Source organism: Miscanthus floridulus, chromosome 2 (assembly GCF_019320115.1).
Source record: "Miscanthus floridulus cultivar M001 chromosome 2, ASM1932011v1, whole genome shotgun sequence".
Lineage (NCBI taxonomy): Eukaryota > Viridiplantae > Streptophyta > Magnoliopsida > Poales > Poaceae > Miscanthus > Miscanthus floridulus.
The window spans coordinates 98,119,591-98,263,769 of NC_089581.1; the positions used below are offsets into that span (position 1 = coordinate 98,119,591).

At 47.8% G+C, this 144,179-nt stretch overlaps 1 protein-coding gene, 1 long non-coding RNA gene, 1 other non-coding gene and 1 pseudogene across 3 annotated transcripts in view; 3 read left to right on the plus strand and 1 right to left on the minus strand.

Annotated features, from left to right (window-relative positions):
• Positions 1-20,304: 20,304 nt before the first annotated feature.
• LOC136536810 (spermidine hydroxycinnamoyltransferase 2-like) lies at positions 20,305-51,396 on the plus strand (annotated as a pseudogene).
• Positions 34,150-34,258, plus strand: LOC136541006 (small nucleolar RNA R71). Its single transcript, XR_010780122.1, has one exon. It is a non-coding gene; the product is annotated as a small nucleolar RNA R71 (small nucleolar RNA).
• A 1,014-nt stretch (positions 51,397-52,410) lies between the features above and the next one.
• On the minus strand, positions 52,411-53,120 carry LOC136539248 (uncharacterized). Its single transcript, XR_010779614.1, has 3 exons — positions 53,026-53,120; positions 52,740-52,868; positions 52,411-52,567 (listed from the first exon to the last, which is right to left on the minus strand). It is a non-coding gene; the product is annotated as an uncharacterized lncRNA (long non-coding RNA).
• Positions 53,121-141,941: 88,821 nt separating this feature from the next.
• Positions 141,942-144,179, plus strand: part of LOC136526882 (uncharacterized) — an 8,721-nt gene continuing 6,483 nt past the window's right edge. The window contains exons 1-2 of the mRNA XM_066519459.1: positions 141,942-142,270; positions 143,709-144,026. Of these exons, the coding sequence (XP_066375556.1) occupies positions 142,187-142,270; positions 143,709-144,026 (402 nt within the window). The 5' untranslated portion in view covers positions 141,942-142,186. The remainder of the gene's footprint in view (positions 142,271-143,708; positions 144,027-144,179) is intronic.

Consider the following 144,179-nt stretch of genomic DNA (forward strand, 5'->3'; position numbering starts at 1 on the left):
ATAGCCTATGATTTCCGGACAATAAAGGGCCCAAAGTTAAAGAATCTGTTTCAGAACAGAGATGTGTATTGTAGCTGTTAAGTCTATCGGTGATTGACCATGACGATGAAGCATGCTCTATGCACTAATCTATGATGGAACAAATAAAAGTGAAATGGATTAAAGTCAAAGTTCAAAGTTAAAGTATGAGTTGAGATCAAGGGGGAGAATGTTAGAATTGATCTCATCCGTCTTGACCCAACGGTCAAGACGGACCCCTTGACCGTGTCACACAGTGCCTATAAAGAGGAGGTGGGGCAAACGGCTCTGGGTACAAGGTTCACCGCCGCCACAGCCCCACTGTCCTAACCCTAATCCGATCCAGAGGGTGGCACTGCCAGCGGCGGGAAGCGCCACTGCCTCCACCACTGCCGGTCTCTACAGCTACACCAAACGTCGCTGCCCTAGCGCAGATCATCACCAGTGAAGCAGCGAAGGCAGGGAGCTCCTCCAAACCCTCCGACGGTTAGATGCTCCTACATTTCCCTCTCTCTCTCTCTGTCTCCTTTCCCGAAGAAAGCTCTAGGTCTATTTGATTAAATTAGTAAAGTAAACACCCACTGGATCCACTACTAGATGATCCAAACTATCTAACAAACTAATATCAAGATGTTCTGACACCCCAACGATACTCTTGTGTATGGGCAAGAACAAGAAACCTGAAATTCCTTGCGAGCAGAAAACAGCAGCGTTGTAAAACGGCTGTAAATCTCATTTTGTTAATCCAATGAAGTTGTAGCTTATACCATTGGAAAACTTATAAAATTCTCCACAACTTTCTTATAGAACACTTTTCCAAATTCCTCAGTTTTCTTGGTTGAAAATGATACACAACAGAAACTGTTCTGGGTTCCAAACAACACAGATGCATCGGCTTGTGATTTTTGTATCTCCATAACCAAAATAGCTATCAGGGTGATTCTTATGCTCAGGGAAAGATATTGAAGTATACTATTTTCCAGAATTTCCTCATGATTTTTTGATCATCCAAGATTAGAGATATAAGCCAAAGAGTACAGATTGCTCCGAAAAGACATGATAGGAAAACAGAAGAAAACCATAACCTAACTATTTATTTCACTAATCCTTATACCTTAGGCCTATGAACTAAATGAAATTGTGGGAACACCCAACAAGATCATTGCAATCATTACAAAGATTTAAAACAATCATAAGCATAATGACAATTCAACAAACAAGAAAGATGTGCAATTCAATCATTGACTCAACTTGCGATACTATCGTTCTCATTATGTTAGGGGTAACAATCCTAAGACTTATCTTCAGATTATGCAAGAAGGTGGTGAGAAACAGTTCTAAAAGCATATCAAATTAAGTAGTGAAGATGAGAACAAAGACTTTAAAATAAGCACCAAGGTAGAGATAAATAGCAAGGGTAGAGATATAGTAGAGAAGAAAATATCAAGGTTCATAGATCAAGGATTTTTGTAGAAACTTATAAACCTTAAAATGATCAGTTTCTACTAGGCTTGCGTCCTACAGTCAGCATTGCTCTGATAGCACTATGTAGCACCCGGTTTTAAGGACAAAACCAGATACACACCATATGTGAGCCTAGGAAGTCAAATCTCACATATAGCTACAAATAAGGGTAATATCAAAAGACAATGCGTAAATATATAGCGTATTAGTATAAAGAATGCAACCTCAGGGTATAGATAGCGGAAACACAACTCTGATCTTCAAGCGAAGACTCCAAATCCATAGGGACAACTGATTGGTTGATCACAAGCCTAATTTCTTCAAACTCTAGCAATCTGGTACCCATCCAAGATTTTTATCCAAATAATTGAAAAATAAAGCAAGCATAAGTACATGTCGTACTCAACAAATATAACATGGGGTTCATGAGGCTCAAAAGGCTGACACTAGTTTAATTGCGATTAGCTTTTAATGAGTCATCTCTTAGCAATTGAGTAGCAACAAGTTTATCACAAGCCCATAAACACATGATCAGGTAAACATGAATAATGAATAGCATAAATATTAATCATTAGTGAGCATCTTCATCATCAGTGTTATTAGTGTTCATCATCTATTCCATAAGGGTTCTAAAGCCGCTCGTGACCATGAGCACGACTGATATACCAATTTTACACTCTGTAGAGGTTGTACACTTTCATTGTGAGTCGTGATTTACCCTTTCGCCCGAGGTGATCAGCCTCTTGACCCACTACCAAGAAAGGTCGACAGGGTTCACTATGAAACCTTTCAAAGGTTCGTCTAACAAGTTAGGGCTATTAGATTCACTCGGCAAACAAATATAGAAACCCCCTGTCGAATGGCATAATTCCATCATGGCTATACACATAAGAGTAGAGCATGTCCTATACCCGATTCGACAAGCCATTCTTACGCCAATAAAGGTAACCACTAATAAGCTAGAAAAGGTCCTCACACTGAGCTAAAGCCAGAGCCATATAGCCCTCGCAGCTGTACTGTAAGTCCCGGATAATCACTTACAGATAAGTCCTTAGGGAGAGGAATCTAGAGCACCATAAATATAGCCCAATGCTCTAGCCCCCTTGTTCCATGTTGCTAAAAAACATCTTTTAATGTTTATTGCATATACCATTAGTCAAGTTACAAGATTATGACTTTAGTTGAGCACTAGCATCATACTACCCAATGCAATACCCCATAGGTATCAAGGTACGAGGTACAAAGTACTAGAAAATCCTTAATGGCAGTCAAGGTAGACACATGCAATATGAATTAAATGATTAAATGTGTATAGGACAACAAGGAAGATCCCATGCTATACTTGCCTTTTACACTTGATTAAACTTCCTCATAATTTGCTTCTGGTTATCACCTTCCGGTCTTCATCGCTCACAAACGATTCTCGTTCTACTCATAGCAAGCACCACGCATTGGCAAACATACAAGCAATAAATAAAAGCAACTAAGAACAATTCACCACACGAGAGAAAAACAACATACTAAAAGAGAGCTTGTCACTACGGTCACCAGATCACGAGAAACGTCGAGAACTGTACTACCGTTGAAAGGAATGACTACCGAGAGATTTATATAAGTAAAGAAAAGCCTACATGCTTGATTTGTTTTAATTTAGCAAAACCATATGAAGCATGTTAATTCAGATTAGGCAAAACATATTTTAATTCTAAAATCTGGGTTAGACTAATCATATTTATTTATAAATATTATTATATAGTTTAGGCAAATTAATGTTAACCGTGCAGCAAGAAAGTTTCATGTGAAAGCATCTAATTTAGTTTTAACATATGAAACATGTTTAACCTTAAGTAGTTTATAATTTGAAAACACGTTCATGTTAGTAGTAATCAAATTAACAGTAGTATATGAAAAGGAGAATGTTAAACCCTATGTTATTTTTAATTTAGAAAGATATTTACGTAACCTTCAATAATCAAATTAATATTTAAATTATAATTTTCGAAAATATGAAGCATATTAAACGCCCTGCTATACCTTAGATTATTATATTATTGTTAGAAAACATAAAAGGAAGCTGCCACACCGCATGTGAATCGACGCAAGATTAAAGATACTAGACATCTATTCTACCTAGGAAATTACCAGAATGATAAGGGATAAGAAGTAATTAAATAATTACATTAGTCACCTTTACCTTGGATAAAAGAATGCATGTCCTCAAGACTAGAAGAGACAGTAGCAGCTCGGCTATTGTAGGCGGACGATGATGAAAGCTAGACATGGTCTGCCCGTTGGACCAGCAGGCAGCCAGGCAGCAAGACGCGGAGCTAGTTCGGCTACGTAGCTGGTCGGACGGCAGCGGCGCAGCGCCGGGCTGGGGAGCGTGGCGGCAGCGTCGACGAGAGAAGGATAAGAAAAATATGATTTACTATATGAGGGATTTCCCAAATTAGGAGCTCCCATTACGGTAGTTTTGGTGTGCTTTGCCTAAGAGGTTGGTACAGATTTATAGGAAGAAAAAATTTCCACATCTACATCAATTAGCAATATGATACTAATTGATGTTACACTCTCCACATTTATTAATGGGCCTAAATAATCATTAAAGTACATTAGTAAATAAATGCATGACCTTTAAGCTTTATTAGGATTATTGCACATGGGCTTTGAGCATTAGGAAAAATAAGAGATTTATTATTTTCGGAATTAATTAATTTCGTGGATAAAATAATTCTAGAAAAGTCCAGAATTGATATTTAAGCCATGAAAAATACTCCGAGACCTCCGAAAATTTGGGAAAAATCCTCAGAGACACTTTGAAACATGGTGAACTCAAATAAAGTATTTGGAGCCCATAAAAATATTGTTGGGAACTTGGAACATAAAGACTAAGGTGAAGAAGGTAGGAATTAAATTCCAGAAAGAAGCTGAAAAATTCCTAGAGATAGATATTCGTCTCCTAAACGTATAAAAAATATACATTTTGCACATAGAAACACGAGGTGTGATCGGTATGAATGCAACAAACATGTTTTTATCTTATGATAAATTTTAAATTAATGAAAATTTTTATTTTTCTATATTTTCATGTACACAATAATTTATAAATAAATCATTTTAACTCTATTTTTAAAAGTAACAAATTTTAGGATGTTACCTAGGCCAGCCGCCCACGCACCCACCCACCATGTCTCGGCCACCTGCGACCCCCACGCGCCACTGGGAGGCCACCTATTCCCCCCACACGCTGGCTGGGCAATCAGCCGAGGAGTCCACCCCACATTGGCTAGTTAGGAAGAGAGAGGAGGGGGCGAGGAAGACTGGCAAAAGAGGAGTGAGATAATATAAGGGCAAAAGAGAGGAGGGAGCGGAAATCAACTATAGGATTTGTCATGCCTCGGACAAAAATATGACGGTGACAGTACCGTATGTGTATGGAAATACAGATCGTCAAACACATACAAGGCAAATGAAAGGCATCTATATCCATATAATGAGAACACTTTATTATTATTTTTATCAAAAAAAAAAACAACTCGGTGACTTCTAACTCCTCATACAGCAGCTACCGGCACCAGCCTTTTTATTTTGTGCAGCAAGTTAGCTCCCCTATATCCACTTGAGTAGAGGTCACATCTACGTACACCCTAAGCATGCATATCCTCGTCACTCGGTCCAGTATAGGGCGCGTTTAGTTCGGCAAAGGCATAGTACACGATTCTCCACTGTAGCATTTCGTTTGTATTTGTGAATTATTGTCCAAAAATTAACTAATTAGGTTCAAAAAATTCATCTCACAAAGTTAAAGCAAACTGTGCAATTAGTTTTTTATTTCATCTATATTTAGTACTCCATGCATGTACCATAAGTTTAATGTGACAGGAAATCTTCTTTTTGCATAGTGCACTTTTGGAGAACTAAACCAGGCATAGTCAGCCTACTTTCTCCCCTCTTTGCGCTGTCAACAGGAAAGCAAGAATAATAGAGAGTAAATATTAGAGAAATACAAGAAGGATCATTAGTCAATGGTAACAGTTTCTTTTTACAGTTCTCTGCGGAGATTATTTCTTATATAGACCGTCACGATCTCCTACCAATAATTAATATATGGTGTTACCCTGCATCTGACAACCATATCACCAAATACCCTACTTGTGTGAATCTTACCATTTTACACTTATCACAGTCTGTGCATCGCTATTTCAGGTTTGGCTGTCTCAGACTGAGTACATCTACTACTTACCCATATGGTGATGGTGTCATTTATGTACATGTCATAGATGTCCTGGTGAATGATTTCTCACATGTTCGTGGCTCATGCGTTCATGTCTCAACTTACACAGTATATAATATATAATATAGGTTATCTCCCATTTGCTAAAAGTTTTGCTTGAATTTAGAGATCAACATGTCATATTGAATAAATAGCAGCTCATATAAACCACCCCTGTCTGCCTACATGCATGGCAAAGGAAGGTAGTACATATACAAGTAGTAATATTTAAGCAGTGTTGTGTCAAATCGTATAATGATATCCCTGCACTTCTATTTCTCTCTCTCTCTCTCTCGATGGAATCGGATATGCATGTGGCAGCAAACTAGATAGACTAGTACGAGTTCCTAGGTACTACCTCCTCCGTCCATAAAAAAAATATAATTATAGAATTCACGTCAGTCAACATAGTTTAAGTTTAATCAAGTTTATAGTAAATAGTATTAGCATTTATGTGTCAAAATAGATTTATTATGAAAATATATTTTATAACTAATCTAATAAAATTTATTTTTATATCATTATTGTTTGTACCTTTATATATAAATTTAGTTGAAGTTCAAATGACTGACTTTTTGAAAAGCGAAAATTGCATTCTTATGTGGAAGAGGGAGTACCTGCACCAGATAGCACTCCCTTCGAATTTTTTATCATCAGAATTCATGTGTTATAGACTGCAACCTTTTACAAGTTTATATTATATTATATACACTTAAGAATGAAGCAAGGTTCTAATTACTAATTAATTACATCGGGTAGCCTGCCTGGTGCTATGCAACAAAATGAAACATGATCTTGCCATGTCAAGGTAATCGAGAGCAACTCATCCAAGCATCATCAATATGTACTTCTTCTCTTACTTTTTATACCAAAGGCCAAAGGCCCCCCTTTTCTTAGAAGGCTACAACAAAGTAGGAGCAAACCATAACTATTACTACTAGAAATCTACACTTTCATGACGAACAACTTTTGTCACTGAAGAAGTCAAATTCGTCACAATTTCAGTTTTATGATGAATTTATGACGAAAAACGGCTCGTCATAGAACTCGCGTCATACTTGAACTTCCGTGATAAATCTAGAAACTCGTCATAGAAGTAGCTTGATCTGTGACAAAAAACTGACTGTCATAAAACTATTTTGGCATGCGTGGTAGGGGGCAGCCACGCTGGCGAGTGCTTCCGTTGGAGATGCTTTGTACGTGTACATACTATAGCTGGTTGCATTGGAGATGGTTCGGGTCACATGTCACCTTGTTATTGGACAAAGTGGCCATCTCTGGTTCTTGCACGTTTTAGGTTTTTGCTGGACCACATATCGAATCTTTGTTGTTCCTCATGTCAGTTTTGTATTGGCACACGTGTCGTATTGCGGTTGGAGCAAGTGTCACTTCTTCATTGGACCTTGTGTCGTATTTTTATTGGTCCACATGGCCGTTTCTTATTCGACCACATGTCACGGTGTTGTCCGTCCACGTTTTGTTTTTTTATTCGGCCACATGGCTTGACGACTTTCTTCCATGTCTCGGATTTTTATTAGCCCACGTGTCATAACTTTATTTCATCACGTGGTCTATCCAGGTCATGTGCTCAACAATCATTTCATCATCAGAAAAATAATTCGAGATCGTCACTGCTACACAGATTGACGACATAATTATTCAACGAATGTCTACATAATTATTCAGCAGGCAATCAAATACAACAAATTATAGTTCACACATCAGCAGCAAGCCACTGACAGAGTTGCACCACATCAAACGGCACACGAGTCTACACATCAAACCACAAATGTTCATTGCATCAAGCCAACATGAGTTGACGACTGAGAGTTACCAGAAGAAGAGCTGAAGCACATAATATCCTCACGTAGATTATTGTACTCCTGTTGCTGTATCTTGAACTCCTCAAACTCTCTTTTAGTCTTTTCTGTCTTCGTCTTTAGTTTATCCACTTGTTTGACGAGGTTAGCGAAACTTTCCTGTTCAGCAACAAGTTGTTTCTGAAGCATTCTCTCTGTCGATGTGTTTATTCTGCGGAGCTTATCGGGATACCAGCATTCTTCCAAAAAAGGTGTTGCCGCTGACCTGGGAGTGGATCTGGCCCTGGGAGAGACAAAGGACCTTGGAAACAACATCAACACTAGTCATTGGTTCATGCCCATCACAACAGGTTCTGCTCGCATAGTTTCCATAGCTTCCTGTGAAATTCAAGCAGTAAACATTAGATTACAGATAGTGGAAGAGGACTTTAATTGAAAACCCAAGAGATTAGTTCATAACAAGTAACGCGGGTTTCATATTTATATGGATTACATAAGCACAACACACATGTATTGATATGGATTATATATTGTGAAATTCAAGCAGTAAACATTAGGTTACAGATATGGATTACATAAGCACAATGCATAGGTACCATATTGATTGGTCAAAATTGCAACTTGAAAATTACATGATAATGCCAAATTTAGACTCCTGCCACTATTGCTTCTGTTAACAGTGCACGTGAGTTTCTGTTTATACAAAGGCTTCTATTAACACCTCAGCACTCCTAGCTACACTCCTGCAACCCTTGCATACAGAGCAGACTTTTACGCAAGACCTCTCATGGCTAGTTTGAGATGCCATCGTGCTCTGGCTATTCCACTCTAAACCCTTCTACTAGCTGGATTTGTAGCTCACCTGCCCACGAAATAGTTACAACAACTCCACCCACACGGTAACACTACAAGGCTTATTCATTCTTTTATGGAATGAAAATAGAAAACACAAGCTTAAGCACTGCTACCGGTGTTGTCACCCCCATGCAGGGCTGCAACTGTCTCATTCAAGCAGCGGATACGATGGTAGAACCACTGAGTGAGGTGCTCCACGAACATTACTTCGTTCTCACTGCTACGGGTAGCATTTATGAGTTCAACACAAAGCTTCTCTATTTCTGCCACCCTACTGCACAAGTTCACAACCTAATGGCAAAGAACTACACTTGTGGAAAACTGATGTCCCTAATCTCCACCTGACAAGCAGTAGCTAAGGCATAGATATAAGTGATGCCGCTTGCTCAGTCTCCAAACCAGTAACCTCAGTTTCTTCATGATATATGAACCGAGCCTCATCAACTGGGCCAAGAGCAACTTGAACCCCAACAATGGACCTACCATCATGACCGGCACAACCTATGAATCTTGTGGACTGAGTCCCATTGCACGAACTCTTCCAAAAAGAGCTTAGTTGGAACCTCCATGGAGAGATGGTATCCATCTCTGGAAGGGAACACACAAATATTCAAGAGAACATGTCAATCAAAATATGGCATTACATCAAAGTCACATGCATCCTAGTGCAGCAATGCAGCGCAGTTATTGTGTGAATGCACCTACATCCAACCCTCCTATGCTCTGTGGACTCGTACTCTTAAAATTATTATCCTAGTGTTCTAGTCTGGCTCATAATAGAGTGTAAGTGTGCTACAACTTTAGTTTTTTTTTGAAAAAAAAACCTGGCTCTGATGCCACTAACCGTCATGCCCCAGACAATTAAAAATATGATGTTGACAGTGTTGTATGTATGAAAAAACAAATTCTCACATACATACAAGGCAAATAAGAGGCATCTAGATCCATACAATAAGAACACTATTATTCTTTTTATCACAATTGCAACTCCGTGACTTCTAATTCCTCATACATTAGCCTTTTTATCTTGTGCAGCAAGTCTACTCCCCTTTTCACTTGAGTAGATCGAGGTCATATCTATGTACATCCTAACAATACATATTGTCGTCACTCGGCCCAGTATGGTCAGGTCAGCACTACTTCTTTTTCTCTCTACGCATGCCAACAGGAAGAGATAGGTGAGCAAGAATAATGGAGAGTGAGATACTAGAGAAACACAAGGGTCATTAGTTAATGGTAGTAATTTCTTTTTATAGTTATAGAGATTATTTCTTATATAGACTATCACGATCTCCCACCAATAATTAACATATGGTGCTACCCTTTATCTGAGAAACATATATATTACCATCTACTTGCGTGAATCTTACCATTTCACACTGATCACAGCCTGTCTATGCATCGCTATTTCAGGTTTGATCGCCTCAGGCTGAGTACACCTACTACGTACCCAGAAGGTGACAATGTCATTTATGTGCCATAGATGTCCCAGTGAATGATTTCTCACACGTTCGTGGCTCATGCGTTCATATCTCAGCTTACACAATATATATAATATACGTCATGTTGGCTTGCTGTTAAGCTATAACTAAAAATACTATTGGCTGATTTGTTATAAGAGAAGAATATTATTCGTTGGTTGAAAAAGTATGGCTTATAAGCCAAGCGAACACTATATTTATCACAATTTGATTAAGAGAATTAGTTGACAAGCACAGTCTTTCCTTTACTAATTAATTTCTCTGGTGACTTCTTTTCGTGGATGTTCCTGCTATCGAACGGTGATACATTAGTAACAGTAATTTCTTGCTGCGAAAAGACATGCACCAGCTAGGGCTACTGACTAGTAGAGTAACTGTGCTTGGAGCAATAAGCTCGATCTACACATGCAAGAGGACTACTGTAGGTGAGATGACCGGTTTAACTTGAATGCACCAGATAGGTGTAGTAAAGGAATCTTGATACTGTCATATTAATTATTTATGTATCTGATAACTATCAAGCATGGATCAAAAGCAATAGTAATTGATGACATCAACTATTCGTAGTACAAGATGACGTATAAAAGATGGATAATGAAGTAAGTGATACTTAGCGGGCGGAGCAGTACTAGGGGTGTTTGGGCCTAAATTTTAGTCGCTGTCCCATCAGATATTTGGATATATGCATGAAGTATTAAATATAGACTAATTATGAAACTAATTATATAGTTTGCAACTAATTTACGAGACGAATCTTTTGAGCCTAATTAGTCTATGATTTGACAATGTTTTGCTACGGTAAACATGTGCTAATGATGAATTAATTAGGATCAAAAAATTCGTCTCGTAAAGTACTGACGGATTATGTAATTTATTTTTTTATTAGTATCTGAACACCACATGCAATATCCTTCCGATACAACTCCTAAATTTTAGTAGCCGGATCCATACACCCCCTTAATCGGCTCATGCATGGTAGCTAATATCTAAATAAAATGAACTAGCCACACAAATAGAAGAACACGTCATGTTAAAGCTTGTAGTTGCATACTTGAACAGACTAGAGTGACTAGATCACAGCAAACAATGGAAGGCTAGTATGACTGCTACAGAGCAGATTGGATAGTACCAGCTCCGGCCTTCCCTTCCACAGGCCCAAGAACGAGAACTATGGATCGATGTGTGTGTGGCGCGGGTCTGGAAGAGATGAGAGAAGGGCATTTTATACTAGCGTTCGAGTGTTCTTCATAGCGTTCATAGTAAATGGGAGGAGGATCAGACCATAGAAAAAAATCAGCCAAGAGATATCTTCTTTTTTAGTTTGAGGTTTTAACAGATATGTCTAGAAAAAATTACACACCCAGTATATTTGTTTCTCCGGTATATATAGTTTTTATCATTCTTTTCTTCTCTTCTCTTTTTTTTTCTTTCTTTTGATCATACGGGACTTAAATGGGTTGAATCATTTTTTTTAGATAATAGAACAAGGTTCCCGTCTCTACAATCTGGGGATGATAAAATGGTTGAATCATAATTTTGGGTTCGTGTGCAGGGATCACTGTTAGATGGTAATATAATACAACTAGCAGTGATAATATCATTGTTGTATTAGCAACTGGCAGTGATATTTATTCATCATTATCGGTTGTTTTAAAATCCGATAGTGATAGGCTTATTGCTTACGAGGTGCCAACAATGATTGTCTGTTCTGTAGTAGTGAACAAATACATGACGTTCATGTCACTGACACTAGTTGAGCTCAATATTCTTGCTACGTGATTTATACTTGTTTTAACTCTTGTATTATAACTGTATGTATAGATAGCCAAATGGACGTCCCAGCCTAGCCCGGCGTGGGCTGGCCCATTGAGGGCATAACCCGATAAGGGTCAGGCCGACATGACCTTGTTAACTGATCATGTCATGCCGTTCCTGTCCATAGCCTAACGCATCGGCCCAGGCACAACCATACTAGAGTTTTGCTAGACCAGGTCAGCCCATCAGCCCGCTGGGCCCAAGCAGCTCCTGACATGACGCTGCTGTGCCCCTAATCCACCGTGTCGTACCCTTGCTTCACCACGCCCATGATCGACCATGACGTCGTCGCTTGTGTGAACATGCCCTTGCATTGCCATGCTGCTAAGGATGAAAACGGAACGGAAATATCCCGAACCGAACCGCATCGTTTTCTATATTTAATCCGACCGAATCCGCATTTTCTTGTTCGACTTTACCGTTTTCGCTTTCGCATTTGAGATGTTTCGTATTTCGAATGTAAAAGTAGAAAACGGTTTACACATTTTTTCGACCGTTTTCTACTTTTCTACTTTTAATTTGAAATATTCCGAATTCAAAATTCGGTTTAAACCGAATTTGGCCAACTGCACAGGTCATACAGCCCAATTACAGGCTACTCACCACGCAGCTATGTTCTTTCTACCGGTGGCTAGCTGCCCTCTCTTATAGACGGCGCCCAGTCTCATCTCTCTTATTATGTATTTGGTCGTGCACTTGTTTAATGCTATGCACTTGAACTAGATCATGCACTTGTTAGTTGTGAACTTGTTATGTATTTGGTCGTGCACTTGTTTAATGCTATGCACTGTAGGTTAGTATTTCGTATTGAATTTTCGCATACCGACCGTGTTCGACATAATTCCGCTCGAATTGGTTCGTTTTCGAAATTCTAGATATTCCGTAAGTTCGTGTTCGTTTTCGTGTCCGGCTTGTCCGCTTTCGCTTTCGCTTTCGTATTTCAAATGTAAAAGTAGAAAACGGTTGAGGAGTTTTTCGACCGAGTTCGACCGTTTTCATCCTTACATGCTGCAAAGATGCAAGCTAGACCTGAGGCCACATCGCCTCCTCCTCCCCGCGCGTCAGCCAGGGCCATGCCGTCACCTCACCTCCTCCACTCACGCTAGTGTTGATACTTCTTAACGACTAGTGGAGGAATTCCATAAGCATACAGAACTATCGCGTAGCACTTCGCTCGGCGAGTACCGAGTGTTGAATTTATATTTTTCCCATAGGAAGGCAGAAGGTTAGAACTTATATTTATGTTAGTATTGCTAAGATAAAACCTAAGTATATCCTAGGTAGGTAATGATAATGGTGGATTATGTGTGAACTACCTACTAAACTATTAAACAAGCTACACTAGAGATCGCTAGGTGGGAGAATGAGCGATATATCTTTTAGTAACAAAAAGGATAAACTAATGACTAAGAGAAATGTGCTAGTACTTCGGGGCATAGCTCCTCTACCAACTAGGAGAGTTAAATAGACAAGGTCTGCCATGAGCCCTATGATTTAATAACTAGACCTAACGTGGTGGAATACAGAGGATGCACAAAGTTGTCACCACTTGCCAACTACCACAATCTATCGGGAGGCCTAGCCGTATCCACAGGTAATCTATAGCCTAACCACCTCGCTTAATCTATAGGATTACTATTTTGATCCGAGCTCCGATGAAATGAGATCAAAGTAACCTAACCAGACGGTGGAACCGGTACTAACGAAAGACTACTAATAATAAGATAACCTATGCTACTAATGCCAAGTAACAAGCACCGAAGCTCACTAATGATGAATAATAATGAACTAGAACTTGAACTAAATAGAGCAATAATACTAGAATAAAGTACTAGAAATAAAGTACTGAACAAAATAGCTATACTAGACCCAGAAGACTCTTCTAGACTCCAAGAGAAGCTCTGCTCTTGCTCTACTCTACTACTAGACTACTACTCTAAAGCTAAGCAAAGCTAGAAAGCTTGGAGAGCTTGGAAATGAATGGGGCACTTCTCCACCGAGCTCCACACCCCATATTTATAGTGTAGAGTGAGGGGGGGTACTTGTAGGCAGCCAGGAGGTTGGTGGCCACCCTAGGGTGCTAGATGGTGGCTAGGGGGCACCGACAAGCCCTTGGATCCACCGCCTCTTGATCCTCCGGTGCTAGTTGGCTCCCAAAGACGGTTGTAGGACTAACACATGTCAAAATTCGGCAGGTAAGGTGGTTTGTAGGTCGATTGGAGCCTCCCATGTGTATGACGGTGGGCCAGTGGATCTACATCAACTCCATCTCATCCATTGGTGCAAACTAACTTAGATCAACGCTTGGCATTGCTTCCAGAGTAGCTCCCACGGATCGGTGATGTGGCTATGCCACATGGCACACCAAGCGGAGTCCTTGTGGGGCCAGCCAGCATGGCATGTGAGCCCTTGGCCCTACTGCCACGTCCACTTGACTCCTTTGCCCATATTTGTAACCATTTTGGTCCATTTTTGCTATTAATTTCTTGCATATAAATAATTCTACAAGCACAAGTGGACTAGGTGAATTATAAACAAAATGCAACATTTCTAATGATGTTTTATCTCACTTTATCATGCTTTTGGGTGGAATGTTGATGGTAAAAATAGGTGTTAGTGGCCATCAACAAGCTACCCCTTTGCTCGTCCCGAGCAAAGATGCAGGTTTAGCATGGAATAGGTGTTGGATCCGGAGTTGCTACTATGTAATGCCCTGCAAAAACTTATATACAAACAAATACTATCTCTTGATTTGAACATGTTAGAACTTAGAAATCCATGATCAACCTTAGCAATGTGGGACTTATAGCTTTCACCTTGACAAGTAATTGTAAGAATGTATAGGTAGACATATATTTTTCCCTACTTTAGTTTAGCTCAAACTTCCTGGAGGTTTTCAATAAATTTTGAAAAGAAAACTTGCCTAAGTTCCTCAGATGGTACACTTAAATCACTCAATGGTATTTGAAACCTCACCAAGGCCATGGATCTTAGCCTTAATATCTATCCTAAAGCTTATGTGGAGCTCAAGGTAGGGGATAAAAGCATATCCTACTTGAATTGAATATATTGCTAAGTCAAACACTTGGATCACAAGGCGCAACAAACCATACCAATTGATCAAGATGTGCATGTGTGTGGTATATTTGGTGGAAGTGGTACTCCTTTGAGAAGTTTTCCTTCTCTAGCTTCTTTTTGAGAGGGCATGGCAACTTTTCTTTCTCTCTCTCTCTCTCTCTCTCTCTTGAACACTAGAGCTTTTTGCTCTTTATTCTCTCTCTCTCTCTCTCTCTCTCTCTCTTCTATAGCCCATGCCTCTCTTTTGAATGAAAGATAGCTAGAGAGGTAACTTTGATTCTCATAGAGCAATATTGAATGAAAAGCATATGTGGTTGCATATCCCTAGTGTAGGAATAGTATGAGTATGTGGGTGTGCATGCTCTTGATCAAAAAGCATGACAAGTTTCTCTACTCAGATAAACAAGGCTTGAAAAAGCTCAAAACAAACAAGCAGCTTTTATAGTGGCTTTATCATGTATGAATATGTATTTGGCTCTGGTAGGAATTTATCACCATTGAGGAACTTCTAGCAAGAAAGTTTTAGCATTTTGCAAAACAAACTCTAGGTTGTTTTCACCATTCCTTAGTGTCGGTGTTTCGTACAAGCACCGGTAAGTAAATTTATAGTAATGCGCGTTAGGCTTGGATGGTGTGCTAAAGGACACAAGATTTATACTGGTTCGGGCTGAATGTCTCTATGTCCAGTTTGCTGCTGCTCGTGTTCTTAGCACCTGAACGGTCTGTAGTAAGGGGTACAAACGATCGAGAGAGGGACTGGTCCCAAGTCTCTGATGGAAGGGTTGAAAGGAGGTCAAGAGCTTCGTAGCCGCTTGACTGTGTGTATGAGTGCATCATATTGTTCGGTCTTGAGAGTCCCTTTTGATGGAGGAAGCGTATCCCCTTTTATAGATGAAGGGCTAGCTTTACAAGGGTGAGGGCTCTAGGATGCGTACTCTACTTAGTCTTGTGGCTCATGTCTACCCGGTCTGGTCCTTCATTCTGATGAGTGCGAAGGAAGATAAGCGCCTACAATGCTGTCAATGTCTCTGTAGGATGTCAGGTTAGTTATAGAATGCTCCCCTACACAGGGTATGGGCTGTAGTATAGTGGTTTTGACTTATGAGCCTCCCCCAGCCTTGCTCTGCATGCCTTCTGGTTCCCATGAGTCCTCGTTGGAGGGATGTGGGGTCGGGGTCTGGTGTAGCACTGTGGCTAAGGCCTTCTGACTAGGTAGACCTGAGGGGTCGGGAAGCGGGCGCCGCTCCCTTGGGTCCACAGCGTGGTGACGGAATATCCGTTGTTCGTGGAGATAGCAAATCCCTTCTTGGAGCATAGCGGTTGTCATATATCTTTGTCGGGTTCCGTGTCCTAGAGCTGAAGGCGGCGCCTACAACTCAACAGGGCGAGGTGCACGCACCTATAATACCTTTCGGGCTCTGCAGCGCTCAAAAGGGTCTAAAGCACCCGTCCTGTCGTTCCCTGGTAGTACTTTTCCTGCCAGGGCGCAGGGTATGGTCCTTGGAGCCATGGTTGGCCCGAACGTCTTGTCTCGTCCTGTACCCATCATCATGAGGGATAGATATCGATCAGGGCGAGGCTCGTTCCTGGCCGTCGGGTGAAACGGAGACCAATCCCTATCTCTTGGGCGAGACTGACCCTGCCCCTCCGGGATCGGGCGAGGCGGAATCTATCCCTCAGCCCTTGGGCGAGACCGAGCCCGCCCTAAAGGCATCAGATGAGATGGAGATTAACCCTGAGCCCTTGGGCAAGGCAGGGTTATCCCACAAAGGCGTCGGGTGAGGCTGACCCCGCCCCTTTGGGATCGGGCGAGGCGGAATCCATCCCTCAGCCCTCGGGCGAGATCGAGCCCGCCCTAAAGGCGTCGGGCGAGATGGAGTTTATCCCTTGGCCCTCGGGCGAGACTGAGCCCGTCCCAAAGGCGTCGGGTGAGGCTGACCCCACCCCTCCAGGATTGGGCGAGGCGGAATCCATCCCTCAGCCCTTGGGCGAGACCGAGCCCACCCTAAAGGCATCGGGCGAGACCGAGCCCGCCCTAAAGGCGTCGGGCGAGACAGAGTTTATCCCTCGGCCCTCAGACGAGTCTGAGCCCATCCCAAAGGCGTCGGACGAGGTGGAACCAAACTCCTATCACTCAAACAAGGGATGAAATGGTGCCCTTATGCGTCTAGAAGTTTTTCATGTTTGGTGGTTATTAGTTCCACCTTCTGGGGTACCTCGGTATTAGGTCCCCGATAGTAGCCCCCGAGCCTCTAGGTGATTCGAGTAGAACTGCCTAGAGGGTGTTTTTTGACTTCGTCGAAGTTACTTTGCTAGAGGGTGCGCGCGAGCGCACCCGATGGGTGTAGCCCCAAGCCCCCGGGTGATTTGAGTAGAGTCGCCTGGGGGGTTGTATCGGTCCCTTCACGGGTAAGGCTGAGGAACTTAATTTTTATCAACTGGATGTTTTTTCGAGTGGGTCATGGCTTCCCATTCATTGGGAACTGATTTAGGGCTAACCTAACTGGTGCTTCTGCCCTTGATTTCAAATCGTTCATGGATCCCTCCTTAGTTGGGCCGGCCGCCGAGCTTCTGGGCCCTAGGCAGGCCAAAGAGAAGAGAAAAGGCCTTCGTGGCTTGTGTTTCCCAGGTGGGTAGAGAGTCCGGATTCGCCTGGGGAAGGTGAACCGTCTGCCGAGATTTTTTGGGGTGAGAAGATAGGGTCTACGTACGCATGTCCCGTGACGTGACGTGGTGGCGCGTGTGGTAGGCCCAGAGATCGAGGCAGACGGTTGCCCTTCTCACGTCCGTCGCCCCCTATAAAACCATGGGGTTTGCCCCCAAGGTTCTGTATTTTTCTCCCCTGCCTTTGCGTTCTGAAACATCCGCCGCCAATCGTCCTAGCCTCTCGCGCCCGCATCACCACCGTCGAGCGGCCTACGTTCGTGTTCTAGCCACCGTCAAGCTCACGCCTGCCCTTCCCCCTACTGCTTTAATGGGGTTGTGGGGTAGATCAAGCATCACCTCCCAGCATCTGGAGGGCCTCGTCTACCTGGCCTTCTCCACCCACTGTCCGCCATCTAGGAGTGGTTGCTACCTAGGGACAAGGGTGAGCTGGTGCCACCTGAAGGGTATGTCGTCTCTTTTGCCATCTTCCATGAGCGGGGATTCGGGGTACCCGCGCATAGATTCCTTCGGGGGCTATTGGATCACTATGAGGTAGAGTTGCAGCATCTAACTCCCAATGGGATTCAGCACATGGCAGCGTTTGTTGCCCTGTGTGAGGGTTTCCTAGGGATCGATCCCCATTTTGATCTGTGGCGGTATTTATTTAACATTAGTCTGTCAAAGAGGAAAATTGGGGGGAAAGACATGAACGCGCCGATGGGATGTGCCAGCATTCATCTGCGCTATACCCGGTCGAAGGGTTACCCATACATGCGTCTAGCGACATCCAACAAGGGATGGCACTCGTAGTGGTTTTATGTTAGGGATGATGCGAGTGCCACCCTACCGAAGTATATTGGACATCTTATTGTGGACGTTCCGGAGTTGTGGGGCTGGGGCGTCTAGTCCAAAGACAAGAAACACATCTCCGACCTTCTTTCCGCCCTCCAAGCCCTGAAGAATCAGGGTGTAAAGGGGACGGGGATTATCGACGCCTACCATGCGAGGAGGGTGGCACCACTGATGGCGCGCATGCTTCCCCTGCATCGGATGATGCCCGGGATGTCGTTTGAAGGGACGGTGCTTGTTGACAAGGCGCTCCCTTACTCAGAAGTGGTGCAGCGTATCAAGGAGGCGATGGAGCCGACGAAGGATTCCACCGACAGGGTCCTTAACATCGTGTATCCGGTGCCCGGACATCCCCCAATGCGGCCGGAGCCTAGGTTTTTTGAATTCGTGAGCCCTCTTCTCCCATGCTCTTTTCTTTCTCCTGAATCTCCTTTTTTAATACTTGTTTTGTGACGTTGGGATCAGCTGAGGGGGCTAGTCTTCAGGGATAGTCTGGTTCTGCTATCGAAGGACAAGGCTGTGGTGGCGGCGAATCGACTCGTGGTCGAGCAGGACAGGAAAGCAAAGGAAGAGATGAAGAAGGTGAAGCGATTGAAGCAAGAGGCATGGGATCGGGGGGAGGATGTGAGCAGTGAGGATGAAGACAACGACGATGATGATGATGACGAGGTAGCCGTTGGCGTGGATTGGGACGTCCTGGAGGACGAGGACACGCTGACAAGTGGCCATCCATCTGCGCAGGGACCCTTCCCTTTCCCTGTGGAGGGAAGTGAATCAATAAGGTTGGTGGAGGCCGGCGAGTCCGCCGCTTCGTACGGCGTGCCGGCCAAGGACCGGTGGGTGGAGGAAAGCAGGCCTACCGCTGCTGACCCCAAAGCGATGGGGAAGGGGAGTGGCTCTGGTGCCACGCCCCATGAGGTAAGCCTCCCTGCCCCGGAGCAGGGAGTAGGCTTGAAACGGTCCCGCCTAGATGAGTCAGGGCAGGGATCTAGGAATCCATCCTCAAAACGCTTCCACCGGCCGAAGACGTCAACGTGAGCTGCTGATTCCCCGGTTTCCATCCTCTTTCTATTTCTATTTTGATCTAATGATTAATACCTTTATGCAGGTTCTTGCGGACGGGTCACCCCCTGGGGCTGGCGCCTAAGAAGAGTCTTGCCGTTCAAGCAGGACATATGGCGTCGCCTAGAGCCACCCCCACTTTGGGCAGGAGTGGTGCCGACGTTGGGGCTGCGTTGGCCGACCCGACGGCGTCCGTGGTGGCTCCCACGCCCACAGAGGTTACTGAGCAAGCGGCCTCCTCCATGGCAGACGTGGAATAGCCGGCCGAGGGCCGCATACCGTCGGTGGAAGTGGTCGTGACCGTGCCAAGCCAGGATCAGCCGAGTGTGGTCGTGGCGGTGCTCGAGGGCGTAGTGCAATCCGTGCCACCAGGGCCTAGGTGGATCCGCTCGTGGTGCTCGAAGCAGCCCAGACGGAGGTGGGTCCAGCCGGAGGGTCCTCGAGTGCGGCGGTGATGCCGCACAGGGTTAGGAGGGAGCCGCCCCCGGCCCCTTTATCGGGAGGAAGCCACTCCCCCACGCGGGGTGAGCCGCCACTTTAGTGGATGGCCGCCCAGGACCCGACGTCAGCTCTGTTCTCGCTCGATGATCATTCTGAGAGCATGGAGCAGGAGGGTCTTGGCATCGGGATTTCGACCATGCTAGAGGCCCTATACCAGGCCAGAGGAGCCCTGTGTGAAATTGTCATTCCTACTACACAGGTATTCGCTTGATTTTCTTCTCTCTGCATGTTTTTGTGTTTTCATATTTCTGATTCCGGTCCTCTTCCTCTTCAGGTACTTGTTGCTCGTAGCCGAAATAAATCCCAATTCCTCCGCGAGCAGAAGGCAGAGTGGGATCACCTCTTCGAGGAGGCCCGGCTACGAGCGGACATGGCCACATAGCTTGCTACTGCCTAGGAGCAGGAGGCCCAGGCGCGTCAAGATGTGAAGGAGGCTCACGGGATGTTCGAGGATTTGTCAGCGAGGTCCAAGCTAGATGGGGAGGAGATCGCCAGGCTCCAAAAGGAGCGAGACGAGCTGCTACAGAGGAATGCCGCGGCCAATGAGAAGGCCGGCGAAGTCCTGAAGGAGCTGGAGATTGAGTGGGACCTCTGGTGAAAGGCTGAGAGTAGGGCCATGGCCCTCTAGCAGAAGGTGGATGTGGACATCGAGGTGGTTCGCTATCTTCGGGCGGAGCTCGGTGACATGGTGAACCAAAGGTTGAGCGCTGAAAATGTCTCCGTCAAGCTAGAAAAAGAGGCTGCCCATGCACGAAGGGCCCTTCAGGTTGAGAGCGATGAGCACGATCTTCTACAAGCTACGGTCGGGGTGGTCCTTAATGCCCTGAATGTAATGGAGCCGGTGGAGACCAGCCCGCTCGTGGCTCGTGTCGTAGGTATCACGGCTCGGGTGGGCCAGCTCGAGGAGAGTGCCTTTCACGCCGGGATCACCCAGGCCTTCACCATCGCCTATGCTCATTACGAGAAGGAAATCAACCTGAAGGTGATGAGCGAAGGCTTCCCATCCACCTATGAGGATGAAGAGCTAGAGAAAATGGAGGAGATGGTTGCTCCCCTCGTGAAAAACCTGGCAGACAATCTGAAAGAGATGGTTCTCCCTCCACGGGAGTAATTAGTCAAACAATTTTGAGAACAACTTATATGTAATATGTGGACAAGTGCTGGTATTTTCGAGTCTGGACGCGATTTCATGATTTTGCGTCGTAATTTTGTTTTGTTTAATTTTTTGCGATCTTACCAATCTGCTCCCTTAAATTATGCCGCTGGTCATGATGCGAGGAGATTGTTTCGAAAGGAAGAAAGGAGGTAGCCGTACCTTAACTAGCCCCCGAGTAAGGTCTGACCCCTAGCATTTGCTGGGGTCGGGGGTTACTGGTGATCGGAACTGTTGTTTTGGTGACAGGGTTAACAAAGTCCATGGATGGCATTGCAATATTCCCCGCCCTGTCTTCCAATAGAAATCCCCAACTAAGGACTCTATGGGCTCAGCAAGGTGGGGCCTTCGAACCTGTGTCCCTGTATTGATTGGCTCGAGCCCCTAGGCCTTGTTAGGGTCTGATAGGGGTCGGCCATAATTTGTGTGTGACCCCATCCTCGATTTTCGTAATCAGAGGGGCTGAGTAAACGACACTTGCCTCAACAGCTCGAGTATCGCGCTCAATGAGCTCACTAACGGGTATGTTCATGTGGAATTCGGGTCCATCATTTGCTGATGGAGTTGGCAGAGCCCTCTGGTGGCACTCCACAATTTCTTAACCCGCCTCCCGGCAGATGCCCAAGCCGTTCGATAGGCTCAGGGGGCCTGATGGCCTCTCCTTGATGGAGATTCTGTGGGTTTGGCTCGAGGTTAGAATCGAACGAGAAAAGGTCGAGACGTCCCTGTCTGCTTCTGAGCGGAGTCGGGCAGGGCCGCTGGGGCTTGTCTCGGTTATTTCTCCCTGGCTCTGTTTGGCATGAGGTGGCCTTGAGTCCTTCATGGACCAACCTTCGAACCTCGGCCTGTGGTCGCCTATATCGAATGAGGCGACGGCCGTTTTGTGATGCAATCACAAAGCGTTGGGATGTTTCACAGATGTATAATATAATCGAAATGAGGGCGGGGTTGGTAACATTACCTTGGCAGTATGAGTGATGAAAAGCTCCTACCCAGTGTGTCTGTGTGGGGTTTGGACCCTAATGTTTGCGATGAGGTTGGAGTAACCTGCATAAGAATCGCTATTCTTTGTTTTTCGTATCTAAGTGGCGATCCGAGCCATTTAATTAACTTGGGCAGCCTGACAGCTTCTCCTTTGGGAGAGACTCTGTAGGCGGACCCCTCCAAACCCTTCTTGAGAAGGCAAACATTTGAAGTCGGAGACGCGAGGGGTGTTTGAGCATGGTTTTTCTGGTGAACGAAAACACCGTAGCCACCGAGGCATAGGGTCTGCCAGTTCATCCAGTTTTACTCAAAGTTCTATGCCCGTATTCCGTACTCCCAGTTTCAAGCGTACGGAGGGGTCGGGTGAAGAGGATGTCTAGACTGGTAGTCATCCTCAGCAGCCCCTGAGTGATGTTCGTGTCCCCGCCGTTTGACGGGGTCGGAAACTCGTGAATGAATTTTAACGCATAAAGTAAGAAAGCTGAGAGGCTTATCTTTCTTTGGACGTTCATTCGTCATGTCTTTTGGGCCGAACAGCTAGCCCAGGAGATCTGAAAGGTCCTGTCATCGGATCGTCTGTGGTCCTGCATGGGGAGGTGAAGGGCTGTCTGCCTACGTGGGCGCCTTAATTGCCACGTCCGAAGTGGGTCAGTAGCGGGCCATACCCAGGCAGTGCTCAGTTTGACCAAAGAGGAACGCCTCGTCGACCGGGGTGTGTCCCGTTAGTTTCGGCGTGTCCCCTCAGATATCAATCAGCATTGATTCCGTATTTAAAGAGGGGGAAGGGAGAGGGTTTTTCATCCAACCTTTTGCCTTTCCTTAGCTACCGTGCCTCCTCTTTAAATAGGGAGGGGGAGAGGAGTTCTCATCCCACCTCCTCTTCTGCCTCCGAGCCACTATCTCTCCTTCTTCTTCCTTTCCGCCGAATGCGTCCGTGCATCGTGGCAATTCCTGAGTGAGGAAGAGTAATGCTAGAGAGAGAGAGAACTCACAAATTTGCTCGCGAGTTTGGCGCGTGATGTCGAGCTAGAGGTTATCCAATGTAGATGAGATGGTGCGTACTGCCCTTGCTGAGGAGTCGCTGCTGTCAAAGGAGAAGAGGCGCCGGTGGGCGTCGTACGTCGTCGACCGTGCCGTCGTCCACTGTGCTCCTCCTTTGGTGGGAGGTGTTTCCTGCTCATACACCATTGTCAGGGTTATGGCTGGGGATGATGGCGTAGTCCCCAGACGCCCTAGCGGTGGCATCATTGTCGAGGTTGCGGCTGACGATGATGGTGTAGTCCCCGGATGCTCTAGCAGAGACGTCGTAGATGGTGGCGCCTTCGAGGATCCAGCGAAGCGGTGGGATATCTGGATGTCGTCGATGGAGAGCGTGGCACGGCGACCGCAGTAGATGAGCTGGCCCGTGTACATGCCCTGGGCATCGCCGATGGAGAGCATGGCATGGCGACCGTAGTAGTACTTATAGTAGAGCTAAGCAAAGACTGTAATGAAATAACTTTGTGGGGAAGCCCCTGAGCAAACAGTCCTCTGAATTTATAAGTATATTGTTCCTTTTTGTAATGAAATCGCTTTGTAAGTGACAAATTTGTGCAAAAAATGAACGAAATTACATCCTTTGCTTATGGCAAGCAATTTTTATCTTCTCTCCTTTCTGTAGGAATGATTTTAGTGCTTTCCAACTCTTCTCATGGTCTAAGTCATAAGAAGCTAGGAACATGGGCGAACTAATTCTGATTGAACTGGTGAGCAAAGAGGTTGCAACCACTGTGGCGTGGGTGTCTTGCAGTCCTACCAGTTGTATTCAGAATTGGTTCCCAAGATCTTAGCCCTCGGGACTCATTTATGAGGCGAATGGAAAACTTAGAGAATGTTTGTAAGTATATCATAGGAATTTTTTGCAAGCATAATATTTGTATTACATATGTCATATGTTACGATCTCATGCTAGCCCCCGAGTGAGGTCTAACCCCTCACCATTTGCAGGGGTCGGAAGTCACTAAGGGTCGGGGTATTATTATGACAAAAACTGATAAGGAAGAGCGTATGCTTATTTTAAGGATAAAAGTGACGTAGCTGCTCAATGTTCCAGGCGTTGGTGAAGACCTCGCCTTTGATGGTTTTCAACTGGTAGGCGCCTGGGCGAAGTATTTCTGCGACGATGTAGGGCCCTTCCCAGGGCGGGGAGAGTTTGTGGCAATCCTTGTTGCTCTGCACAAGATAGAGGACGAGGTCTCCGATGTTGAAGGCTCGACCCCGCACCCGTCGGCTATGGTACCGCCGCAACGCTTGCTGGTACTTAGCTGAACGGAGGAGGGTGATGTCGCGGGCTTCATCCAGCTAGTCCATGGCATCTTGGTCAGATGCCTCGGCTCCATGTTCGTCATATGCTCTGATTCTTGGTGCTCCATAGTCGAGGTCTGTTGGGAGAATGGCCTCGGAACCATAGACCATGAAGAAAGGTGTGTAGCCGGTGGCCCGGCTAGGAGTTGTCCTTAGGCTCCAGAGCACAGCGGGGAGCTTGGCGAGCCAATGCGCGCCGAACTTGTTCAACCGGTTGAAAATTCTAGGTTTGAGGCCTTGAAGAAGCATGCCGTTTGCGTGCTCGACCTACCCGTTCGTCTGGGGGTGCGCGACGGCTGCCCAATCGATTCGGATGTGTTGTTCATCACAGAAGCGAATGAATTTCCTATCGGTGAACTACGTGCCATTGTCTATGATGATGGAGTTTGGTACTCCAAAGTGATGGATGATGTCAAGAAAGAACAACACAGCTTGCTCGGATTTGATTGTGGATATTGGTCGAGCTTCAATCCATTTTGTAAGCTTGTCTATGGTGATAAGTAGGTGGGTAAAGCCCCCAGGTGCCTTTTTGAGTGGCCCAACTAGGTTGAGCCCCTAGACCATGAAGGGCCACGTGATGGGGATCATCTGGAGAGCCTGGGCCGGGAGGTGTGTTTGCCGAGTGTAGTATTGGCACCCTTCGTAGGTGCGTACAATTTGCTCGGCATCGGCTACTGCGGTGGGCCAGTAGAAACCTTGTCGGAATGCATTCCCAACCAAGGTTCTTGGTGCGGCATGATGACCGCATGCTCCACCATGGATGTCGCTCAGTAGAAGTTTTCCCTGTTCGCCAGGGATACAGAGTTGCAGAATTCCGATGTGACTTCGTTTGTAGAGTTCGCCCTCTACAAGAACGAAGGACTTGGCGCGTCGTGTGAGCCGTCGGGCTTCCGTCTTGTTGGTCGGTAGTATGTCGTGGAGGAGATAGTCGAGGTAAAGCATTCTCCCGTCATCGGGAGGATCGGACTCCACTACTAGGTCCTCTTCAAGCTCCATGACCTCGGGGTCGGGCGGAGCAGTTGGTGGATCGGCCCCGGGGGTCGGACTAGAAGGGCCATCGTCGGCTTGTTCCGACCCCGCGTAGAGTACCGAGGGTTTGTGTTGATCACTGGCAAAGACGCCTGTTGGGACTAGCTCTCGGTTGGATGCTGCTTTTGCGAGCGTGTCGGCCGCTTCGTTGAGGCGCCTGGGGATGTGATTGAGTTCGAGGCCATCGAATTTGTCCTCCAGACGTTGGACCTCTTGAAAGTATGCCTCCATCTTGGTGTCGTGGCAGCATGACTCTTTCATGACCTGGTTGACGACCAACTGAGAGTCGCCCTTGACGTCGAGGCATCGGATGCCTAGCTCGATGGTGATTCGTAGGCCATTGATGAGCGCTTCGTATTTTGTAGTATTGTTGGATGAGGGAAAATGAAGCCGAACCATGTACCTCATGTGGACTCCAAGGGGGGATACAAAGACTAGTCCTACCCCAGCGCCCTTCTTCATCAGCGATCCATTGAAATACATTGTCCAGTACTCTTGATCGATGGCTGCTGGTGGCATCTGGACCTCGGTCCACTCCACGATGAAGTCGGCTAGTGCCTGAGATTTGATCGCCGTTCGGGGGGCATAAGAAATGCCCTGATCCATCAGCTCGAGCACCCACTTTGCGGTTCTTCCCATAGCATCATGACTACGAATGACCTTACTGAGGGGGAACAACATCACTACTGTCATGGGTGTGACTCGAAGTAGTGGCGTAGCTTCCTTTTGGTGATGAGGACGGTGTAGAGAAGTTTCTGGATTTGGGAATAGCAGGTTTTGGAGTCGGATAATACCTCGCTGATGAAATATACAGGGCGCTGCACCCTGAAGGCGTGCCCTTCTTCCTCTCACTCTACTATTAAGGCGGAGCTAACCACTTGGGTGGTGGCCGATATATATAGTAGGAGAGATTCTCTGTCGCATGGAGGAACTAGGACCAGCGGCTTAGTTAAAAATTGTTTAACCATGTCAAGCGCCTCCTGAGCCTCGGCTGTCCACTCAAAGCGGTCAGTTTTCTTTAGGAGTCAATAAAGGAGGAGTCCTCGTTCACCGAGGTGTGAAATGAATCAGCTGAGGGCGGCAAGGCACCCTGTGATGCGCTAAACCCCCTTTATGTTTTGGATTGGGCCCATCCTTGTGATGGCTGATATTTTCTCCGGGTTGGCTTTGATGCCACGCTCAGAGACGATGAAGCCGAGCAGCATGCCCCTCGGGACCCCAAAAACACATTTTTCAGGATTGAGTTTGATGCCGTTTGCCCGGAGTTTTGCAAAGGTTCGTTCAAGGTCAGCGACAAGGTGGTTAGCTTGCTTGGATTTGACTACGATGTCATCGACATAGGCCTCAACGGTTCGCCTAATGAGGTCTCCAAAGGAATTAAGCATACAGCGCTGGTACATTGCCCCAGCATTCTTCAGACCGAACGGCATTGAAATGTAGCAAAATGATCCAAAGGGCGTGATAAAAGATGTCGCGAGCTGGTCAAATTCTTTCATCATGATTTGATGGTAGCCGGAGTATGTGTCAAGGAAGCAGAGGGTTTCGCACCCCGAGGTGGAATCGACTATTTGGTCTATTCATGGCAAAGGAAATGGATCCTTTGGACACGCTTTGTTGAGGCCGGTATAATCGACGCACATTCTCCATTTCCCACTCTTTTTTTGGACAAGAATAGGATTTGCTAACCACTCTGGGTGGTATACTTCCTTAATGAATCCTGCGGCCAGTAGCTTGGCTATCTCTTCACTGATGGCCCTATGTTTCTCCTCGTTGAAGCGGCGTAGGCGTTGTTTCACCGGCTTGGAGTCCAGGAGGATTTGGAGAGTATGCTTGGCGGCCTCCCTCGGGATGCCTGGCATATCTGAGGGTTTCCACGCAAAGATGTCCTTGTTGGCATGGAGGAAGTCAACGAGCGCACTTTCCTATTCAGAGGAGAGCGCAGTCCCGATATGGACTTTTTTGCCCTCAGAGCTACTAGGATCCAAGAGGACGTCCCTAGAGCCTTCTACCGATTAGAATGATCCAGACAACTTCTTTGCGTCAGGTGTCCCTTCAATGACCTCCTCCCTGAGGGTGGCGAGCTCTTCGGATGCGATGACTGTGGATGCGTGTCCACAGCATTCGACCTCGCACTCATAAGCGCGCTGGAAGGAGGTGCCGATGGTGATGACCCCACAGGGACCCGACATCTTTAGCTTCAAGTACGTGTAATTGGGTACAGCCATGAACTTCGCGTAGCATGGTCTCCCTAGGATGGTGTGGAAAGTCCCTGGGAACCCCACTACATCGAAGGTGAGGGTCTCAGTCCGGTAATTGGACCGATCCCCAAAAGTGACGGGCAGGTCGATCTACCCCAGTGGCATGGCTTGCCTTCTAGGCATGACGCCATGGAAAGGTGCTCGGATGGGACGGAGGTGCGTTCGGTCGACGCCCACCTCGTCGAGCGTCTTGGAGTACATGATGTTGAGGCCGCTGCACCCATCCATCAGTACCTTGGTGAGCCGCTTTGGATCGACGATCGGGTCGACGACAAGCGGATACCTTCCTGGGTGTGGGATGGCATCCGGATGGTCGGTCCGGTCGAAGGTTATGGCGGATTCCGACCACCGAAGAAAGGCTGGCGTGGCCAGTCTGGCAGTATAGACCTCATGGCATGCGACCTTCTGGCGGCGCCTAGAGTCATAGGCCATTGATCCTCCGAAGATCATGAGGACACCGGTCCACGTTGGGAAGGTGTCGTCCTTCTCCTCTGTGTCGTTAGTGGTGGGAACATGCACCTTCTCTTGCTCCCCTTTGTTAAGGCCTTCAGCCAAGTATTTGTGCATGAGGTCACAATCCTTGTATAGATGTTTGGCTAGGAAGGCATGGTTTGGGCATGGCCCCTCGAGCATTTTCTCAAAGTGGTTCAGAGTGCCTTCCGTAGGCTTCTGGCCACCTTTGTGGTCGGCAGCGGACACGAGCGGGTTGTCGCACCGTTGCTTCTTATTTTTCTTTTTGGCAGGACGGTTGGAGGCGCCTTCGCTGGCGTCCTCGTCCCGCCTCATCTTTCCATCGGAGCGATCAAAGATGGCTCTGACCGCCTCCTCTCCAGAGGCGTGACTAATGGCGATGTTCAGGAGTTCCTTGGTAGTTTGCGGGCCCCTGCATCCTAACTTGTGGACCAGGGATTCATAGGTTGTTCCGGACAGAAAGGCTCCTATCACGTCGGCATTGGTGACGTTAGGGAGCTCGTTGCACTATCGAGAGAAGCGCCGAATGTACCCGTGAAGGGTTTCATCGGCCTTCTGGCAGTAGTTTTTGAGGTCCCATGGGTTTCTAGGGTGTTTGTACATGCCCTGGAAGTTACCCACGAAGATCTCCGTCAGATCCGCCCAACTCTGAATAGCATTAGATGGTAGGTGCTCTAGCCATGCTCGCGCTGAGTTGGCCAAGAATAGCGGGAGATTGCGAATAATGAAATTGTCATCACTCGCACCACCGACCTGACATGCAAGCCGATAGTCTTCGAGCCAATGCCCGAGATTTGTTTCGCCGGAATATTTAGGGATGTTGGTAGGCGGTCGACACCTTAGGGGGAATGCAGCATTGAGGATGTGTCGGGCGAAGGCCTGAGGGCCTGGCGGGCCAGGGCTTGGGCTTCGGTCCTCGTTGCTGTCATAGCGCCCACCACGTCGGGGATGATAGCCATGGTGTGCTTCTTCTCCATGATCGCCATGAGCATGTCTCCGAGCGTCGATGATGCTACGTACATTGTGGCCATGGCTGAGGCGTTGATGTACTAGGACGACGGAGGGCTGCTCGCCGGCTGGCGGTGTTTGGTGTATGGATGCGTCCTTGGTGGGATGCACTGAGGGCGCACGCTGGCTTGTGTCGAGTTCACGTCGTCGAGACAATGAACTTTCCGCCTGCTGCACCGCTGCATGCTCTAGCAACGTGCGAATCTCCCGGCGAGCACGGTGATCCTTGGACGTCACGGCCTCCGGAAGGCCATGCAGCAAGGCAGTTGCTGCAGCGATGTTCTGGCTAGCTCGGGCAAAGTGAGGAAGGGCCCCATCATCGGTGAGGATCCTTTGATGTACGGTGCAGGCCGTGGCGTGCGCGTGCCCCCTGTCTTTGCGGCGTTCAATCTCGCGATTGATGTCCGTGTATTCCCAGGCAAGCCCTTACCCGGCCTCATCGATCTCTTGCTGACGGGCCCTCAGCTGCTCCATCCTTAGGCGAGATGGGGCTGTCATCTCTTCCCCGGATCTGCTGTTAGGGTTGTTTGTAGGAGTGACCTCTTCCCTAGAGGCGCTTTCGACGTGACCTTCGGGGGTCTACGTCATGAAGCACTCCCGAGAAGGGTGGTGGCTCCCCCTACTAGAATCCGAGCTAGAGAAGGATCTCGGCTCCTCGTTGAGGAGTTCATAGAGGGTCTCCGTATCCCGCTCAATCACCCCCATGAACTCGATGTCCATGGGTGATTGAACCATACGTAGGGCCAGAAGGCAGCTAGCGGTCGCCGTAGCATTGCGGAGACCGAATGGAAACACTGTCGGGGCACTCTGTACAGACCCTTCCGGACACAGGGTGGCGTTGTGAGAGGCCTCCTTTGATGATGGGACTCCCCGGGGGTTGCCCGGCGGGCCCTCAAGCCTAAGACGGCTGAGGCTGATGGAAGGGGGAGATGGGGCGGCTGAGTGAGTCAGCGCTAGCTCTCCTCCTAGTGTGATGATGAAATCTAGGTCGCCAAAACGCACGTGTGCACCCGGGGCCTAGGTGATTGCATGGGTGGCCATCCGAGGCCTGATTTGGAACGCGCAAGCCCCCTACCTGGCGCGCCAACTATCAGTGTTTCGTACAAGCACCGGCAAGTAAATTTATAGTAATGCACGTTAGGCGTGGATGGTGTGCTAAAGGACACAAGATTTATACTAGTTTGGGCCGAGTGTCCCTATGTCTAGTTTGCTGCTGCTCATGTTATTAGCATCGTGAACGGTCTGTAGTAAGGGGTACAAACGATCGAGAGAAGGACTGGTCCCAAGTCTCTGATGGAAGGGTTGAAAAGAGGTCAAGAGCTTCATAGCTGCTTGACTGTGTGTATGAGTGTGTCGTATTGTTCGGTCTTGAGAGTCCCTTTTGATGGAGGAAGCGCATCCCCTTTTATAGATGAAGGGGCTAGCTTTACAAGGGTGAGGGCTCTAGGATGCGTACTCTACTTAGTCTTGTGGCTCATGTCTACCCGGTCTGGTCCTTCATTCTGATGAGTGCGAAGGAAGATAAGCGCCTACAATGCTATTGATGTCTCTATAGGATGTCAGGTTAGTTACAGAATGCTCCCCTACGCAGGGTATGGGCTGTAGTATAGTGGTTTTGACTTATGAGCCTCCCCCAGCCTTGCTCCGCATGCCTTCTGGTTCCCATGAGTCCTCGTTGGAGGGACGCGGGGTCGGGGTCCGGTGTAGCGCTGTGGCTAAGGCCTTCTGACTAGGTGGACCTGAGGGGTCGGGAAGCGGGCGCCGCTCCCTTGGGTCCACAGCGTGGTGATGGAATATCCATCGTTCGTGGAGATAGCAAATCCCTTCCTGGAGCGTAGCGGTTGTCATATATCTTCGTCGGGTTTCGTGTCCCAGAGCTAAAGGCGGCGCCTACAACTCTACAGGGCGAGGTGCATGCACCTATAATACCTTTTGTTCTCTGCGGCACCCGAAAGGGTCTAAAGCACCCGTCCTATCATTCCCTGGCAGTACTTTTCCTGCCAGGGCACAGGGTATGGTCCTTGGAGCCATGGTTGACCTGAATGTCTTGTCTCGTCCTGTACCCATCATCATGAGGGATAGATATCGATCAGGGCAAGGCTCATTCCTGGCCATCGGGTGAAACGGAGACCAATCCCTATCTCTTGGGTGAGACTGACCCTGCCCCTCTAGGATCAGGCGAGGCGAAATCTATCCCTCAGCCCTTGGGCGAGACTGAGCCCGCCCTAAAGGCGTCGGGTGAGACAGAGATTAACCCTGAGCCCTTGGGCGAGGTAGGGTTATCCCACAAAGGCATCGGGCGAGGCTGACCCCGCCCCTCTGGGATCGGGCGAGGCGGAATCCATCCCTCAGCCCTCGGGCAAGACCAAGCCCGCCCTAAAGGCGTCGGGCGAGACGGAGTTTATCCCTTGGCCCTTGGGCGAGACTGAGCCCATCCCAAAGGCATTGGGCGAGGCTGACCCCGCCCCTCTGGGATCAGGCAAGGCGGAATCCATCCCTTAGCCCTCAGGCGAGACCGAGACCACCCTAAAGGCGTCAGGCGAGATGGAGTTTATCCCTCGGCCCTCGGACGAGACCGAGCCCATCCCAAAGGTGTCGGGCGAGGCAGAACCGAACTCCTGTCACTCGAACAAGGGATGAAACGGCGCCCTTATGCGTCCAGAAGTTTTTCACGTTTGGTGGTTATTGGTTCCACCTTCTAGGGTACCCCGGTATTAGATCCCTGACACTTAGATAGGTTCAAAGATTTACTCTAATCTTGGCTACAATATTTCTCACAAAAACTTAGACTTGGTTCTAGCATTTGCAACCCATAAAAGCATTCAACCTAAGATGAACTCTAAGTTATCATGCTCAAAACTTAAGAAGTATCAGGCTGTATGACAAGCTTTTGCAAAGTATTATAGAGCAACTATTCATCATCTCCAAATAATTTTATCATCATTTATTAGAGTAGAGTTTCTTTTAAGATATATTTCAAGGCACTTCTCTCTACATTCTATGATCATGGATATTGACATGTAAAACAAACATGAATGTAAAGAGAGGGTTTAAGATTTTCATACCTGAGCGGGGAGAGATGTCTCCCCCAAGCTTGCCTTTTGCATAGGTTGGATGTCTTTTGGCAGCTCTTTGATTCTTTCTTTATTGACTAACTAAGACTACTACTAGAATGCATAAATGACTAAATGACCAAACCCATTGCTACTAGATAACTTACTAAATATTTATTTATTATATATATTTTTATAGTTTATTTTATTTAAATGCAAAACCTATCCTACCATGCATAGCTACTACAGACTTTATTTATTAACATAGAGTAGCTAAATGCAACTAACTAACATGCAATGCAAAGCAATTTTATTGGAAATTGAAATATGAGATGCAACTACTTAAAATGCGGTAAATACGCAAGGGATAGAGAACTTAGTCCCGTTGTTCCAAATTATAAGTCGCTTTGACTTTTTTGATTCATTCATTTTGCTATGTATCTAGATATAATATCATGTCTAGATACATAATAAAATGAATGAACCAAAAAAGTCAAAGTGACTTATAATTTGAAACAGAGGGAGTACCTTTTTGACAGGCTCAAGGTCATTCTTCCTTGAGTGGGGGTGTTTCCTATTGTTCCACCTTGAAGGCCTTGTCAGGATCAGGAGATGATGAATTTGAGGACAGATCTTTCTTTTTACGCCATCTTTTTCTGTTCTTCTTCTTCTTGACAGGCTTCTCTAGTTCTTCAATCAACTTTGGTTTCTTCATCTTGATTCTCTTTGGATGCTTCTTCTTTACCTATTTCTCATCAAAGAGGGGTTGTCCAGAGGCAAAACCAAATATTTCTTTTCTTCCAGCAAAGTGGAATTGAATTTGCCCAAAAACCATATATATGTAAGCATTTGCGGTATTAAGGAAAGGACGACCAAGGATTAAAGGTGTATCCTTGTCATTGCCCATGTCTAAGATCATGAAATCTATTGGAACATAAGCCCTCCTAACCTTGACTAATAAGTCAGTGGCTACTCCCTCAAGATAACGGGTAGATTGATCGGCTAGCTGTTGGTAAACTGAGGTTGGAGCTAAGGTAGTGTAAAACAATCTATCATAAGTTTCCTTAGACATGATGTTAACACTAGACCCTAGATCATAAATGGCATTATGAAAAGTGTGGGGTCCTATGGAGCAGATAATCATGGGGGTTCTAGGATCACCTTTCTTAATAGTAAAAGGGGAATCTACCAAGTAGGAACCCCAAGAACTTAAAGCATAGCCATACCTTGCCGTGACAAGGTTGGTTGTCTCCATGGTTCCTTCAGGTTTGCCAGGAATTATATCTTTTTCATAGGATGGTATAGCAGCAGCTATTTGGGCTAATTGGGTTTCTATAATCTTATTGAAACTAAGTTGATTCTTTAAGGCAGAAGAAAACTCGTCTAATTTAGCATTTATGTTTTCCAACATCTTGTCATGAGCATGCAACTTTTTATTTATGCTATCAGTCATTCTACTTTGACTATAAATAAGATCTTTAAGGAAAGCATAACTATTATTACCTTGATTATTCAAACATTTAGAAGAGTAATAATTGTTACCTCCATGATTGTTGGAGCGCTAATTCCATCCTTGATGCTATTGTGGACAAAACCCGTTGTTGGTGTTGACAAAGTTGAGATCCTCCTAGGTCTTGGGATAGGAATTTCCTGAATGTCCAACATCTCCATAGACTTCACAAGTCATGTGGAAATCCATGGCTTTGAGTGTCTCTTGGGCACTCATCTTCTCATAATGTTCTACTCGCTTCGCGAGTAGATCCATCTTAGTTGCAAGCATGTCAACTTCTTTAATTGAATGCACACCTTGTTTACGGGGTTGGAGTCGATCATCACTCCATCCTTGGTTGGAAACCATCATCTCAATCAGCATCTTTGCATCTGCAACACTTAGCGAAAAGAATGCTCCACTAGCAGCAACATCTAAATGGCTCCTATCTAACAGAACTAGTCCATGGTAGAAGTTCTAGATCAAAAGCCAGTCTTCCATGCCATGGTATGGGCATGCAGAGGCATACTCTTGCATTCATTCCCAAGCTTCAGGAATCAACGCATCTGCTAGTTGTTGAAAACTAGAGATCTTATTGCGAAGAGCATTAGTCTTCCCCATAGGGAAAAACTTAACAAGGAAAGCATTGGAACACTTGTTCTAGGTATATATAGCATTGCGGTTAGAGTAAAACCATTGCTTAGCCTTTCCTAACAAAGAGAAGGGAAAAGGCAAAGACGTATTGCCTCTTGGGTCACTCCCTTTATGTTGAATGTGCTACAAATCTCCAAAAAGTATTAGAGGTGAGCATTTGCATCCTCGTGGGCTTTCCCAAAAAATGGACTAGCTTGAACCATCGTAATTAACACTGGCTTAAGCTCAAAGTTAGTGTCCCCATTGATAACATTGGGTCCGATGACTATATTAACAGTCGAGGGTGCAAAAAAATCATGAATGGACTTGTCGCCCATGATCGTGTAGGGTAGTGATAGGGTATGAGGAAAAAAGGATAAACTACTTAGGATAACTAAAATCCTAGTTAGCAAAGCTAGCAAAAATATAAATTAGAGGCCAGTTGACTTCCCCGACAATGGTGCCAGAAATGCTTGTTGATACTTCTTAACGACAAGTGGAGGAACTCCGCAAGCGCATAGAACTATCGCGTAGCACTTCACTCGGTGAGTACCGAGTGTCAAATATATATTTTTCCCATAGGAAGGCAGAAGGCTATAACTTATATTTATGTTAGGATTGCTAAGGTAAAGCCTAAGTATATCCTAGGTAGGTAACGATAATGGTGGGTTATGTGTGAACTACCTACTAAACTACTAAACTAGCTACACTAGAGATAGCAAGGTGGGAGAGCGAGCGATATATCTTTCAGTAACAAAAAGGGTATACTAATGACTAGGAGAAATGCGCTAGTACTTCGGGGCATAGCCCGCCTACCAACTAGGAGAGTTAAATAGACAAGATTTGCCATGAGCCCTACAATTTAATAACTAGAGCTAGCATGGTGGAATATAGAGGATGGACAAGGATGTCACCACTTGCCAACTACCACAATCTATCCGGAGGCCTAGCTGTATCCACAGGTAATCTATAGTCTAAACATCTCGCTTAATCTATAGGCTTACTACTTTGGTCCGAGCTCTGATGAAATGAGATCAAATTACCCTAACCAGATGGTGGAACCGATACTAACGAAAGACTACTAATAATAAGATAACATATGCTACTAATGCCAAGTAACAAGCACAAGCTCACTAATGATGACCAATAATGAACTAGAACTTGAACTAAGCAGAGCAATAATACTAGAATAATGTACTAGAAATAAAGGACTCAATAAAGTAAATGCTAAATGAAAGAATTACAAAAGAGCTATACTAGACCCAGAATACTCTTCTAGACTCTGAGAGGAGGTCCGCTCTTACTCTACTCCACTACTAGACTACTACTCTAAAGCTAAGCTAAGCTAGAAAGCTTGGAGAAGCTTAGAGAGCTTAGAAATGAATGGGACACTTCTTCACCAAGCTCCATGTTGGCATTTCTTAGCACAATCACCAAGTATGGATATGGAATCCATTCCTGGTAACGGCACTAGAAATGCCTATTGGTATTTCTTAGCACCATCACTAAGATTTGGATAAATCTTAGCAACGCCGCCAAGGAACACCAACACAATAGTTCTTAACGATTATAGAAAATATCCACAAGCGAACAGATCTATCGTTGTAGCATTTCACCCGGAAGTATTCAAGGTATCGTTATTTATATTTTTTCCAAAGGAGGGCAAGGTATAAGAGTCTATCATGGCATATGATCAAGATTACATACTTGCATAGTGAACCAAAAGTTCATGATAGGGGTAAAAATGGTATTTCAAGGATAGTGGACACACATCTAGGCCAACCTCAAGGATAAAAGGAAAACAAAGAATAAAAGAATGTTCCTAAGTGGAGCCAGCATGATCAAATATAGCCATGCAAATGTGGCAGAACCACCCTAAATAACACGCTTTCGGGGACGCTCGTCTTCCACTAGACACTAAGCACCTCAAAAGTGAGCTACATTGGACAGTTCCGTCGAGCACACCCCAAGGGAGAACTCGAAACAATCCACATTTTACATCCAGAATCCAATAATGAGTACAAGCTTACAATACTTAGTCCATTTCATACGACAAGAGTTCTTAGAAATTATTTATTACAATACCAGAGTTCAGAGTATGATAATTAAACAACGGAATGAAAATAAACATCTAGCGGAAATGATACAAGTATCTGTCTGTGCCCACCAAAAGAATCCTCCACACAAGAGCTACTCCTCAAGCTGCACCTACAACAGGGGTAAAATAAACCCTGAGTACATAATGTAGTCGCAAGACTTACACAAACTAGTGGGAATAGTTTCCTGACTCTCAAGGATATGATAGGCAATATGGGTTTGTTGTTTTCTTTTTGTTTGCGGAAAGCATTACTAATAGTTCATCCTTACAGCCAAGTTTTATTAGCAGTCATGATTGCTTCATTAGCTAACCATTCTAGGTAAGCACATGTTCTACTTTCAAGCAAGGGTTATGTATTCAAAACCATTTCACCACCTTTCATCTTCCAATTCTTACTACGGTGCTAGATCATAGCCAAGTCATACCATCTCATGGAAATGGCATTTCATGAACCAATGTATCCCAGTTGGGTACCTCGAAACACACGCCCCATTTATACTCCAGGCACAAACAAGACCAACCCATTCCACTCCTGTCACAGGGTCTAGGTCCCCATCCAAACTTAGACTCTAAGCCTCCACACATGAGACCCGGTCTCAACATAGTGCTTAGACCTCTACCTTTCTCCGCCTCCAATAAATCGGTCTAGAAAGAGCTAGAACCCACAACAAGAGCGTAATGAGCCATCTCGCTCCCATAAGCAAGTATGTGCTTAGTCTAATAAGTCTATGACCTGACTACCATCCATAGCAATGGGCGGTCCTTAATCAACATGAACAAGGAAATAGTGTAACCAAGCTAAGCCCCATTGGCCGTAGGACACAACCTGTTACACCCACTAATACCCATACCATATCCCTGCCCTGTCTCTATTTTTCCTTTCATCCTTTTATTATGAGAGTAATAATAATCCCCTATTATGAGCAATGGTAGGTTACTCATGCAACAATAGGTCATAAATTCTTAGAAAAAGAAAAACCAATGTCCTGCGCGTCCCACACGAGCGGCCCATGCGACGCGGTGCCATCGCGGTGGCCCGCTTTCATGGCCCACATGAGACCGACCCATGATGGGAAAGCCCACGCGTTGGTGTTTTTGCAAAAGAGTCCTTGATTTTCTTGCAAATCACACCTAAGCCCCAATACTATTTCCTCTCTCTCAAATCTTCTCACTTAACCCCCTGACTTTGCTAGAATTCCCCCCACGCGCACCTCTGACGACTCAGCGCATGGTGGCGCGGCGATGGTGACATAGCGCGGCCACGTTGGCCACCTGGGACCTGCACCGGCCCACCTAATGGGCCGGTCACCATCTCTGATTGAGCGGCTATGCTAAGCATTGGTGCGGTTGACATGACTTGCCGAGGATGGCTGCAGCAATGTGTGGCCATCCGCGACGTTGGTGCCACTATTCTGGTAAGCTGGGGCAGCTATAGACCTAATTAGTTAGTGCACAAGCATTAGGAGGCTACCATGGACCAGGCCAAAGGGATGGTTGGAGCGAAGGACGACGGTGGAGGGCTGGCCACGTGCGGCCGAGCCATGCGACGGTGAACCATGGTGGCATAGTCGCATCAGAGACGCAACGAATCACGCGATGGTGACTTCTCCCTGCTTGTTTTAATGTCATGGCTCAGTCCACCATGGTAGTAGAGAAGAGAGGTGGGAGGGGGTAGGTCAGAGCTCAGCTCGTCCTTGCCTTGGAGGGGCACGACTAGACACTAGAGAGTCAGCACATGTGCAAGCACTATGGGTCATCACGGCCAAAGGGAATGTGCGCACGCCCACGACCAAGCACGACATGTGTGGCCATAGTGCCATAAATGGTGAGGCGATGGTGCTAGCAACAGGGACAAAGCCATGTGCATGATGAGGCGAGTAGTAGAGGCAGCGGTTACGCCACAGTGCGAGGCAGGGAGGGCAGCAGCATAGCAGCAGTGTGATAGCGGGTGGGACAGCAGATTGACAGAGCGGCATCAGCGGCTGTCGGGGCACAGTGGCCAGTTGCTAGCCAGGCAGGCGGCCAGCGGCTGGCCGGGCAGGTGGCCAGCGGCAGGCATGACATCTAGCCATAGCCAGACCGTCGCCAAGCCACGCCCAAGTTAGGTTGGCCTCAGCTGGCCAGTGTGGGCAAGCACGTCACGGCGACGTAGAGAGCCGCACGTGGTGACCGTGCACACAGGCCAGGCAGCCCGAGACTATATTCATGCACAGATTTTAAAGCGTCTCTCAACACTAATCCAACTCAGTTGCGGCTAAACCACCTTGACCATGCAGAAGGAGGTACATCAGGCTACCACAAGGAGCAAAAACATAGCACTAACCTTTAGCTAAATTTTTCAGAATTAATTCACCAGCATAGCATTACCATACTGTTATTGGACTTAAGAATTTTTCTAGGTCTTGAGCTGAATTTAATTTCAAGTTCCATTTTTAGGCTATTAGAAATGTTAGATAGCAATATTATTTTTCCGCAGCAAGTATTTCATTGTCATCTACAAAGTTTGTACTTCAAACTTTATTTAAGCATCACACACATGTTCTATAGTATTTTGTTCCATAAAAATTGGTTTAAACCCCTACTTGATAATTGCCTGAGTTATGGAATAGCTTCTCATTTAGCATTTCTATTGATCATTTTAGGTTGCAATACTTCATCTATTATTCCATCACATGCATTATCACATAAACATGATGCTCATGATATGGTTTAGTAATTTGTTTAGGGCGTAACACCGAGGGTGTTACAGCTCTACCCCCCTTAAGCAAAATCTCATCCCGAGATTTCATGTGTGTGCCTAGTTTGGGAAAGAGATTAGAAATAAATTTCAATTTACATAATTACCTTGGTGAACTAGAAAGGAGATGGGGATAATGCTCTAGAATATAACTCTCTTGTTCCCAAGTTGCTTCATCCTCCAAATGATTTTGCCATTGGACTTTATAGAATTTTACCACTTTGTTCCTAGTGACTCTCTTTTTCATCCAAGATTTTGACAGGGTGCTCAATATAAGAAAGATCAGATTGGAGAGGGAGTCCTTCAATTTCCACCACTTCATTAGGAACCCTCAAACACTTCTTTAACTAGGAAACATGGAATATATTATGGCCTGCTGACAAAATATCTGGGAGTTGGAGACGGTAAGCAACAAAACCACACCGCTCCAAAATTTTATAAGGTCCAACATAACGAGGAGCTAACTTCCCAGGAACTCCAAACCGATGCACACCTCTCATCGGGGATACCTTTAGGTACACATGGTCACCAACTTCAAACTACAAGGGCCTTCTCTTGTCCGCATAAGCTTTCTGCTGGTTCTGAGCCGCTTTCAAATGACTCTGAATAACACTAACCTGCTCTCTTGCTTCCTTTATGAAATCAGGTCCAAAGTAACCACGGTCACCCACTTTAACCTGGTTAAGAGGTGTCCTACATTTCTTGCCATACAAAGCCTTGAAAGGTGCCATTCGAATGCTCTCTTGATAGCTATTGTTATAGGAAAACTCAGCTAAAGTCAAGCATTCGTCCCATTTTTTTATAAGAAATGGCACAACCTCTCAACATGTCTTCAAGTACTTCTGAGGAGTGATAAGCTAAACTTCTGAGGAGACGAGTACCAAGACATTTCTAGAGTTGCTCCCAGAAACGAGAGACAAAGACTGACTCTCTATCAAAAACGATGGTAAGAGGAACTCCATGTAGGGTCACAACACGATCAAAATACAACTTGGCATACTTCTTGGCTGAATACCTTGTATCCACCGAGAGGAAATGAGCAGACTTGATGAGGCGATCCACAATGACCCAAAAAGAGTCATACCCCTTTGTCATGCATGGCAAACGCACAACAAAGTCCATGGAAATATCCTCCCATTTCCAAACAGGGATAGGCAAGGGCTATAGAAATCTAGGCGTATGCATATGGTTCACCAAAACCCTTCCACAAATGTCATATTCTGAGATGTATGTGGTAATATCCTATTTTATATTTGGCCACCAATACAAGTGACACAAATCATGATACATCTTGTTACATCCTGGATGAATGGATAATTTGGAGTTGTGAGCTTCATCCAAAAATTTTCTCCTAAGCACATCACTTGAGGGAACCACCAACCGGTTCTTGAACCTCACCACACCTTGATCATCAATACTGAAATGAGGACCATGTCCTTCGGCAATTAACTTCTTGATATGAGGAATTTCTAAAGCATCTTGCCTTTGCTCTATAATAATCTGCTCAAGTAAATCTGAGACTAGAGCAATATGGGCTAACACTTCATAATGGGTGAGGGACAAAGATTCTTCATCAACTTGATGTGACTTTCGACTTAAGGCATCTGCTACCACATTAGCTTTTCTAGGGTGATAATGAACTTCTAAGTTATAACCTTTGATTAACTCAAGCCACCTCCATTGTCTCATGTTTAGCTTGGATTGAGTGAAAATATATTTGAGACTCTTGTGATCCATGTAGATATGCACTTTATTTCCCAACAGGTAATGTCTCCAAATTTTTAGAGCGTCCACAACTACAGCCAGCTCTAAATCATGGGTGGGATAATTCAACTCGTGCTTTTTCAGATGGCGTGAAGCATAAGCTATCACACTCTCATCTTGGATAAGCACACATCCTAGTCCAGTCCTAGAGGCATCACAATACATATCAAATGGCGTATCAATATCTGGTTAGGCAAGAACAGGGGCAGAGGTAAGAAACTTCTTCAGGGCTTGGAAAGCTTCTTCACAAGCTAGACTCCATACAAACTTGACATCCTTCTAGAGCAACTTAGTCATTGGTTGAGCTATTTTGGAGAACTCAGGGATGAAGCACCGATAATAACTAGCAAGACCAAGGAACTGATGAATCTGATGCACTGACTTTAGAGATTTCCAATTTAACACATCATGCACCTTGCCAGGATCCACAGAGATGCCTTTAGGTATCAGGACATGTCCCAAGAACTGTACTCGATCCAACCAAAACTCGCACTAGCTGAATTTGGCATACAACTTGTGTTCCTGCAATCGAGTTAGGACTATGCGAAGATGTTGTTCATGTTCTTCATTGTTCTTAGAATATATCAATATGTCATCAATGAACACCACTACAAACTTGTCTAACTCTGACATGAAGACTGAATTCATGAGATACATAAAGAATATAGGAGCATTGGTGAGACCAAAAGACATGACAAGGTACTCATAGAGCCCATACCTAGTAGAGAAAGCTATCTTTGGTATATCTTGTGGCCAGATCTTAATTTGGTGATACCCAGAGCGAAGATCAATCTTTAAAAACACCTTGGCACTAGCCAACTGATCGAACAAAGTATCAATACAAAGTAAAGGATACTTGTTCTTAATGGTTACTGTGTTGAGAGGGCAATAATCCACACACATCCAAAGAGTGTCATCCTTCTTCTTCACAAAAATAGCTGGACAACCCCATGGTGAAGAACTTGGATGGATGAATCCCTTCCCCAACAATTATTCTAACTGTTTCTTCATCTCAGCCAATTTCTTTGGAGCCATGTGGTCAGGACACCACGAAATAGGAGCAGTTCTAGGTTATAACTCAATGGAAAACTCCACATCCTAGTTTGATGGAAACCCTAATAGGTCATCGGGAAAGACATCCAGAAACTCACAGACCACAGGAATAGAAGCAAGGTCAGGAGAAGCTTCAGCATGAGCAACAACTGGTAGGGTGGAAACAGAAGACATAAGGAGAGACATTCTATCCTCAGAATATTGAAGCTTCAACTCAATAATTCTCTGCCTAAGGTTCAAGATTACCCCATAGTTTCTCAACCAGTTCATTCCTAGAATTGCATCTATGCCTTGACCAGGCAGCACCATGAACTAGAGATGATAAGAGTGAGTTGCTAGCACTAGTCTCACTATGTCCATCTGAGTTTTAACACACAACTATGCACCCGGGATTCTGATTCTATAGGCAATAGAAATAGCCATAGTAGATATATTGTGCCTTTGTGCAAACCTCATACTCATGAATGAATGTGATGCACCAGAATCAAATAATACATATGTTGGGTGGGAATCAATGGTGAACATACTAGCCATCAAAGGCTCTCCCTATGGGATCTCCTCATCCTTAGTGAAGTTAACCTATCCCGAGCAGCTCACGGGCACCTTCTTCCTGATGATAGTCCTGTTGACCAAATGAGAGTTGGCTGAAGGTTGAGAAGACTGAGTAAGCTAGGTCTAGGGGCACTCACAAGCATAGTGGCCTTCCTTGCCACACTTGAAACAAGCACCTGGCTTATTCCCCTATCCCTAACAAGGCAGAACATGCTGTCCCTGAGGCTACTGCACCTGTTGAGTAGGTACATGGTACTAAGTGGGAGGTGCTTGGTGAGTCTGGTGAGACGATTATCCACCCGGAGAGGGATAGAACACCCTCCCCACAACCTATACCTTCTGAGACTATGGGTGACTAGAAGACCCAGTGATCACCGTCTTGTGCTTCGACTCAGCCTGAGAGTCACGCTAAAGTCCCTCCATAGCAATAGCAGCATTCATCAAAGCACCAAAGGTCTGATAACCCCCTGTATATAGCTTCTCTTGTAAGATGCAAGAGAGACCACGATTGAAATAGCCCATCTTCTTCCCAACAGTATCCACATGAGTCCTAGCATACTATGCAAGATGATTGAACTTGTTCACATACTCCATCACAGTCATGTTTCCTTGCTTCAGCTTCAGAAACTCGGACAACTTCCTATTCAGCAAACCAATAGGAATATAGTACTAACAGAAAGCAGTGGTAAACTCCTGCCAAGTCACATGGTGGTCCATAGGCTGCATGGCATTGAAAGTGTCCCACCAAGCACTGGCAGATCCCAGAAGCTACTATGTAGCAAAGCGCAACTTCTGCTCATCAGTCACATTGAGCAGCTAAAACTTCTACTCCAAAATATGAAGCCAATGCTCTACGTCTAAAGGCTCCATAGTTGGTGTGAATGTGGGCGGGTGTGTCCCCAAGAAGTCCTTATAGGAATAGGGCCTCTTGGGACCGCGACACCACCCCCATTCCCACCATTGCCACCAGGGCCTCCACGGGCGAAGCCACCAATGGCCAGTGCTAGCATCTCCAAGGCATGGGTTGACTCATGATTGGCAGCCAATATCTCAGCCATCATCTCGGCATGGGTCATTGGAGGCGGTGGTGGTGGTGGAGGAGGACTAAGGAGTGGGGCCTCGTGGCTCTCCTTGTTGGCATTGTCATGATCATCGCCATGACCATTTTGGCCCTGGTCTTCACCAAGACCACGGCCCGTCCTAGCACTGGTGCTCTCGCGACCAAACCTCAGGTTCATCTGTAAACAGATAGGAACCCACTGTTAGGGACCAGGCCACCATACTTAGAAACAAACGGCTAGAGAGATGATAAGGCCCAATAAATGGTTACAAGCGAGAACTTTTCCTTAAGAGTTAAAGCATTTCTCTTTATTTATTATCCTATCAATTTACTACCCAAAATTATGCATGTAGGGGAGTTTAGTTTAAGCAAGATTCTCTTTTCATGATGCATGGATCGACCTATTCGTTCGCTCAAGCCGGAATATAGAGGCATTCGCATATAATTTTTGGCACGGCGCACGCTCACTTCATGTACGCTAAATGATTCTTACGCAGCATAAGTTAGTGTACCTGTAGAAGATTGATTAGATAAAACTAGTGCCATTATCCTAGATAAATCACATTGCTAGGGCTTATACTTACTCATGTAAATTTATCGCATCCTATTTTTCATAAATCTTTTGTTGGTCAAATTTTAGGTTTTTGAAAATAGTTTTTAAACTCGTAGACTCATTATTGGCTTTGATACCACCTGTGGCAAAATCGCCTAAAATAACACATTTTTGGAGGCGCTAGTTTTCTACTAGACACTAAGCACCTCGAAAGTGAGCTACATCAGATAGTTCCGTCGAGCACACCCTAAGGGAGAACTAAAAAATCCATGTTTTACATCCAGAATCTAATCATGAGTATGAGCTTACAATACTTAGTCCATTTCTACAACAAGAGTTCTTAGAAATTATTTATTACAATACTAGAGTTTAGAGTGCGATAATTAAACAGCGGAATGAAAATAAACATCTAGCAGAAACGATACAAGGATCCATCTGTGACCACTAGAAGAATCCTCCACACAAGACCTACTCCTCAAGCTGCACCTGCAACTTGAGTACACAATGTACTCACAAGACTTACCCGACTACTAGGAATAGTTTCCCGACTCTCAAGGATATGATAGGCAATATGAGTTTGTTGTTTTCTTTTTGTTTGCGGAAAGCATTACTAATAGTTCATCCTTACAGTCAAGTTTTATTAGCAGTCATGATTACTTCATTAGCTAACCATTCTAGGTAAGCACCTGTTCTACTTTCAAGCAAGGGTTAAGCAATTAGAACCATTTTACCATCTTTCATCTTTCAGTTCTTACTACGGTGCTAGATCATAGCCAAGTCATACTATCTCATGGAAACGGTGATTTGCGAACCAATGTATCCCAGCTAGGTACCATGAATCACATGTCCCATTTGTATCCCAGGCACAAACAAGACCAACCCATTCCACTCCTATCACAGGGTCCAGGTCCCCATCCAAACTTGGACTCCAAGCCCCCACACTTGAGACCCAAACTCAACATGGTGCTTTGACCTTCACCTTTCCCCGCCTCCAATTAGTCAGTCTGGAAAGAGCCAGAACTCATGACAAGAGCATAACGAGCCTTCCCGCTCCTATAAGCAAGTATGTGCTCAGTCTAATAAGTCTGTGACCTGACTACCATCCACAGCAATGGATGGTCCTTAATCGACATGAATAGGGAAAACAGTGTAACCAAGCTAAGTCCCGTTGTCCATGGGACACAACCTGTTACACCCACCAATACCCATACCATATCCCTGCCCTGTCTCCATTTTTCATTTCATCCTTTTATTATGAGAGTAATAATAATCCCCTATTGTGAGCAACGGTAGGTTACTCATGCTACCGATGACCTAAGCATAGCATCTACTCAAACATGCACTAGTAAGACTCTTAGGATGGGTATATCTATGCATGTGGGTTTTATAAAATTCCTATAACATAAATGCATAACACATATATATATGGTGAATTATAAAATAGAGGTTATGCACTGAGGCTTGCCTTGGGCAGGTGTGGTGTCAGCTGAGTTAGTTAGTGGTAGCTCTAGGGCCTCCTCCTGCACGAGAATCACCTCCTCATACTCCTCGATGATCTCCTCAAACTCATTATCGCTGGTGGTCACGATCTCCGCCAACTCGTTCTCTACATGCATGCAATGAAGATACTACACGTAGCATTTAGACAATAGCAACTCTTAAAATAAGAATACGCATACTAAGCTACTAAGATAGCTCTAATGACTAAGATACTAAGCTAACTATCATTTTCATCAAGCAAAGTGTTGGGTTCAACTAACAATCCCTTAGCTTGGTAATCTAAGGATATATCTTTATTTCTACTAGTGATTTAATGTATATTGAAACAAAGAGCTTTTAACTACCCTAATGCTTAGTCTATTCTAAATCTAAAAAAATTATAGTGAGCACACAATAATACAATGAAACTGCTGTAAAAATTTGAGGATCAAAACTATCATCAATTCACCATAAAAATTCCTACAATAATTAACTTAATATTATGAAGCACTTTCAAATGATTTAATAGCTCCTAGTGTCAACACATATAAACATGAACTAAATACACCAACAAATAGATCAGAATTTTGGGAACCTAACAAAATTTGTTTTAAAATTTTTGGACACCTACATGAATTTATATTAATTACCAAAGATCAGCTCAGAATTAAATTAGAAAACCATTCACAAATTCCTAGAAAAAGAAAAATCAATCTCCTGTGCGGCCCATGCGACGCGGCGCACGCGCAGCGGCCCGCTACCGTGGCCCACGTGAGGCCAGCCCACGGCGGGAAAGCGTGCGCACTGGCGTTTTTGCAAAAGAGTCCCTGATTTTCTTCCAAAGCACACCTAAGCCCCAATACTATTTCCCCCTCTCTCAAATCTTCACTTAAACCCTGACTTTCCTGGAATTCCCCTGCGCGCACCCCCGGTGACTCAGCGCGTGGCGGCACGGTGACGGTGACAAAGCGCGGTCGCGTCGGCCACCTAGGACCTGCACCGGCCCACCTACCGGTCACCATCCCCGACCCGAGTGGCTACGCTAAGCGTCGGTGCGGGTGACATGACTTGTCGGGGGAAGGCTGCAGCGGCGCGTAGCCATCCGCCATGGTGGTGCCACTGTTCTGATAAGCTGGGGTAGCTACAGACCTAATTGGTTAGCGCGCAAGCATTAGGAGGCTACCATGGACCTGGTCGAAGCGTTGGTTGGAGCAAAGGACGATGGTGGAGGGCTAGCCATGTGCAGCTGAGCCGTGAGGCGGCGCACTGCGGCGGCACGGTCACATCAGCGATGATGGTGAGACGGTAGAGGTTTGGCTAAGGCATGTAGAGCAAAGAGGGGTTCGAGGCAAGTCTAGCAGTGCAGCCAATTTGGCTCGAGGTGGTCAGATGGGAGCTACCCTCGGTGAGGGTGGACTCAGCCTTATGGACACGGTGGCGAGGAAAAGCTCCAAAATTGAAGCTCGGCCGGGCACCATTCAAGGCAGGGTGGGAACAGTCGGCTAGGCGGCTTGATGGCAGAGCCAGAGATGCGACGAATCAGGCGATGGTGACTTCTCCCTGCTTGTTTTAATGGCGTGGCTCAGTCCACCATGGCAGCAGAGAAGAGAGGGGGAAGGGGGTAGGTCAGAGCTCAGCTCGCCCTCGCCTTACGGGGCATGACTGGCCACTAGCGAGTCAGCACATGTGCAAGCGCTATGGGCCATCATGGTCAGAGGGAACATGCGCGTGCCCATGACCGAGCATGACATGTGCGGCTATAGTGCCATAAATGGTGAGACGAAGGCGCTGGCAGTAGGGACAAGGCCACGTGCGCGGTGAGGTGAGCGGTTACGCCACATCTCAAGGCAAGGAAGGCAGCACAATAGCAGCAGTGTGGCAGCAGGTGGTGTAGCAGATCGGCAGAGCGGCAGCGGCGGCCATCGGGGCGTAGTGGCCAGCAGCTAGCCGGGCAAGCGTCCAGCAACAGGCGCGGCGGCTAGCCGCAGCCAGACCATAGCCAAGCCATGGCCGAGCTAGGTCGGCCTTAGCTAGCCAGCGCGAGCGAGCATGGTAGGGCGATGAGAGCAGCCACGCGTGGTGACCACGCGCATAGGCCAGGCAGCCCGAGAATATGTTCGTGCACAAATTTTAAAGCGTCTCTCAACACTAATCCAACTCGGTTGTGGCTAAACCACCTTGACCATGCTAAAGGAGGTACATCAGGCTACCATAAGGAGCAAAAACATAGCACTGGCCTTTAGCTAAATTTTTCAGAATTAATTCACCAGCAAAGCATTGCCATACTGTTATTGGACTTAAGAATTTTTCTAGGTCTTGAGCTGAATTTGATTTTAAGTTCCATTTTTAGGCTATTAGAAATGTTAGCTAGCAATGTTATTTTTTTACAACAAGTATTTCATTATCATCTACAAAGTTTGTACTTCAAACTTTATTTAATCATCACACACATGTTCTATAGTATTTTGTTCCATAAAAATTAGTTTAAAACCCTACTTGATAATTGCTTGAGTTATGGAATAGCTTCTCGTTTAGCATTTTTATTGATCATTTTATGTTGCAATACTTCATCTATTCATTCCATCACATGCATTATCACGTAAACATGATGCTCATGACATGGTTTAATAATTTGTTTAGGGCGTAACACCGAGGGTGTTACAACAAAGAACAGTTAATGATCATACAAATTACATTATTAGAGTTAGAACTAAGTGTGAGATGGATGAGGAGATCTCCAAGTACTGGTCTGTCAGTAAGCACGAGAGACTTTAAAACTCCTACATAATACCAAAACATGCGGGATTACAAGGGACAGACATGGTTGTTACCACCTGCTGCCTACCCCACAACCAGAGGACACCATCATATTTGAAGGTTCTCGTGCACCCGAGCACCACGCCCATGTACAAAGAAACTACCCATATCCCCTCGGGACTCCGACCCTACGGATCAACAAGCAAGAATATGGGCAAACCCGAAGTAACGATGAACCGCCACCTCACTCTTAACTCTACTTCTACTCATACAAGTCATATGAATGGTTAAACGTAAAGTTGAACATGTTAAGATCATAATGTACAAACTATATGCTAGTTCATATGTCAAGAATATAACATAAAAACTATAGTCTAGTTCATATGCACTACTATATTGAAGATATGAGAACAAGGCTATGGAAAAACTCTTCATAGTATTCATACCAAAGTTGCTCTTCTTCCAAGGAGCCAAGCTCTCCAAGGTAGCTTTGCTAGCTTCAAAATACTACTAAAAACTAAAAGAGTACAAGTAGAGATGGTAGGGAGGTGTGTAGCTCCAAATGTTGGTGTGTGTGTGAGAGAGAGAGAGCTCCACCCCTATATTTATATTAGAGTGAGGTCGGTTTTGGCGTTGATAAATTAGGAAACCGCCTATGCATACCGCCATGCAACCGCCAAAGTGAAGTGGGGCTGAGACGAGCTTGGGGGCCGTATGGCCACACCCTGGGTACGGCCGCACCTTGGCCTGCTCCGCTCGCCACCGCCTTGCGATGGTGGGCTTCTAGCTAGGCCTAGGTTGCCTCCACGTCGGTGCCTGGCCCAGGTTTGGTGTGTAGGTGGGCTTTCTCCTTTTACTCCTTTGTGCATTTCTGCATTACGCTTTCTGAATTGCACCTTTTTCTTTGTTTTCCACTTGTATTCAAATGTATGTCCTGCAAAACATATTTCTTCCTATACAAGTGAAACTATATCAATATTAAAAGCATATGTGTCGAAAGTTTGCTTATTTCTTTTGTTTTTGATAGTAATTGGTGGTCAGAATTCGTTGTTAAGGACCGCCAACACTCCACACCCCATATTTATAGTGTAGAGTGAGGGGGTCGGTGGCCACCCCAGGGTGCTAGGCGGCGGCTAGGGGGCGCTGGCTAGCCCTTGGATCCACCGCCTCTTGATCCTCCGGTGCTCGTTGGCTCCCAAAGGCAGTTATAGGACTGGCACATGTCGAAATTCAGTAGATAAGGCGGTTTGTAGTTCGGTTGGAGCCTCCCAAGTGTATAACGGTGGGCCGGTGGATCCGTGTCAACTCCATCTTGTCCATCGGTGCAAACCGACTTAGATCAACGCTTGGCATTGCTTCTGGAGCTGCTCCCACAGATCGGTGACGTGGCCAGGCTGAATGGCACACCGGGCAGCACCCTTGTGGGGCCAGCCGACGTGGCATGTGGGTCCCTGGCTCCACTGCCATGTCCACTTGACTCCTTTGCCAATATTTGTCACTGTTTTGGTCCATTTTTGCTATAATTTTCTACATACAAATAATTCTACAAGCACAAGTGGAACTAGGTGAATTATAAACAAAATACAACATATGTGATGATGTTTTATCTCACTTTATCATGCTCTTGGGTGGAATATTGATTGTAAAAATAGGTGTACCATCAACAGATCGGCAAAGCGGCAGCAGCGGCCATCGGGTCGCAGTGGCCAGCAGCTGGCCGGGCAAGCGTACGTGATAACGTGCACCAAATCTTCTTAAATTTTTATCACATCCTCCACATACGTATCATGACATTTTGACAAGTTTAATGATTTTCGGACTTCATTTGTATTTTATAGAATTTAAAAACAATTCGTTCGCAAGTTCGTGATCATATTTCGTGAACAAGATGTTCGAAATTTCAGGTCCGTTCCTGGATACGGCCTCACACTACACTCAATACCATGAATATCATTATTCGATGCACGTGCAGTTCAAATTTGCATTTTCCAAAAAAATTCAATTAAATAAAATAAATTAACTAAATATAGCAAAAAGTCATAAAAATGTACCAAATTTTAACATGGAGTCTCATGTACTGTAGGAGGACTCGAGAAATTTTTTGGAGTTCAAAAGTGGGAAAAAAATAGTTTGTCGTTATTCTTTGCCGAGTGCCTACCCGCTGGCACTCGGCAAACCTGGACGGCAGGTGGCGGCCGTTACCTGACGCCGCTTTTTGCCGAGCGCCAGGGTTTGTCGAGGGCCTGACACTCGATAAAAAGGGCCTTTGCCGAGTGTCTGGCTTTGCCGAGTGCCTGACACTTGGCGAAGCCTTCTTTGTCGAGTGTATATCGTTGCTGAGTGCAGCACTCGGTAAAATAGCTCTTTACCGAATACCCGACTTTTAGTCCTCGACAAAGAAAACTGTACTCGGCAAAAGCCTTATTTCCCGTAGTGTTGCCTTGCTTACAATCACGGCCGCCATGTGGATGTGCCGAGCAGAAGCTATAGCTCTTGCTCTTGGGTGCGGCGGGAGCGCCGACGGCAGCCAGCAGCAGCGAGCGTCGTCCCTGCTGATCACCATGAACGTTCGAGGGAAAGCCAAGCTGACCCCGCCCCTCCCGCGCGGGTTCTACGGCAACGGGTTCGTCTTCGTGGAGGCGGAGCTGCGCGGGACGACGGCGGGCTCGCTCGGCGGCACGGTCGAGCTCGTGCAGAAGGCCAAGCGTGGCATGACGGAGGAGTACGTGAGGTCGATGGTGGATCTGTTCTCGCTCGGCGGGGCGGCGCCGTACGCGCGGGGATGGACGTTGGTGGTGTCCGACATAACGCGGATCGGGGAGGACGACCTGAACCTGGGGTGGGCGGAGAGGGTGGCCGGCGGCGTGCCCATCGTCGGAGACGACCACGCCACCAAGCTGGTGAGCTACCAGATGAGGTGCAAGAATGCAGACGGTGACGACTGCGTGGTGGCCTCCATGTACTTACCAGAGCCGGGCCATGGACAAGTTCAAGGAGAAGATCCTCCTCATCTTAGCAAGTTGAATGCTAGCTAGCGACTTTGTTGGAAGAAAAGAATAATGTACTAGCGCTCCTTAGTCCGTACTGGTTTCGCCGTTTGAGTAATAAATAAGTTACTAGCAAATGTGTCCGTGGGTTAAGGTGAAAAAAAATATATGTCATAGTTGACATCATCTTCTATAGGATGGTAGACAGTTCAAGGAGGGCCAATGTCCTTGATCATGGCTTTAGCCATGCTTACTGATATATCAGAAAAAATAGTGGTTAGTTAGTTAGCAGGCTAGACAAGAAAAAGTAAGAGAATTCTCTTTTAGAATCCTTGTGCTCGGATCCATGAAGGATACTTGCAGGAAACATGATTCTCTTTGATCTTGTCTTATACACCATATAAGTTAGGAGTAAGTCGCAAACCATGAAGCTTGGCCTCTCAAAGTTCACCCTTGCTGGCTTGGCTTTGACTTCCTCTCTATCTTTTTTGGTCCATCCATGTTTTCATATGCTGCTTTAGAGATAGTTTGGTAGAGCTCCGCTTCGCCGGTGAAGTATTTTTTTTACTTTAGCTCCATAATTTTTTGATAAAAACTTTTAGCTAAATATAGTAAAATATCTATAACACCCTTTTTTCTTTTTTTTTTCCTTTTCTGGAGGAGCAAGGCAAAGCGGAGACTTTCTATCCCGTTTGGTACACGGAGTCGCGGAGCTGCGGCGACTGCAGTTCGGTGATGCTTCGCGTGGACACAAGAACGCGCCTGCCTATCTGTTGTTTATTGCTTGGTTATTTGGTGGACTAGCAAATTTACCAACGAGACGTATAAGTTATTGTGCAGCCACCTAGACAATTTGAGTCAAATATTTATTGAGTGGGTGTGTTATTTGTTGTCTTGTAATAAAACTCTTTATCATCTAGCAAACGTGTCCATGCATTATAACAGAACGAATAACTTGTTGCGCTAGCTACTATAAAGTTGATTTTAGAGACTGCTACTTTCATTTACTGAGCAGCATATATTTGTATCAAATATGTCTCAAAAAATACAGATTCATTTTCGAAAACTCACGTGCCATTACAGATGCTGAGGAGTCTGTGTAACCAGTTTTCAAATATCCAGTCTAGCTCTAGTAAATAAAAAAAAACAGTCGCAGCACTCTTCCATCTTCTCTTCTCTTCCATGATTTTCTATCTCCATTATCTTGCACAGGCAACAACCGTCGGCTCCCCAACACGATACCACTACAGGATTAATTAACATCAAACAACTTGCTAGCACCAATTCATGGTAACAATTCAGAAAATATATATGCACACACATATATGAGTTGAGTAGCATCTAAATCATAGCATGTTCAATACAGATATATAGCTGGTGGATGAGCCATGGTAGTTTCACATCAAACAAACGTACCTGCACTTGAGGTCATGTTTCCTAGTATCATTTGTCACCGATAAATTGGAGCACAGACTTGAGTTCAGCTTCTGTCAAGGGCCTAGCTTTATGCTCCCAGTGAGCACACTGACAGCGAGGTTGCTGCACCTAGACAACAGTAGGTAGGAGGACAATGATAGGCTGAAGTTTAGCTCCAAATGCAAAGTCATCTAGGCATCTGGAGCATGGATTAGGAAGGAGACGACAATGAGAGGGGAAGGAAACGGGCATAGAAAGAAATGCCACGCTAGGAGAGTGGACGTACTCGTGGTTCACAGTGCCATGTCCTGTGACTCTGATCCTAACGCCTCCAATGATGTCTTTGAGTCAGTATTTTTGTTTGAATTACATGGAACTCTGTTTGCATTAGAGGGTTTACAAAGCTTGGTGCTCCCCCTAGCCCTCCCTCCCTCCACGCTTGCAATGAAACATAAACAATTTTAGTTGAAATGTGCCGAATCGAGTATCACAATGAAAATTCAGATCGAGGAAAATTTTTAGGTAGAGCTTTGGGGGAGACGAAACCTTATATCATCTAGTAAAATAAACAGCTAAAAAGTGTCTGCACTTGCAGCTATCTATTTAACTTTTTATAGCAATTTTGCATCACAAATCTGTGTGATCATCAGGGATTGCATTTTAACAATTCAAACAACCAGACCACCAGCATTCCAATTCACACTTGCATGAACCAAATACAAGAAAATTTACACAAATTTCAGCAGGGGTTATGTTCACAATTTTGTAAACAATAGTTACTCCCTGGAAAATAGTTTGGATTTATAACTCAAGTTATGGTCTTGTTTCTTACCAGCTCGGTGGAAGAGACAGCTATTGGCATTTGCACAGAAGAAATGCATGTCAGGGTGGTGCACTTTACATCGCTGTCAATCTGCTCCCTCCATAATCTCTGAGTACTGTATGAAAGAAAAATTCCAATAAAAGAGCAATAAAGGAGGGCAAATCAGTTCATACATGCATCGAGCCCAATAACATACGTGTAGGTACACAGTGCATGCATGCACACTCAAAAAGATGTTTATTTTCTAAAACCAAATCGCAAAATAAGCCATGGCATAGTTGTCAAGGGCGTCAAACCCCCGACAGGCAGGGCCTCGGCTACGGAGCTCGTAGACGTCGGCCGTCTTCTCCGGTGAGGTTATACCCCTCTACCGCAGGCTTAGGGTTTAGGAAAGGAAGAGGTAGGAGATAATAATCTTGCTTAATTCCTCAAGGTGCCGAGTACAATCTTAAATAGCCGTGCGGCTGCAACTCAAAAGGAAACCAACCTCCTAGACATAAGGAAATAACTAAACTTAAGGAAATTGACTTGATCTATTTCTAATCTTGGCCACGCTGTTGCTGCGGCCCCTCTGCATGCGCAGCCTGAGCCTGGCTTGCGGCGCGCTCAGCGGCCCGACGCACATCGCGTGCGCGCCTCCGCCTGGTGTACGGGATGCCGCACATGACATCTCTCCCCCCTCGACGACCGGCTCGTCCTCGAGCCGGAAAGCAGGGTACTTGGTGATGAAGTCGGCCTTGTCCTCCCATGTAGCAGAGGATGCCGATTCACCCTTCCAGCGCACGAGCACTTGCTGAACTCCACGAGCCAGACGGCCCCGAACGACCTTCTCTGGTTCTGGGACGACAGCGCCATGATGAACTGGCGGTAGAGGAGGTGGAGTATCTGGTGCTGGTCCAATCCACTTCTTCAGAAGGCTCACGTGGAAGACATCGCGGATCTTGGCGCGTGGAGGCAACTCAAGGCGGACAGCAACCTCGTTGATGAGTTCCCGGACGCGGTACGGCCCAAAATACTTGGGCTGGAGCTTCCCTTTGACAGCGACGGCCAGGGACGCCACTGGGCGTTGACGAAGACGGAGAAGAACCCAGTCCCCCACGGCATACGCCACCGGCCGGTGTGACTTGTCGTAGACGCGCTTCTTGGTGGCCTGGGCTTGCTCCAGGCGATATTTGACGTCCTCCAGGAAAGCGGCACGTTCAGCCATGGTCTTGGCGACCGTGCCACGCGTGTGTCGCCTGGCTCATACGACCTGATGGTGGGGGGTCGCGGCCGTAGACCACCTGGAACGGCGTCTCCCGTAGTGACGACTGGTAGGCAGTATTGTAGGTGAACTCCGCCCATGGCAGCCACCGGAGCCAGTCGCGCGGGCGGTCGCCGGTGAAGCAACGGAGGTACATGACGATGACTCGATTGGCTGCCTCTGTCTGTCCGTCAGATTGCGGGTGGAAGGCCGTTGTCATGTGTAGCTTCGCGCCCATGAGACGCATGAGCTCCCGCCAGAATGTGGAAGTGAAGACGGGGTCCCTATCCAAGACCATGGACTGCGGCATGCCATGGAGTCGCACGATGTCTTTGAAGAACACCTCGGCGATAGACTCTGCAGTGTAGGGGTGAGCCAAGGGGAGAAAATGACAATATTTACTGAATCGGTCCACCACCGTCAAGATGACGGACTTCCCGCGCACACGCGGAAGAGCCTCCATGAAGTCGAGGCCGACGTTCGACCAGACCCCGGTTGGAACCGGCAGGGGCAGCAGCAGGCCGGCCGGCTAGAGGTGCTCGGTCTTGAAACGCTGGCAGGTAGCGCAGGCGCGCACGAAGTCCCGGACATGCCGGCGCATCTCGGGGAAGTGGAAGTCACGTCGAAGGCGGTGGAGCGTGCGCTGGACTCCTTCGTGGCCATCATCATGCACGGCAGCAAGGAGCTCCAGTAGCAGCGTTGAAGATGGCGGGATGTAGAGCCGGCCATCAAACATGACCATGCCGCCATCGACCACGGACCACGGCGCGCCACGGTGGCCTGCTGCTATCTCTTCTCGGAGGGCCACCACGGCTGGATCCTCCGCTTGAACATGGCGAAGGCGGTCCACGAAGTCGAACCGAGGGGCCGATAGTGCCAGGATGGCCCCATCGTCCGTGTCGCAGCGGGACAAGGCGTCCGCCACGGTGTTAGCTGCGCCCGGCTTGTATTCCACCACAAAGTCGAAGCCAAGGAGTTTCCCCACCCAATGGTGTTGGGGAATTGTCGCGAGGCGTTGATCCAGCAGGTACTTCAAGCTGTAGTGGTCGGTCTTCACGACGAAGGAACGTCCCCACAGGTACGGACGCTAATGACGGACGGCGTGGACGAGGCCGATCAGCTCCCGCTCATAGGCAGCGAGAGAGCGGTGGCGTGGCGCGACCGGCCGGCTGAAGAAGGCGATCGGATGGCCGTCCTGGATGAGCACCGCGCCAAACCCATGTGAGGACGCGTCGCACTCGACGGTGAATGGCTTGGTGAAGTCCGGCATGGCGAGGATGGGCGCTGTCGTGATGGCGGCCTTGAGTGCCACGAATGCTGCCGCTGCGTCGTTGTTCCAGGAGAACCCCTCCTTCTTGAGGAGTGCCGTCAGCGGTGCGGCGACGGTGCAGTAGTTGTGCACAAACTTGTGGTAGTAGCCCGCAAGGCCCAGGAACCCGCAGATCGCCCGAGCCGAGTGGGGTGCTGGCCAGTCGACGATGGCTTGCACCTTGGCCAGATCCATGGCGACGCCGGCCGCGGAGATGACGTGCCCGAGGTAGGCCACAGAAACTTCCCCAAAGGCGCACTTGCTGCGCTTGACGAAGAGGTGGTGCCGGCGGAGCTCCGAGAGCACTATGCGCAGATGACGAAGGTGGTCGGCCCACGAGCTGTTGTAGATAAGAATGTCGTCAAAAAATACCAACACAAAACGCCGAAGGTAGGGCCGGAGTACGTCGTTCATAAGGGCCTAAAAGGTCGCCGGCGCGTTGCACAATCCGAAGGGCATGACCAGGAATTCGTAGAGGCCATCATGCGTATGGAACGCTGTCTTGTGGACGTCGGCGGGCCGCATGCGGACCTGATGGTAGCCCGACCAGAGGTCGAGTTTGGTGAAGAAGCGGGCGCCATGGAGTTCATCAAGCAACTCGTCGACGACGGGAATCGGGAAGGCGTCCTTGACGGTGAGCGCATTCAGCGCCCTGTAGTCGACGCAGAAGCGCCATGAGCCATCCGCCTTCTTGACGAGGAGGACCGGGGAGGAGAAGGCGGAGTCACTGCGACGAACGATCCCCTGTTCCATCATGGCGGCGCACTGGCGTTCCAGCTCGTCCTTGTGCGCCGCGGGGTACCGGTAGGGCCGGACCGCGACTGGGGAGGCGCCCGGCTTGAGGACGATGCCGTGGTCGTGGTTGCGTGGGGGCGGAAGGCCGCGCGGCTCGGCGAAGACGTCGGCGAACCCGGTAAGTAGCTCGTCGAGGAGTGGCGCGCTGGACGTTGCGGCATAGGTCTCTAGGGTGCTCGAGGCAGCCACCCCGGGCCAGCGGACCATGCTGCCCTGGCGCTGGAAGGAGACCGAGCCATCGACGAAGTCCCACACCAGGCGGCCGAGCGTGGCCATCCACTGCAGCCCCAGCACCAAATCGTGTCCTGCAAGGGGCATAACAAAGAGGTCGACGGTGAAAGCGATGTCGTGGATCACAAGGGGGGCGTGCCTGATGACTCCTGGGCACGGCACCTTCTCGCCATTGGCCACCATGGCCGTGAGGCGTGGTCTAGCTTGGATGGATAGACCGGATCGCGCCGCTGCCGTCTCGGCGATGAAGTTGTGGGTGGAACCGGTGTCAAGGAGGGCAATGAGCGGGGTCGAGCCCACCATGACGCGGACCTACATGGTCCTACCCACGGGCACGCCAGCCACTACATGCAGGGAGAAGATCGGCGCCTCCTGCGCCACGGCGTCCGCCGCGGTGTCGGCGCCCGCGTCCTGAGCGTCGTCGATCTCTACGCCGTCGAGGAAGAACAAACGTCGGCAGAATCTGTTGTGGCCGCGGGAGTACTTTTCATTGCAGTTGAAGCACAACCCTTGGCGGCGTCGCTCGGCCATCTCCTCCAGGGTGAGGCGGCACTGGTTGCCCTCGGTACGGCCCTGCTGGGCAGCCGCCGGTGGCGCCGGGAGTGCCAAGAGGGGCGGTGGGAGCGGCATGTTGGCCCGGGCCGCAGGGGGCGGTGGACCGCACGGGGGCGCCCTCGGTGGAAGAGGTGCTGGACGCCCTAGCTCCATCAACTCGACCTGTCGGGCCAGGCTTATGGTGGTGGCGAGGGAGTCCGGGTTGTGGATGCGGACGGCGTTGCTGAGCGGCGGCATGAGCCCTCCGGTGAAGAGCTGGACCCGCTGCGCCTCGTCGAGCCGGCCGGCGCGAGGTAGGAGGGCCTAGAACCGGTTGGCATACTCCTCCACGGGCCCGTGCGGCGGCACTCTGCGAGCTCGAACAGCGGAGCGGAGCGAAGGGGAGGACCGAAGCGCAAATTCAAGAGATCCTTGAAATTACCCCACGTTGGCGTGCCGTCATCGTCCTGCAGCTGGATGAACCATAACTGTGCGGCGTTGTCCAGATGATAGGACGCCATGCGCACGCGCTCTTCCACCATGGTTCGGTGTTAGCGAAAGTAGGCCTCGCACTTGTTGAGGAACAGCATCGGGTCGGACGTGCCGTCGAAGTGGGGAAAATCCCACTTCTTGTGCTTCGGGTGGAAGTCCAGCTCGCGCGGCCCTTCGGAATGGCGGCCCTCGCTGCTCTCGGCCGTCGAGGCCTTCATGGAGGCCATGTCGGCCTTCAGGGTCGTGATCTCGGCAAACATGTTCTTCAGCTCCTTGAAGAGATCGGCGATGGTAGGCTCGGCCATGGTGGCGGTGGGTTGCGGGGTGGGCGCGGCAGCAGTAGATGGCGGCGGCTGTTGGTGGTGGTGGGCTGGTGCGGCTGGAAGAGATGGATCGGGATGGGCGTGAGCGGATCGGCTGACGTGTGATACCAGGTTATCAAGGGCGTCAAACTCCCGACAGGCAGGGCCTCGGCTACGGAGCTCGTAGCCGTCGGCCGTCTTCTCCGGTGAGGTTATACCCCTCTACCGCAGGCTTAGGGTTTAGGAAAGGAAGAGGTAGGAGATAATAATCTTGCTTAATTCCTCAAGGTGCCGAGTACAATCTTAAATAGCCGTGCGGCTGCAACTCAAAAGGAAACCAACCTCCTAGACATAAGGAAATAACTAAACTTAAGGAAATTGACTTGATCTATTTCTAATCTTGGCCACGCTGTTGCTGCGGCCCCTCTGCATGCGCGGCCTGAGCCTGGCTTGCTGCGCGCTCAGCGGCCCGACGCACATCGCGTGCGCGCCTCCGCCTGGTGTACGGGATGCCGCACATGACAATAGTTGGCTCAAAGATTTGATTTCCAAACCATTTTTTTCTCTAACCACAGTGAACCTAGAATGTGGAGCAAATATAATAAAGTAAGCCAACTGCATTATTCCAGTTCCACTTGATTCTTGCTATGAACAAGTCATACATGCTAATGTCAACACAAATGCATCATAAAAACAACGACGACTGCCATATGCATAGCTCTAAAATAAGACCTCAGAAACTGCTGTTACTGACATTAAGGTGAACTGAATTTCTAGCCATATTATAAACATAATAAAGAGTAATAGCATCACAAGGCGCCTATATACCTAAAAAACTAACAAGCACTGGGTGTAGATAGTCATGGAGACATGAAAGCATATGATTGTCATAAAGCTCAAACCTCATTAGAAAACAGCATCAGACTAAACTTAGCCTCCGTAGAGTCATATCCATCTTGCTGCTGCATCCACCAAATTTTGTTAACTGGTCAGAATATAATACTGAAACAGGGGGCAGTTACCTTGTTATGTTAGCAAAAAGAATATCTAACTTGGCAGATCTATTAGTTGCAGGACCAGTGCATTTGGAGTCTGAGGATGCAAGTTCAGATTGAAATCACACTGGAACATGACAAAATATTACTTTTTTAATGATCCTGGGAAGGAAAAAAGATGAAAGTTCGTCCATGTTGCAATAACCATACCTGCCAACAGCTGAAAATATCTTCTTAATATTCTGGTAGGAGGGATCACCAGGAAGATTTTCTGCAACAACAATCCGGGACTACGAGAGGAAACCAAATGGATCTGTGCGCAGTCTCAAAGTTTATGAAATAAAGCAAGTGATGCAGAGAAATAAGTTAATACCTGGAGCTCCTGAAATATTCCTAGACTGCTACTTAAAAACTTGTAGGCATAACTCCTTTTCTTCAGTAACATATGAAGCCAGGAACTCGAGAAAGAATAAGCATAGATTACTTTCCTACTCCATTTGTTTAAGCTTTTGTCCTTTGTTTTCAGTCAAATTCAGTAACATAGAATGCCAGCTAAGAGAACAAATAGGCATAGTTTTATTCCTCCACTGACATACCAGACCTGCTACTCAAGAGCTGGTTGTTTTCTAAATCCACTTGTTTATGCCCAATATAAGTGCAGGCAGTGGCTGATCTAGAAAATACATTTAGGGAGGGCTGGGAACTCATCTTCAACTTAAAACTCATCTTCAACCTCCGTCGGGAGCACTCCAGCACTTTCTTCCCTGTTGTTAATGGCTGAAAAATTCATGGGGGGCTAAGGGGGGCTCCAATGTGATGAGAACATCACTCCTTTGGATGTACCTGCTGATCCTCCAACCATCATGCAAGGTCCAATGACCCGGGCTCGAATGCGTCAACTCAATTTAGAGGTGAGCTCGTTCTTAAGCGATCATTTTTATACTTTTGAGAATAGACTACTACCTAATGATGTTATCTTGCTTAGGAACATTGGAGAGGGTCATGAAGGACTTAGAGGACGTGGTGGAGGCGAAGATGACCAGCAAGGACGTCCAACAGGAACCGGAGGCCCGGTCCAACATGATTTCAAGTCTGCCTCGGCCTCCAGGACCAGTCTGGCTTAAACTGGTCACCAAGGACGCATCCGGACTCCGTTTTCGACGATGCACATATGGATGGAAAGCTAATTTGATAAGGAAGTCAATCCAAGTGGTCTCACATCAAAAGCTCTTCGGAATCAACGGGAATCGTCGAAACAAGTCAGCATCTAGAATCTATCAGGGTGCTGCGACACCGTCTTTTAGTCCGTTGGACCATGTATCGTGTTTGGGCCCATTAGGGGCGCGTCCAGGGGTCTTACACGACCCTAGAGTCTTTATAAACAGCCGCCGTCCCTCTATTAGGGTTTGGATTTTGCTTAGATTATTCTGTCAAGAACAGTTTCACCGTTTACCGGTTTGTGAGACCCCAACTCCGAGAGATTAATCATTCATCTGCAATTTGGTTGTGTTCTTTCTTGTTCTTGCTTGTGTTCTTCATTGCGCAGGCAGGGATTAGCCTTCTTGGCGAGGTCAACCTAGTCCATGACTTGGTTGATAACCAGAGGAGCTGTGGTGCTAAGATTGCAGGGTTCGATCTTTCGATCTGAAGCCAGATCGGTGTGTCATTCTCCGCTACAACGATAGTTACCTCTACCTGACGGAAGATCGGGATCTCCGTTCCCATTAAGTGGTATCAGAGCTAAGGTATACCGTCAGATTTACATTTATCCTCTAGTTTTGAGTGTTTCGTTTTCGTCCTATAGTCCAGTGCCATATTTTTTTCCTGTCCTAGAACCTTCCGCGTCATAGCATTTGCATATTTCGGTTTCAGAGTCCGTCGTGTTGAGTTTGTGTCCTGGTTAAGGTCTTGTTACTGGTTAGGTCATCTTAGAGTCCAGTTCGTGTGTTTTCCCCCATCGTTTTCATCAAATCTTTGCTGTGTGACCAATTTTGTGCACATTGTTCCTGTTTTGTCCTCTAATTCGGAGCTAATTCTTAAAACTGGTCTAGTTTTCGCATACGAACTCCGATTTCGATGTTCCATATATCAAAATCGATCAAAAAAAATTTCGGATCCGTCCATCTCTAGCTTTGCCCGGGTCGGAGATTTTTAAATTGATCAAAAAGTGGTCACAAGATCCTCTTTTCGGAGTTGGGGTCTGAATTTTCCACAGGGCACGTCTTTCACTTGTTTAGGCTCATATTTTTTGTGGTTACTTCTTTTGTGCTCCTAAGTAAAGGAAAAATATCAAAAAAATAATAAAATAAAAAAGTCAAAATTTTTCAAAAAAAACAATGACAGCCCAAAAAATAGAAAAAAAAGAGGGGTAAAAGAGGAACAATATCTAGAGGAGCACATAGAGAAGATTAAAGTGAGCTATGTTTGCGTGTGCTATCTGGTTCCTTGTTTGTGTTGCTGTTTCCATCCACCATACTTATTTTTCACACACCTGTCACCTTTCTATCCACCATACTTTTGTCACACGCCTGGTACTTAGAACATTTTAGACCAGCAACGAGAATAAGGACTTTGGACTATAATTCAGCATTACTTTCTATTACTGACTTGTGTGCCAGGTATACATATTACTCTTTGTTTGCCTTCCAAGCTCCACAAATTCTTCAGATCAGTACAGAAAAGGGGCTTTGCAATCTCAGTACCACTGCCTCACAAGCAGCGGCGAAGCCAGTGCATATGTGTCGGGGTCATGCGACCCTGATAACTTTGTACGAATCAGTGGAACCCCGCGTATTCTGGCCAGCTATGACCCCATCAAATTGAGTTCATGAATCTGTGCGACTCCGACAGCAGTTTAGTCTAGATTCGCCGCTGCTCACAGGTATCACGAACCAGCCACCAATTGTACCGCCCACTGCTTGCGTTGGTAAGAACTTTGTAAGAGCTTGCTAAGACGCTTCCACTTGCTGTGAAAAGTGACACCACTGCAACCACGTAGTCATTTGGTAGGGATAACTTTCACCGTTTGTTCCTGTTTTTGTGTTTACTATGGCAGGAGGTGAACAGACTGAAGATAACAATCCTAAGGGTTTCAACGAGTGTGTCAGCCAAGAGCAACTACAAGCTGTTGTTGAGGATGCCCAAAAAAGGATGAATGAGACCGTTAGGAAGGCCGTCACTGACGCACTCATTGAACTCAACATTGGCAACAGCATGGAGAGATTGGACACATGAATTTCCACGCTAACCGATAAGGTTATTGAGTTGGAAACCTTGGTGGCAGTCAACAACAATGACGTCTCTGGCAGCAACATCGATGGTCTCTTGCTAGAAGACACGGTGCATGATGCCACTGGAAACATAGATCGAGCAGCCTTCCGACAAGTAAGAATACGACGATGTCTTCGCCGCAACACGATAGGTATGGGTGGTGTCCACCACCATCAAGGTAATAATCACCGTGTACCCGATGATTCTTATGCTAAGATTAAGTTCACAATACCATCTTTTTTGAGTTATTATGATGCTGAGGGATATCTTGATTGGGAGATGACGGTAGAACAAAAGTTTAATGCCTATCTTGTGCCTGAGCATGATAGAGTTCGACAAGCTACTAGTGAGTTTAAGGATTTTGCCATTATTTGGTGGAATGGGTTAGCTACACAGGATGCTTTACCTGGTACATGGGAAGAACTTAAGGTAGCTATGCGTGATCGCTTTGTTCCTCCTTCTTATCATAGAGACTTGCGTAAGAAATTGATGCGTTTAGAACAAGGAGATAAATCTGTACAGGATTACTATGGTGAGCTCCAAAAGGGATTGATGCCCTGTAGTGTTGTGGAGGGAAACGAAGATGCCATTTGTTATTTTTATTCGGGTTTGAGGCGTGAGATTCAGGATATTGTTGAGTATAAAGAATTTAACACTGCCAACCAGTTGTTTTAGTTTGTTATGCTTGCAGAAAAGGAATTGCAGGGGCGTGAACAGTAGAGCAAGAGCAAGGTCAGCACCACCACATACACACCATGCTCGGCACCATCTTCGGGGCTGACCAAGCCAACCACTTTTCGGGCGCCTCCACCAGCGAGCAAGCGACCAACAGCCTCTGGAGTTTCCGCTACACCTAAGGCACCTCCTACACGACCTTCAGATTTAGGTAAAAATTCTTTGCAGATGCCTACTAAGAGTTCCTCATTCGTTGTATCGACGGGACGCACTTTGGGCATTCAGTGCCACCGCTGCCATGGCATTGGCCATGTGCAGAAGGACTGTCCAAGTCCGTGGGCATATATTGCTACAGAAGATGGTTACATCAGCACCTCTGACATTGAGGATGAAGAAGACCGAGATGCAGATGAGGAGGACGGTGAAGTCCTTGGTGACGAGGCCACGGTGGCCTATAGGAGCATCATTGTACAGCGTGCTCAGCTCACAAGTCTAGCAACCTGAGAAGCTACAACGCCATAACTTGTTCTAGATTTTCTTTGTTATCAGCGATCGTCGTGCACGTGTCATTATTGATGGAGGTAGCTGCATGTAACACCTTGGTGTTACATTGTAATGTTTTGCTGAAATATTTCGTAAGCATCTGAATTATGTGCATATGTGTATGATAGGCTTTATAATCAATGTTTGGCATTGAAACATTTTTACGAAATGGGAAAGCAAATGTTATGTTTCGTGTCACATAACGTGTTTATTATCCTAATCGAATTCTTGTTAGAACAAAATGTTATAAAACGTTTTGTGAATGGTGATAAAAAATGTGTGATTGAAGACATGGATGGCTAGCGAGTACGTCTCGGGGGTCGGGTTTGGGATTCGACGCGAAACCATTCGAATCGACGTCCTCCGCATCAGTTTTTGATGAGGTCGATGAAGCCATCTTTGGCATTATTTGTAGAACAATTGGCTTAAGGAGTAGCGTAATGTCGCGACTGTGTTTGATGACTCGCTGTACCCCTTTGTGCATCTAGCAATTAGCTTAGCGTTTGGAACACGGCATACGCGTTTTCTAACTGCTTTAAAAACCGTGCATGGTCCCTAACTGAGTCTTGAGCGCGGTCACCACCCGCTTGCCAACGCGCTATGCCGCGCGGGCCAGAACCCACCGCCGCGCCCGGCTGCGCTCACTGCGCCATGCGCGCGCATGACCTGTGCGTCCTGCCCGCCTGCGACCACTGGCCCGCTGCTGCTCGCCTCGCCAGCCAACGCGTTGCGCCCTGGCCGCCGGCTGTGCTCTGCCAGCGCCTTGCCCTGCCCCACTGTGGTCGTTGTTGCACCGGGTCCCGCGTTCGCATCGCTAGCGGCTATGCTCGGTACACGCCATTGACTTCCTTGGCTGCTTGCGCGCTGGAAAACTGACTGCTTCACCGTCACCTCGGCATCACGTCGCGGTGTCCGTGGCTGGCACTACCCGCTGCGGCGCTAGGACACGTCTCGTCGCTTTGCTACAGCGGGCGTGCGAACGGCTGTCTAGAGCACGTCCTGATGCTCCCCATGGCCAGGCACATTGGTACCTTGCGTTGACATCCGCAGATGAGCCATGCCATGCCATGACCTCCCCTACCACCGCTGTCTCCATGCCCGCCATGATGACTTCATCAAATTCACCGTGGTAGCAGCGCCTCATTTCAAATTGAGCACGTTTCCGACTCCACTAGGTAGCTTGCTGCCCTACCGACCCCGCATAGCCGACTGTAGCTCTGCCATAGGTCCTAATTTTGAAAAGGCGAGTTTCCGGGTCCTTAAGACCAGGAGTGCCTGCGCTGTCGGTTATCATCGCCACCAACGCAGCTCGGTCCAATTCCTAGGCTACTAGGCTCCCCTCCAGTAGGTTGTCACCATGCTCACCACAGCCTAGGCCCTACCACCGTAGTGCAGCCCAAGGCGTGGCTGTGCCATTGCCATGCTCTGCCGCACTCATCGCGCGCACGTGGCCGGCTCGGCTTGAGCCATCTCCGATCAATCCTTCGCGCCTTTCGGTTCCGTGGTGAGTCGCTGGTGCTCGTCCACTACTTGTTTTGCCCCGGCCGTGCTGATGTTCACTGGAACAGCACCGCCGTACTTGCAGGGTGCCCGCCATCGTGGTCCGAGCCCGCTGCGACATCTCAGTGCATGTGTCTCTGCCCTATGCTTCGCGTTCATGCATAGGTGAGTGTCGGCTCATTATTTTGGTAGGGGAGGGCTGGGGTGGCCGGCGTGGATCGTCGGTGCCAGTCCCGTCGCGTCGGTGGGCGCGGGTGGCCGCAGGGGCATCGCCGGGGAGAGGACAAATAGTTCGGAGGGTGCTGTTGTAAAAGCGTAGACTGATGAAATAGTGACTTAGAGTTGGTTGCGAATTCATTATAGTTTGGGGGTGCCCGTGCTTAGTCACCTTCACGCGCGGGCCGTCCCCGCCGTGGGCCGTTGGCCGGCTAGGCCGCGCCTCCGCTTGGGCCGCGCAAAGGCCTACTGTCGTGCGTGGGCGGGAGGGAGCGCTGGGCCGAGCCATGCGTTGTGGGCCGACGACTGAGGTTTCGGTTTTCCTTATTTCCGAGAATTAGAAATGCTTATTTATTTTATGTTATGAATCCAACTTCGATAAATCGTATTAAATTGCATGGTTGTCCAAAAATAGCGAAACTAAGTTTGTTAGGATCGCAAAAATGTCATCTACCTGTTAAGTATAGTTAGTTCACCATTAGCTGTTAGGATGGTAGGCCCATAAGATTTAGATACAAAGCTTAGAATTATATCAATCAATAATTGCAAGAATTGTTGTGGTGAACCGACAATAGCTTTAGCTTCGAAATTGTTACAGTAGTGTCCTTAGACCTTTATATACTTGCTATAAAATTGGTAACCGTAGAGCGAGTCGTTTAAATGGTGTAGTTATTATCCTTGCTTTAGTGTATGTATCGTAAACTGGCATTAGGAGTAGGAGTATCCGTAGTCACCGTGAGAATGTATGACACGTTCATACTTGATAGTAGTGCTGGTACGTAGCTTAGACCTTAGTGGGTAGATATCACTTAGTAGTTTAATAGGGGTACTTTTGCATTGAGAATTTCTGTTGCTGTAGTGTTAATCATTGCATCATCATTTTATGTAGATCACGAACAGGTAGACTTCGTACCCGTCGGTGAGCCAGAGTACGACGAGGTGATCGAGGAGTACAAGGAGGAGCTCTTCGCATAGGAGGGAGCCTAGGAGCCTGTTGGTACTGACTTTGCTGACCCGGCACCTGCCCAAGGAAAGCCCCGGTGCATAACCCCTATTTTTAAATGGTCACTGAATATATTATATGATCTGCATTTACGTTATAGGCATTTTATGGAAACTATATGCATAAATATATCCACCATGAGTCCTACTAGTATAGGTCGAGTAGTTGTTATGCTCAGGATGTTGGTAGCGTGAGTAACCTGCTGTTACTCGCAAATAGGTGATTAAACTATGATATCATGGTGAAATAATGGAAAGGAAAATGGTGACCGGACAGGGATGTGGATTTGGTACTGGTGGGTGTGAGGGGTTGTGTCCTACGGCCAACAGGGCATGGCCCGGTTACACTTTTTCTCTATCTGTGTCGATTAAGAACCGGTCGTTGCATATGACTCTAGGCAAGTCACAGATTATTGTCCCGAGCACATACTTAGGTATGGGCGCAGGGAAGACTTGCTACTCTCTTGTCACAGATCTGGCTCTTTCCGGACCGACTGATGGGAAGAGGAGGTGGTGGAGGTCCTTGCACCGCACTAAGTCCGGGACTCAGAGGCGGGGGCTTGGAGTCCAAGTTTGGACGGGGACCTAGACACCCGGGACAGGAGAGTGGTGGGTTAGTCCTGCTTGTTCCTAGGGTACAAGCAGGGCGTGTGTCTTTAGGGCACCCAACTGGGCACATTGATTCGTGAATCACCGGGTTATCCGGTACGGCTTGTCTATGATTTAGCACCGTAGTAAGAACTATAAGTGGAAAAAGGAGAAGGAATAGTATTGATTGCTCAACTCTTGCTAGAAAGTAGAACAGGTGCTTATATAGATTGACTAGATAAAAACTTAATACGGCTGATGATAATAATGTATCAATAAGGACTCACTATTAGTATTGTTTTTTTTGCTAAAAGAGAACCAGCAAACCATAAAGCCTAGCATATTCCTTGGAGTCAGGAAAGTATTCCCACTGGTCAGATAAGTCTTGCGAGTACATTGTGTACTCAGGGTTTATTTACCCCTATTTCAGGTGATGCTTGTGGAGTACCTTGTGTGGAGGATTCTTCTGGTGGACTCAGACAAAATCCTCGTTATCTTATCGCTAGATGTTATCTTTTAATATTCTGCTGTTTATCATTCCGCACTCTGTATTTGGTATTGTAATAATGTACTTTCTAAGAAAACTCTAATGTATGAGATGGACTTGTGTTGTAACTCGTTTTCATTATTGGATCCTTGGGAAAAATGTGGATCTTTCGGGTTCTCCCTCGGGGTGTGCCCAACGGACACCGCTCGTTGTAGTTGCTTTCGGGGTGCTTTGTGTCTGATGGAAGCCGAGCGCCTCCGTAAGTACGCTATTTCGGGTGGTTCTGCCATAGTTGGTACAGAGCCAATAATGGTCACAAGTTTCCTCACTCTTTTACAAAACTAAAAGTTTGACCAACAAAAGTTTGCGAAAAATAGGATGCGATTAAGTGAGTTATATAAGTATAATGCCCTAACTATATGGTGTATCTAGGATAGCAGCACTGGTTTTATTTAATCAGTTTTCTATAGGTACACTAACTTACGTGACGTAAGAAATCGCTTAGTATACGGAAAGTGAGTGTGCGATGTGCCGAAAATGTTACGAACGCCGCTATATTTCGGCTTGAGTGAACGTATAGGTCGAAGCATGCATCATATAATAGCATCTTACTTGAACTAGGAATCCCCCTTCACGTATAATGAAAGTAGTAAATTGGTAGAACTAACTTAATGAATGCTTTAATAAATGTGCTGCCATTTCTTTAATCCCTGGATCCTGATCGGGAAGGTGTCCTAATGGATGGTTCGTCTCTCTTACAGATGAATCTGAGGTCCGGACGTGGGAGCACCAGTTTGGGAGCGGCCAACGAGGGCCATGGTGACAGTGCTCGGGCCTTTGAGCATGACAACGAGGGAGCTCGGGTGGTTCCACCTTTGGTTCCTCATCCTTTCCCGCTACCACCACCGCCTCCGCCGCTGTCCGACGCGGAGGTCATGGTGGAGTTGTTGGCTACTCGCCAGGAGTTAGCCGTTGCTCAGCAGGAGACAGCTCGTGCCATGGAGATTATCGCACAGGCCATCGCGGGTCTCGCCCATGGAGTACCTAGGGGCAACGGTGGGAATGGGGGTGGTGCTCACCGTCCTGAGGGGCAGTCCTCTTACCAGGACTTCCTCAAGACCCACCCGCCCATGTTCACACCATCGGACGATCCGTTGGAGGTAGAGCACTGGCTTCGCACGATGGAGCAGAAGTTTCGACTGCTCAGAGTGGCCAACGAGCAGAAGATGCATTTTGTGTCCCAGCAGCTTTTGGGGTCCGCAAGTGCCTGGTGGGAGACTTTCTAGGCTGCGGAGCTGCTGGATCACCCGGCACCATGGCAGGAGTTCTCCACCGCCTTCCGTGAGTTCTTCATACCTGCTGGTGTTATCCACCAGAAGGTGACCGAGTTCATGGAGCTGTGTCAGAGGAGTAGGACGGTAATGGAGTATGTGACCCAGTTTAACCACTTGGCTCAGTATGCTGGTAGTCAGGTGGACACGGATGACAAGAAGAGGGATCGCTTCTTTCGCGGTCTCACTCCTACTCTTTAGGAGAAACTATACCTGGGGAACTATCAGACCTTTGGGGCACTAATGAACACCGCCATTGCTCTTGAGGGTTTTCAGCGGGCATCTTAGGTAGATTGGAAGTGGAAGCGGGTGGTAGTTGGATCCTCCAGCCATCCTCATACTCAGAAGGTGCAAATTGTTAGGCGGGGGCCCTATCAACCATCCGGTGGGCCTCCATTCCGGTCATCCCAGCAGACATCGTAGACTTCTGCTACTCAGTACAAGACACCTCAGCAGCAGGTGCAGCCCCAGTAGGCTCAGGAACAGCAGGTCCCACCTCATCAGGGATTTGGGAACAAGCCTGGTGCTTGTTTCAAGTGTGGCAAGGATGGCCACTATGCCAGGGAGTGTCCTCAGCAGCAGGCAACTCAGTCATCTCAGCCATCTACAAATTCCAGGCTTATTAAGAGGACTTTCATCAAGAGGAAGGTGCCCAGTAGATCTGGTCAGGTGCACTTCACGGATGCTCAGCAAGCTGTGCAGTAGGAGATAGTTATGGCTAGTATGTTTACCATCGAATCCCATCCAGCTTTGGTGTTGTTTGATTCTGGTGCATCGCATTCCTTTATGAGCATGGGGTTTGTAGAGCGGCACAACTTATCACTATTGGCTATGCCGTATGCCTATAAGATCTGTACTACGGGTTCTCAGATGTTCATCAACACCCATATGGATACAGTAAGTTTGGTATTAGCCACCCACACTTACCGTCTACAGTTTATGATAATGTTGGGGCAAGGCATTGATGCTATTCTTGGAATGAACTGGTTATGGGTGTATAGGGTAGTATTGGATATGAGGAGAAGAAGTGTAGAGGTACGGCTTCCTTCTTTTGAGGATAGGATGTCTCTCATCGTACCCTCAGAACCGGTCTTACCTGTTGCTACCCATGCTGAAGCCGTTCCTGATCTTACCTCCATTCTAGTAGTATGTGAGTTCCCAGATGTTTTCCCTGAAGATCTTCCTAGATTGCCACTGGACCGTGAGGTAGAATTCTCCATTGAGCTTGAGCCTGGTACTGCTCCTATCTCTAGGCATCCATACCGCATGGCTCTGAGAGAACTGGCAGAAATGAAGAAACAACTGGAGGAGTTGATGGACAAGGGTTTCATCCGCCCAAGTTCTTCACCATGGGGTTGTCCCATGATTTTTGTGAAGAAGAAGATGGTACTCTGCGGATGTGTGTGGATTACCGCCTCCTCAATGCGGTAACAGTTAAGAACAAGTACCCTTTGCCCCGCATAGATACTTTGTTCGATCAGTTAGCTGGTGCCAAGGTGTTCTCGAAGATAGATCTCCGATCGGGCTACCATCAGATCAAGATCAGGCCATAGGATATACCAAGGACAGCTTTCTCTACTAGGTATGGGTTGTATGAGTACCTAGTGATGTCTTTTGGTCTCACCAATGCTCCGGCTTTCTTCATGTACCTGATGAACTTAGTCTTCATGCCGGAGTTGGATAAGTTTGTGGTAGTATTTATCGATGACATTTTGATCTATTCCAATAATGATGAAGAGCATGCCTGTCACCTCCGAATAGTCCTGACTTGACTAAGGGAGCACTAGCTGTATGCTAAATTCAGCAAGTGCGAGTTTTGGTTAGATCGAGTGCAGTTTTTGGGACATGTGTTGACACCCGAGGGTGTTTCTGTGGATCCCAGCGAGGTGTAAGATGTATTAGATTGGAAGTCTCCTAGGTCTGTACACCAGATCCATCAGTTCCTTGGGCTAGCTGGATACTATCGGTGTTTCATCCCTGATTTCTCCAAGATAGCCCAGCCCATGACTAAGCTGCTCCAGAAAGAAGCTAAGTTTGTTTGGAGTTCAGCTTGTGAAGAAGCTTTTCAGTCCCTGAAGACTTTTCTGACCACTGCTCCTGTATTGGCTCAACCTGATATTGAGAGGCCCTTTGATGTTTATTGTGATGCCTCGAAGACGGGATTGGGGTGTGTGCTTTTGCAAGAGGGGCGTGTGATAGCTTATGCTTCGCGCCAACTAAAGAAGCACGAGGTGAACTACCCTACCCATGATTTAGAGCTAGCTGCTGTAGTTCACTCTCTGAAGATTTGGAGGCATTATTTGTTGGGCAACAAAGTGCATATCTTCACTGACCACAAGAGCCTTAAGTATATTTTCACTCAGTCTGAGTTGAACATGAGGCAAAGGAGGTGGTTAGAGTTGATCAAGGATTATAATTTGGAAGTCCACTATCATCCAGGAAAAGCCAATGTGGTAGCTGATGCCTTAAGTCGTAAGTCACATCAGGTTGAGGAAATACCCTTGTCACTTCACCACATAGAGGTGTTAGCTCAGATTGCATTGACCTCAGAGTTGCTGGAGCAAATTATTCGGGAACAAAAGGAAGACCCTGAAGAGATTCCTCACATCAAGAAGTTGCTAGCTGAAGGACGTGGACCTCATTTTAGCATTGATGAACTAGGAGTCATGAGATACAAGAATAGACTGGTGGTTCCATCCAATGAAGAGCTGAAAAGAAAGATTTTGCAAGAAGCCCATCATTCCAAGCTGTCTATCCACCCTGGTAGCAACAAGATGTACCATGATCTACGCAAACTGTACTGGTGGTCCTACATAAAGCAAGATATCACCTAGTTCGTTGCGAAGTGTGACACTTGTGGTAGAGTCAAGGCAGATCATATGCGTACTCCTAGATATCTATAGCCCTTGCCCATTCCTATTTGGAAATGGGAGGATATTTCCCTAGATTTCATTATGGGTTTACCCCACACCTCCTCTGGTTTTGATTCTATTTGGGTCATTGTGGACCGTCTCACCAAGTCTGCCCACTTCCTTCCAGTGGACACTAGATACAATGCCAAGAAGTATGCGGAGTTATACTTTGATCGGATTGTGACCCTACATGGAGTTCCTCTCACCATCATCTCTAATAGAGGGTTAGTTTTTGTCTCTTGTTTCTAGGAGAAACTCCAGGAGTGTTTGGGTACTCGTCTTCTCAGAAGCTCGGCATACCACCCATAGACTGATGGTCAGACTGAAAGGGTGAACTAGGTGCTCGAGGATATGCTGCGGGCTTGTACCATCTCTTTTCCTGAGAAGTGGGATCAGTGTTTGAAGCTGGCCGAATTTTCTTATAATAACAGCTATTAGGAGAGTATCCGTATGGCACCATTTGAAGCTTTATATGGACAGAAGTGTAGGACGCCACTAAACTGGATTGAAGTAGGAGACCGTGGGTACTTCAGGCCTGATTTCATAAAGGAGGCTTGAGAGAAAGTAAATATAATTCGTGAACACTTGAAGTCAGCTCAGAGTCGATAGAAGGCTTACGCAGACAAGCGAAGAAGGCCTTTGGAATTTGCAGCTGGGGATTATGTGTATCTCAAGGTATCTCCTATGAGAGGGGTACATCGGTTTGGTGTCCATGGCAAGTTAGCCCCTCGGTATGTGGGTCCATACAAGGTGTTGCAGCAGTGTGGTCCTGTTGTTTATCGTCTCCAACTCCTTGAAATTCTCTCGACGGTTCACAATGTATTTCACGTCTCGCAACTGAAGAAATGCCTATGAGTTCCTGAAGAATCTGTGGAAATAGAAGGACTTCCGCTCCAACCTGATCTGTCTTATGTGGAGCAGCCTATAAAAATCTTGGATGAGAAGGAGATAGTGACCAAGAACTGGGTGATAAAGTTTTACAAGGTGCATGGCAAAACCATTCAGAGGACGAAGCCACCTGGGAGCAAGAGAGCTACTTATCAAAGCATTACCCCCACCTCCTCCCTGGGTTGGATAGTTAGTTTTGCGCCAAATGTACTCCCTACCTTTTTCTCACACTAGGCACATGAAATCTCGGGTCGAGATTTTGTTTTAGGAGGGTAGATTTGTAACACCCTGGTGTTACATTGTAATGTTTTGCTGAAACATTTCGTAAGCATCTAAATTATGTGCATATGTGTATGATAGGCTTTATAATCAATGTTTGGCATTGAAACATTTTTACGAAATGGGAAAGCAAATGTTATGTTTCGTGTCACATAACGTGTTTATTATCTTAATCGAATTCTTGTTAGAACAAAATGTTATAAAACATTTTGTGAACGGCGATAAAAAATGTGTGGTTGAAGACATGGATGGCTAGCGAGTACGTCTCGGGGGTCAGGTTTGGGATTCGACGTGAAACCATTTGAATCGACGTCCTCCGTGTCAGTTTTTGATGAGGTCGACGAAGCCATCTTTGGCATTATTTGTAGAACAATTGGCTTAAGGAGTAGCGCAATGTCACGACTGTGTTTGATGACTCGTTGTACCCCTTGGTGCATCTAGCAATTAGCTTAGCGTTTGGAACATGGCGTACGCGTTTTCTAACCGCTTTAAAAACTATGCATGGTCCCTAACTGAGTCCTGAGCACGGTCACCACCCGCTTGCCAGCGCACTCTGCCGCGTGGGCCAGAACCCACCGCTGCGCCCGGCTATGCTCACTGCGTCGTGCGCGTGCACGACCTGCGTGTCCTACCTGCCTGCGACCACTGCCCCGCTGCTGCTCGCCTCGCCAGCCAATGCGTTGCGCCCTGGCCACCGGCTGTGCTCTGCCAGCGCCTTGCCCTGCCCCACTGTGGCCATTGTCGCACCAGGTCCCGTGTTCGCATCGCCAGTAGCTACGCTCGGTACGCGCCATTGACTTCCTTGGCTGCTTACGCACTAGACAACTGACTGCTTCACCATCACCTTGGCATCACATCGCGATGTCCGTGGCTGGCACTACCCGCTACGGCGCCAGGACGCGTCTCGTCGCTTTGCTGCAGCGGCCGTGTGGACGGCTGTCTGGAGCACGTCCTGATGCTCCCCATGGCCAGGCACATCGGTACCTTGGGTTGACATCCGTAGACGAGCCATGCCGTGCCATGACCTCCCCTACCGCCGCTGTCTCCATGCCCGCCGTGATGACTCCATCAAATTCGCCGTGGCAGCAACGCCTCGTTTCAAATTGAGCACGTTTCTGACTCCACTAGGTAGCTTGCTGCCCTACCGACGCTGCATAGCTGACTATAGCTCTGCCATAGGTCCTAATTTTGAAAAGGTGAGTTTCCGGGTCCTTAAGACCAGGAGTGCCTACGCCGTCGGTTATCATCGCCACCAACGCAGCTCGGTCCAATTCCTAGCGCTACTAGGCTCTCCTCCAGTTGGTTGTCACCATGCTCACCACAGCCTAGGCCCTACCGCCATAGTGTAGCCCGTGGCATGGCTATGCCATTGCCGTGCTCTGCCGCACTCATCGTGCGCACATGGCCGGCTCGGCCTAAGCCATCTTCGATCGATCCTTTGCGCCTTTCGGTTCTGTGGTGAGTCGCTGGTGCTCGTCCGCTACTTTTTTTGCCTCGGTCGTGCTGATGTTCACCAAAACGGCACCGCCGTGCTTGCAGGGTGCCCGCCGTCGTGGTCCGAGCCCGCTGTGACGTCTCGGTGCGTGTGTCTCTGCCCTGCGCTTCGCGTTCGCGCATAGGTGAGTGTCGGCTCGTTATTTTGGCAGGGGGAGGGCTGGGGTGGCCGGCGTGGATCGTCGGTGCCAGTCCCGTCGTGCCGGTGGGCGCGGGTGGCCGCAGGGGCGTTGCCGGGGAGAGGACGAATAGTTCGGAGGGTGCTGCAGTAAAAGCATAGACTGATGAAATAGTGACTTAGAGTTGGCTGCGAATTCATTGTAGTTCGTGGGTGCCCGTGCTTAATCGCCTTCACGCGCGGGCCGTCCCCGCCGTGGGTCGTTGGCCGGCTGGGCCGCACCTCCGCGTGGGCCGCACAAAGGCCTGCTGTCGCGTGCGGGTGGGAGGGAGCGCTGGGCCGATCCACGCGTTGTGGGCCGGCGACCGAGGTTTTGGTTTTCCTTATTTCCAGGAATTAGAAATGCTTATTTATTTTATGTTATGAATCCAACTTCGATAAATCGTATTAAATTGCATGGTTGTCCAAAAATAGCGAAACTAAGTTTGTTAGGTTCGCAAAAATGTCATCTACCTGTTAAGTACAGTTAGTTCACCATTAGCTGTTAGGATGATAGGCTCATAAGATTTAGATAGAAAGCTTAGAATTATATCAATCAATAATTGCAAGAATTGTTGTGGCGAACCGACAATAGCTTTAGCTTCGAAATTGTTACAGCAGTGTCCTTAGACCTTTATATACTTGCTGTAAAATTGGTAACCGTAGAGCGAGTCGTTTAAATGGCATAGTTATTATCCTTGCTTTAGTGTATGTATCGTAAACTGGCATTAGGAGTAGGAGTATTCGTAGTCACCGTGAGAATGTATGACACGTTCATACTTGATAGTAGTGCTGGTACATAGCTTAGACCTTAGTGGGTAGATATCACTTAGTAGTTTAATAGGGGTACTTTTGCATTGAGAATTTCTGTTGCCGTAGTGTTAATCATTGCATCGTCATTTCATGTAGATCACGAACAGGTAGACTTCGTACCCGTCGGTGAGCCGAAGTACGACGAGGTGATCGAGGAGTATGAGGAGGAGCTCTTCGCATAGGAGGGAGCCTAGGAGCCTGTTGGTACTGACTTTGCTGACCGAGCACCTGCCCAAGGCAAGCCCCAGTGCATAACCCCTATTTTTAAATGGTCATTGAATATATTATATGATCTGCATTTACGTTACAGGCATTTTATGGAAACTATATGCATAAATATATCCACCATGAGTCATACTAGTACAAGTCGAGTAGTTGCTATGCTCAGGATGTCAGTAGCATGAGTAACCTGCCGTTACTCGCAAATAGGTGATTAAACTATGATATCATGATGAAATAATGGAAAGGAAAATGGTGACCGGACAGAGATGTGGATTTGGTACTGGTGGGTGTGATGGGTTGTGTCCTGTGGCCAACAGGGCATGGCTCGGTTACACTTTTTCCCTGTCTGTGTCGATTAAGGACCGGTCGTTGCATATGACTCTAGGCAAGTCACAGATTATTGTCCCGAGCACATACTTGGGTATGGGCGTAGGGAAGACTTGCTACTCTCTTGTCGCGGATCTGGCTCTTTCCGGACCGACTGATGGGAAGAGGAGGTGGTGGAGGTCCTTGCACCGCACTAAGTCTGGGACTCAGAGGCGGGGGCTCGGAGTCCAAGTTTGGACAGGGACCTGGACACCCGAGACAGGAGAGTGGTGGGTTAGTCCTGCTTGTGCCTGGGGTACAAGCAGGGCATGTGTCTTCGGGGCACCCAGCTGGGCACATTGTTTCGTGAATCACCGAGTTATCCGGTACGGCTTGTCTGTGGTTTAGCACCATAGTAAGAACTGTAAGTGGAAAAAGGAGAAGGAACAGTATCGATTGCTCAACTCTTGCTGGAAAGTAGAATAGGTGCTTTGATAGATTGACTAGATGAAAACTTAATACGACTGATGATAATAATGTATCAATAAGGACTCACTATTAGTATTGCTTTTTGCTAAAAGAGAACTAGCAAACCATAAAGCCTAGCATATTCCTTGGAGTCGGGAAAGTATTCCCACTGGTCAGATAAGTCTTGCGAGTACATTGTGTACTCAGGGTTTATTTACCCCTATTGTAGGTGATGCTTGAGTAGTACCTTGGGTGGAAGATTCTTCTGGTGGGCTCAAACGAAATCCTCGTTATCTTATCGCTAGATGTTATCTTTTAATATTCCGTTGTTTATCATTCCGCACTCTATATTTGGTATTGTAATAATGTACTTTCTAAGAAAACTCTAATGTATGAGATGGACTTGTGTTGTAACTCGTTTTCATTATTGGATCCTTGGGAAAATGTGGATCTTTTGGGTTCTCCCCCGGGGTGTGCCCGACGGACACCGCTCGTTGTAGTTGCTTTCAAGGTGCTTAGTGTCTGATGGAAGATGAGCGCCTCCGTAAGTACGCTATTTCGGGTGGTTCTGCCACACTACAACAATTTGGTAAGTTCTGATTTGGTCAAGAAGCTTAGCTTGACCACACGCCCACACCCACATCCATACCATATTCAGTGGCTAAATGATTCAGGTAAAGCAAAGATAACACAAACTTGTAGAGTATCATTTTCTATTGGTTCTTATGTTGATTCTGTTGATTGTGATGTGGTACCTATGCAAGCTTGTTCACTCTTATTGGGTCATCCTTGGGAACATGACAATGATGCTACACACCATGGTAGAAGTAATAAATACACTTTTGTGCATAAAGAAAAGAAAATTACTTTGGTGCCTTTAACCCCTGCTCAAATTGTACAAGCTGATAGAGAACGCGCTCCTAGTTTGAATGATATCCAATCTGAAAATCAGCAAGATGCTAATTCTATTTTCCCACCTAAAAAGGATAAGTCTACATCTATTTCTAAGGCTAAGGGGATTAAATTGAAGGGTGGTGTTATGCTTGCAACAAAATGTGACTTTACTAAAATTTCTGATGATGATATTTGCTATGCTTTGGTATGCAAATGAGCTATGTTTTCGCTTGATGATATTATTAGCTCGGTGTCTCCTGCTGTCACTAACCTTTTGCAGGAGTATGAGGACATTTTTCTAGCTGAGATACCCCCGGGGCTGCCACCTTTGAGAGGAATAGAGCATCAAATTGATTTGATTTTGGGAGCAACCTTACCCAACCGTGCTGCCTATCGAACTAAACCCAAGGAGACTAAGAAATTCAGCGACAAGTCCAAGACCTTTTGGACTACGGGTATGTACGTGAAAGCCTTAGTCCTTGTGCCGTTCCTGTACTTTTGGTTCCTAAGAAAGATAGAACTTGGAGTATGTGTGTTGATTGTAGAGCCATCAATAATATTACTATTTGGTATCGTCATCCTATTCCTAGGCTAGACGACATGCTTGATGAGTTGTGTGGTTCTATAATTTTCACTAAGATTGACTTGCGAAGTGGCTACCACCAGATTAGAATGAAACTTGGAGATGAATGGAAAACTGCGTTTAAAACCAAATTTGGGTTGTATGAGTGGTTAGTTATGCCTTTTGGTTTGATAAATGCACCTAGCACTTTCATGCGCTTAATAAATGAGGTTTTAAGAGCTTTTATTAGTCATTTTGTGGTAGTTTACTTTGATGATATATTAATTTACAGCAAGTCTTTTGATGAACATATAGATCACTTACGTGTTGTTTTTAATGCTTTACGTGATGCACGTTTATTTGGTAACCTTGAGAAGTGCATCTTTTGCACGGATCGAGTTTCTTTTCTTGGCTATGTTGTAACTCCACAGGGAATTAAGGTGGACGAGATGAAAATTAAAGCCATAAAGAGCTGGCCGGTTCCCCAAACCGTCACACAGGTGAAGAGTTTTCTTGGTCTTGCAGGATTCTACCGCCGCTTCGTCAAAGATTTCAGCACCATTGCTGCCCCGTTGCATGAGTTGACGAAGAAAGGAATGGTGTTCCATTGGGGAAAGGCACATGAGGAGTCCTTTGACACTTTGAAGGACAAGCTTACACACGCACCATTGCTGCAACTTCCAAACTTTGGTAAGACTTTTGAGCTAGAATGTGATGCTAGTGGAGTTGGCATTGGAGGTGTTTTGATGCAAGCTGGTAAATCCATTGCTTACTTTAGTAAAAAATTGCATAGCCCTGTTCTTAATTATTCCACGTATGATAAGGAATTGTATGCACTTGTTCGTTCTTTAGAGACGTGGCGTCATTATTTGTGGCCTAAAGAATTTATTATTCATTCTGATCATGAATCGCTTAAGTATCTTCGCTCTCAAAATAATCTGAATCGTAGGCATGCTAAATGAGTTGAATTTATTGAATCTTTTCCTTATATTATCAAACACAAGAAAGAGAAGGATAATGTGATTGTTGATGCTTTGTCTAGAAGATATACATTGTTGTCCCAACTTGATTGTCGGATTTTTGGTCTTCAATCAATAAAAGAACAATATGCGCTTGATCCTGATTTTAAGGATGTGTTGCTTAATTGTAGAGAGGGACGTACATGGAATAAGTTTATGGTCAATGATAGGTTTTTGTTTAGAGCTAACAGCCTATGCATTCCAGTTGGCTCCCTTCGTCTTTTGTTGTTGCAGGAGACACATGGAGGTGGATTGATGGGACATTTTGGTATCAAGAAGATGGAGGAGGAGTTGTCCACACTTTTTTTAGCCAAGGATGAGGCGAGATGTAGAGTAGTACGTGGCTCGGTGTGCCACATGTCAAAAAGCTAAGTCACGGTTGAACCCACATGGTTTGTATATGTCTCTTCCTGTTCCTTCTACTCCTTGGGCTGATATATCTATGGATTTTGTGTTGGGTTTGCCAAGGACTAAGAGGGGGAGGGATAACATTTTTGTGGTGGTTGATCCTTTTTTTAAGATGGCACATTTTATTCCTTGTCATAAGAGCGACGATGTTGTTCATATTGCTGACCTTTTCTTTCAAGAAATCATTCGCTTGCATGGTATGCCTTCTACTATTGTTTTAGATCACGATGTAAAATTCTTGAGTCATTTTTGGCGCACGCTGTGGAATAAATTGGGGACCAAGCTGTTGTTTTCTACAATATGTCATCCCCAAACTGATGGGCAAACTGAGGTTGTGAATCGAACATTGTCCACCATGTTGAGAGCAATTTTGAAGCGTAATTTAAAGATGTGGGAAGAGTTTTTGTCGCATGTGGAGTTTGCATATAACAGGGTGAAACATTCCACCACTAAGGTAAGTCCTTTTCAGGTAGTGTATGGTTTTAACCCCCGTGCTCCTATTGATCTTTTGCCTTTACCTACCACTGAGAAAATACATAGTGATGCTAGAGAGCGTGCTGATTTTATTTGTAAGTTGCACAAAACAACTAAAGCAAAAATTGAAAGAATGAATAAAAAGTATAGAATTGCTGTTAGTAAAGGTAGAAAAGAGATTAAACTTGAACCGGGTGATTTGGTGTTGTTACATTTGAGAAAAGATAGATTTCCTGAGCTGCATAAGTCTAAATTAATGCCAAGAGCAGCTGGTCCTTATAAGATCATTGAGAAAATAAATAATAATGCCTACAAACTTGAGTTGCCACCCGAGTTCGGGGTTAGTCCCACCTTTAACATTACAGATTCGAAATCTTATTTGGGAGAAGAAGATGAGCTTGAGTCGAGGACGACTCCATTTCAAGAGGGAAAGGATGATGAGGACATCACTCCTTCGGATATACCCGCTGATGCTCCAACCGTCATGCAAGGTCCAATGACCCGGGCTCGAATGCGTCAACTTAATTTAGAGGTGAGCTCGTTCTTAAACGATCCTTTTTATACTTTTGAGAATAGACTACTACCTAATGATGTTATCTTGCTTAGGAACATTGGAGAGGGTCATGAAGGACTTAGAGGATGTGGTGAAGGTGAAGATGACCAGCAAGGACGTCCAACAGGAACCGAAGGCCCGGTCCAACATGATTTCGAGTCTGCCTCGGCCTCCAGGACCAGTCTGCCTTAAACTGGTCACCCAGGACGCATCCGGACTCCGTTTTCGACGATCCATATATGAATGGAAAGCTAATTTGATAAGAAAGCCAATACAAGTGGTTTCACGTCAAAAGCTCTTCGAAATCAACAGGAATCATCGAAACAAGTTAGCATCCAGAATCTACCAGGGTGCTGCGACACCGTCTTTTGGTCCGTTGGACCATGTATCGTGTTTGGGCCCATTAGGGGCGCGTCCAGGGGTCTTGCACGACCCTAGAGTCTTTATAAACCGCCGCCGCCCCTCCATTAGGGTTTGGGTTTTGCTTAGATTATTCTGTCATGAACAGTTTCGTCGTTCACCGGTTTGTGAGACCCCAACTCCGAGAGATTAATCATTCATCTGCAATTTGGTTGTGTTCTTTCTTATTCTTGCTTATGTTCTTCGTTGCGCAGGCAGGGATTAGCCTTCTTGGCGAGGTCAACCTGGTCCGTGACTTGGTTGATAACCAGAGGAGCTGTGGTGCTAAGATTGCAGGGTTCGATCTTTTGATCTGAAGCCGGATCGGTGTGTCATTCTCCACCACAACGATAGTTATCTCTACCTGACGGAAGATCGGGATCCCCGTTTCTATTACAATGGAGCTGCCAGGGTAGGGGGGGCTTGAGCCCCGGCTGCCCCCCTGGCAGATCCGCCCCTGAGTGCAGGTATCTTCTTGGTATTGCACAAGTCATATCACCTATTGAACTCATAGCTACAACTGGTGCTGGAGATTCATTCATCGGAGCAGTTCTATATGTAGTCTCTTTGCACTGTCCAGTCTCTAATCAAAATCAAAAGAAATTGGCTACTAACCTGAACAAATGGTCTCAAGGTTGAATCGGCTACATACCTCAGTGTGCTTTCCTGGCCGGGCGAGCGACTCATCACTCAACTGGCGCCTCCTCCCTCCTGACCTTTTAGATGGAGATCGGAGAGTGTCATGGTCTTGAGCAGCAGTTGCTGCTGGACATGCACTGACAGGATGGCGAGGCTCGACTCAGCGGCGATCACGGTGGCCTTGCCGCCGCCGCGGCATGGAGGCCATAAATTCAGAAGAATGCCCTTGTTCCACTTCAGTTCTGAAACTACAGGAGCAGACATATATAGGAGAAATCAGTGGTTATTTAAAGAAGGGAAATCAACTAATAGTGGCTGATGTCGTATCAGTCTCTCAAATTCACCAAATCACGTGAACTGGAACAAGAAAACTTCCAGAAGTTTGCAAAGCTCGCCATGAATCTTCTTGAAAGTGCTCACGTTGAACCAGCAAGCATACAATTGAGCCAAATACACATGGAAGAAGCATCGATTGAAACTATAATGCCTCTGCAAAGAGGCTCGTCCAACGTCATCTTCTTATGTCTCCCCCTCTCTCAACGGAGAAAAGTGATATAATTTCAATATATGGAACTCTCCTAATCCCTGTTGTCAATTCTAATCCGGCGAGACCTTGCAAGATCTGGTTCGAGATGCAGAGACTTATATGTGAACAAAGATTAAATTTGTTTTTATAACAAGAAAGATTCACAAGCCATTTTATAAGGAAACAAGGGAAAAGAGAGAAACCTGTATTGAATACATCATGGAAATAGCAGACCCAATTCGATTCCGTTCTTCCTTCCAATTTCCTCATCATCAAGGACTCCTGCCCCCGCTCAGAGAGAAAGGACAACGGGACAAGGAAACCTAGCGCCGTTTGGACGGACGGGAGGAGGATGGACCGCGATGGACGCCCGGGGTGTCTGCCATTGCTGGGCTTTACCTTCCTCACCTTCAACTGCAGGCTGGCCGTGTACCGCTCCTGGGGAGGAGGCGGGGCCGCGGTCGGCGAGCGCCGGCCGCCGGGACTCGCTCGAGCTCCGGTCGTGTGCGCGTACGGCGTACGGGAGGAGCGTCGGACAGATGATTTATTTTCGAGTAAAATGCGGCGGAGGTGCATTAACTATGTATATCTACAGAAAACCCCTGCCTTTCATCTTCTGACGCGGTGAGCGACGCCGGCCGGCGCGGAGGCAAGACAGCGCTTGAGGCATCCCGATTGACCATTGACACGTTCACCTGCTGACACTACCACACCATTGACTTCTCCCTGAGCGCTGGGTCCTACTCCTGCGTCCATTCCCCCCACAGACGACAGACAACCCATCGTGCCACGTACGGGTCCTACACGCTACTGCTCCTCCTACCGTGCAACGCGACAAGCTACTACTACTGCTGCTGTAGTACAGTAGGATACTACCAATCGTCGGTGGCGGTGGTGCCGGCGCCGGAGCAGCGGAGGATGTTGTTGGACTTGACGTCGGGGTGCACGATTATGAGCGTGCAGTCGTGGTGGAGGTAGCACAGCCCGTGCGCCGCCTCCAGCGTGATCCGGTACCGCCGCTCCCACGCCAGGGACGCGCCGCGCTTCTTGCCGTTGCCGCGGAGCACCTCCCCGAGGCTGCCGCCGCCCATGTACTCGTACACCAGCATGTTCGCATCGCGGTTCGTGCAAAAAGCCAGCAGGCGCACGATGTACCGGTGCCGGATGTTGCCCGGTGTCCGGACCTCAGCTTTGAACCTGCGGTCGTCGCCGGCACCCCCTTGTGCCTGCAGGCGCTTCACCGTGATCGCGCCGCCCGATCGGGTCCGCCCCTCGTACACGACGCCGGCGCCGCCGCGGCCCACCACGTTGTCGTCCTTCATGCACTCGATCACCTCCGCCACGCGCGAAGTCCACCTTGTGGAACGCCGTGGACCATTACCGGCCTTCCCACCGCCGCCGCCGCGGCGAACACCACGGAGCAAGCCCAGCGCCAGCACCAGTTTCAGCTCCCCGCCGGCCCCGCCGCACCGTCGTCGTCGTCACGCCCCCCCCCCCCCCCCCCCCCCCCCCCGCGACGCCGACCCCGCCTCCGGCGCTTTCCGTGTAGTTATTGCACGACCGGCTCACCACCGGGCCGCAAAGCCTTGGGTTGCCTGCGAACGCCATCGCGTTCAGGTACGCCAGCTGCCCCGTGTACGGGAGCTGCCCGGACAGGTCGTTGTGGAGGAACAGCGTGTCGAGCGACGCGAGCGCGCCGAGCTACGCGGGTACCCGCCCCGTGAGGCCGCAGTTGGAGACGTCCAGCACGGTGAGGCTGCGCAGCGCGCTGAGCGCCGGCGGGATGCCGCCGTCGAACACGTTGTAGTACCCCAGGTAGAGCTCCCGTAGCGTGGTGAGGTTGCCGAGCTCCGACGGGATGCGGCCCTACAGGTTGTTGCCGTTGAGGGACAGGTGCTCCACCTCCGGCATCGCGCCGTACGCCGCCGGGATCTCGCCCGTGAAGTAGTTGCCGCCGAGGTCCAGGTATCAGAGCCTCGGCAGTCCCGCGACGCCGAGAGGGAGCCGGGACGAGAAGTTGTTGTCGTAGGCGTCCAGCACCTCGAGCGCGGGAAGCAATGCCAAGTCCCAGCCGCCGTCGAGGTCGAGCCTGCCGCTCAGCTGGTTCCCGGACACGTTGACGTGCGCGCAGCGCCGGGAGCGGCGATGCGATGGCGATGAGGCCCACGATACCGTTCTCGGCCAGCAAGAGGCTCTCGAGCGCGCCGAGCCCCGTCACGCGGACCGAGACGGGCGCCGCGCCGTTGGCGGACACGTTCATGTTGGCGATGTCGATGGCGACCATGCGCCCGGTCGCGCTGCACCGGACGCCCGGTCGCGCTGCACCGGACGCCCGTCCAGGCGCACACCGACAAGATCGTCACCAGCGGTTGGTCGACGTTCAGCGACCGCGTCAGAAGATAAAGAAAGGTCAGAGGTTTTCTGCAAATGTACTTTGGATTTAAGGTTAAATAAATGGCATGGACCTACAGTGAACCATTTTAAAAGTTCATGATCTAAAAATACAGTTCCAAAGTTGATGGATTTAGATGACACCACAACAAAAATTAATAGACCTCTAGTGCATTTTACTCTTTATTTTTTTTAACCAAACGAGCGAGTGGAGTGGGCCGCATATGTGCTGAAAGCGAGCAAGTGCGACAGTCGAGCGAGTGGGACAGCTGGGTTAGTAGAATGGGCCAGACGAAAAACGGCCCAGACAAAAAAAAAAAAAAGCTGAAATTTTATCTTTTATTATTAAGTATAGATTAAGGTTGTATATATTTGTGCTAAAATATATAGAGCTCTGTTCTGATTTGATCCATGGTCGCTGTCCTCGCGTCGATGGGTTTCCATAGTTTAGATTTAGGATTTAATTTGATTTCTAGTTTGATCTTGATTTCTGATTCCTGAATCCTTGCGTTGCTGGGTTTCCGTAGTTTAGATTTAAGATTCAATTCGATTTATATTTTGATATTGATTTCTAAATCCGGATGGAACATGAAAGAGACCAACGTGATAGCCCACGAATATAAAATAAACAGAGGAGCAGCGAGCAGCCGATCAAATTTCACGGAGGAAGAACGTGATCACTTTGTCTAATTTATATTTGCCACTTCTTCTCTACTTCATATGCCTAAATTTTACGATGATTTCAGACAACACTTTTGTACTATCAATTAGTACGAGTAAATTGTTATTTTTGTGATTTGCTATTTATCTTTGTATCATAATATATCATTTTTTTCTTTTCTGACTATAGAAATAATTATAAATTATTAAATTCTCTTTGTGCAAACACATATCGATTTTTGTCAGGTTTGTGGTTTTATTTAACGAATTTTTTATTCCCGAAATAAAAAATTATAGATTGTGTCTACAAAAATTACAACGACAATTTTAGTTTAAAATATATACAATAACCGTTGCATGAAAAAAAACTAAAATTCAGACACCTGAAATTTAGTAAATCCCTATATTTGCTTACTTTCTACTTTTTTCTTTTTCTATTTCTATTTCGAGTAGGATTCTTATTCGACCAGGCTATTCTAGGCAAGAAGGCTCGTATGACAGAAGGAGTCTATTTAGATTAGGATTCCTATTAAAGTTACCTTAAAATCCCATATATTTATATAATAAAATAGTAGGTGTAGATGTGTCTGGGAGGTTTTCACATTCATAAAGTTAGTTAAGGAGGGTCAGACGAAAAAAATAGGTGGAGAGAAATTTTACCTCTTTAATATTAGATATAGATATAGACATGCACCTCGATGGGGCTTTTAGATTGGTTTCCATGAGTACGTAATTAACGTTAGTCCTAGTAGTTAACTTGCAAGTACTCCGATCTTATCTTCCAATTACTAATAAATCCATTAACTCATGCTTCAGCATGCCCCAGAACCTCATGTTACATAAGTATTAATGCCAGTTTTGGTGGGGGTTTATGTCCAGTTTTCAAGACTATCTCATGTCAGTTTCATTCTCATAAAACTCATTTTACTCTTATAAAACTTTGATCATGGCAAAATATTATGTCATGTCATCATATTTGCAAAATATTATTCTTGAATGCCAAAACCATAAAAAAAACTAATTTCCCTTATCTTCTATTTTTGAGTGTGTTTGCTTAACGGTTTGTGGCCAAGAATCATTTCCTTGGCGGTTTAATCCTTTTCCTTGGTGGTTTTTGGCACTCAAGGAAATCTATACAGTTCTAGGGTTTATCCTTGTTCTTGAGTATAGAGAGAGGGGGTGAAGCAAATGAACGAGTGAGTGAGTGGGATGAAGTGGAGTGGCTTCAACTGATGAAGAGCTCCAACTTGTGCTGACATGTGGGCCCAAGCAAATGCAAGTGGAAAATAGCTCATTTTTCACTTACCTTCACTGTTCTGTAATTTATCGGAAGGTCTGGTTACTCTGGCGAACTCTCTGGTGAAAGGTCCTAATGGATAGATGAGGTGAATAGCCTATTAAAAATTCCTACAACAACACTACGACAAATGATTAGTCAATAAGATAACAAAGCGAATTTTGCACTAGCACTATACTTGGGGTTGCAAGCCACCTACCCAATTCTATTTTCTATGATTTCTAGTATATCTGTCGGTGCAGAAAGTGACCAACATGTAAATATTTGTAGTTTTGTCGTATGTTGTGATTGGATGTGGCCTAGCACTCAATGACACAGGGTTTATACTAGTTCAGGCAACATGTCCTACATCCAGTTTGAGTTAGTTGGTGACTTTATTCCTGAGCCCAGGTGCTCGAAGTTTGCTGTGGGGTTACAAATGGAAAAGAGAAAGATGGGGGTGTAAGAGGTCCGATCGGACTCTGGTCTGAAGGGCCAAGAGTGACGGGAGCTCCGCTATGTGCTAAGTGTTCGAGCGTGCACTCTGTGTAGCTTTCGAGTGTCTAAAGCTACAGAGGGTGAATCAATATAAGTGAACTGAGGGATCCATCTGTTGGGAGAGAGCGCATCCCCTTTTATAGATGAAGGGGACGGCCTTACAAGTGAGAGAGAGAGAGAGTACGCATGCTACTAAGTCTTGTTGCCCATGCCGTCGGGTAAAAGATGATGGTAGGCGCCCATAACACTGTTGTTGTCAGACGCATGTGGGAGGTTTTATCGTATTCACCATGTATGGTAGATGACGGTGCCCACAACACTGTTGATGTCCAGAGGCATGTGGGGGAGCCTTACCGTGTTTGTCTGGTATGGGAGTTGATGGCGCCCACAACACTATAGGGCAAATGTCGGCGCCCACAACACTGATTGGGTTCTGACAAGCCAGAAAGGTTGCAGGGTACCCTTCTAACATGCCCTGTTGGTACTATCCTACAGGTGTACAGGGTACGGTCCTCGGTATTATGGTTGACTTGAGTGCCCTGCCTTACTTTCTCTGTCTGTTTCCTGGTCCTCACCGAGCGAGCGTCCCCGGTCGGTTGGTCCCAGTCGGTTCTGATTGCGCCAGTCGGAGAGGAGTTGTAAGCAGGGGTTCGGTGCATCCTCGGTTGGAGACGTGGGTCGAAGCCAGAAGTGGTGTTTGGACAAGCTTTCCAGTTGGAGAGGTCATCCGGAGGCTGGCCAGAGTTAGAAGTGAGTTATGTTCCTCCTTAGCGAGGCCTTTCGGTCGGAGAGGTGGGCCAAAGTCAGAAGCGGGCGTCGTTCCTCCTTGGCCAGGCCTTCCGATCGGAGATGGGATCACCCTTCTGGCCTATCATTTAGGTATTTGGGCTGGCCTAGGAGTTGCGTGTCGTTCGCAACGTTGTCTGCTGTCCCGAGCCTTTATTTGGGAAGTCGGTCCATGAGGGACCCTGGGTTTATGTACCCGATAGAAGCCCCTAAGCCCTCGGGTGATTCAGGTAGAATCGTTTAGGGGATTTTTATTTTGACGATGGGTACGCGCGAGCGCACCCATGGGTGTAGACCCCGAGCCTTCGAGCGATTCGAGTAGAATTGTCAGGGGGGTTTCGTGTTGCTAGTGGGGAAAGTTTCATTTCATTAGCGGGTAGGTGCGAGTGCACCTGCGGGTGTAGCCCCCGGGTGATTCGGGTGGAATCGCCTGGGGTTTTTATCAACGGGCATGCGTGAGGCATTTTTTAGGGACCGGGTGAGATGGACTCGTGGATCCTAGCGTCGGGCGTAGCCGAGGCATTTTAGGGATCGGGCAGGACAGAGCTCATGGATCCTGGCATCGGGCGTAGCCGAGGCAGTTTAGGGATCAGGCAAGACGGACTTGCGAATCCTGGCATTGGGTGGAGCTGAGGCATTTTAGGGATCGAGCGAGACGGACTTGCAGATCCTAGCATCAGGCGTAGCCGAGGTAGTTTAGGGATCAGGCGAGACGGAGCTCGTGGATCCTAGCATCGGGCGTAGCCAAGATAGTTTAGGGATCGAGTGAGACGGAGCTCGCGGATCCTAATGTTGGGTGGAGCTGAGGCATTTTAGGGATCAGGCGAGATAGACTCATGGATCCTGGTGTTGGGTGGAGCCAAGGTAGTTTAGGGATTAGGGAGATAGAGCTCGCGGATCCTAGTGTCGGGCATAGCCAAGGCAGTTTAGGGATTGGGTGAGACAGAGCTCGTGGATCCTAGCGTCGGGTGGAGCCGAGGCAGTTTAGGGATCGGGCGAGATGGAGCTCACGGATCCAAGCATCGAGCACAGCCGAGGCAGTTTAGGTATCAGGCGAGACAGATTTCACCGATCCTAGAGTTGGGTGGAGCCAAGGCAGTTTAGGGATCGAGCGAGATGGACTCATGGATCCTAGCATTGGGCATAGCCAAGGTAGTTTAGGAATCAAGCGAGAAGGAGCTCACGGATCCTAGCATTAGGCATAGCCGAGGTAGTTTAGGGATCGGGCCAGATGGAGTTCGTAGATCCTGGCATCGGGTGGAGCCGAGGTAGTTTAGGGATCAGGCGAGATGGACTCACAGACCTTGGCGTCGGGCGCAGCCTAGGGATCAGGCGAGTTGGAGTCATGGACCTAGGTGCAACCAAGGCGTTGGGTGTCTTGAGCCCCTAAGCCCCATTACGCTTTGGTAGGGGTTGGTTGAGTTTTATGTGTTACCCTATCCATAGTTTCTCACAACCGGAGGGGCTGAGCTAACATCAATTGCCTCGATGGCTCAAGTGACGCACTCGGTGAGCTCACTAACAGGCATGTTCGAGTGAAATCTGGGTCTGTTGTTTGTGACAGGGTTGGCATAGCCCTCATGTGACATTCCACTGCTCCTTAACCTGCAACTCGACAGATGCCTGGGTCGTTCTGGAGACTGACCTAGGTGGCCCGCTAGTCTCCTCTCGATGGAGATTCTATTTGTTTGGCTGAGGTTAGGATCGAACAAGAAGGTTGAGATGACCCTGTCTACTTCAGGATAGACTGGGCGAGGACCGCTCGGGGCTCATCTGTGTTTTCTCCCCTAGCTTTGTTTGACGCGAGGTGGCCTTGAGCCCTTCGTGGGCCAGCCTTCAAACCTGGTCGGTCGTTGCTCATGTTTGAATGAGGCAACTGCCGCTTCATGTCATAGCATGGAGCGTTGTGATGCATTTAACTACATATGCGATGCCTTGGATGTATGGAATGAATGAATGCATGTATAGATGAATGAATGATTATATAAAGAAATAGTGGGGTTTGGTAATGTTTCCTTGATGACTCGAGTGATGGGGTTTGAGGAGCTCCAATCGGAAATGTCCGACCGGGATCCACGCTCATCATTCATGATGCAGTCGGCATGGCCCACATGGAGCGTCCCTCTGCTCCTTACCTATCTCTCGGCGTTTGCCTAAGCCGTCTGATCGACTCAAGAAGCTCAATGGTCTCTCCTGGGCAGAGATCCCATAGTTGGGCCTTTCCAAGTCCCACCTAGGAAGGCGGAGGGCCGCCTGTGCATGGTGGTGCTTTGTTTCTTGCGCCCACCGTGCGGTAGTGGTGGGCCATGCCCAGGCCATGTCCCATCTGACCAGGCAGGGTGCGTCCCATCGGTCAGGACGCGGCCCATCATTTCCTATTCGCATTGAATGAGGGAAGGGAGAGGGTTCTTGCCCCAATCCTTTTGCCTTTCCTCAACTGCTCTGCTTCTTCTTTAAATAGGGGAAGGGAGAGGGAAAGGAGAACTCATAGACCCATTCGTGATTTTGGAGTGCAATGTCGAGCTGGAGGTCATCCAGCGTAAATGAGGTGGCGCTGGCCGCCTTCGCTGAGAAGGGGCTACGTCTGCCGAAGGATGTGGCGCACTGGAGGGTACTGCACGCCATCAACTTTGTCACCGTTTGCGAGGCTTTTGTTGGGATGGAGCCACACATGGACTCCTAGCGAATCTTCTCCGGGCGAGTTTTGTCGGAGGGGAAACCGCTCAGGACTGCGTTGGTGGGGGTTTCACCCTTGCAGCCGCTCAGGTCGGCTAGTTCATTAAGTTTGATGAGGCATCCTTCAGCCATGGTGGCCATACTTCGGCGGGTGGCGTCCCTATCCAGGAGCTACCTCGACCGCATGAGAAAGCCTAGAGCTTCATGTTCTTCTGCTAAGCATCTGTGGGTGCGATGCCCTTGAGGTACCCGTTGCGCTCGCCGAAGTCAAGGGAGTGGAACTAGGCGGGGCTCTTGCAGTGGTGGTTATGTTCGGCAGCATATGCCGTGGCCTTACCTTTGGCATTAGCTGATGCTGTCGAGCAGCCACAGTAGCATTTGGAGTAGAAATAGTCAGCAAATATAACCATTAAGTTCATGGGGGAGCCCCCGTGTGAATAGTTTTTGTATCAATGAATACATTAGTTCTGCTTTGCGATAGAATCACTATCCATTCCATCTTTTTTTATCCTAGCATAGCTTTGTTTTTATCCTTTCTTTTTTACACCTACCCATTCATTCCATAGGCTACAACTTTAAGAACCTGGGCATGGCCAAAGTCACATAGGGTAATCAAAGGAATGGAATGCCCTTTCGCTCGGGCAACGCCCCTTTGTTCGGGCGGAAAGTTTTTACCTGTGATATTAAAAAAGAGAGGTAGTATTTAGTATTGTACCCTCATGGAGCGCCTAAGCGACCCGGGCTAAAAGTGTTCAGGCTGGGGTGCTTTATAGGAGCAAGTGCTGAATAAAAGCGGTAAGACCGAATTTAGGGGAAAACCGACGTAGCTGTTCAATGTTCCAAGTGTTGGTGAGAATATTGCCGTTGTCATCCTTCAGTCGGTAGGTGCCTGGTCGGATCACCTCAGTCACCATATAAGGACCTTCCCATGGTGGAGAGAGTTTGTGTTTCTCCTTCGTTGATTGGGTCCTCTAGAGTACAAGATCACCGACTTCGAGGATCCTCCCCCTGATCTTCCTTTCGTGGTACCTGCAGAGAGTTTGCTGGTGGCGAGTGGAGCAAATGATAGTCATCTCGCAGGCACCCTTGAGCAGGTCGACTGTGTCTTGCTGAGCCTCCGTGGCTTGGCCGTGGTCGAAAGCCTTCACTCTTGGGGCGCCGTGGTTGAGGTCAGAGGGTAGCACTGCTTCAGCTCTGTAAGCCAGGAAGAAGGGTGTGAACCCTATGAATCGGTTTGGGTCGTTCTCAGGCTCTAGAGGATCGCTAGGACCTCTACAGCCCATCACCCAGTGTACTAGTTGAGTTAGTCGAAGATGCGTGGCTTAAGTCTTTGGAGGACCATGCCATTAGCACGCTCGACCTGACCATTAGTAGGTGGATGTCCGACCGAGGCCCAGTCGATCCTAAAGTCATATCCATCACTAAAGTCCAGGAACTTCTTCCCAGTGAAGTTAGTCCCTTGGTAAGTGATGATACAGTTAGGAACACCAAAATGGTAGACGATGTCGAGGAAGAATTTGACCACCTCTTCTAAGCAGATGTTGGTGATGGGCTTGGCCTCTATCCATTTGGTGAACTTGTCGACCACTACAAGCAGGTGAGTGAAGTCGCCCAGGTCCTTTTTGAGGGGTCCAACCGTGTCGAGGCCCCAGACCATGAATGGCTAGGTGATGGGGATGGTTTGAAGCTCCTATGTCGACAACTGAGTTTGTCGAGCATAGAATTGGCATCCCGCACACCTACGGACGACCTCCTCTATATCTCGTAGTGTGGTGGGCTAGTAAAAACCTTGGCAAAAGGCTTTTTCGACCAACGACCTTGGGGCCACGTGATATCCACAGATCCTGGCATGGACCTTGAGGAGAGCTGCTTCCCCTGGTTGGTAGGGATGCAATTCATGAGCACCCCCAATGGACTCCATTTGTAGAGTTTGTCACCGAGCATGACGAAGGTCATGGTGCATCGTGCGATCCATTGAGCTTCAGTCATTTTGGGTGGGAGAACCTCCTAGAGGAGGTAGGCGAGTAGCGATGCTCACCATTTGGTTTGATCGACTGCCAACACGATGACGTTGGTGGGTGACGTCGTCATGAAGGCACTAGGGTCAAAGCCCTTGAGCGTTGGCTCAGCGTTGGGGTCGGAGCCCCCTAGCACCGGTTGGGTGTCGGGGTGTGTCTGGATTAGGCCTTCTGAGATGTAGGTGGAAGGCTCGTGGAGATCGCTAATGAAGATCTCGCTCAGAGACTCCTCCCGCCTGGCAGCCAATTTTGCGAGAAAATCAGCGGCATCATTGTCCTTTCAGGGGACGTGATGTAGCTCGATCCCCTAGAATTTGTCCTCGAGCTTGCATACCTCCTGGCAGTATGCTACCATGAGGGGGTTTCTATAGGAGGACTCCTTCATGAGAGTTCGGCGTCCGGCGTCGATAGCTAGACCTCCATCCATTCGGTGACAAAATCCATGAGAGCCTAAGATTTAATAGCAATATGGGGAATATACTTGATGTCGTGGCCCATGAGTTCGAGTGCCCACTTGGAGTTCCATCCTACGGCGTCGCGGTTGCGGACGATGTCCCTGAGCGGGTATGAAGTGATGACCATGACTTCGTGGTTGGTGAAGTAATACAGGAGCTTCTGGGTCACCATCAGCACGGCGTATAGGAGTTTCTACACCTAGGGGTACCGAACCTTAGGGTCAGTGAGTACCTCCCCGACAAAGTATATGGGTCACTGGACCTTAAGGTGGTGTCCCGGCTCCTCCCTTTTGATGACCAGAGCGGCGCTCACCACATGGTTGCTTGCTGCGATGTTGAGGAGGGAGGGTTCTCCCTATTTGGGAGCGATAAGAATTGGGGCCGATGTCAGTGACGCTTTGAGGCTCTTTAGAGCCTGCTGAGCTTCCTCAGTCTAGACAAAGGCGTCTGTCTTTTTGAGGAGCTTCTAGAGTGGCATCCCCTGTTTGCCATGTCGGGAGATGAATCAGCTCAGGATAGCCAGATAGCTGGTGAGCCTTTGTACGCCCTTGACGTTGCATATAGGGCCTATGTTGGAGATGGCCATGATCTTTTCGAGGTTGGCCTTGATGTTGCGCTCAGACACAATGAATCCATGCAGCTTCCCCTTTAGAACCTCAAAAACACATTTCTTAGGATTCAATCTGATGTTGAACCTTCGAAGGTTCATGAACATTGTGGCCAAGTTTGCGATCAAGTCACAAGCTTGAGCCATTTTGACCACTATGTCATCAACATAGATAGCGATTGTTGGTTTCGGCCGCTCGGCTTGATCAGGCTGATCGAGCGGGTCAATTTGGTTGGTGAAGCATTGCTATATGCACCTTTTGTAGGTGGCGCCAGCGTTCTTTAGATCAAAAGGCATGGTTATGTAACAGTATGAACGATACGGTATGATGAACAAGGTTGTGAGTTGATCAGACTCTTTCATCATAATCTAGTGATAGCTTGAGTAGGCATCCAGAAAGGAGAGGATCTCACATCCCGAGGTGGAGTTGACTATCTAGTCTATATGTGGCAAAGAAAAGTTATCCTTTGGACACACCTTGTTGAGGCCAGTATAATCAATGCACATTCTCTATTTCCCGATTTTCTTTTTAACAAGAACAGGATTAGCAAGCTAGTCGGAGTGGAATACCTCTCTGATGAATCCGACTGCTAGGAGTTTGGTGATCTCTTCACCTATGGCCATGTGCCTCTCATTGTCGAAGTGATGCAGGTGATGCTTGGCAGGCTTTGAGCCTAGGACGAGGCACAACACATGCTCAGCGACCTCCCGTGGTATGCCCGGCATGTCAGAAGGCTTCCATGTGAAGACATAGCAATTAGCGCGTAGGAAGTTGACGAGCTTGCATTCCTATTTGGCCGAGAGCTGGGTCCCGATTCGCACCGTCTTGGTTGGGTCAGTGGGGTCGATCCCCATCACCTTGGTTTCCTCGAGTGGGTGGAAGGCCATCAAGGAGGTTGGTTTGTTGCAGTTTGGGACTACTAGGGTCAATGACTCCCCGAGCTATGGGAGCTCGGACGAGTTGATGACCACAGTGGTGAGCTCAAAATGCTCATGGTTGCACGTGAAGGCGTGCGAGAAGGCGCTGCCCATGGTGATGACGCCATTTGGTCCCGGCATCTTTAGCTTGAGGTAGGTGTAGTTGGGGATCGCCATGAATTTGGCATAGCATGGCTACCCCAAGATGGCATGATAGGACCCTAGGAAGTCCACCACTTCAAAGGTGAGGACCTCTGAGCAGAAGTTGGCTCGGTTACCAAATGTGACAGATAGGTTGATCTGCCTGAGTAGGTACGCATGCGCTCCTAGGATCATGCCATGGAAGGGAGAGCCCGCTAGGTAGAGTTCCGACTAGGGGATGCGCATGGCATTGAGGGTGTCAACGTAGAGGATATTGAGGCCACTGCCTCCGTCAATCAGCACCTTGGTGAGGCACTTCTTGTGGATGATGGGATCGACGATGAGTGGGTAGCGTCCCGGTATGGCGACGTGGGAGGGATGGTCCCTCTAATCGAAGGTGATCGAAGATTCCGACCAGCTAAGGAAGGAGGGGACGACCGTCTCAGCGGTGCATGTCTCTTTGTAGCATACCTTATGCTAGTGCTTAGAGCAGATGGCGTCAGATCCCCCAGACATCATGATGCATTCCTCAAGGTTGGGGAAGCTGTCCCCATCCTTGCCCATCGCACCTCCTTTCTTGGCTATCGTATCTTTGTCATCTCCTTCTTTTGACCCACCGTCCTGTCGCAGGAAATGTTTGAGGAGCTCGTAGTCCTTGTAGAGGTGTTTGATGGGATAGGCATGGTTGGTGCATGGGATATCCATGAGCTTGTTGAAGTGGTTAGGCAGTCCCTGCTAGGGCTGCTTGCCCACACGATCAGCTACGGCGACCAACACGGTGTTGGCCAATCAGCACTGATCTTTTTTGTTCTTCTTGCCCCTCTATGTGGAGGGGCCCTCGTCTTGGTCCTCACGCTTGGCCTTGCCTTTGTCCTAGCCTCTGTTGAAGACCACTCTGACCTCCTCCTCACCAGAGGTGTGGTTTGTGGCAACATCGAGCAGGTCTTGAGTGGTATGGGGCTTTAGGCAGCCAAGCTTGTGGATCAGGGACTCGCAGGTTGTTCTGGAGAGGAATGCGCTGATGACGTCCACGTCGACAACATCAGGGAGGGAGTTGCATCGTTGGGAGAACCTACAGATGTAATCCTACGGGGACTCACTGGGCTCCTACTAGCAGCTCTTGAGGTCCTAGGAGTTACCAGGGTGGACATACGTCCCCTAGAAATTTCTAACAAAGATCCTCTTGAGGTCCACCTAGTCATGGATGCTGTCGTGCGGGAGGAATTCAAGCCATGCCCGAACATGTTCCCCCATGCAGATGGGGAGATATTGAATGATGAAGTGGTCATCATCCACCCCTCTGGCTTGGTAGGCGAGCCAAAAATCTTCAAGCCAAATACTAGGGTTTGTCTCCCCAGTGTACTTGGCAATGTTGGTGGGTGGTCGGAAGTGCTATGGGAATGATGCTCTCTGGATGTGTTGGCCAAAGGCCCGTGGTCCTGGGCCATCTAGGCTAGGACTCCGGTCGTCTGGCCGACAACCATGCCTAGGGCGCATTTCACCGCTCCCCTCGATGGTCCAGTTGGGGCCCATGTCACCTGCCCTCATCATCGCCCGATGGACATCATCATCATGCCGGGCCTAATGCCAGTTGCTGATGACGCTACAAGCATCTTGGTTTGGACTAAGCCATTCGCATTCTAGCAGTCGATGTGGAGCAGGTGCTAGGTCAGACCATGGCATAGCTGTGGGCTCTTGTGCCACGCTTGGCGACTGTAGCGGTGAGTGGATGGAGCGATCTATCTGGTGCGTCCCCACTCCCTTGGTGGGGAAAGAGGCCACGAGTCAAAGTCACGATGCAGAGCTTTCCACCTGTTGAACGGCGGTGGCTTCCACCAGTACTCAGAGGTTCTAGTGGACCACCTGCTCCTGGGGGTCGACAGGCTCGGGAATGCCGCACAAAAGCATTGCCGCAACAGCGATGTTCTAGCTAGCTCGAGCGAACTATGGGGGGTCATTCCCCTCGTCCATGATATCATGCTGGACCTGGCGGGCGCAACCCCAGGCACCACTCGCCAGGTTATGTGCGTGGGGCACAACGTGGTGCACCGAGTGCACCAACGCAGGTGGCAGCTGGTTCTACCATCGTTGTCATAGCTCCTTAGCATGCTCTTGTGCGAGCGTGAGGGCCCCCGCACGAGGGTCTGGAGGGGTGTGAGTCTACAAGGACTCTGCTACCACTGGTGGCTATCCTAGAGCGTCCACCATAGCGCACTCCTAGGATGGACGATGGCTAGGTTCCACATCACCGATGCTGGAGCCGTCGCTCTCAACCTTGTCATCCAAGAGTTCATGGAAAGTGGCGGGAGCATAGCTTGCCATTCCCATGAATTCAGATGTAAGAGGGGGTGGCACCAGCATCTGCGTACATGGAGGACATGAGGTCATAGGGGAACAAGTCGTACGGTGGTTGCGGTGCGGACAATGTGGTCCCTCCGGATAATCGGTGGAAGATAGTAAAAAGCGAGTAAATAACAGCATGTACATTACTCACAACGAGGTTTGAGCAGAGCATTTACTTGGAATGAAGCGTAGGCGCCTCATTGTTGAAGTCATCGTGTGTCCTGGAGCCGATGGAGGGTGGCCCTCCAATGGGCGCCAGAATGAGTGCCTCCTCACAGAGGTGTAGTATGCTGAGCCGGTCAGCGACGAAGTCCAGGCTACCAAAGAGGAAGGCCTGGAATGGCTCAAAGATGGGTGGAACCCACATCCCAATAGGTGGGAGTGCGGGAAACTTCGACGAACCAAAGTGAGTCATATCTCTTGAGCCCGCCATGGCGAAGGTGGCAGAAAAATGGGCCATCCGATGACCAAAAGTGTGAACATGCAGCATCTTCCCCAAGGACGGCGCAACCTGTCGGTGTAGAAAGTGACAAACACATAAATATTTGTAGTTTTTCCATACGTTGTGATCGGATGTAACCTAGCACTCAATGACATAGGGTTTATACTAGTTTAGGCAACGTGCCCTACGTCCAGTTTCAGTCGGTCGGTGACTTTATTCCTGAGTTCAGGTGCTCGAAGTTTGTTGTGGGTTTCAAACAGAAGCAAGAAAGATGGGGGTGCAAGAGGTCCGGTCGGACTCCGGTCTGAAGGGCCAAGAGTGAAGGGAGCTCCGCTATGTGCTAATTGTTCGAGCATGCACTTTGTGTAGCTTTAGAGTGTTTAAAGCTACAAAGGGTGAATCAATGTAAGTGAACTGAGGGATCCATCTATTGGGAGAGAGTGCATCCCCTTTTATAGATGAAGGGGGCAACCTTACAAGTGAGAGAGAGAGTATGCATGCTATTAAGTCTTGTTGCCCACATCGTCGGGTACAAGATAATGGTAGGCGCCCATAACACTATTGTTAGACGCATGTGGGAGGTTTTACCATATTCACCATGTATGGTAGATGACGGCTGAAAGGTCCTAATGGCTAGAGGGGGGTGAATAGCCTATTAAAAATTTCTATAACAACACTTAGCAAACCGGTTAGACAATTATGAGGCGAAGCAAGTGTTATGTTAGCCTACTAAAAATGCAAGCCACCTACCACAATTCTAGTTTATTTAGTTTCTATCCACACAAAAGCTATATTACTACACTAAGTTAGTGTGCTCTCAAATGCTAACTAAAGAGCCACACTAACCAAACTAACAAGCTCTCACAACTAGCTACACTAAAGAGCTTGATAACTAGTTTGAGGTAATGTAAAGAGAGAGAGCAAGATAGTTATACCGTTGTGTCGAGGAGTGAACCAATCAATCACAAGGATGAATACCAATGAAGACCAATTACCTCAGAATCAAATGATGACACAATGATTTTTTACCGAGGTTCACTTGCTTGCCAGCAAGCTAGTCCTTGTTCTAGCGATTCACTCACTTGGAGGTTCACGCACTAATTGGCATCACATGCCAAACCCTCAATAGGGTGCTGCACAACCAACACAAGATGAGGATCACACAAGCCACGAGCAATTCACTAGAGTACCTTTTGGCTCTCCACCGGGGAAAGATCAAGAACCCCTCACAATCACCACGATCGGAGCTGGAGATAATCACCAACCTCTGCTCGACGATCCTCATAGCTCCAAGCCATCTAGGTGGCAGCAGCCACCAAGAGTAACAAGCCAATCCCACAGTGAAACACGAACACCAAGTGTCTCTAGATGCAAACACTCAAGCAATGCACTTAGATTCTCTCCCAATCTCACAACAATGTTGAATCTATGATGGAGATGGGTGGGAGGGCTTTAGCTAAGCTCACAAGGTTGCTCTGTCAATGCAAATTGCTAAGAGAGTGAGCTAGAGCCGGCCATGGGGCTTAAATAGAGAGCCCCCATGAATAGAGCCATTGGGCTCCTCACTACACTGAACATGGGGTGACCGGACGCGCCGGTCATATTGACCGGACGTTGGACCTCAGTGTCCAGTCACGCGATGTGTGCCATGTGTCCCCTGCTTCAAATGCTGATCATCCGATCTCAACGGTCATCAGCACATTTAAGTTGTGACTGGACGCGCTGCTTCAAAGTGACCGAACGCTGGACCTCAGCGTCCGGTCATTTCCAGTAAGCATCCAGAAATAAGAAATCATGACTGGATGCTTAGCATCTAGTCACTCAGCATCTTTTTTGTGCACTGCCACATCAGTAGGACCGAACACAACCCTCTAGCATTCGGTCACTAAGTGACCCAGCGTCTGGTCAGAGACCGACGCTAGCGTCTTCGCTGCTTCTACAGATCGGATGCGCTGGTCCTTCCGAGACCAGCATCCGGTCACTTACAGTGATCTTTGTCTTTTTTGTATAGGGCACTGATGAAGTTTCTAACTATCGGTGTTTTGGACCGATGGGCCCTCAACCAACTAGTGAAAATGTACTGCGTGCCCCAAATCCCGGATGGTTATGCAAAGAGACACAAGGTTTATACTGGTTTGGGCAATGGGTGCCCTACGTCCAGTCTGAGAGATCGATCTTGTATTCCTTGCACCAAAATGCTCATAGTAGGGGGTTACAAGCAGGGCGAGAGAGGGAGCTAGTCCTAGGTCTCTGCATGGAGCGGTGCGAATTGCTTGAGATGTTGATCTCAGGCAACGGGGAAGCATGCACGTTACAGAGTGTCGAGCGTGTGTTCGTCTATCTTGTGAACTCCTCTATGCCTAAGTGTGTGTGAGCGTGAGAGTAAGTCCATCATCCATCCCTAGAAATGGCCTCGGTCTCTCCCTTTTACGGTTGAAGGGGGGACAGGGATGATACATGTGTTAGCTACGTGGCGTTGTGCGAGCCCTGTATGTCCATCATCCACCAAGCCCTGTATCCTATCACTATGGTGGCATGGTCGACGGAGTGGTCTTGTCCTTAATGCACTAGGGCAATGCGCCGGTCACACTCGATCCTATGCGACGTGGGAGCTCCAGTGATAGCTTGACGCAGGGCATGGCGGGCGATGTGTCGGTCGCTGTGTGTTGACCACGTAAGGAGCCGAGGCTCAGTTGGTGCTGAGGCCGAGCCATCGTGGGGGGCTCGGCGGGTGTGAATCTTGAGGTTGCCAAGACCCTGAAGTGGATTGCCGAGGCTTGGAGGGAGCAATTGGTTCTGTACACTGATTCCGAGGCTATAGTGATCCAGACTTGACTCCCCATGCCGTGTTGTTCTAGGAGCAGGGGTTAGGTAGTACAGTGTAGTGCGGGCACTGGTCATGGGCTTAGTGCTGAGCATAGCGACCGGTAACCCCTGCTCCATCCTATCCTGGGTGGTATGGTGTTGATGTGACTTCCTGTCTCATCGGCCACTCTGCTATGTCAAGTCATCATCCGGCTAATGTCGCAGGAGTGGTTGGTCGCATTAATTGGATGCGACGCTCTATCAGGGAGATCGGTCGAGGCAGAGGCAAGGGGGCCATTGTCGAGCTGGCCTCGAGCGAGGCGGAGAATTGATACCGCGTCCGAGGCCTTACGCATGGGATCTCAGGTGAGACAGAGAATCGGTTCCCTATCCGAGGCCTTACATGCGTGGCCTCGAGTGAGGCGAAGATTTGGTAGGCCATCCGAGGCCTTTCGTGCGAGGCCTCGAGCAAGGCAGAGAGTTGGTGGCCTCGGACGAAGCCAGGGGTTAGCCAATAGTTTGTCTCTTGGCTTTGATTTTGATGGGGTCTAAGCGATTTTTTCAGTTTTTGCTTAGGGGACCCCGTTTTATGGTATCCGATAGTAGCCCCCGAGCCTCAGGGAGAGAGTGAGCGCTCTTCCTGAGGTTTTGATGAGACTCGGCTCGTGGCAGCTCCTGGCAGGATGGTGTTTCATACTTGAGGCCTCGGTGGGTGCATGCGAGCGCACCCGCCGAGTGTGCCCCCGAGGCCCTGGAGGAGTGGATTTATTCTTCCAGGGGCTTTTCTTACATCGTGTGAGGGGTTTTATCACATTTGCCGAGCCTATGAGTGCGAGTTTGGGTCGCTAAGCCTCGGTTTGGTTGCAGAAAGAGCCCCTGAGCCTCTGCTCGGAGCAAGAGGGAGATAAGGGGTTTCCCTGTCTTTTTCGTGCGGCCCTCACACATCCTTTTCATTCAGAAGGAGGGGTGAAGGATGCCATGCTACCCTCGATGGGCACGAGTAGTGACACCTCTGGTGAGCTATTATTGGGTAAGTCCGAGTGGAGGCCCGTGCCCCATTCGATAGGGGTCGGCTAGCGGTCTAGAGACGCACTCCAAATGTACCAGAGGGCTTCTCTAGTGGGTCCCAGGGCCATTCGATGGGCCCCGGTGGCTCGATGCCTCCCTACGGTGGGATCCCATTCAGAGACCTCCCTACCAGTCTTGGACGTGACTTAGGGCATCCCGAGCGATCGCTCACTCAGGCCTCGACCAAGTACAGGCTCGCCCATAATTGTCCCTGACTCTGTTGCCCTAGGCAGCTATCGAAACCTTTGGGGGCCCAGCCTTCGAACCCCTAGACCGTAACGGGCTCGACACCCTTTATCACATTTTTCCGAGCCTCCGAGTGCGAGCTTATCTTCGTCCTAGGTGTAGGAAGAGCCCTCGAGCCTCCGCACGGAGCGAGAGGGCGGTCAGGGGTTCCCTTGGCTTTTTGTGCGACCCTCGTGCATCCTTTTCGTTCGGATGGAGGGGTTGTTTGCCGAGCCCTCGAGTGCGAGCCTAGATCACTAGGTCTTGGCAAGGTTGCAGGAAGAGCTCCCTAGCCTCTGCACGGAGCGAGAGGGCAGTCAGGAGTTCCCCTGGCTTTTTGTGTGACCCTCGCACATCCTTTTCGTTTGGAACGAGGGGTTGTTTGCCGAGCCCTCGCATGCAAGCCTGGGTCGCTAGGTCTCGACAAGGTTGTAGGAAGAGCCCCCTAGCCTCTGCACGGAGCAAGAGGGCGGTCAGGAGCTCCTCTAGCTTTTTGTGCGACCCTCGTGCATCCTTTTCGTTTGGAAGGAGGGGTTGTTTGCTGAGCCCTCGCATGCGAGCCTAGGTCACTGGGTCTCGGCAAGGTTGCAGGAAGAGCCCCTGAGCCTCTACACGGAGAGAGGGCGATCAGGAGTTCCCCTGGCTTTTTGTGCGACCCTCGCGCATCTTTTTCATTCAGAAGGAGGGGTGGAATATGTCAGGCTACCCTCAGTGGGCATGAGCGGTGACACTTCCGGTGAGCTATTATCGGGTAAGTCCGAGTGGAGACCCATGCCCCCATTCAATAGGGGTCGGCTAGTGGTCCAAGGACGTGCTCCAAAAGTACTAGAGGGCTTCTCTAGTGGGTCCTAGGGCCGTTCGATGGGCCTCGGGGGCTTAATGCCTCCCTACGGTGGGATCCTATTCGGAGACCTCCCTGCCGGTCTTGGACACGACTTAGGGCATCCCAAGTGTTTTGCTTGCTTGGGCCTCGGTCATGTATGGGCTCGCCCATAGTCGTCCCTGACTCTATTGCCCTAGGGCAGCTTTTGAAACCCTCGAGGGCCCAGCCTTCGAACCCCTAGACCGTAACGGGCTCAATGCCCAGTTCCTTCGTTTGAAAGGAATCGGGTGGGGGATATTCCCCCCCCCCCATCGGCTTGACAACGGCAGGCATGCCTTTTGAGGCGGTTTTCTTGGGGAGGCGGAACGGCGCCTGCCGCTGCTGCAGTCAGATGCAACGCTGTGTCAGCGGATGGGACATAACTATTCACGCAATTAATAAGGAAAAGGTGGGTATGTGGGCGGTAAAATCCGATCTAGATTAACTATATCAGATTTGAGGGAAACTCCCCCAATTTTGTCGCCCATCCGCTTCGTCCCCTTCCAGCATAAATACACAACAAGCCTCGCCCCTCCCCTCCTTACCATGCCTGCATTCGCCTTTGCCGCCCTCGAGCTATTGCTAGGAACAGAGAGCACCGGGGAGAAGAAGGGAGAAGGGCGAGGGAGAGAGAGAGAAAGAGAGAGTGAGGTTTACCACCGTAGCAGCATTCTCCATCGCGCAATGGCCGGCGGCCCTATCATGCTCCCAGTAGATCCTTGGGGTCTGTCCGACGTGTCCGTGGAGACGCTACGATCGCTCATCGACGATGGCCTTCTCCGCCTAGTCACTGACCCCAATAGGCCAGAGTGGATTGCTCCGTCGGGCGAGCCGAAGCCAAGGCCACGCGACGGGTACATTGTGAGCTTCGTGTCTTTCCATGAGCGTGGTCTCGGCCTACCAGCGGACCGATTCATGCGGGCGCTCCTGCATTACTATGGCATGGAGCTACACAACTTCAACCCCAACTCCATCGCGTAGGTGGCCATCTTTATCGCTGTCTGCGAGGGGTACTTGGGCATTGCCCCCCATTGGGAGCTGTGGCTCCACCTCTTCCGGGCGAGGTATACCACCAAGCCGATGGGCACGATGGGTATGAGGAAGATGATGAGGGCTGGTGGCTGCACTCTCCAGGTGTGCCAAGATCGGCAGCACCTTTACATCCTGGCCTAGCTCACGTCAACCAATCACCGCTGGTACACCAGCTGGTTCTACCTCCACAATGATGATGACGGACTTCCCCCCTACACCGAGCGGATCGTGGAGAACTATTCAGAGAAGTGGAGGTATGGCATCCCGAAGGAGGATTAGCCCAAGCTGCAGCCACTCCTGGAGGGCCTAGAGAGGCTATGGAACCGTAGCCTTACAGTGGCTGTGGTCGTGGTTGCCTTCCACCACCGGAGGGTGCTGCCGCTGATGGCTCAGCGGCAGTGCCTGTTCGAGATGAGACCGGATGAGCTAATCGAGGGCATCTGGATGTCCGCCTCCGCCCTCTCCGATGAGGAGATTCTTCGTTGGGTGAGAGAGACGGTGAAGGGGTGGCTAAAGATCAGTGGTCTAACCCCATTCGTGATGTGCCCATCGTGGGGGTACCTCTCTCTAGTAAGGCACGCACTGCTGCATCCCTCGAGGCCTCCTTGTTCATCACTATTTTCTGGTCCCTTATTTGTGTTCGCCGTCCCCATAGGGGATGAGGGATGTGCGAGCCTCCCCGCCGCCTGTTCCCGAGGACGCAGAGCAGTGGGCAGTGAACCGGGTGCACGCCGAGGCATAGAAGAGGCGGAAGGATGCCATGGAGGCAAAGCACAAGAGGAAGATCCTCGAGCGCGAGGAGCTAGAGAAGCACCGCTGGCAGCAGAGGAAGGATGGTCTCCTGATGGAGGCGTCTCCATCGCCGTCACTGTCGCCGGATTCTTTGGACGAAGATGATGAGAGCGAGATGGGGCAGGGTCCCCTGGACCATCTCCCTAACATCGGGGAGATAGCGCTCGAGGCATTGGCGAGCAGCCCGGCACTTCTAGGAGGAGGAGGAGAGGATGCCTTGGGGCTAGCAATCGCCCGCCCCAAGGCCGAGGCCGACACGCCCGAGGCACGAGTGTTAGGAAAGCATGCTGTCAGCCTAGTGGGCTCGACGGTGGAGGTGGAGCAGGTGGTGGTGGGGGTGATGCAACTACCCCCGTGGAGGGTCGAGGGGGCGCCGGAGTCTAGCGGGGACCGGCCAGCACTGGCGGATACAGAGGTTGTGCCACTGCCACCACCACCGCCATTGCAGAGGAGGGTCACAGTGCCGAAGCAGGTTGCATCCCCGCTCGAGGTGAGTGTTTTTTCAGTGGAGTTCGTATCATTTCCCGCTCGCTTTATGGTCATATACAAACTAGGTGGGTGTTTTGCCTTCAGCCGGAAGCATTAGCCGGAGGTGCCTGCCCTGGCGCCGCACAAGTCGCTCAAGGTGGGCACGGGCTCAATCGCTCAATGGGTGGTGGAGGCATAGGCCGCCGTACAGCACGGCGTGGCATCAGTGAGGGTTGACCCAAAGGAGCTGGTCGCCCAGGGAGAGGCTACCAGGGCGGCCACGGAGCGAGCAGTGGAGGAAACACCTATGTCTCGCTAGGCTGAGGCCCGTGAGTCAGATGGGGCCGAGGCGCCCTCAGTTGCTGAGGCCACCGAGGGTGAGACAGAGGCCCCCTGGACTTCTGAGGCTGAGGCAACAGAGGTTGGGGCGCCTAGGACTACCGAGGCCGAAGTGGCAGGGACCGAAGCCCCCGAGACCACCGAGGCCGGAGTGGTGGGAGCCAGCGTGAGCGTAGGGAAGCCGACAGCCCAGGAAGTGGAGGTGGAGGTGGGGCAAGCCTCAATACCACCGCCGGTCCAAGGCCCACCGCTGTTGTAGGAGAGCGCTCGGGAAGTGGAGGTCCAATCGATATCCTCCGATGATACTTCCCGAGTGAATGAGGTGGTCGATGCTGAGGCAGTCGGCACTATGGAGCAGCCGGCTCTGACCTTTGGCGAGGGAAGCTCGGCCCTCATGCGGGTACGACCTAAGCCCCGCGGGTGGGATCACCCGCGTGTCTTGTGGCAAAGCCGGGACGACCCTAAGGGGGAGCCTCTGTTCACCCTCGAGGACGCGGCCGAGGGGGGTGCTGGGACACCTTTGAGCAGTACCACCAACTGGCGGAGTGGTCGCTGCGGACAGCGCTGTCCATCATGGCTGACAATCTGCCCGGGGTCGCCCAAGTTTGTGCCTTCTTTTCTCATGTGGTGTCATCTTTTTCTGAGTTTTTTTGCAGTAAATGACCCCTGTTTTGCATATCTAGGAGCTCGAGACCTGGTCCCTTGGGAAGTCATTATTCCTCCGATGGGAGAGGGACGTCTAGGACTAGCTCCAGCGGTAGAAGGGCTTGCTTGCTGATGCCAACGAGCTTCTATCGACGCAGAGCACGGAGGTGGAGGACCTCCGCCTTTGCTGTGTCGATATGAAGGCCGAGGTAGCCATGGCTTAGGAGTAGGTCACCCCTTTGGCGGCATGTGTCATGGAGCTAGAGGAGGAGCTGACCTAGGTGGCCGGTGATCGGGACACCTTTAGGTCTTGGGCTGAAGAAGCGATGGCCTCTACCAAGGCCCTTGCTGGGCAGCTGGGGGCGGAGCAGGGAGCGCACCTACTAATGAAAGGCGCCCTGGCAGAGGCCCTCAAGGTGGCCGAGGCCTCCTAGACCGAGGCTGTGGCCTGGAAGGGAAAGGTTGAGGGTGAGTCATGTTCCCCCTGTTTTATTTGTTTTTCTTGTGTTCGACCCCTAACTCCCTGGTGTGATGCAAAGCTAGAGAAAGAGGCTTCCAGCGTGGTCGAGGCTTCTCGGGTCGAGGTCTAGGGCTAGAAGGAGAAAGCCGAGGCCTCTCGGGTCAAGGCCCAGCGCTAGGAAGAGAAAGCCAAGGGTGAGTCCCGTAGGCCTCCACCCCTATTTGGCTCGTTTTCCTTTGCGCTCAACCCCATTCTGTTTGTTTTGGCGCAGAGTTGGAGAAGGAGGTCACCCGGGTAGCTGAGGCCTCTGTCGCAGTGCAGGCGGTGCTTGAGGCCGAGATCGAGGAGCACAATGCGCTACAGAGTGCCACCCGTACCATGTGTGAGGCCCTAGAGGTTGAGGGGGCCTAGTCGGGCAGCTCCCTTAGGAGCCACTTGGTCATGTTGAGAGGCCAAGTGTGCGAGCGACTTCGGGGGGCGCTGCACGCGGGCATCAACCACGCCCTGGCCGTCGTCTTCTCGCACTACGCCGGCGTCGACCTCGAGGCCGTCAGTGATAGCTACGTCTTGCCTGAGAAAGATGAGGAGGCCGATGAGGAGGTAGCGAAGCTGATGGAGGCGGCTGAGGGCCCCGGCATGGCACTGGCGAAGCTATTCGAAGAAAAGGTGGTCCCTCCCACGCCGTTCGCTGATGCTGGAGACCCTGAGCCTTGACCTGGGCCCAAGAGGCCATGTAAATAGATTAGGGATTATGTTACCATATCATAATGCTGGTGGCCATCAAGGCCTTTTTAAAGTACTCGTGCATCTACATTTCTTAATCATTTTTTATTGTATTTCTGAGCCTCCGCCCTCTATCTCGTCTCTGAACATATCTCTTGCAAAAAACTTCCTCGGAGCCTAAGCTGCCCCTCGGGCAAAAGGTGGTGAGGGAGTGCCATAGCCCAGAGGCATAGGCCGTCTCATGACTCGGCCAACCTTTTGGCCCTGAGCTAGACTTTCGGTCCTTAGGTCTTTTACAATTGATTTATCAGAGCATGCTAGAGAGTTTGGCGTAGAAAATTTTTTGACAAACGACTAAAAAGTGGTGCGTGGGACTTAGGGGGGGAGTCCCCCCCTTCTAGCCCCCGAGGGAGGCTCGGTTCTACAGAGGCAAAGCCATGTCTTATTCAAGCCCTACAGTGGGCACCTCTGCAGAGGCAGAGCCGAGTCTCCCTAATGGAGTTATCATATCATTGAGGCCCTTGACGGGCCCAGGGGGTTTCTCAAAAAATGAGAACAACTAAAGAACGCTTCGTAATTGTATTTCGAGAAATAATGTATACAATGCTTGGAAATTTAAGGGTAAAAGCGGCGTAGCTGTTCTATGTTCCAAGCGTTGGTGAGGATTTTGCCCTTCTCATTGGCTAGCTTGTAGGTTAGGCTTTAGCACTTGGGCGATGATGTACAGTCCTTCCAATGGCGAGGTCAGCTTGTGGCGGCCCTTATTGCTCTGCCTTAGCCTCAGCACTAGGTCGCCCACTTTTAGGTCTTGGCTTTGAATGTGCCAGGCTTGATAGCGTTGTAGGGCTTGCTAGTACTTGGCCAAATGTAGAAGCGCAACATCTCGGGCTTCCTCCAATTGGTCAAGGGCGTCCTCGTGGGTAGTGTAGTTGCTTTGCTCGTTGTAGGCCTACAGCCTCGGGGAACCATACTCCAAGTTAGTGGGGAGGATGGCCTCGGCTCCATAGACCAAGAAGAATGGTGTGAACCCTGTGGCTCGGCTCAGAGTGTTCCTTAGGCTCTAGATGACTAACGGGAGTTCAGCAAGCCATTTCTTGCCAAACTTTTTCAACCAGTTGTATATTCTTGGCTTGAGGCCTTGTAGGATCATGCCGTTGGCACATTCTACTTGGTCGTTTGTCCTCGGGTGTCCTATGGTCGACCAGGCCACACGGATGTGGTGGTTGTCGCAGAATGTTAAGAACTTGTGGCCGGTGAACTGCATCCCGTTGTTTGTGATGATGGTGTTTGGAACCCCGAACCTATGGATGATATCAGTGAAAAATAGCATCGCTTGCTCGAACTTGATATGATTGATCGGATGAGCCTCGATCCTCTTAGAGAACTTATTGATTGCTACCAACAGATGGGTGTAGCCCCCAGGGGCCTTCTATAGAGGCCCAACCATGTCATGCCCCCACACGGCAAACGACCATGTGATGGGGATGGTTTGGAGTGCTTGGGCTGGGAGATGTGTCTGTCGTGCGTAGTACTAGCATCCCTCGTAGGAGCGTACTAGTTTGGTGGTGTCAGCAACCACCATTGGCTAGAAGAACCCTTGGCGGAAGGCGTTTCTAACAAGCGTCCGAGGTGCCACATGGTGCCCGCAGGCTCCCACGTGCAAGTCCCAAAGTAGGGCTTGGCCTGCCTTGGTGGTGATGCATCGTTGGAGGACACTGGATGGGCTTCGCCTGTACAACTCAGCATTGCTGATGATGTAGGTCCTGGCTCGCCGAGCAAGCCATCGGGCTTCGGTCCTGTCTACGGGAAGCTCTCCTTGGATGAGGCAATCAAGGAACAGGACTCGCCAGTCTATGCCCTGGTTGGCCTTAGGAGGCTCTGCGTTGACTTCCATGACCTTGGGCTCGGCCGAAGGAATCTCGGCGATAGAGGGGGCCTCGAGGCCTACGGTGGGCTCGACCGTTGAGCCTGCTTCTACTACCAAGGCATAGTCGATGGAAGGCTTGTGGAGGTCTCTAGCGAAGATGTTCGGAGGGACCAAGGCCCGTGCCAACGCCATCTTTGCCAGTTCATCCGTGGCCTCGTTGAATTTACGCACGACATGGTTGAGCTCAAGTCCATCAAACTTGTCCTCAAGGTGACGTACTAGCTTGTAGTATGCCTCCATTTTGGGGTCATGGTAGTTCGACTCCTTCATTACTTGGTCGACAATGAGCTGTAAATCGCCCCATACGTCGAGACGCCATACTCCAAGTTCGATGGCGATCTGCAAGCCGTTGATGAGGGCTTCATATTTGGCTGCGTTGTTGGAGGTGGCGAAGTGGAGCCGAATCATGTAGCACATGTGCACTCCGAGGGGTGAGATGAAGAGTAGGCCCGCGCCTGCCCTGGTCTTCATCAGGGACCCATCAAAGTACATGGTCTAGCATTCCGCCTAGACTTGAGAAGGTGGTAGTTGGGTATCGGTCCACTCAGCCACGAAGTCGGCCAAGACCTGAGATTTGATTGCTTTCTGAGGCATAAAAGATAAGGCTTCCCCCATGAGTTTGACAGCCCACTTGGCTATCCTACCCGAGGCCTCTCAGTTATGGATTATCTCTCCTAGGGGGAAAGATGACACCACAGTCACCGGGTGGGATTCAAAGTAGTGACGCAGCTTGCGTCGAGCCAAGACTATGGCATAGATCAGTTTTTAGATGTGAGGGTAGCGTGTCTTAGTCTTGGAGAACACTTCACTGATGAAGTAAACATGTTGTTGGATGGGTAGGGCATGCCCCTCTTCTTGCCTCTTGACTACCATGCCCGTGCTAACCACTTGGGTCATTACGGCAACATAGAGTAAGAGGGCTTCGCCTTCGGCCGATGGTATCAGGATGGGAGGATTGGTGAGTAGTGCTTTGAGCTTGATGAGGGCTTCTTCGGCCTTGGGAGTCCAAGAAAAGCGTTCGGATTTCCTCAAGAGGCGGTGCAAAGGCAAGCCTTTTTCGCCAAGGCGCGAGATGAAGTGGCTTAGGGCCGTAAGGCATCCCATGACCCTCTGTACTCCCTTGAGGTCTCAAATTGATCCCATGTCAGTCACGGCCGAGACCTTCTCTGGGTTGGCCTCGATGACGCATTTTGAGACTATGAACCCCAAGAGCATGCCTCAGGGGACCCCAAAGACATACTTCTCGGGGTTGAGCCTTATGCCCTTCTCTCTGAGGCATCTGAAGGCTATTTCTAGGTCATCGACGAGATTGCTGGCCTTCCTAGACTTGACCACGATGTCGTCCACGTAGGCCTCGATGGTCCGCCTGATGTGTTCGCCAAAGACTTGGGTCATGCACTGCTGGTATGTGGCCCCAGCATTTCTGAGGTTGAACGACATAGTCACATAGCAGTACATGCCGAATGGTGTGATGAAAGAAGTTGTGAGCTGGTCGGACTCTTTCATCTTTGTAGCACCCGATTTTAAAGGCAAAACCAGATACACACTATATGTGAGTCCAGGAAGTCAAATCTCATATATAGCCACAAATAAGGTAATATCAAAAGACAATACTTATTACATAACGTATTAGTAAAAGAAAAGTACCCTCAGAGTATAGACAGTGGAAAGTTGACTCCGATCTTCTAGCGAAGACTCCAAATTCACAGGGACGACTGACTGGTTGACCACAAGCCTAACTCCTCCAAACCAGCAATCTGGTACCCATCCAGGATTTTTATCTAATGTATAGAAAAATAAAGCAAGTGTAAGTACATGTCGTACTTAACAATTATATCATGGGGTTCATGAGGCTCAAAAGGGCTGACACTGGTTTAACTGCGATTAGCTTTAATAGATCATATTTTTAAGCAGTTGGGTGGCAAAGAATTTATCATTCCCATAAATATATGATCAGGTAAACATGAATAATGTATAGCATAAACAATCAATTATTAACATCATCATTATCCATTAGTGATCATCTTTATTCCATAAGGGTCCAAGGCCGCTCGTGTCCGTGAGCATGGCTGTTATAATAGTTTTATACTCTGTAGAGTTTGTACACGTTCACTGTGAGTTGTGATTTACCCTTTCGCCCAAGGTAGCTATTCTCTTGACCCACTTCCAAGGAAGGTCGGCAGGGTTCACTATGAAGCCTTTCAAAGAATTCGTCTAACATGTTAGGGCTGCCAGGCGTATGTGGCCCATCTCTAGGAGTGGCATGCGTAGGCATCATAGCACAGTACACACTTCCCAGCAGCAAAGGAAACATACCCCGCGCCTCAAAGGTAACCACTAACAAGCTAGAAAAGATCCTTATACTGAGCTAAAGCCAGAGCCATATGGCCCTCACAGCTGTACTGTAAGTCCCGGATGATCGCTTACAGATAAGTCCTTAGGAAGAGGAATCTGAAGCATATAAACACTTCAGCCCCCTAGTTCCATGTTACTAAAAAGTCATGTTTTAATGTTTATTGCATATACCATTAGTCAAGTTACAAGATCATGGTTTTGATTAAGCACTAGCAAAAACTACCCAATGCAATTACCCAAAGGTGTCAAGGAATCCAGGATATCAATTAGCTAGGGAATTTACTATAGTTGCCAAGGTAGACACATGCAATATGAATTAAGTGTTTAAATGTGAATAGGTAACAAGGATAGTCCCATGCTATACTTGCCTTACACACCGATCCTTCGGCAAGCTTTAATCTTTGATGTCTTTCTTCTTCTTCTTGGATCACCACGTATATCTCACCGACTGGACAATCGTAGAACACCACACAAACATCCATACACATACATGCATAGCATACAGTTGCATCTATATTAGAACAATACACCAATCATAGAAAAATAAGTAAAAGAGATTGAAATACGATTCTACGTATCATTATGATCACACAGTCGCAAGAGGCACGCTAATCGAAGCTATGGTTGAAAAGTTACAACTACCGAGAGATTTGCCTTATACGTGAAAAAATAAACTATATGCTTCATTTATGTTAACCATATGAATTCATGTACAAAAGATATTTTATAAACAATATGGATTGATTTAAGTCAATTTTAGATTTAAATTATAAAACAAAAGTAAATCATATCATATTTTATGTATAAAACCTAGTTGCATAATCATTAATCAAGATATGATTTAAACCATGTTATTTTAGAAATATCAATATAGTAAACACTATTGCTAACGCGTAGATCTCGTCGTTATGAAACAAACGCAACTTGAACAGACTATTTCAGAGTTGAAATGAATAAGTTATGATTTAAACAAGTTTTACTTTAATTAAATAATAGATTAAATCTACTCATGAATTTCAAGTGTTGAAAACACGCCTAACAGTTGTATAAACATGTAGATAACGTAAATACAATCCTAACGCAACTTGAACAGATCAAATCGGACTTAAAACGCAAAAGTTACGCATAAAATAAGATCCAGTGGCATTCCTGTAAATATTTGAACTCAAATTTGAATTAAAACAATTAAAAATCTGAATTTAAATGTATTTTGGACTGGGCATACTAATTCTGGAAAATACAGGGGGCTAACCGAATAAAAACAGGGCTGAAAAATAATTATTTTGAACTGCTATGGACTGTGGGTTATTTACTGGAAATAGCGGGGGCTTTTCTGTAAAACGTGCACGGTTGACTGCTGGCTGACTCGTGGCTGCTGACGGGTCGACACGTGGTGGCATAGGGTTGGTCCGATGCACCATATGGCTTGGTGGACTGGCTGACGCAGCACCGTGGCCCAGGTGCATGGGTCTATGGTGGACCGATCATTTAATCCAACCCAGTGATCTAATCTTGGCTATTCACCGAAGATCCGACGGCGCAGGGCGCGTGCGGGTGATACCGATGGCTGCACCTCATCTCCAGAAAGGGCACCATGGCCGGCGGCATCAGGCGCTTGCGGGTGCAGCGTTCTAGTGCGCTAGTTGACGAACAGAGAACACCGGGAGGCGGAGAAGCTCACCGCGGGGTCGATGGTGGCGGTCGCGGCGTCTGGGGAGGTCTCCGAGGCATGGTTCATCGTCATCGGTGGCTAGAGAGAGAAAGAGAGGATGGGTGAGGAGAAATCCAGGAAAATCAAGGCCAAAACGATGAACTGATAGTACCTACGGTCGTGGGAGAGTACAGCGGATCCCCAGGACTCGTCGGCGACGGGGTTAGTGCTCGGGGAGGGGGAGTTCGCCGGTGGTGGTTGCGACTGAGCTCGACCATGGAGGGGAAAAGGGAGAAGATGGAGCTCGGCTTGGCTTTATAGGCGGGCGGGTGTGGCGTGGAAGGAAAGGAAAGGAGAGCGGGGCGCGCGGGCGAGATCTTGGCGCTTTCCAAGTAGGCACAGGAGCGGCGGCTTGCCGAACTTGGCAGCGCCATTGGCGGGCGTCGGAAGGAAAGAGGCGCGGGGAAGAAGGAAAGGGAAGAGGACGGTAGCGCTGACGTGCGGGGCTAGGGTCGCAGCGAGAGGGAGAAGGAGCAGCACGTGCGGTGCGGGCATAGGCCGAGCGGGCCGCTGGCAGGCCGATGCACTGAGCTGGCTGCGCGGGCGCACGAAGCAAGCCGTGGGGAAGCTGGGCCGCGGGCGAAAGAGAAGGCGCAGCTGCGGGCTAGAGGAAGGGAGAAAGGCTGGGCTGAGCTAAGGCGGGAAGGAGGAAGGCACGCGAGCTAGGCCAGCGGAGCAGGCCGAGCGTGTGGAAAAAGAGAAGGGAGGAGCGGGCCAGGGAAAAAATAGTGGGCCTTCGGGCCAAAAATGAGAGAGAGGGTTTTTCTTCTTTTTCTAATTCCTTTTCTATTTTTAATTTTCCAATCCAAATTTAAAATGTAAACCAATTGCAAATTCAAATAGAGTTTGAACATATTTTTCATCTCAAATATAATTGAGCAATTTTGGTAAGTTTCCACAAATAAACTTTTCCATTTTTTTTAATCCTCTTATTTTCAAATTTTCTTTTCTTTCAAAGCCATTTTCAAACTCTTTTCAAAAGCAATTTAACCATTTTGACTAAAACCACTCAACCAATAAAATTAAATGCAATAGCATGTATGCATCAAACATATTGCTACCTTATAATGTATTTTAATTTAATGAAAATTTTTATTTTCCTATATTTCATGTGCACAAAATTCATAAATAAATCATTTTAACTCTACTTTAAAAGAGGCAAATTTTTGGGTGTTACAATATTGATTTGATGGTAACCGGAATACGCATCAAGGAAGGATAGGGTTTCGCATCCCGTAGTGGAGTCAACGATTTGGTCGATTCGAGGTAATGGGAAAGGGACTTTTGGACATGCCTTATTTAGACTGGTGTAGTCTACGCACATTCTCCACTTCCCATTTTTCTTCTTAACTAACATAGGATTAGCTAACCACTCCGGATGGGACACTTCCTTGATGAATCCGACCACCAAAAGCTTCTATACTTCCTCGCCGATGGCCCTACGCTTTTCCTCGTCGAATCGGCGTAGGCGTTGCTTCACTGGTCTGGAACCGGCTCGGATGTCCAAGGCATGCTCGGCGACCTCCCTCAGTATGCTCGGCATGTCCGAGGGACTCCACACGAATAGATCGGCATTCGCGTGAAGAAAGTCGACGAGCACGGCTTCCTATTTGATGTCGAGGGTGGCACTGATCCTCAGCGCCCGGTCGTCGGGGTAGGTGGGGTCGACCAGGATGAGCTTGACGGCCTCCGTGGGCTCGAAAGTCCTGACGTGACATTTGGAGTCAGGCGCCTCGCTACCGAGTCGGTTGAGGTTGACGATGAGGGTCTCGGCCTCTATGAGAGCCTCGACGTACTCAATGCACTCGATGTCGCAGTCGTATGCATGCTCGTACGTGGACTCGACAGTGATGACGCCGTTGGGGCCTGACATCTTGAGCTTGAGGTAGGTGTAGTTGGGGACCGCCATGAACTTGGCATAGCATGGGCGCCCTAGGATGGCATGGTACGTCCCCTTGAACCCAACCACTTTGAAGGTGAGGACCTCCTTGCGGTAGTTGGAGGGAGTACCAAAGCAAACGGGCAAGTCGATGCGCCTGAGGGGTCGTGTGCGTTTCCCCGGCACGATGCTGTGGAAAGGCATGGCATCATCCCGGAGCTACGACTAGTCGAGCTCCAGGATCTCTAGGGTGTTGGCATAGAGGATGTTGAGGCCGCTGCCTCCATCCATCAACACCTTAGTGAGCCAGGTGTTGCCGATGATGGGGTTGACGATAAGTGGGTACTGCCTGAGGTTCAGGACATAATCAGGGTGGTCATCCTGGTCAAAGGTGATCGCTTCCCAAGACCAGTTGAGGTACTAGGGAGCGGCCACCTTCACCAAGAAGACCTCCCAGCGCTCCCTCTTCCGCTGGCAAGCCGTGAGGCACGCTGAAGGCCCACCGAAGATCATGAAGGCGTTGTGCACCTCGGGGAACCCGTCATCCTTGTCATCGTCCCTGTCACCGGCGCCCCTCCTCTTGGCATCATCATCTGGGAGCCTGAGCTTGGCATAGTAATGCCAGAGCATGGTGCACTCCTCGAGGGCGTGCTTCATCGGGCCTTGGTGGTAAGGGCAGGGCTTTTTAAGCATATCATCGAAGAGTCCAGGGCCTTTGGGGCCTCGGGAATTTTTGTGCTCTATGACCACAACTAGGCCAGCCTCGAGGACTTTCTACTTCCCCTGGCAACCCTTCTTCTTTTTCTTGGGGAGGTGGGGAGCCAAGGCCTCAGGGGCCTCGTCCCTCCACTTCCCCTTGGCATCGTTGTCAGGGAAGATGGCTCCAATGGCCTCTTTGCCCAAGGCAAAGTTGGTGGCGATGTCGAGGAGTGCGGCCGCTGAGGTTGGCATGTTTTGGCCCAATTCTTGGACCAGGTCTTGGTAGGTGGTGTCAGAGAGGAAAGCCTAGACGATTTCCAAGTCACCAACGCTTGGCAACTCGGTGCATTTCTTGGAGAAGCGCCGGATGAAGTCTTAGAGAGACTCATTCGGGCCCTGGCGACAACTCTTGAGGTCCTAGGAGTTCCCAGGATGCACTTATGTGCCCTGAAAGTTCCTGATGAAGACCCTTACCAAGTCATGCCAATCGTGGATCTATGAGGGAGGGAGGTGTTTGAGCCAGGCTCACGCCGAGTCTGACAGGAACAACGGGAGGTTGCGGATGATGAGCAGGTCATCATCCACGCTGGCTGACAAGCCAGGCGGTAATCGGCTAGCCAAAGTTTGGGATTGGTCTTGCCACTATACTTTGTGAGGTTGGTAGGTTGCCAAAACTGGGCTGGGAAATGAGCAACGTGGATGGCTCTGCTAAAAACTCGAGGGCCAGGCGGCTCAGGAGAAGGACCGCGGTCTTCCCCACTATAGTAGCGGCCACCTCAGTGCGGATGGTAACCCTAGGCAGGTGAAGGGTCGAGATGGCGACTAGAGGGGGGGTGAATAGTCTTTTCTATGACTTAATCGCGTCGGCTAACCGATACAAATGCGGAATTAAAACTATCGGTCTAGCCAAGACTATACCCCACTATATATGTTCACTAGCACCTTGCAAAGATAACAATTATGCAACAAAGGTGCCGGGCTAGTTAGAGCTCTCCTAAACAATTCTAGGAGCAAGGTTACACAAACCTATGCCACTAGTACTTTAAGCAACAAGGGAGCTCCTACACATGCTAGTAAGCAAAAGCACAAAGCTAACTAAGCTCACTAGCAATGCTCAATAACAAGGCAACCAATGCCTAATTAGAGAGCGCAAATACTTAGCTACACAAACTAAGCAATGTGACTAACAAGGTTACTAAAACCAAATTAGCCACGCAAGGGAGCTACTTCTATGCTACACAAGCAAGAAGGTAATTAGCAAGCTACACAAGCTATCTAATTACAAGAGCAACAACACAAGCTTAATGTATATGAATGTAAACACAAGCTTATGTAACAGGGATGCAAACCAACAGGAAGAACAAGGTTGACACGATGATTTTTCTCCCGAGGTTCACATGTTTGCCAACACGCTAGTCCCCGTTGTGTCGACCGCTCACTTGGTGGTTCGGCGGCTAATTAGCATCACCCGCTAAGCCCGCACGTCGGGCGCTGTAAGAACCTACCCCTTGAGTGAGGGTAGCTCAATGACACGCTTTACTAGAGTTGCTCTTCGCGGCTCCCGCGGGGCGAGCACAATGCCCCTCACAAGCACTTCTCCGGAGTGCCGCACAAGCTTCTTGCGCGCTTCGACGGAGACCACCACCAAGCCATCTAGGAGGTGGCAACCTCCAAGAGTAACAAGCACCACCGGCTTGCAACTCGATCACCTAGTGCCACTCGATGCAACCTCATGATGCAATCGCACTAGAATCGCTCACTCACACAATCGGATGATCACTATCAAGTATGTGTGAGATGGAGGGCTCCTAAGCACTCTCAAGCATGGACACAAAGTCCCCCAAGGTGCTCAGCACCAGCCATGGCCGAAGGCCACTTCTATTTATAGCCCCAAGGGCTAAACTAGCCGTTACCCCTTCACTGGGCAACGGTCGGGCTAACCGGACGCTCCGGTCGCGTTGATCGAATGCTGGACCTCAGTGTCCGGTCGCTCGCAGACGACCACATGTCCCGGTTCTAACGGTCACTTGACCTGACCGAACGCTCCAGCTTCAACTGATTGGATGCTGGACCCTCAGCGTCTGGTCGTTTCTAGTAAGCTCCCGAGCATGACCGGACGCGTCCGGTCGAACGCGATCGGACGCAGCCAGCGTCTGGTCACACTCTAGCTACTGCGTCACTGTACATCAGCCTAACCAGACGCAGCCATCCAGCGTCCGGTGCATTCAGATCCAGCGTTCGGTCAGTTGACTGATGCCAGCATCTTTGCGACCGACTCGTTTTCACTTCTAACTTCTTCACCCTTGCTCCAATGAGCTAACCACCAGGAATTTGCATCCGGCGCAATAGAAAATAGGCATTCCATTTTCCCGAAAGCGCCGAATCATGTGTAAGAGAGGGACCCAAAACCCATCTCACCCTTGCAAACACCACCTCCTTTATAAATGTGCCAACACCACCAAGTGTACACCATCATGTGTAAGTGTGTTAGCATTTTCACAATCATTTCCCAAAGGATGTTAGCCACTCAACTTGCCACGCCACTCGATACTAGCGACAATGCAGAGTTAGATCACTCGAGTGGCACTAGATGACTGATATGCAAATAAGTTTGCCCCTCTTGATAGTATGGCCATCTATCCTAAACCTGGTCATAAACTTCTCTACACACCTATGACCGGTGAAATGAAATGCCCTAGGTTATACCTTTGCCTTGCGCATTCCATTCCATCTCCTTCAATGTCGATGCAACACATGCACCAACACGATCAACAATGATATGATCCACTTCATATCATCACATGATCATATTGGTTCATCGATCTTGACTCTACTTGCTCTTCACCGTTGCCATCGTCCATCGGCGCCAAGTCTTGCTCAAGCTTCACCGTCACGCGGTCCATCACTCCAAAGCCTTCGACTTGCCCTTCACGCTTGCAACCGGTCCATCAAGCCAAGTTTTGTCTTGATCTTCTCCACCTTGATCACATGACTCAATGTCATGTCTCATGTGCATTTAAGCTCCTTCATCATCACATGTGTGAGCTTTGCAACATCTCCAAGCCATTTTCACCTTTATGGCATATGTTGCTCACACACATGTACCTATAGACTAATCACCTGTGTATCTCACATAAACACAATTAGTCCACCTAGGTTGTCACTCAATTACCAAAACCAAACAAGGACCTTTCAGCGGGCCCCTCATTGTCGTGGTGCTATCGCCTGCTGACCACCTCATGGTCGCCCTATGCCTCATGTCAGTTGCCAAGGCGATCATGTAGCAAGAGAACCCTGTTGGCTATCGGTGCTCGAGCGAGCTCGGGACAAACCGTGGCCTCCCTATCCTGCCGAGGCGGTGTCATGGGAAGCTCTAAGGCGCCTCTGCACCGTTGGGAGGCAGAACTCTCGGCCTGCTACACCGTGGCGGTCTCGAGGAGATCCCAGAGCTCACCGCGGACCCGTCGCCCCTCCGTGGTAGAGGGCTCGGGCATCGTTCGAACTAGCATCGCTGTAGCCATGACATTCTGGCTAGCATGATTGAAGATTGGGGGTTGCTCACCCCCTTCATCGTTGTTCATGCGGTGGTGGACGTCGTGGGCCCTCCGCCAGGCTCCTCCGCCATCACCATGACCTCGCTGCTCCTACTCGAGAGTGTCTCGAAGCTGTTGCTGAAGGAGTTAGTCTTGTTTGACCTTGGCCTAAAGCTCATGGAGCTGCTCTAGGTCTGAGCGTTGAAGTTGTCCGGGGGCAAGGTTCTTGTTCTGCGCTACCGGTGGGACAACACGTGGAGGTGTGGCGTCGCCTGCCCCCTGGCGAAGCAGGGAATGGTTGCCTGCCCCTTTGTCCTCATCGCCTGTGCTCGGCATCCCAAGTCCGACGTGGAAGCACTCACGAGTGGGGTCGTAAGTGCCTTCGTTGTCAGAGTCAGAGTAGCCAAAGCAGTAGTCGCTTGCGGCTAGGAAGCGGTGCATGGCTTTAGGGTCATGAAGTCCGGAGAAGTCTGCTCTGGCCCACGCCTCGTCCTCCTCTGAGGAGTCAGCATGGGTGTGGGTCGAAGTCATGGTGTCGAAGTCGAGGGCGAAGCGTTGGTGGTGTCCTGAGGGCTCTACGTGAGCGGAAGCATAGGCGGAAGCATAGGTGGCGGTGGCATTTCTCAACTTAAAGGGGTATGGTGATGGTGCCATCGCCAGGCTTTGCTCCGCCGAAGTCGACTCCTCAGGAGGTGGTAGGGTAGAGCTTGATGACGGGGCATCGCCGCACGCCATCGGCATCTTTCCCTTGTCCAGGCTCAGGCTAGACAGGTCCCCAACCAGGGACCTTATGCCAATAGCTGGGCGTGGGATACTAGTGGAGCGCGATGCATTGCCCTGAGCTTGTGCGGTGTCGGGTTAGTCCCACCTGTGCCATGCCTAGCGAGCGTGATGAGAGCGACAGCCTTGGTGCCGCCTATGCCTAGGCTGCTAGGGCGTGATGTCATCGATGGTTAGCGGGACTCTGGGTGAGAGGAATACCATATCATACTCATGTCCTAGAGACATGAACTCTAGGCTCCCGAACCAGATTATCATGCCGAGATGCAGCGGTCGCATGGGGTCTGCCACCCAAAACTTGTCGGGATGATGAAGATGACATGCAGTAGAACCCCTACCTGGCGCACCAACTATCGGTGTTTTGGACCGGTGGGCCCTCAACCAACTAGTAAAAATGTACTGCATGCCCCTAATCCCGGATGGTGATGCAAAGAGACACAAGGTTTATACTGGTTCAGGCAATGGGTGCCCTATGTCCAATCTGAGAGATCGATCTTGTATTCCTTGCACCGAAATGCTCGTAGTAGGGTGTTACAAGCAGGGCGAGAGAGGCAGCTAGTCCCAGGTCTCTACGTGAAGCGGTGCGAATTGCTTGAGATGTTGATCTCAGGCAACGGGGAAGCATGCGCATTACAGAGTGTCGAGCGTGTGTTCGCCTATCTCGTGAACTCCTCTATGCCTAAGTGTGTGTGAGCATGAGAGTAAGTCCGTCATCCGTCCCTAGAAATGGCCCTGGTCTCTCCCTTTTATAGTTGAAGGGGGACAGGGATGATACATGTGTTAGCTACATGGCGTCGTGCGAACAGAGGCGGCATGTCCGAGCCTTGTAGCCTGTCACTGTGGCAGCATGGTCGATGGAGTGGTCCTATCCTTAATGCACTGGGGCGACGCACTGGTCACACCCGATCCTATGCGATGTGGGAGCTCTAGTGATAGCTTGATGTAGGGCATGGCAGGCGACGTGCCAATCGCTGTGTGTTGACTACATAAGGAGTCGAGGCTCAGTTGGTGCCGAGGCTGAGCCATCATGGGGGGCTCGGCGGACGCGAATCCTAAGGTTGCCAAGACCCTGAAGTGGATTGCCGAGGCTTGGAGGGAGCAGTTGGTTCTGTACACTGATTCCAAGGCTATAGTGATCCGAACTTGACTCCCCATGCCACGTTGTTCTAGGAGCAGGGGTTAGGTAGTACAGTGTAGTGCGGGCACTAGTCGTGGGCACAGTGCTGAGCACAGCGGGCGGTAACCCCTACCCTGTCCTATCCTGGATGGTATGGTGTTGATGTGACTTCTCGTCTTGTCAGCCACTCTGCTGTGTCGAGCCGTCGTCTGGCTGATGTTGCGGGAGTGGTTGGTCGCATTAATTGGACGTGACACTCTATTGGGGAGATTGGTTGAGGCAGAGGCGAGGGGGCCATTGTCGAGCCGGCCTCGAGCGAGGCAGAGAATTGATACCGCGTCCGATGCCTTACGCGTGGGGTCTCGAGCGAGACAGAGAATCGATTCCCTATCTGAGGCCTTACGTGCGTGGCCTTGAGCGAGGCGGAGAGTCGGTGGCCTCGGACGAAGCCGGGGGTTAGCCAATAGTTTATCTCTTGGCTTTGATTTTGATGGGGTCTAAGCGATTTTTTCGGTTTTTGCTTAGGGGATCTTGTTTTATGGTACCCGACCTAACCCTTGCTCAAATGTGCCAACCACCAAGTGTATCACCTTGTGCACATGTGTTAGCATATTTTCACAAAAGTTCTCAAGGGTGTTAGCACTCCACTAGATCCTAAATGCATATGCAATGAGTTAGAGCATCTAGTGGCACTTTGATAACCACATTTCGATATGAGTTTCACCCTCTTAATAGTATGACTATCGATCCTAAATGTGATCACACTCACTACATGTCTCGATCACTAAATAAAATGGCTCCTACCATTTATACCTTGGCCTTGAGCCTTTTGTTTTTCTCTTTCTTTTTTTAAAGTCCAAGCACTTGATCATCACCATGGCATCACCATCATCATGTCATGATCTTCATTTGCTTCACCACTTGGAATGTGCTACCTATCTTATGATCACTTGATAAACTAGGTTAGCACTTAGGGTTTCATCAATTCACCAAAACCAAACTAGAGCTTTCAACGACACCCACAACACTATTGATGTCCAGAGGCATGTGGGGGAGCCTTACCATGTTTGTCTGGTATGGGAGTTGATGGCACCCACAACACTGCTTGGGTTCTGACATACTAGGAAGGTTGTAGGGTACCCTTCTAACATTCCATGTTGGTACTATCCTACATGTGTACAAGGTATGGTCCTCGGTATTGCGGTTGACTTGAGTGTGCTGTCTTACTTTCTTTGTTCGTTTCTTAGTCCTCACCGAGTGGGCGTCTCCGGTTGGTTGGTCCTAGTTGGCTCTGATTGCGCCAGTTGGAGAGGAGTTGTAAGAAGGGATTCGGTGCATCCTCAATCGGAGACGCGGGTTGGAGTTGGAAGTGGTGTTTGGCTAGGCTTTTCGATTGAACAGGCCATCCAGAGGCGGGCTGTAACACCCCGGTGTTATGCCAGCATTTAGGCATTGCAAATCATGCATATCATGCATCATCAAGCATCCTAATTATACATGCCTAATCATGTCAATAATAACTGAAACCCTGCTTCGAAACATACGAAACATGCTCGTGAAACGTAAATGTTGCATACACTTGTTTAGAGTTGTTTTTGCCCTAATTATGCTTGCTAGGTTAGTAGAACTTATTTGGCAATGATTGTAAATCATCTAGAATTATTTAGCACAATTTTTGGAGCAAAGTTTGTATTTAAATTATTGCCAAATTTTGCTTTAAAAATAATTCTCCAAAATTAGGGTTTTGAGTTAAAATTGACTTTAAATTTATAATTAAAAATCTAGCAAGAATTGGACTTTGGACATAAAAGCAAAGTTGTAGAGGATTAAATTCTAAGCAACTTTTATTTTTGGGCCATTTTCAAAAGATGTCATTTTCTTGCTCAAAATGATATTTGAAAACAGATATTTGAACAATTATTAAAAATAGAAATTTAGAAAAATGTTTTCTCCTTTCGCGGGCCGTCGCCCCGTTTCTCGGCCCATGGCCGAAGCCGACCCAGCGAACCTCCTGCGCCTGCGCCAGCCCACCTCGCCTTGACCCAGCCCAGCCCCGCGCGTGTCTGGCCTACCTCCGCGCTGCACCGCGCCGTTCGCCCACGCCGCGTCCCGACCGCGTCAGAACGCGATCGCCGCGTGACGACCATGCACCGGCGACGCCCGCCGCGCAGCAGCCACGGCCTGACTCTGCCTCCATGCACGTGCCTTCTTCTACTGATCGCACTATGCTCCTCTCCACTTACTCCCACCCGCTCTCTCGCTCTCCCGTGCTCGCCCCTCCTCTCGCCACGGCAGAGCACAGCGCCGCTGAGCACCGCACCACCTTCACCGCCGCCTCGCGCGAGCTCCACCGCACCTCCACCACCTACTTCTAGTCCACAGCTCCGCCTCGTCAAGCTCCATCATTTGTGCCTATGTTCGGCTGCCGTCGTCGAGGTGAGAGGCGGTTGTGGTCGGTTTTCGTCTCCGCACCACCGTGGCCGAGCTCGCCGGAGCTCGTGCCCACGCGGACAGCCCGGCTCTACCTTCCTATCTTCCTCCTTCCACATGCACCGTGCCCGCCTTGCCCTTGCGCATGTTGTGCCCCCCCCCTCGTGCCATGCTGTGGCCGGGAGGTGCCCGCACGTGAGCATGTCGTGCCACCGTGTCGTCCGGAGCGCCGGCGAGGCGTGACCCCTTCGCCTCGGCCGAGCTGGGCCAAGTGGCCGTGGGCTGAAGCCCCGAGCCAGGCCGCCCTTCCCCTTCGCTCGGACTGCACAGGCCAAAAGTGGCCATGGGCCAGTTGGTTCCCGCGGGCCGGCCCAGTAGTAATAGGAAGTTTTTGTTTTCAATTTTTCTTTTTATTATTTAGAAAGAGAAATAATTTGGAAAATGTTTGTATACTCAAATTTGCTCCAAATCTATTGAAACAAATTTTGCTAGGTTCCTTGTCACCAGATCGACATGATAAAAATATTGCATGTCATTTTTGAGATACTTTTCTGTAGAGCTTTATTTAATCCTTGATATTCCTGATAACTTGAAAAATGTGTAGAAAAACCTATAGGCTTTAGAAAAATATGATTCTAAGTTTGTTAATCTTCTTATGTAATGTACTTCCTAGGAAAAATATGTGGCATGCATGTGCTATAGAAAAAGTATGAGGTGTAGTTCAAGTGCCTTTAATGGCTGATTTTTGTTATTTTTGCTAGAGAGCAAAATTTGTATAAAACATGCATGTGATAATTTCTGTACAGTGATTATTTGCTAGGTAGAACATAGGAAAATATTTCCTCTATTGTTTGACACTTTTCACAGTACAAAGTATTTTCATGTTCATAATCATGCCATAGCTTGTTATTTTTGTGTAGGCTAATCCACTCATTCAAATACCATGAAAATCTGATGGTAGACTACTTAGGGTAGTACTGTGCTATAGTAATTTTCTAAGATTTTTCTAAGCAATAAAAATAGATGTTACTATTCAAACCTATTATTAATTAGGGTTTAATCAAGTGTTGTTTTATGTGTGATTAAGAAATTAGTGAAGCTTTGGTGTATCTTTGAAGCATTTAATGAGATGTGTTGACTTAGCATATTAGTAGTAGAAGAGAATGCAGTAGATGACATGTGCTTGTAGTATATGTTCTTGGATGATGTTGACTACCTTGCATTCAAGCATATCTATTGTATTCATCTCATCCAATGCACCGATGGTATAAGCACTTACGCACATTGCATCATACAGGATCACAAATCGAGAACCCAGTCATCATACCCGAGGAGCCTAAGGAGCAGCTCGAGGTGCAGCCGCAGGAAGTGCCCGAAGCCGACGAGGAGGACGTTGAGGAACTTCCAAAGTGCCCCGATCACCGCCTGAGCTCCTTCGAGAGAGGCAAGCCCCGGAGCATTTTCTCCTAGTTTGCAATTATTAATTAAATGTTTTACTTTAATTGATGCATTACGTTCAGGAGTTGTTTGCAACCGTTGCTGCATTATACCTTGTCTACCTTTGTTATACTATATCCTTGTTACCCTGGTATCCGCAGTCGAGTCAATGCTTAGCTGGCTTAGACCGGTAGAAGTCGGGTGATTTCCTATCATCTGCGAGCTATAGGTGGTTACCTAGATCTGCTTGGATAACTATGTAGTCATGGTATAACTAAGTGTTAAATGAAGTTGAGACCAGATGGAGACTTGCAGAGTTTTGAACTGTAGTGCTTTCTGTCTGTGTCGATTAAGGACCGACCGTTGTTGGGCCTCGAGTCATGTTGAACGCATGCCTTACATTTAGCTGGCCGGATAAAGTACCTTTCGACCGCGAAGCTGGGAGATTATTCGGGCCGAGTAGATTGCCCATAGCGCACTGTGCCAGAGCAGGTGTGGTAGGACACGGGGGCGAGATGATAAGACCAAAGTGCAGTCGATCGGCCCCCGGGTACATGTGGTTCCTGGCAAACTCGAGATTCCTAGATAGTTGACTCGGTGATCAATACCTCACTTTAGCGGGTGAGTGAGGTTTGTGTAAGGAATAAATCCCTAGCTGGTTAGGAATCGATTCGAATCGCCATCGCTCCTGGATAGTGAGCACTTGACTTGAGTGACTTCATCGTAGTAATGTTGATGGAATACTTGGACAGTTATAATGAATATGACATTATGGAAGTTGTTTAATGATCATTGGTTATCATTATTGGCTTAATCACCTGGTTGCTCTAGTGTAGGTGCAAATCTAGTCGACAGGTTATAAATAGTTAATTTGGCAATAATGCTTTTAGAAAGGTTCTTGAAATGCTAAAAAATGCTTCTTTTTGCAAATGAGTCAGCTACCCTACTATAAAGCCTTCATAATCCTTGGTGTCACTTATTTTTGGTTATGTCGGGTAAGTCTAGCTGAGTACCTTCTCGTACTTAGGGTTTTATTCCCACTTATTGTAGATGGGCAGATGTATTACGTCTATTGTATCAACTGCCTTTATCCTACGATGGGTGATGCTTAGGACCATGGGCATGGTCATTCCTTACGTCTCGTCTGATGCTTTTGTTGGAGATGATCATTAGCTGGCACTATATTTGAACTCCGTGTGAGTGTGTGTGGTTTTGAACAAATGGCTTCCGCTACTTCTATTTGAACTCGTTTTGTAATAACTATGTTTAAACTCTAATGTATCTGAGATGCAAACTTTTATGTAATATGTGATGGTGACCGCTAAACTTATTATGATCTTGGCTGGTATGTAAGTTGGTTTGAAATTCTTCGTGATTTCACAGACTACCGGGTTATACGGGCTTAAGTTTGCTAAATCGTCTGCTCTAGCGGATGGTTTTCTTACTTAATTTTGTATAATTGGTCGGTTCTGTTATAGCTGGCATCAGAGTATGGTTTAGCGTATTACTATTCACAAGTGTATTTAAAACAAAAAGGCATTTGAAAACGTGATTTCCAAACCAAAAAGTGTGCCAGTGGTCATATCCTTTATGCCTAGTTAAGGACTTTAGGTGGCTTAATTAAGTACTGACTTGGGGTTCTTGCATCATATTTCTCTTTCGTCGCTCATACGGCATGCTATTGTATGAGTGCCACTTGTTTGAGTGGTAATGTATGGATCATTTGCCTCTATGCCTTGGTAAGTGTGAGTTGTGAGAGCATGATCAGATACACCGCCGATCTAGGGTGAATGCTTATATGATGCTAGAGTAATTACATGTTCTACGCATGTTTTACAAAGCTATCTCATGTGTGGGTATTCCGTCTGTTAAGGCGATGCCGTCAATAGGACGATGGTTTGGGTAGTTACTACCGTTATATACGTATCTAGGGATTCATGTAGAGCGTGTAGATAAAATTTACTGCTTTTATGCATTCATTGGGAATTGGGCTAAAATGAATCTTCTGCAGGTACATAACAACGCTATCATGTACAACGTATTAGCTACGTATTTGAGAGATCGTGGTATGCCACCGAATTCATCGCTAGAAATTATTTATTTCATAAGTTTGTGAGAACGTATGGCACGTATATACATCATATTACTTGTGCATTTCATTCATGTCATGCATTCCTCCCCTTATAAAATGATTATCTTATTTTGATAAAAGTTGTATCACCTAAAATATGTTTCCATGGGGTAATAAAAGAACTTTTGCTACAGATGGCCCGCACGAAGCAAACCGCCCGTAAGTCCACCGGAGGAAGAGCACCTCGACGTCCATTGGCCCTGAGGGAGCACCGCACCACGGACACCTTCTTGAGTGAGTTTGGCAAGCCGACCTTGCTTTGGAGAGTGCTCCATGATGTGGGGTACCCAGAGGGTCAAGAGCCGGTGTACTCTTGGAATGAGAGCCAGTTAGCAGAGGATGGACTTGTAGTGGTAGAGATCACGGTTCCTGCTCTTGGTGATGCTCCAGATTGGGATGGTTAGCACTTGGAGTTTGAGGGTTGCACTCCTATTGAGGGTGTAGAGAGAGCAGCTTTCCATGTCATCAGGGATATCATGAGCAGATTTCCCAGTGAGCTTGCAGCAGCTCTAGCTAGCACTTTTCCTAGGGATGATCCTCGTGATGCTATTTGGGTTTAGCCTTAGGGAAGTGCCTTGGTCAGAGGTCCAACTGAGGGATAGGCTAGCGACAATCAGGCTATGAGTGCTATGTTCGCCACCATCAGAGCGTATGAGGGTCTCGAGAGTACCTACTAGACTTTGACTGGCTTACGTGGTTAGGATAAGCTCAAGGGGAGAAAGCAAAAGAAGAGACGGGCACATGCTATAGCTAGTTTGCAGGAGCAGTTGGCTGATATGAACTTACAGCAGAACCAAGCGGTTGAGAGAGGTGATAGAGCTATGCAGCGGGTGCATACATTGACTCAAGCCAACAACAATGCAGACCGCATGATTGGACAGTTGGTTTAGGAAAGGAATGAAGCCTGGGACGAGAGGGACCTTCTGCTGCAGAGGGCCGATGAGCTAGAGGAGTACAACAGCAACCTGCACGAGGAGTTTCATGCGCTCTACAATGGGGTTGGCCCATATGCTCCACCAGACGCCGCTGGCATGGACATCGACGACGATAACGAGGATGAGCCTGTAGTTTCACCTGGGGGCGATGGTGACGTCTTCGATCCCGACGATGGCCCCAAGGAGTAGACTAGTTGCCTTGCGCTAGTATCTAGGTCCTATCGCGATGACCTTTCTTTTGTTGGCATGTAACCTAATGTGTTTTGCTTCGAACTTATGAGACTTGGCATGTGGTTGGAACTTGATTAAGAATGCGATATCTGAACGCATAAAAGTCCAGTGTATGTATGCTGGCAATTTGGTTGTATAGACGCGATGTTTGTTGTTGAAGTAATTTGATTAAGTGATGTTGTTTTAATTAGAATGCGATTGTTGTGCCTCTATTTTATTATATGAATTTATTCTCTCCAGTAAATTCAGTACGGCATAATTTTTCCTTCACTCGCAATTATTACAGCTTCACTCAATCATTACTTGTTGCTGAAATATGCAGATAACAAACACTCGTCGTACCACATATGAGGCCGCTGAGACCGGTGCTAATGGTGCGGGGACCGGTGGTGGTGGTGGAAACCACGGCAACAACAATGAGCCTCCCCATGAACCACATTTGACACCTCCTCCCCCATTTACCCCTGAGATGTTCCCTGCATAGTTGCTCAGGAGTCAGCGCAACGCGGAACTATCCCAGAAGAACATGGAGGATTTTCTGCGTACCATCGCCAACAATGTTCAGCGCGGTAACAATCAGGGTGGTGGCATTGGGGTGAACCAATATAGCAGCTTCAAAGATTTTATGGACACCAGGCCGCCAATATTCAAGGAAGCAACAGAGCCACTTGATGCTGAAGAATGGACCAACACTATAGAAGATAAATTCCATGTGTTGAGGATGACTGAGGTATTGAAAACAGAGTATGCTGCACATTAGTTGCAAGGACTAGTGGGAATGTGGTGGAAGCACCATCGCACCACCTTCCCTCCAAATGCTCAGATTTCATGGAGAGAGTTCGCTGAGGACTTCTATGGAGTTTATATTTCACCCGGGCTGACCAAGATGAAGTTGGGAGAGTTCTTGGCATTGAATCAGGGCACCAAGACCGTGACGCAATATTTGCATGCCTTCAACAACTTGTGTCGTTATGCTCCCAACATGGTTGACACCGATGCTAAGAGAATATCTAGTTTCAAGAGGGGACTCAATCCAAAAATGATGAAGCATGTGGGTACCAACAACCGCGTTAGATTCAATGACTTCATCAGCGACTGCTTGAAGTAGGAAAAGAACAACAACGCCAGCATTGCAGCTAAGACTCGCAAAAGAGCCCTAGAAGGTGGTCCGTCCCAATCAAGAGCACCTGCGGGAGGTCATCCTCCCTATCGTCCATCTGCACTCAGCGCTAGGTTCAGGCCACCTCAGTAGAGAAGTCAGAATTTTCATGGACCCTAGAAGCCTTACAAGATGGTAGTATAGTCTAACAAGGTAGCTGCAACTATGGTACAAGGCAGTTCCAAGGGAGCTGTGGGATCTGCTGGGACAGTGAGGGGACCCTGCTACAATTGTGACCAACCCGGCCACTTCTCAAGGTTTTGTCCTTATCCGCCCAAGAAGAAGCAGACCTATAATGCTCGGGTACATAGTATGACTGTGGATGAGATTCCTGAGGGAGAGCCAGTAACCGCTGGTAAGTTACCTGTCAACCAAAACCCTGCAGTTGTTCTCTTTGATTCTAGATCATCGCATTCTTTTATGAGTCAAGCATTTGCACAGAAACATGAACAACTATGCACAGAATTGGGTTATGGTTACCGTATAAGTTCAGCAAGGGCTGATGTTTTGACCAACTGGATGGTTTGAGGGCAACCCTTGAATTAGGTAGCAGGAAGTTTCGAGTGAACTTGATAGTTATGCCTAGACTAGTTTTGGATGTCATTATAGGTATGAATTGGATGAAGGATTGGGGAGCAGTCATAGATACTGGAAGTCAAGTACTTACCCTTAAGGATCCCCTGGGTGAGGGTACTTTCCAAGTACCATTGCCTCAGAGAACTGACCTTATAAGTGTTACATGTGCTACTAAAGTTATTCCTATTCAGCAGATTCCGGTAGTGTGTGAGTTTCCGGATGTATTCCCCGATGAGCTACCTAGTCTTCCGCTAGATAGGGATATTGAGTTTGGAATTGAGTTAATCCCTAGAACAGCTCCGATTTCAAGGTGACCCTATTGGATGCCTCCAGATGAATTAGTTGAGCAGAAGAAGCAACTAGAAGAGTTATCAAAAAAGGGGTTTATCTAGCCAAGCAAGTCTGAATGGGGATGTCTCGCCTTGTTTATGAAGAAGAAAGAGGGCACGTTGAGAATGTGTGTAGATTACAGGCCACTTAACGCTGTAACAATCAAGAATAAGTATCCCTTGCCTCATATTGATGTTCTGTTTGACCAGTTAGTCAAGGCTAAGGTGTTCTCAAAAATAGATTTGAGATTCGGTTATCATCAGATCAAGATTAGGCCACAAGATATATCGAAAACTGCATTTTCCACCAGATACGGGTTGTATGAGTATCTTGTCATGTCCTTTGGCTTGACAAATGCTCCTGCACACTTTATATTTTTGATGAATATAGTTTCATGCCAGAATTGGATAAGTTCGTGGTGGTGTTCATCGATGACATTATGGTGTACTCCGAGAACAAGAAGGATCATGAAGAGCATCTGAGAATTGTCTTGACTAGACTTAGAGATCATAAGTTGTATGCTAAGTTTAGCAAATGCGAATTCTGGTTGAAGAAAGTTCCTTTCCTTGGTCACATTCTGTCAGAAAATGGAGTTTTAGTCAATCCAAGTAAGGTGCAAGAGGTTATGGATTGGAAGGCATCGACCACAGTTCCTGAGATTAGAAGTTTCTTAAGACTAGCCGGTTATTACCGTCGCTTTATACCAGACTTCTCGAAGATTGCCAAACCGATGACAAGTCTACTACAGAAGGATCACAAGTTTGTGTGGACAGAGGAGTGTGAAGCAGCTTTCCACACTTTGCGGAAACTGTTGACCACTGCTCCTGTTCTAGCACAACCAGATATCGAGAAACCATTTGATGTGTTTTGCAACGCATCGAAAACTGAATTGGGCTGTGTTCTTATGCAAGAAAGGAGAGTCATTGCTTATGCCTCACGTCAATTGAGAAAGCACGAGGTCAACTATCCAACACATGATCTTGAACTTGCTGCAGTTGTGCATGCCCTAAAAATTTGGAGACATTATCTACTTGGTAATGTGTGCAACATTTTCATGGATCACAAGAGTCTCAAGTACATCTTCACCCAACCCGAGCTAAACATGAGACAGCGAAGATGGTTGGAATTGATCAAGGATTACAACTTGAATGTGCAATATCATCCTGGAAAAGCCAATGTAGTGGTAGATGCTTTGAGCAGAAAGTCACATTACTTGAATGTGCAGCCATTACTTGAAGATGGGTTCGATCTGATGCATCTTGCTGTGTTACATAGTATTCAGATTAGTTGCTCTTTGGAGAGTAAGATAATAGAAGGCCAAAAAACTGATAAGAGAATATTCCACATCAAAGAGAAAATAAAAGAAAAGCCGTCTCAGCACTTTAAAGTGGATGAACAGGGCGTGTTGTGGTTTGACGACCATCTTGTGGTTCCCAAGGATTGAGAGCTTAGGAATAAACTCATGGATGAAGCTCACCTTTCTAAGCTATCTATCCATCCAGGAAGTAGTAAGATGTATCAAGAACTAAGACCTCGTTATTGGTGGACCAAAATGAAGAAAGAAATTACAGCATATGTTGCCAGATGTGACACATGTTGTAGAGTGAAAGCCATTCATATGAAACCTGTCGATATGTTGCAACCCTTGTCAGTCCCTAGTTGGAAGTGGGATGATATAAGTATGGATTTTATCTCAGGTTTGCCCACTACTCAAAAGGGACATGATTCGATTTGGGTGATTGTGGATCGTCTTACTAAGACCGCTCATTTCCTACCTGTCAAGACAACTTATCGACCACCTCAATATGCCGAGAAGTATATCACAGAAATTGTGAGGTTGCATGGTCTAGCAAGGACTATAGTATCTGATAGAGGGTCACAGTTCACGGCTCACTTTTGGGAACATTTACACAAAGGCTTAGGAACTAGTTTGATTCGTAGTACCGCTTATCATCCTTAGATAGATGGTCAGACTGAATGAGTGAATACTGTTTTGGAGGATATGTTAAGAGCCTGTGTATTGTCTTCTAAGGGATCATGGGAGTCATGGTTACCATTAGCTGAGTTTTCTTATAATAATAGTTATCAAGAAAGCATCAAGATGGCTCCATTCGAAGCTTTGTATGGTAGAAAATGTAGAACACCATTGAATTGGGTCGAGCCTAGAGATAGAAGGTATTATGGCATTGACTTTGTAGAAGAAGCTGAGAAGAAAGTTCATATTATTCAGCAAAATATGAAGGCAGCCCAATCACGTCAGAAAAGTTATGCAGACAGAAGAAGGAGACCCCTTATGTTTGAAGTTGGTGACTATGTTTATCTGAAGGTCACGCCAATGAAGAAGAAAAGGTTTGGAGTCCGAAGAAAGCTTGCCGCGAGATTCGTAGGACCATACAAGATCTTGGAAAAAAGAGGTCCAGTAGCTTATAAGTTAGAGTTACCTGAGATAATGAGTATCGTCTTCCCAATTTTCCATGTATCACATCTCAAGAAGTGTTTGCGTGTTCCGGAGGAAAGAATAGAACCTCGAGGCATCCAACTCAAATCAGATTTGGTGTACCGTGAACAACCGGTTCATGTGTTAGACACTAAAGAACATGCTACTCGGAATAGTGTGGTGAAAACATATAAGATACAGTGGGATCATCATGATGAGGGAGATGCAACTTGGGAAATGGGAGAATACCTACAAAAAGCTTATGAAGATTTTTATAACAAATGGTTCATAACCCAAATCTCAGGACGAGATTTTTATAAGGGGGGAGGGCTGTAACACCCCGGTGTTATGCCAGCATTTAGGCACTGCAAATCATGCATATCATGCATCATCAAGCATCCTAATCATACATGCCTAATCATGTCAATAATAACTGAAACCCTGCTTCGAAACATACGAAACATGCTCGTGAAACATAAATGTTGCATACACTTGTTTAAAGTTGTTTTTGCCCTAATTATGCTTGCTAAGTTAGTAGAAATTGTTTGGCAATGATTGTAAATCATCTAGAATTATTTAGCACAATTTTTGGAGCAAAGTTTGTATTTAAATTATTGCCAAATTTTGCTTTAAAAATAATTCTCCAAAATTAGGGTTTTGAGTTAAAATTGACTTTAAATTTATAATTCAAAATCTAGCAAGAATTGGACTTTGGACATAAAAGCAAAGTTGTAGAGGATTAAATTCTAAGCAACTTTTATTTTTGGGCCATTTTCGAAAGATGTCATTTTCTTGCTCAAAATGATATTTGAAAACTGGTATTTGAAAATTTATTAAAAATAGAAATTTAGAAAAAATGTTTTCTCCTTTCGCGGGCCGTCGCCTCGTTTCTCGGCCCACGGCCGAAGCCGGCCCAGCGAACCTCCCGCGCCTGCGCCAGCCCACCTTACCTCGGCCTAGCCCAGCCCCGCGCGTGTCTGGCCTGCCTCCGCGCTGCGCCGCGTCGTTCGCCCGCGCCGCGTCCCGACACGTCAGAACGCGATCGCCGCGTGGCGACCATGCGCCGGCGACGCCCGCCGCGCGACAGCCATGGCCTGACTCCACCTCCACGCATGCGCCTTCTTCTGCTAACCACACTGTGCTCCTCTCCACTCACTCCCGCCCACTCTCTCGCTCTCCCGTGCTCGCCCCTCCTCTCGCCACGGCAGAGCACAGCGCCGCTGAGCACCACACCACCTCCGCCACCGCCTCGCACGAGCTCCACCGCCTACTTCTAGTCCACAGCTCCGCCTCGTCAAGCTCCATCATTTGCGCCTGTGTTCGGTTGCCGTCGTCGAGGTGAGAGGCGGTTGTGGTCAATTTTCGTCTCCGCACCGCAGTGGCCGAGCTTGCCGGAGCTCGTGCCCGCGCGAACAGCCCGGCTCTACCTTCCTATCTTCCTTCTTCCACACACACTGTGCCTGCCTTGCCCTTGCGCATCTTGTGCACCCCCCCCATGCCTTGCTGTGGCCAGGAGGTACCCGCACGCGAGCATGCCGCGCCACCGTGTCGTCCGGAGCGCCGGCGGGGCGTGACCCCTTCGCCTTGGCCGAGCTGGGCCAAGTGGCCGTGGGCCAAAGCCTCGAGCCAGGCCGCCCTTCCCCTTCGCTCGGACTGCACAGGCCGAAAGTGGCCATGGGCCAGTTGGTTCCCACGGGCCGGCCTAGTAGTAATAGGAAGTTTTTGTTTTCAGTTTTTCTTTTTATTATTTGGAAAGAGAAATGATTTGGAAAATATTTGTATACTCAAATTTGCTCCAAATCTATTGAAACAAATTTTGCTAGGTTCCTTGTCACCAGATCTATATGATAAAAATATTGCATGTCATTTTTGAGATACTTTTCTGTAGAGCTTTATTTAATCCTTGATATTGCTGATAACTTGAAAAATGTGTAGAAAAACCTATAGGCTTCAGAAAAATATGATTCCAAGTTTGTTAATCTTCTTATGTAATGTAATTCCTAGGAAAAATATGTGTCATGCATGTGCTATAGAAAAAGTATGAGGTGTAGTTCAAGTGCCTTTAATGGCTGATTTTTGTTATTTTTGCTAGAGAGCAAAATTTGTATAAAACATGCATGTGATAATTTTTATATAGTGATTATTTGCTGGGTAGAACATAGGAAAATATTTCCTCTATTGTTTGACACTTTTCACAGTACAAAGTATTTTCATGTTCATAATCATGCTATAGCTTGTTATTTTGTGTAGGTTAATCCACTCATTCAAATACCATGAAAATCTGATGGTAGACTACTTAGGGTAGTACTGTGCTATGGTAATTTTCTAAGATTTTTCTAAGTAATAAAAATAGATGTTATTATTCAAACCTATTATTAATTAGGGCTTAATCAAGTGTTGCTTTATGTGTGATTAAGAAATTAGTGAAGCTTTGGTGTATCTTTGAAGCATTTAATGAGATGTGTTGACTTAGCATATTAGTAGTAGAAGAGAATGCAGTAGATGACATGTGCTTGTAGTATATGTTCTTGGATGATGTGACTACCTTGCATTCAAGCATATCCATTGTATTCATCTCATCCAATGCACCGATGGCATAAGCACTTACGTACATTGCATCATACAGGATCGCAAACCGAGAACCCAGTCGTCATACCTGAGGAGCCCGAGGAGCAGCTCGAGGTGCAGCCACAGGAAGTGCTCGAAGCCGATGAGGAGGACGTTGAGGAACTTCTGGAGTGCCCCAATCACCGCCTGAGCTCCTTCGAGAGAGGCAAGCCCTAGAGCATTTTCTCCCGGTTTGCAATTATTAATTAAATGCTTTACTTTAATTGATGCATTACGTTCAGGAGTTGTTTGCAACCGTTGTTGCATTATACCTTGTCTACCTTTGTTATATTATATCCTTATTACCCTGGTATCCATAGTCGAGTCAATGCTTAGCTGGCTTAGACCGGTAGAAGTCGGGTGATTTCATGTCACCTGCGAGCTATAGGTGGTTACATGGATCTGCTTGGATAACTATGTAGTCATGGTATAACTAAGTGTTAAATGAAGTTGAGACCGGATGGAGACTTACAGAGTTTTGACTGTAGTGCTTTCCGTCTGTGTCGATTAAGGACCGACCGTTGTTGGGCCTCGAGTCATGTTGAACGCATGCCTTACATTTAGCTGGCCAGATAAAGTACCTTTCGACCGCGAAGCTGGGAGATTATTCGGGCTGAGTAGATTGCCCATAGTGCACTGTGCCGGAGCAGGTGTGGTAGGACACGGAGGCGAGATGATAAGACCAAAGTGCAGACGGTCGGCCCCTAGGTACATGTGGTTCCTGGCAAACTCAAGATTCCTGGATAGTTGACTCGGTGATCAATTCCTCACTTTAGCGAGTGAGTGAGGTTTGTGTAAGGAATAAATCACCAGCTGGTTAGGAATCGATTCAAATCACCATCGCTCCTGGATAGTGAGCACTTGACTTGAGTGACTTCATCGTAGTAATGTTGATGGAACACTTGGACATTTATAATGAACATGACATTATGGAAGTTATTTAATGATCATTGGTTATCATTATTGGCTTAATCACCTGGTTGCTCTAGTGTAGGTGCAAATCTAGTCGACAGGTTATAAATAGTTAATTTGGCAATAATGCTTTTAGAAAGGTTCCTGAAATGCTAAAAAATGCTTCTTTTTGCAAATGAGTCAGCTACCCTACTATAAAGCCTTCATAATCCTTGGTGTCACTTATTTTCGGTTATGTCGGGTAAGTCTAGCTGAGTACCTTCTCATACTCAGGGTTTTATTCCCACTTATTGCAGATGGGCAGATATATTATGGCTACTGTATCAACTGCCTTTATCCTGCGATGGGTGATGCTTAGGATCATGGGCATGGTCATTCCTTACGTCTCGTCTGATGCTTTTGTTGGAGATGATCATTAGCTGGCACTGTATTTGAACTCCGTGTGAGTGTGTGTGGTTTTGAACAAATGGCTTCTGCTACTTCTATTTGAACTCGTTTTGTAATAACTATGTTTAAACTCTGATGTATCTGAGATGCAAACTTTTATGTAATATGTGATGGTGACCGCTAAACTTATTATGAACTTGGCTGGTATGTAAGTTGGTTTGAAATCCTTCGTGATTTCACGGACTACCGGGTTATACGGGCTTAAGTTTGCTAAATCGTCTGCTCTAGCGGATAATTTTCTTACTTAATTTCGTATAATTGGTCGGTTCTGTTACACGGGCCGAAGTTAGAAGCGAGTGTTGTTCCTCTTTAGCGAGGCCTTCCGGTCAGAGAGGCGGGCCAAAGTCAGAAGCGAGCGTTGTTCTTCCTCGGCCAGGCCTTTCGGTCAGAGATTGGATCGTCCTTCTGGCCTGTTGTTTAGGTATTTAGGCCAGCCCAGGAGTTGCGTGTCATTCACAACATTGTCTGCTGGGTCGAGCCTTTGTTTGGGAAGCCAGTCCATGAGGGACCCCGGGTTTATGAACCCGACAATATCACAACAAAGCTATGTCACTAATATACACCTAGGTGCTCAACCTAGTGAGAGTAATACAATTAAATGATACACTATCTAGTCTTAACTACCACTAGCTCTATCCAAGTGAATGTATAATGAAATACAAGAGAGTGGTAGAGAGGTATACGCCATGGCAAGTGACTAATGAGTGAATACCAATGAATATCAAGAAGACAATTAAGACACAATGATTTTTCCTCTAAGGTTTACTTGCTTGCTGGCAAGCTAGTCCTTGTTGTGGTGATTCACTCACTTAGAGGTTCACGCTCTAATTGGCATCACACGCCAAACCCTCAATAGGGTGTCGCACAACCAATACAAGATGAGGATCACACAAGCCATGAGCAATTTACTAGAATACCTTTTGTCTCTCCGTCGGGGAAAGATCAAGAACCCCTCACAATTACCACGATCGGAGCTGGAGACAATCACCAACCTCTGCTCGACAATCCTAGCTGCTCTAAGCCGTCTAGGTGGTGGCAACCACCAAGAATAACAAGCCAAACCCACAGCAAAACACGAATACCAAGTGCCTCTAGATGCAAACACTTAAGCAATGCACTTGGATTCTCTCCCAATCTCACAAAGATGATAAATCAAAGATAGAGATGAGTGGGAGGGCTTTGGCTAAGCTCAAAAGGTTGCTATGTCAATGCAAATGTGAGCTAGAGCCAGCCAAATGATATTTATAAACACCCCCAAATAATAGAGCCATTGGCTCAATTATTGGGCTGACTGCGGGACGACCAGACCCGCAGGTCGTGTGCACCGAACGTGTTTGGTGTGGTGACCGGACGGGTCTGGTCGCAGCCTGACCGCCATGTGTCCCTTTCAAATTGTTTAGCCATTGACACCCTACGGCTATCTCTATGCATAGTAATACTACGTGATCAGACGCGTTGTTAGAAAATGACCGGACCCGGGAGACGCAGTATCAGGTTGAGTTCAAAGAGCTCCTAGAGCCGCTCTAGGCCGACCGAACACGTCCAATCACACCAGACCAGATGCTCCTAGCGTCTGATGAATTATTGCGCTGAAAAACCTGAGACTTACTGGTTCACACCAGACGCATCCGTTGTGGCGACCGGACGTGTCCGGTTGCTCTCTACAATCCTGCATCGGGCTATATCACTTTAACCTAACACTGAATAGTAACTCGTCAGTGTCTGGTCACTCCACTAAGACAGAGTCCAGTCACTTTCACTTAGCCGCTCACCTCGGGTCCAAATATCGGACGCGTCGGGTCCTAATTCTAGATGTGTCCAGTCACTTCTGTCTGACTACCCCAAGACTGGATAAAATACCAGACGTGTCTGGTCCCAATTTCGGACATGTCCGGTCACTCTGTGACCAGCGCGACTAACTCCTTTTCAACTCTATCTTCTTTACCCTTACTCAAATGTGTCAACCACCAAGTGTATCACCTTGTGCACATGTGTTAGCATATTTTTACAAATATTTTCAAGGGTGGTAGCACTCCACTAGATCCTAAAATGCATATGCAATGAGTTAGAGCATCTAGTACCACTTTGATAACCGCATTTCGATACGAGTTTTACCTCTCTTAATAGTACGGCTATCGATCCTAACTGTGATCACACTCACTAAGTGTCTCAATCACCAAAACAAAAAAGCTCATATCAAGTTTCACCTTTGCCTTGATCTTTTTATTTTTCTCTTTCTTCTTTTCTAAGTCCAAGCATTTGATCATCACCATGCCATCACCATCATCATGATTTTCACCATTGCTTCATCACTCGGAGTAGTGCTACCTATCTCATAATCACTTTGATAAACTAGGTTAGCACTTAGGGTTTTATCAATTCACCAAAACCAAACTAGAGCTTTCATCCGGAGATCCTCTATCTTTGTTGAATTGATTGAATGGTTGGGAGACTTGGTATTGGGGACCAAGATATTATATCCAAGGGTGATTTCTAGCCTTGAGAAGGTGTTGATGATGTCAATTGGTTGTCTTATGATCTGAGTAAGAGTTTCCCATTCCCTCGATCACTAACCAGACCATGTCTGTTCTGGGAGTCTTCACGAGGTTGATTGATGAATTCATGACAGTAACATGGGTCCAGGGCATCAAGGATCTCCACGGGTGAACAAGTATCTAGGCCCAAAGCTTTCAACAACTATTTTGTAGGGCTAGGGTAGAGGTTTAAATTGGAACGATGTTTTGGGTCGTTACACTTGGGATCTACGCAATTGCAGGTAGAAGTCGCGCGAGACCTTCTACGAGTACATCCATGACAAGCTCATTATTATTGGCATGAGCACCATACAAACAAATAGTACATCCATGAGCACTTTTTCTAGTCTATATCTATATCTATTAAAAAGCAAACTTTTGTCTCTCACTCTATCTCTGTTCATGTGTTCCTCGCTCACTAACTCACTGCTCATATGTCCCTCAACCTATCATCCCCCACTCTCATCCTTCTCGTTTTAAGTTTGGAGCTCTAAAACCTTCATTAATCCCACACTACCCATCTCTTGGCTTGACCACTCAAACCCCTTCATATTGTGGCACAAATATGTGATCATGTGCCTCATCTTCCATATTTTTGAAACTTAGAATAGATACACAAAATATCCACATATTTAAGTTGAGTTAATTTTCCACACGAGATTAATTATTTATTGCACTAGCATTTATATGACCCTTGGAATCTATATCTATATCTCTTATAATTTTAAACCCCACTAACTATTTATCTCAACATGCAAGATGTCCTACTAGGCAGTGCACTATCACAAATAATCAAAATTCATTAGCAGATGCAATTGTAATGTCCACATCAGTAAAACACATAAATATTTTATTGTCCACATCATTATGCCATGCAATCCACTAATCTGTAATTCACGCTACAATGCATGGGGTATGTTTTTGGTTTGATATATTGGCTAAGCCCATTTAAATCTAACGAAAATAGCCAACTCACTCACTACTACATACAAACATACCACGGTCGGTTTGTAACGCCCAATGCAACCGTTTTTTGGCCTCGATAGTATACACTCGATGGTGATACTCGAAGCCATCATGGTCGGCTAGCAACCGGCTGTGTCGGATCTCAACACCGCTGCATTAGTTAATGATCTGCTTGTATCGAGGCTAACATCACTATCGTATGAGCACATCAACCGCCTATGTAGTGGTTACTAGCATTGTCGCCTTGTACTTCGACCAGACTATCTGTAGTGCGGGTTCAATGTCGCTTCGATGGCCGAGATATCTGTATAGAGGTAAACATCACCATCGCTTTAGCATATGAACCATAAGTACAAAGGTCATGGTCACTGTCGCCTTGCACCACGATCCGCCTTTGATAATCACTTAGTCAGTGTCGGGTTACTAAACAATTCGACTGTGATACACTTCTGATCCTTGTCGCATCATACGTATAGCGACGGTGTTGGACATTTGCACCACAACCGACGATGATAACAAAACAATGAACGACGCTTAGATCCGATGGTGATAAAATTTCATCCGGTTTCACAATATTTACTAATTCAGCTAGGCCCTTAATAGCTTACTGAACACAAAGCATATAGATATAATCATTACATCTATAAATCATATTTATAAACTAGAGTACTTTTTACAATAACAATGGACGCTACCATAACATTTTTCTCAACTGATATCCTAGCACAAGCGGTGCATAGATTGTATACTAATGTTACTGAACTCTACAGACTTACGTAACGAAATAACATAGTTGTGCTCCTCGTATGTGGTACTCCTGCTTGCAAGGTAAAATGGATATACTTAGTGCATCCTTCGGATTGGTAGCCAATGCACCATGGAACCCCTCTTCTTCATCTTTGAAACAATAGAATTAATAATATTTAATATACCATTTCTTTAGTTAACAAGCCAAAATTATCATATACATATATAGAATGAAAACAAGTCCCTCACTGAACAAAGATATGTCGTGATGATGAAATACAGTAAATACACCTTTACTGCTCTGCTAATGACTTCATAAACAAGGGAACATAAGAAAGATAGTAAGGTCTATTCATATAAAAATACCCTCTTGGTCTACAAAAGTAGATGACACGGGCATGGATGACATGAACCTTTCTGTGATCCATGTCATATGCAATCAGTGTTCTATCCTTCCCAACAAGAAAAATGAAATTCTATTCAGGGTGAACTATAATCACTCTGTACGTCGCATCACAAAGCTCAGAAACCAACTTTAATATCGACGTGTCCAAACAGTTCCTCCGTGTCTACAACATGCTTCAATCTCTATTTATCAATACCATAGTCTTCAAGTATTCACACTAAAAGCCAAGACATATTGTGAAATCAGTACAACACATAGGTGATCCCTGAACTTGATGGATGGACATTTCAGCACCACGTGGTTTACCATTTGCCCTCCATACATTTCCCTTCATATCCACAGCAACTATCACAGAGTAATCAAGCATGTGTATAAAACCATTAAGAAAAACACTTTTCGATTTGAACATAGTACAATATCCTCGCCCATTCATATTGCTTAAAGATCCATGCTGCAGTTTTAGATTAGCAGATCTCCACACCTATGCATGCAACCTCCACCTCAAAAATCTCTAAATATGAGCTAATTATAAAACTAATTATATAAGTTATGGCTAATTCGGAGACGAATATTAAGCCTAATTAAGCATTGATTCACACATGCTTATTGTAGCATCACATGGGCTAATCATGGATTAATTAGACTTAATAGATTCGTCTCGGGAATTAGCCACAACTTATACAATTAGTTTTATAATTATCTCATATTTAATCCTTCTAATTGCCGTCTAAACATCCGATGTGACAGGGGCCGGTCCCGATCCAAAACCTACTATTGTTTTTTCCTTGACATGCTAAGGATTTTTCTCTCTTCATCATTATCATCATCATGGTCTCCCTCTCTCTCTCCCCTTTCTTTTTCCTCCTTTTCCAGATTTGTCAAAAGAATATCAGAGTCTGTTTTTTTTTTTTTTGGATTTTACCCGTGCCGCTGCAGGCCACACCATGCCTGCCTGCCAGAGCCTGACCTCATCTCATCATCGCCTCGCCTCCAGCTCACCAGAGAAATCCTCCTCCTCCTAGTCCCTAGCCAATTTTTTCTATCAAACCCTCTTCCCCCATCTCAGATCCCTCTCCCGTCCCAGCTCGATCCTGCTCGATGGCCGCCGGATCGTACGCCGCTGCCGCCCGACGCTGAGCGACCAGGACAACCACCTCCGACGACCCCCCGAGCACCCACGAGATGGTCGCGGAGGCGGCGCTGTCCTCCTCGTCGGCGATCTGGTCGCGCCGCCGCGACGAGATCACCTTCGACAGCCTCCACAAGGTACCGCCCCTCCCGGGCTCGCCCCGATCGGATCTGCTCACACGCCCACCTGCTCGCCCGCCCGCCCGCTGACCCTGACCCGAGTCGACGCCACGGATCTGAGGCTCCCGCCCTGCTGCTCCCGGGCCCTTCCCGCGCCCCTGCCCGTGCTCCGACGATCCGCGGGGCTTTTGGTCGCGCCCGGGGATGGCGCTTCCTGCGAGCGCTGGTTTCGTCTGTAGGGTTTGATTTGATTTGTTGCTCGCCCGTGGGAGGATTCTATTAGGTTGGACTGCTCCGGCTTCTCAGCTGGCGTGGACTCCCTGTGGTGATGCTGGGTGTTGCATGGAGCAGACAAGCGCTTGACTGAAGAATCTGATTGGTTTGTCCCCATTTGGATATTCAGATGTGTTGAATTGAGTTGAGGGAGCTTTTTCGAGCGTGTTGCTGCTAAGGTAGCTGTCCAGAGAAGTGGGAGCAGCCTGAATTGTGAAAAGCAATCAGTCATAGCTAACTGCTTGGCTGACTGATCAGATTGGCTTGTCTCGCTTCTGTACAAACAGAAGGAATGAAGGTGCTCTAAGCTGAATCCCTTACTACTGGTGTTGTTGCTGCTAACCGAGGAGCAGTGATGGCGGCAAACCAAACTTTGGAGAGTATTCACTCCATCCTGGTTTGATCAGCCAGCTTCTTGACTCAACCATCGGATTGGTTTGTCTCATTCAGGCACATGGATGTAATATGTTCGAGCCATTATAGGTGACGTTGCTGCTGTGCTAACTGACCATAGTTATGATGCAGACAATCTGGATTCTTAAGAGTGCTTATTGGTGCTTGGTTAAGGGCAATATTGAGTAGGAAATCATTGCCACCTATGCCTTATCCATTGCACTTGTTTGCGGTTGTCACACTATATTTACCAATGCCTAGGGGTCGTATGTGTGTTCCTCTTCCATTTCATTATACTTACTGTTAGGTTGGCCTACAAACATTTTATTCCAGGTAGAATCATATTTACGAAATGGTGTCATTCCTAGTGTATGTTGAGGCGACCAGATTTTATTATCAACCTCTGGTCTGAGTAGTAATGGAATGTTGATTACTGATGATCTAGATGATGTAGATACCTTATTTAGGAAGGGTCCTGTGCTGATAAATGGCTATAAAGATTATTGGAGCTGTTAATGCAAAGTGTTGCTCTGTAAAGTTTTGCTAATTAGGGGGGTTCAATGCACTATACTACTTCCACATTTTCTCAAAGAGAACCCATGATTGGCATGATACTGTACATTGAATTGATCACTAATTGCGACTGATTTCTTGAATGCACTATCTGCTTTCTTCAGCCCTGAGATGTGCAATAATGTTTTTTTATGCATACTATCAGAACTGTCAGTTTTCAAGATCAGAATTGAGTACTGTAACTGATATTTATTCCTGTGAATTCAATTTGTTCCAGTTTTGGAGTGCCCTGTCACCTTGTGCACGACACGAGCTGCTAAGACTTGATAAACAGACCCTTATTGAGCATGCTCGCAAGAATTTGTACTGTTCAAGGTGTAATGGGCTGCTTTTGGAAAGTTTCACACAAATAGTCATGTATGGGAAGTCACTGCTTCATGAAGGTTCATGTGAGCCAAGGATTCAGGAAGTTGAAGCAGAAGAAGTTCAGGACCCTTCAGTTCATCCTTGGGGAGGCCTTTCGACAACAAAGGATGGCATCCTAACTCTTCTTGATTGCTTCATAAATGCAAAATCTCTTCATGTGATCCAGAATGTACGCCTGAAACAGTAGCCTTTTTTTCTTTATCTTCTTTATCTGCTTCATGAACTTCTTCCTTGATATTTTTATGTGCTCTCCGATTGTCTGTTTTGGCATCTTTCTGTGTCATTCCTTCTCTGAAGTTGTTCCTTGACCATACTAGAGTTC